Source organism: Spermophilus citellus (assembly GCF_964194105.1).
Source record: "Spermophilus citellus genome assembly, chromosome: 2".
Taxonomy (NCBI): Eukaryota; Metazoa; Chordata; class Mammalia; order Rodentia; family Sciuridae; genus Spermophilus; species Spermophilus citellus.
Genome location: NC_138183.1, coordinates 6,780,270 through 6,902,433, shown reverse-complemented (window position 1 = coordinate 6,902,433; position 122,164 = coordinate 6,780,270). Strand labels below are relative to the sequence as shown.

General features: G+C 54.6%; 5 protein-coding genes and 2 long non-coding RNA genes across 20 annotated transcripts in view; 4 read left to right on the top strand and 3 right to left on the bottom strand.

The window, feature by feature from the left end:
* Window positions 1-1,553: 1,553 nt before the first annotated feature.
* Window positions 1,554-26,408, top strand: MIGA2 (mitoguardin 2). 9 transcript variants are annotated; one of them, XR_014020402.1, is made up of 17 exons: window positions 1,554-1,686; window positions 4,315-4,556; window positions 5,738-5,948; window positions 7,442-7,554; window positions 8,376-8,493; window positions 8,827-8,963; window positions 15,657-15,774; window positions 16,351-16,451; window positions 16,927-17,042; window positions 18,130-18,202; window positions 18,407-18,493; window positions 22,337-22,435; window positions 22,659-22,859; window positions 23,494-23,547; window positions 24,219-24,335; window positions 24,568-24,836; window positions 25,446-25,580. XR_014020402.1 is itself a non-coding variant. In XM_081279172.1 (17 exons), the coding sequence occupies exons 3-17, from the start codon at window positions 4,461-4,463 to the stop codon at window positions 25,728-25,730; spliced, it is 1,926 nt and encodes a 641-aa protein (XP_081135298.1). In that variant the 5' UTR covers window positions 1,574-1,686; window positions 3,580-3,723; window positions 4,315-4,460; the 3' UTR covers window positions 25,731-26,407. The 9 variants fall into 9 exon arrangements, 8 of the variants coding, with proteins under 8 accessions (XP_081135296.1, XP_081135300.1, XP_081135302.1 ...); XM_081279172.1 differs by lacking the exon at window positions 24,568-24,836 and adding an exon at window positions 3,580-3,723 and having other exon boundaries at window positions 1,574-1,686; window positions 25,446-26,407; XM_081279173.1 differs by lacking the exon at window positions 24,568-24,836 and adding an exon at window positions 3,580-3,723 and having other exon boundaries at window positions 1,682-1,821; window positions 25,446-26,407.
* On the bottom strand, window positions 22,442-24,714 carry LOC308641042. The gene is made up of 4 exons (XR_014020403.1): window positions 24,586-24,714; window positions 23,959-24,071; window positions 22,911-23,115; window positions 22,442-22,787 (listed from the first exon to the last, which is right to left on the bottom strand). It is a non-coding gene; the product is annotated as an uncharacterized lncRNA (long non-coding RNA).
* Window positions 26,409-32,324: 5,916 nt separating the features above from the next.
* DOLPP1 (dolichyldiphosphatase 1) lies at window positions 32,325-43,111 on the top strand. Of its 2 annotated transcripts, XM_081279183.1 has the most exons (8): window positions 32,325-32,453; window positions 35,778-35,878; window positions 36,081-36,165; window positions 36,264-36,363; window positions 36,574-36,672; window positions 37,178-37,306; window positions 37,920-38,009; window positions 39,769-43,111. In XM_081279183.1, the coding sequence occupies exons 1-8, from the start codon at window positions 32,378-32,380 to the stop codon at window positions 39,803-39,805; spliced, it is 717 nt and encodes a 238-aa protein (XP_081135309.1). In that variant the 5' UTR covers window positions 32,325-32,377; the 3' UTR covers window positions 39,806-43,111. The 2 variants fall into 2 exon arrangements, with proteins under 2 accessions (XP_081135309.1, XP_081135310.1); XM_081279184.1 differs by lacking the exon at window positions 37,178-37,306.
* A 136-nt stretch (window positions 43,112-43,247) lies between these two features.
* On the bottom strand, window positions 43,248-57,183 carry CRAT (carnitine O-acetyltransferase). Of its 2 annotated transcripts, XM_081279179.1 has the most exons (15): window positions 56,945-57,183; window positions 54,812-54,949; window positions 53,851-54,114; window positions 50,656-50,774; window positions 49,388-49,441; window positions 48,679-48,844; window positions 48,214-48,388; window positions 47,406-47,584; window positions 46,743-46,843; window positions 46,270-46,389; window positions 45,989-46,111; window positions 45,764-45,899; window positions 45,361-45,423; window positions 44,518-44,655; window positions 43,248-44,055 (listed from the first exon to the last, which is right to left on the bottom strand). In XM_081279179.1, exons 2-15 carry the CDS (start codon window positions 54,836-54,838, stop codon window positions 43,840-43,842), a joined length of 1,881 nt encoding a protein of 626 aa, XP_081135305.1. In that variant the 5' UTR covers window positions 54,839-54,949; window positions 56,945-57,183; the 3' UTR covers window positions 43,248-43,839. The 2 variants fall into 2 exon arrangements, with proteins under 2 accessions (XP_081135305.1, XP_081135304.1); XM_081279178.1 differs by lacking the exon at window positions 54,812-54,949 and having other exon boundaries at window positions 56,945-57,181.
* PTPA (protein phosphatase 2 phosphatase activator) lies at window positions 55,951-83,536 on the top strand. Of its 3 annotated transcripts, none has more exons than XM_081279180.1 (11): window positions 55,973-56,805; window positions 57,686-57,828; window positions 62,542-62,639; window positions 64,866-64,952; window positions 69,305-69,430; window positions 70,747-70,864; window positions 72,025-72,124; window positions 72,926-73,050; window positions 75,066-75,166; window positions 79,098-79,205; window positions 80,900-81,130. In XM_081279180.1, the coding sequence occupies exons 1-11, from the start codon at window positions 56,717-56,719 to the stop codon at window positions 81,113-81,115; spliced, it is 1,311 nt and encodes a 436-aa protein (XP_081135306.1). In that variant the 5' UTR covers window positions 55,973-56,716; the 3' UTR covers window positions 81,116-81,130. The 3 variants fall into 3 exon arrangements, with proteins under 3 accessions (XP_081135308.1, XP_081135306.1, XP_081135307.1); XM_081279181.1 differs by lacking the exon at window positions 80,900-81,130 and adding an exon at window positions 82,024-83,536 and having other exon boundaries at window positions 56,017-56,805; XM_081279182.1 differs by lacking the exon at window positions 57,686-57,828 and having other exon boundaries at window positions 55,951-56,805.
* Window positions 83,537-102,614: 19,078 nt separating this feature from the next.
* Window positions 102,615-105,345, bottom strand: IER5L (immediate early response 5 like). The gene has a single exon (XM_081280490.1). The coding sequence runs from the start codon at window positions 105,136-105,138 to the stop codon at window positions 103,915-103,917; it is 1,224 nt and encodes a 407-aa protein (XP_081136616.1). The 5' UTR covers window positions 105,139-105,345; the 3' UTR covers window positions 102,615-103,914.
* A 15,732-nt stretch (window positions 105,346-121,077) lies between these two features.
* The window catches only part of LOC308642276, a 3,097-nt gene continuing 2,010 nt past the window's right edge, over window positions 121,078-122,164 (top strand). For both annotated transcript variants that reach the window (XR_014020513.1, XR_014020514.1), the window contains exon 1: window positions 121,078-121,375. This is a non-coding gene — a long non-coding RNA (uncharacterized lncRNA). The remainder of the gene's footprint in view (window positions 121,376-122,164) is intronic.

Genomic DNA, 122,164 nt, shown 5'->3' with positions numbered 1-122,164 from the left:
TCCTGAGTAGCTGGCACTGGGTGGCTCCTACATCCCTGCCCTTGTGCACCATGGCTAGGCTTCATCTTTTAACCCAGAAAGAGATGTTCCTGAGCTGGTACCCGTCCTTACTGGCTTGTTCATCTCCCTGACTTCCCCAGTTCCCTATCACCTACCTCTGCCTGTCTGTGCAGGGGTGAGCCTTGAATCACCTGGGGATTTGTTGAAAATCCAGGCCTTGGTCCCTCCTCTAGTCCTGTTAGTGCAGGTGAGGCCCAGGCAGGTGAAGTTCTAAAAAGCTCCCAGGTGACTCAATTTTAGAGCCACTGACCAGTTCGGAACCACTAGTGACTTACTGTGTATAAAGAGCTTTTATGGACTTTAAAATTCACAACTGTAATTCCTAAACTCCATGTATCTGTTCACTATGTGCCTTGTTTGTCTGTATTGATCACTGATTTGTTTATCAGTTATTGGTCTTTGGCCAACCATAGCATTTAACCAGGATCCAGCCATATTATATCATCTAAAGCCATGTACCAATAGTAGTTACATGTTCATTTATTAACACACATCAATTTAAAAGAAAATCAGTAATAACTCACATTGAGTACCTGTTACGTGCCAGGTACTGTTCTTTCCAGGCAACAGAAATGAAATAGTAAACAAAACAAGGTCCCAAAGTTTAGCATAGGGCATGGTTAGGTGGTCAGAACTGATTTCCAACTTGACTTCAATCCTTGGGAACACAATGTCTGGCCGGCAAGAGGGGCACTTCTGCAGAAGCTCCAGAACAAGGTGGAGAGTGGCAACTGATTAAGAGGATGCAGAGGGAAGTCGAAGGCGGTGGTATTTGAAAATAGACGTTTGGGACTGGGGATGTGGCTCAAGCGGTAGCGCGCTCGCCTGGCATGCATGCGGCCTGCATTCGACCCTCAGCACCACATACAAAAATAAAGATGTTGTGTCCGCCGATAACTAGAAAATAAATGTTAAAAAATTCTCTCTCTCTCCCTCTCTCCCTCTCTCTAAAATAAATAAATAAATGAAAATAGACGTTTGAAGGACAGGAGGGGTCCGGTGGATGGCGGATGGCACAGGGCTGTAATCCCAGAGACTCAGGAGGCGGAGGCAGGAGGATCACAAGTTCAAAGCCAACCTCAGCAGTTTAGTGTGGCCCTAAGCAAATTAGCGAGACCCTGGCTCAAAATAAAAAAATAAAAATGCGTGGGGGTGTGGCTCAGTGGTTAAGCGCCCCTGGACCCAATCCGCGGTACAAAAAAAGAAAAAAGAAGCAGGAAGGATTTGCTGATGAGGGAGCAGCTGGATTGGAATAGAGGAGCCAAACTCAAGAGCACAGACAGCCCCCGGGGGCCTGACTGCTCCGCCTCCTCTCCTTGAGAGGCTTCGGGTCTCTCTCGGCCGTCTGTGTCAATCTAAACCTGGTGGCCAATGGGAGGAGAGAAGAGAGCACTTCCGCACCTCAACCGCACTTAGGAGGAGGGTCAGAGGGCAGGAGAGGCGGGACCAGAGTGATCACATGCGCCACCCGATTGGCCAAGGGCCAAGGCGGTGCCGAGTAGTTTGGCGGCGTTCATTGGCTAGAGCCGGTCGGCTGGGCTCGGAACACGCCCCCTGCGGTCGCGGGTTTGGTTGCGCGGCTGCCGGGGAAGGAGACGCTGCCCTTTCGCAGCGATGGGATCCCGGGTGAGTGGCGGCCTGGGCTGAGTCGACCCTACGGGCGGGCAGCGGGACAGGGTCCCAGACAGAAGCTTGCGATGCGCGGGGTCGGCCCTGCTCAGGGAACTGGGCAGGTGCAGGTGTCCCGGCCCAGACGGACCGGTAAGGTGCTCAGGATGGAATGAGTAGGTACTCGGGCCGAGGGAGGCGCGAGAGGGTGCCTTGCTTGGCGGTAGAACGAGAAGGTACCTGGGTCAGAGAGGAGACACCCGGGCCTGGAACGTTGCTGGTATCCAAACATGAATGCAGGTGTCCGAACCTAGACTGAGAAAGTACTCGGGATGGAAGGACCAGGTGTGCTGGCCGTGGGTGATGCTGGAGGGTGCCTGGACGAACCTCAAGGATGTTCTAGGAGTAGGAGTCAAAGAGGAAGGGGCCTGGCCCAGGCAGTGCAACATATCCGGAATGGAATGAGCAATGGAATGAGCACTGCTGTCTCAGTGCTGTCTACCCAATGTTGGGCCAGGTGGGAGTTGTATAGGATGGGATGAACAGAAGACTGGGCAAGGGTGGCCCAAGGGAGTCCCCTGGGTTGGGGACATTCTGGGGTCAAGATGGATTAAAGGCCTTTGGGGGTTGTCCAGAGCAGGGGAAGAGGACCTAGGATGGAAGGCATGGGCATCCAGACTGAGAGTGTTGTAGTGTCTGGAAGTGGAATGAGGAGGTGCTGACCCAAGATTGTAGAGCAGGAAAGAGGTGGTTGCCCGGGTGGGGCCCTGCCCTGCCCAGCAATAGGTGTCTTTGTTGAGGGGGGTAGGGGGGTAGGGGGGTGTTGCCACAGGTTTTTCACTATAGTTAGGAGGTGGAGGCCTCTTTTCCTCTGGCGCCGGCTTGTGCCAGGGTGATGGATAGGTTAGGTCATGAATGGACTGGATTTGGACCCTTCCCTGCAATGAGGTGGGCTTGGAAGGGAAGTTGTTACCTTCTTCTTAAGGGGGACAGCAGAGGCTATCTAGACTCTCAGGCAAATACCAGGCCTCAGTCCCCCCTCTACCTGTCTGGCTCCTGGCACATGCATCCGTGCTCATCATTATAACCCCAGGTGGGCTTCTCAGAAGCTCAGGGGCTTGAAAGTCCTTCAGGTGTGGCACACAGACAAGCAGTGGAGTTGGGGAAAGCAGTGGCTGGGAAGCACCACTGCAGCCTTAAGACACCCCCCCCCCCCCGTGCCCCCGCCAGCCAACTGGGGATATTTGAGTGACCTCAGTGAAGTTGCTCACATCTCAGAGCCTTACTTTCCCCATGATAACTGTGGTTATCATGAGGGTTCTGCTGTGACTGGACTTACCCTGTAATAAGTGCTTTGGGAAAAGTAGCTGCTGAACCTCTGATGTTCTTATCACTCCAACTCCAGGCCTGAGCCAGGCTTGGGGATGGGAGGAGGGGCTTGCAGCATGACCTGGACCAACCACTGGAGGTCACAGCTAATCGAAGCCTCCTGACAACGTGGTAGTTTCCTTAGTCCTAGAACGTCACTGTGCCCATCATTCCTTGCACCCCACCTCCCAGCCTCAGAGCTGGACTGATAGGACTGATAGGTCCTTCCCACTCACTGGGGATGAGCCGTCTCTTGTGCTGGCCCAGTGATTTTGGCCGCCATCCCAGGGAGACAGGGTTTGTCCTAGCCTGTGTGTTCCTTCTGCTTGAGGTCCCTTGAAGGCATCCTTAGGCTTCGTGCTGACAGTTGGGGAACACCCTGCAGGGTCTTGGGATCTGGGCTGTGTGATCAAGGTACTTATTCCCTGGCCTTGGAAGGGGACAGTAGGATACCCTGGGAGGGTTTCAAAAGGTCCAGAGAAAGCTGCTCTTTTTCCCTGTGGTTCTTCTGGGCCTGAACTTCCTGCTTCCTGTCAAATTTAGCAAAAGGGTTGCATTGAGCAATCTAGAGTCCAACAGAACTTGATCCAAATCCTGACTCCCCACACCAGTGTGACTTGGAACTCCTGACAGCCTCCCCGAGACTCAGTTTCCTCATTGGAAGGTGGAGGCAGCACAGGCAGAAGGGTGAGTAGGTAGCATCTGCTGTGATGTTTCCCAGCAACTCGAGAGGAGGATGAGGCAGTAGGATTATGAGTTCAAGGCCAGCCTGGACAACTTAGTGAGACCCTGTTCTCCCTCACCTCCCCCCAAAAAGAAGAATTGTGACAGATCAATGAAATAACATAGATAAAGAGCTCAGCATAAAATAGCCATTGTCCTCATCTGGGGAATGGACCCTGCTGTCCTTTTCTGGTACAGTCCACAGAGCTTAACTTCATGGAAGGTGAAAAAGATGTGATTATTCTCAGTCTTGGGCTGAGAATTTTGTTTAGCAAGTGGCTCTGGGCTTAAAAAGGTGACCTGTCCATCTCCCAGGCCTGGGTCCTCTTTTTGGCCAGCATGCCAGAGGTGCTGCCTTCTGCTCCCAGGGCTCGAGGTGGGCAAGGGTCTGTGAGGATCTGGCTGCCTACCTGCTGCCAGGTGCAGGGTCTGGGGCCGGATTCCAGCTGGTGTTCCAGACATAGGCTTTGTCTCTCTCTATACTCTGAAGCCTTGTGTGGATCTCTGTGTCCATGTGTGCATATCCATGTGCTGACCTGGTTGTCTGTCTCTCAGATCTGTGGAGGGACTCTCTGGTATGAGTGTCCCTGTCTGGTTGGCGAGTGGACGGTGCCTCAGACCCAGTGGGCAACCAGCTGAAGGTGTTCTCTTGGGAAACTCTTGGCCCCACGGGCTCTCTTGCCTGGGGTGCCGATCCTGCCATGGCATTCCGGAGGACTGAGGGCATGTCCATGATCCAGGCTCTGGCCATGACGGTGGCGGAGATCCCTGTATTCCTGTACACAACCTTTGGGCAGGTAAGGATGGGGATGGCCCTGCCTCTTATGCTTCTGGTCCCTGAAACACTGAGCTGCTCAGCTCAGGGACCCTCAGTGCCTGGGAGAGCTGGGCCTTTGTCACTGCTGTCCCAACCATCAGATGTCATCTCTGAGCAGAGTAACAGGGACTGGGTTAGGGGTCTGGGCCCTGAGCCTGGTCTTCACCTCAAGGCCATGTGAGTCCTTGACCTCAGAGCTTGTCTGCAGAAGCAGGTGGGCTGCCTCCCTGGCAGCTCAGCTTTCCTGGCTGACCTGGGCTCTTTTGTTTTTTGGTACCAGGGATTGAACTCAGGAGACCTTGACCATTGAACCACAACCCAGCCCTATTTTGTATTTTATTTAGAGACAGAGTCTCACAGTTGCTTAGTGCCTCACTTTTGCTGAGGCTGGCTTTGAACTCGTGATCCTCCTGTCTCAGCCTCCTGAGCTGCTGGGATTACAGGCGTGGCCACTGCACCCGGCTGACCTGGACTCCTGATGCTTTTTTTTTTTTTTTTTAATAAGTTTTAGTTGCCAGTGAATTTTTTTTTACTTTATTTTTTAAATTTTATGTGGTGCTGAGGATCGAATTCAGGGCCTCACACATGCCAGGCAAGCGCTCTACCACTGAGCCCCAGCCCCAGTCCTCTGGATGCTTCTTGAAGCCCTGTCCTATGGGATGTGGTCCACCCAGCAGGCTCCCAGTCCAGCGAGCAGAGAGCGAGGGGAGAGTGAGACGCATCATCATCTTCGCAGAGTCTTTGAGAATCCAGGGCCGGCAGACCTGAGTTCCTGTGCTGCCTCTGTCACTATGAGCATGTGTCTTAACCTCTGTGACCTCCATTCCTCACCTGGACAATGTGTCACCGGGTTGTGACACAGCTCAAGTGCTGGTGCAGTGCCTGGTGGAGAGGCGCTGTATCCCTGTGCCCTAGGTCATCCTGACTAATGACTTCAGGGATGCCTGCTGGACCCCAGGCCTCAGCTCTTGGTGTTGGCCCTTTGCCATCTTTATGTATCTGTAGTCCACTTTCAGAGAGGCTGATCAGGTCCTGTCTCCAGTAGTGACTGCCTTTGTCACTTATCTGGTCAGTGCAGGGACACTAGGTGCCCGGCACCTGAGTGCTCTTGGGATAGTGTTCCCTGGGGCAATGTAACCAGCCACCGTCTCTTTCCCACAGTCTGCATTCTCACAGCTGCGGCTGACCCCAGGCCTGCGCAAGGTTCTCTTTGCCACAGCCCTCGGGACTGTGGCCTTGGCCCTAGCTGCCCACCAGCTGAAGAGGCGCCGGCGGAGGAAGAAGCAGGTTGGCCCTGAAGTTGGAGGTGAACAGCTGGGCACAGTGCCCCTGCCCATCCTTATGGCCCGGAAGGTCCCATCAGTGAAGAAAGGTAAGCATGCAGTGGGGAAGCACTGACTTGGTCACATTCCAGGGACCACCAGTAACTGTGGGGTCTTGGGCTAGTGCCTTCCTGTCTCACAGCTAGGTTCCCACCATCCAAGAGACAGGGGTAGAACCTTCTTGCAGTCATTGTAAGGGTCTAGTGGATGGTGTGCCTGATGCACATGTCCCACCAGTGGGGTGGTTCCAGGGACCCTTTGGGAGCACCCGGTACAGAGGGGCGCTGGTGGGTGTGGCCGGCTGGGGGCAGTTCCCTGAGGTTCAGGGACAGGAAGGACTGATGGCTCTTGCTGTAGCTCCCATCCTGTGTTTTAGAAAACTGAGCCACAACTTGCCTGCAGCGATAGTCACCCTTTTTGCATAACGTTGACATGCATGTGGTCATATAATTGGCCCACAATAACCTTTCTGTCATCCCCTCATCCCCCCAGTCCCTTTGTCCTCAGCCCCTCTCCCCTACTCCTATTCCTGGCAGATGCCCATCTGTGGCTAGCTGGTATGGGTTTAGAAAACTCTTATGGCTCCTTGTAATCTATTAAATGAAGCTGTCTGCCACACCTGAGCATCCTATCAATCTGTTCCAGCGCAAGGTGTTCTCATAAACTTTCACCTGGAGAGAAATTCATTTTAAGACGCCAAAGCCTCCTTCTGGGGAGAACTTTTATTTATTTATTTATTGTACCAGAGATTGAACCCAGGGGTGCCTAACCACTGAGCCACATCTCCAGCCCTCTTTATATTTTATTTAGAGATAGGGTCTCACTAAGTTGCTTAGGGCCTGGCTAAATTGCTGTTGCTGAGGCTGGCTTTGGACTTGCAATCCTCCTGCCTTAGCCTCCTGAGCTGCTGGGATTACAGGCGTGCACCACCACACCTGGCTGGAAGAAGAATTTTAGATATAAAATTTCACAGCAAAATAAAGTTTTATCTTTATAGTTAGAAAAAGTTAACGATAGTCTTGTCACCTTGCAGTGGCCCCTGGGAGGTCTGGACCCATGTCCACACCAGCCTCTAGTCTGGTTGCACTGTGACACCACTACCATCCCACTTGACCTTTGACCCCTTCCCTTCTTTACCCAGGGCCTCATGCATGCTAAGCATGTGCTCTACCACTGAGCTACACCCCAGCCCCTACTTCTCTCACTTAAAAAAGAAATTTCTATATTTTAAAAATGTTTTTGTCTTGACTCCCTCTTGGAAGGAGGAAAATTCCAAATCTTTCACATAACCAACAACACTGGGAAGCAGAGTACGGAGGCAGGGAAGTGGCCGGACCTCATCCTGAGCTCATCCCAGCAGGCCTGGGCTGCTCCTCTGGGCATGGTCCTGTGCTGGATGACAAGTTAGGGCTTGAGCAGAACAGCAGGAGCCCCGTGTTCCTTGGCTCTGCTGTTACCTACCCAGAAGGTCAGGACGTGGTCCCAGATGAGGAGTGCCAGGGAATTGGGGGGTTTTGCATGACCTGCCTCCTGTTCCTCACAGGTTACTCCAGCCGGAGGGGACAGAGCCCCAGTAGCAAGAGCAATGACACTCTCAGTGGCATTTCCTCCATTGAGCCCAGCAAACACTCAGGCTCCTCCCACAGCCTGGCCTCGGTGAGGAGCTGGGGTGGGGATGGCCAGGGAGGGCACCCAGCACAGCCCCCACTCTGCCCTCAGGGAGCTTCTGGACTAGCAGGAAGACGGGAGAAGTTTCAATTTATTCGTGCCTTTGTTCATCCATGCATATAGGTCTTCAGAGATGGCTGCTGGCTGCTGGCTGCTGGCTGCAGCCATCATGGGAGAAAGGTGGACAGGTGCAGAAGAGAGAGGCTGACGGCCTCTTGGGGAAGGCACTTACCTCTGAAAATACCTTTCTTCATTCTTTTCTCAGACACTGAGCAAACGCCTGCGTGGTGACAGGGACACTGCTAGGTGCTGAGGATCTAGAGATAAATAGGACAAAGGGAAGCTTGTTTTTTCCTGGAGCACTGCTTCGGCTCCTTCACTCGTCTAGTTAATAATTCACTCAGCAAGCTCGAGTCCAGCACCACCCTGGGGACACAGGGGTGAGCAAGGGATGGTTCTTGTCCTCTGGAGCCCATAGCCTCTGGCAGGAGGGCGCGGCCAGTCCTGTGGATGAGAGACTGGCAGGTGGTGGGCACTCCTGCCTTCTGAGTCTGACTGGTACAGCAAGGACTGGGAGCATGTTTCACAGGCAGACACTGAGTGCCAGGCGGGCCTTGGCCTGGTTCCTCCTGCGTTGGTGGCTCTGGCTGGCATCGTCAGGTGCTTGAGCTGTGGATTCAGGCCATTCTGAAAGTTGAACAGTGGCCAGGCTTGCAGGATGGTTTTGGGAGGCTGTGGGGGTGGGCTCAGAGGGGTCCTGGAAAGGGTCTGCAGAGTCCTCACTCCTTGACCTTGTGCTTGGCACCCAGATGGTGGTGGTGAACTCATCCAGTCCCACTGCTGCGTGCTCGGGACCGTGGGACATCCGAGGGATGGAGGAGTCTGTGCCCACCACCGATGGCAGTGCTGAGCGTCTCTACGCACAAGGTGCAAGCAGGAGGCTGACCTCCGCCAGGGCGGGGTGGAGGAGGGCTGCCCAGAGCCGCTGGGGCTTGGGCCCTGCTCCAGGTGCTGCCCCAACCCTGCCCCAAGCCCCCCGTTCAGTGGTTTTCAGCCCTTTTTGGACAGGGGACAGTATCTAGAAAAAATTTGGTCTAAGTGAAGGCCTGGAATCTGACCAACTCTGAAGAGTGGTCAGGACCCAGCTCCCCAGGCGTGCTAGGTTCTCCTTTTCCCGTGACCCCCTGCCTCCCTCTGTGTGCGCCCTTCTTAAGCGAGGCTGGGGAGGCGGGGCCTGACTGTCCTCCTGCCTGTGCCCAGGCATGGAGCTCTTTGAGGAGGCACTGCAGAAGTGGGAGCAGGCCCTGAGCGTGGGCCAGAGAGGGGAAGATGGCAGCACCCCCACGCCAGGGGACAGCCTCCGGAGCCCTGAGACTGCCTCTGAGGCACTGTCAGAGGTAGGTGGTCTTCCTCCACGTCTTGCCCCCGGGCCATTTGAGGTTGGTGACGTGAAACACTGGGCAGCCGCGCTGTCTGTGATTCCTTTCCCTCTTGGCCTGAAGCTTCCCATCCATGAGGGCATTATTGGGATTTATAAAACAGTCCACGATGGTGCTTGGCACAGTGCTTGGCACTTGGTAGTTCCTCAGTAAATGATTATCAGACCCCTCCTCCCAACTCTGAGGAAAATGTGCATTGACGAAAGCCTGGAAGGAAATGGGCCTCTGTTCAGAGATTGACTCACGGGGCCTTTTTTGTTTGTTTTTGGTACCGGGGATTGAACTCAAGGGCACTCGACCACTGAGCCACATCCCCAGCCCTATTCTGTGTATTTTTTAGAGACAGGGTCTCACTGAGTAGCTTAGCACCTCATTTTAGATGAGGCTGGCTTTGACTTGTGGTCCTCTTGCCTCAGCCTCCCCAATCTGCTGGGATTACAGATGTGTGCCACCGGGCGGGCTGTTTTTCTTTTCTTGGTGTATTCTTTTGGAACACTGTCTAGGTGGTTTTCTGTAGTGAATTTTTGTTTTCCAATATTAGGAAAGAAAGTAAAGGTGGCTGCTGCTTTTTTTGTGGGGCTGACAATTAAAGCCAGGACTTTACCCATGCTGGGCCAGGACACTGCCACTGAGCCACATCTGCAGTCCCAAGGCTTCTGTTTTTTACAGTAAACATTTCTGTGAAAAGGGCACCAAATGCATGTCCCAAGATGGATGTTCACTGAAGTTAACACAAAATCCTGGAAACTACCTAAATGCCCATTAACATGGCCTGGGTCACCTCTAGCCACTGCAAGGAGCAGGGGAAAGCTGTGTGGACGGACAGGCCCAGGATGTGTCATTTGAGTGACAAAAATAAGCCAGAGAACTGTGTGCATAGCACTACCCTGTGTGCATAGCACTACCCTGTGTGCATGGCTTTGAACAAGATGCACGTGTACGTGCAGTAGAGAGCACTGGTGTGTTCGTACACTTCCATTTTTCTCTGAATGGATGCATTTACTAGGGGAGAGGTCTGAAGAGGAAGGTGGGAAAAACTTCTACTTTACTTTGCGGTACTTTTCTTTTCTTTTTGAATATTTTTAGGTTTTGTTTTGTTTTGTTTTGGTGCTGGGGACAGAGCCCAGGGCCTTGCCATGCTTCTGCTGCTGAGCCGCACCCTCAGCCTCTCTGATTCTTATAATGGTGAACAGACCCTTATGGCAAGGGTTTATATAGGTAGTGATATCTTGGGCTGTTTTTTTTCCCCCCTCATGCCTTTCTGTATTGAAAAAGATAAAAAGCAAAACCAAAGGCTGGTGGGTTCTGTCCTGCTGGAGCAAGGCCAAGCAGGAGCCCTCTTTCAGGAATGGCATGATGGTATCTGCAGCCAGCCAGGAAATGGCAACAACTTGAGGCGCTAAAAACAGGGAGTTTCCAGAGACTTGGGAGATGATTGCAAGTTCAAGGTCAGGCTCGGCAATTTATCAAGACCCTCAGCAACTTAATGAGAGCCTGTTTCAAAATAAAAAATAAAAAGGACTTAGTCTGTGGCTCACTACTGCAGCATCCTGGCCCCAACCTTCAGTTCTAAATCAAACCAAACCAAACCAGACAGGGAGTTTAATCCAGGGACTCAGTTGCCCGGATGAGGGAGGAGCTGGAGGGATGTGGGAAGAGGTTGTGGCCCTGAGCCCAGGTCAGGGCTGTTCTATGGGAGCTGGACCCACAGGGGGACTCACAGTGAAAATGCCCACTCTTCCACCCTGCACCTCTGTCTGTGTCTCACCTGCGTCTCCCGTTGGCCAGGAGCCATCAGGTCGGGGTGCTGGCAAGCAGTTTGCAGACCTGGATTGCACCTGGCACAGCCGCTCAAAGGCTAAGAGTGCATCTGCCCTCTGCCCTGACTGGGGCATGAGCTCAGAGGCCTCCTGCCATGTGGGCATGCCTGCCGGGGCCGTGGGCAGACACGAGGGCAGGGAAGTGCCTGGGGCATGGTGTAGAGGGCCCACGGTACAGCCCCTTGATGCCAGTCCATGCAGTAGATGATGGACACCTGCAGGCTCTGTCAGGGAGGGGGAGTGAGTGAGGCCACTTTGTTTCGCAAATTATACTCATTGCTGAAGCTGCATCTTAGGATCCTGGATCTTGTACTGTTTTCCTCACTGTGAAAGCAATGGAATCCCCACTTGGAAAACAGTGAAAACCACAGAAATCCCAGAGAGGAAAATGGAGGAGCCCAGCCCCTGCCCTCGCAGCTCATGGTTGTGGTGTGGGGTGAAGGCCCTCAGCCTCCTGGGTGCTGGGCTGTCAGTGAGACAGGGTGCTTGTCATTGAGCCTCCATCCTTTCCCAGGAGTAACCACCGTGGACCCCTGAAGGCATATTTCTACACTATAATTTTTAAAACAGCTTTATCAAATAGAATTCTCATGCTATCAAATTTATACACTTTATTTCTATAATTCAGTGGCTTTAGTAGCTTCTTGGAGTTGTCTGTCCATCATGGAAATTGCTCCCAGAACATTTTCATGAAACCCCTTATACTTCAGCAGTCACCCCCACATTTCCTCATCCCCTAGCCCTGTACAACTGTGAGTCTCCCTTCTCCATATATAGATGTGCCTATCCTGGACTTTTTTTTTTTTTTAGAGAATTTTTTAATATTTATTTTTCAGTTTTCGGTGGACACAACATCTTTATGTTATTTGTATGTGGTGCTGAGGATCGAACCCAGCGCCCCACGCATGCCAGGCGAGTGCGTTACCGCTTGAGCAACATCCCCAGCTCCCTGAACATTTTTTTAAATCTTTATTTTATTCATTTATTTTTATGTGGTGCTGAGGATCAAACCCAGGGTCTCGCACATGTGAGGTGAGCGCTCTACCCTGAGCCATACCCCCAGCCCTATCCTGGACATTTTTATAAGTGGAATCATGAAATATGTGGTTTTCTGTGGTTGGCTTCCTTCATATGGCATTGTGCTTCCAAGATTCACTGCTGAATGACATTCCAGCATATGGATATCCATTTTATGTGTCCACTTGATTGATTTTTATACATCAGTAGATGGATGTTTGGATCATTTGCACTCTGGCTGTAATGAGAACGCTCTATGAGCATTTATGTAGGGGTGGTATTTTTGATTTTTGGTTTTTTGTTTGTTTTGTTTTGTTTTTGTACTAGGGATTGAACCCAGGGGTGCTCTGCCACAGAGCCACATCCCCAGCCCTTTTATTTTTTGAGACAGGGCCTTGAACTTGAGATCCTCCTGCCCCAGCTTCCTGAGTAGCTGGGATTACAAGTATGTACCATCATGCCTGGCTGTTTTCACTTCCTTGATAGTATCCTTTGAAGCACAAAAAAATTTTTTTTTAATTATTGGTACTGGGGATTGAACACAGGGGTGCTTTACCACTGAGCCACATCCCTAGTCCTTTTTATGTTTTATTTAGAGACAGGGTTTCACTGAGTTGCTGAGGCTGGCTTTGAACTCGCAATCCTCCTGCCTCAGCCTCTGAGCCACTGGGATTACAGATATGCACCACCACCCCCAACCAAAATTTTTAATTCTAAAATTCAGTTTACTTATTTTTAAATTTAATCGTTCATACTTTTGGTATCATAGCTAAGAAACTTTTGCCTACTCTGAGGTCATTTTACAGCAAAGTAGTGAGCAGGCTGCTGCCAGAGCTGCTAGGCTCTTCTGGCCACACAGAGGGGCCCTGGCCCTGCTATAGAACCCAGCAAAGAGGCCCATGGGTCTGAGGTCCTATAAGCTGAGCCTGGGTCCTAGCTATGCTAGGTTCTAGCTGGATAATCTGGGACACTTAACTTCTTGAGTTTTTAAAATTTTTCTATTTTCTTTCTTTTCTTTTTTTTCAATACTGAGGATGGAACCCAGGGCCTTGTGTAATGTAGGCAAGTGCTCTATCACTGAGCTACAATCGCAGCCTTTTTTGGGGGTGTGGGGGGATTGAATTTAGGGGCAATCAACCACTGAGCCACATCCCCATTTTTTTTTTTTTTTAATTTAGAGACAAGTCTCACTGAGTTACTAAGTGCGTCACCATTGCTGAGGCTGGCTTTGAACTCATGATCCTCCTGCCTCAGCCTCTAGAGCCACTGAGATTATAGGCGTGTGCCACTGTGCCCAGCCCATAGCCCTTTTTTTTAATATTTATGTTTTAGTTGTAGTTGGACACAATACCTTTATTTTATTGATTTTTATGTGGTGCTGAGGATCAAACCCAGAGCCTCACGTGTGCCAGGCAAGCTCTGTACCGCTGAGCCACCACCCCAGGTACCCACAGCCCCCCCCCCTTTTTTTTTTTAAGAGAGAGAGAGAGAGAATTTTTTTTTTAATATTTATTTTTCAGTTCTCGGCAGACACAACATCTTTGTTCGTATGTGGTGCTGAGGATCGAACCCGGGCCGCGCGCATGCCAGGCGAACACGCTACCGCTTGAGCCACATCCTCAGCCCTTTTTTTTTTAAAAATATTTTTATTTGTATTTTTTAGTTGTAAATGGACACAAATCCTTTATTTGATTTATCTATTTTTATGTGGTGCTAAAGTTTGAACCCAGTGCCTCACACGTGCTAGGCAAGCACTCCACCACTGAGCCACAACCTCAACCCCCACCTCCCCAGCTCTTTTTAAAAGTTCTTATTTTATTTTTTGAAACAGGGTCTGGCTAAGTTCCTAGGCTGACCTGGAACTTGCGATCCTCCCACCTCGGCTCCGGAGTCGCCACCATGCTCTGCTACCTCCTTGTATTTTCTCTGTGAATCTGGATCACAGTATCCCTGCCTTCCCAGGACACCTCGAGGCTGAACAGTGAGGTCCCTGTCCAGGGCAAGCCCAGTGACTCCCAGCCCTTCCAGCCCTTTCTCCCCAGCAGCCTTCTCCCAGGGTCCAGTTACATGCAGGGGCAGGCTCTGGTAACCTGTGGAAACACAGTAGTCGGCTGGCTCGTGTCTCTCCCTGGGCCCAGAGCGCTCAGGGTTCAAGGAGGCCTTGGAGGCCACAGGGTGCTGTGTAGCAGAAGGCAGCGCCCCAGGGAGCCTGCTCACTCCAGACCCGCACCCCCCCCATAGCCAAGACCCTCCTGGGCCTCTCTGCAAGCGTCCCCTTGCCTCCCTCATCCTCCCACACAGCCTTCCCTCTGCTGGCCAGCCTTGTGATCTGCTGGCTGCAACCCCACAGCCTGGTGCTGGGGTTCCTGCACTCCAACACCACAGTAACAGCTACGCCAGTGAGCATTGTATCGCTGTGACCAAAATACCTGACACAGGCAAGTTGGAGGAGGACAGGTTTATTTTAGCCCATAATTCCAGAGGTTTCAGTCCATGGGCGGTGGGCACTGATGCTTTGGGGCTGAGGTGAGGCAGAATGTCTTGGCCGAAGGGCTTGGGAGGTAATGTGCTCAGCTCATGGCAGCTGAGAGATGACAGAGAGAAAGAAAAGGGGCCAGGCAAAAAATGGTCTCCCAGTGACCTACTTTTAAAAATTGGGCCCCACCTGCCATAATGCCATTGAATGGAGTCCATGAGTGGATTCTTCCACTGATGAGGTCAGAGCCCGTGCAACCCAGGCACCTCTCGAAGCCCCACCCTGAACCTTGCTGTGTTGGGGCTGAGCCTTCAACACGTGACCTTGGGAGTCATGCCAGACCCAAGCACAGCAGCTGTTACCTGCGGTCAGGCTCTGTCCTCACAAGGCAGTGCTGCTGAGGCTCAGTGCAGTGCTTTCCCTGGTGCGTGTGGCTAGCAACAGGGAATTTCATCTCATCTTTTCTGGCTCTGAACTGCTCTCATGGTTAAAATAATAATTACAGTAATTATCATGAGAGCTGGCAGCCACGGGCTGTCACTATGGGCCAGTATTTGTGTGAAGTGCTTTGCACACCTTTTCTCATTGAAGTTTTTCCCTAAACTCTAGGAGATGGGCACACTCATTTCCACTGACAGATAATGAGAAGCTCAAAATGGGAAAATTATTTGCCAAGGGTCACACAGTTTGGAACTGGTGCCAAGATCCACACCCAGGTGTGTTTGGCTGTAGAATGGCACTGTTCAGTAGAAAGCCCCATGTTAAAGTTTTGTAGAGACCATATTCAAAAAAGCCAGGCATGGTGGCACTCACCTGTAATCCCAGCAGCTCAGGACATTGAGGCAGGATTGCAAGTTCAAGTCCAGCCTCAACATCTTATTGAGACCCAGAGGATGTAACGGAGTGAAAAAGCACCCCAGGGTTCAATCCAATATCCAAAAAAAAAAAAAAAAAAAACAAAACAAAAAAAAAAAACAAAGGCAAAAAGAAATTTTAACTTTAATTTTAATGATATGCTTTATATAACTTGGTGTATCCAAATTTTGATCATTTCGGCCTGTAGATGACATAAAAGACTGCTGAGATATTTTGCATTTCCTTTTGGCTCTAAGTGAGGGATCTATTGTGCGAGTGTACATAGGGATGTCTATTGGGACTGGCCATATTTCAAGTGCCCATGGCCTTGGTGTCTCCTGTCATGGGCAGCAGGTCTAGAGCTCGTGCTCTTGGTGCCAGGCCCCAGTGCCTTCTCCCCTTTCTCCAGGGGCTGGATGGGGCAAGAGGCCCTTCATTGGGGAGGTGGCAGGCGTGTGTTGATGGTCACGGCTTTCCTCACAGCCAGAGTCACAGCGCAGGGAGTTTGCGGAGAAGCTGGAGTCCTTGTTGCACCGGGCCTACCACCTGCAGGAGGAGTTCGGCTCCACCTTCCCCTCGGATAGCATGCTGCTGGACCTTGGTGAGGGGGCCATAGAGCAGCTATGGGGCTGAGGGTGGCAGGGATGGAGGTATAGAGGAGCCAGAGAACCCGGGGCCCACTGGGGGTCTGGCTTCATGCACCCAGTCCTTGTTGCACAGATGAGGGGCTGAGGCACCCTTTTAGCAGGGCCAGTAGAGCAGGTGAAGCCCCAGGAGCCCCTGGCCAGTGTACCTGTGCAGCCCTTGGGAGCAGACCTTGGGAGGCTCTGTGGCTGAGTGCCTTTGAAGGACCAGAGCCTTCTACACTTGAGCAGGCAGAGATGGGATGCCAGGAGTGGCTACCGCCTTCCTCAGGCCGAGTTCCAGCCTGTCAGAGGGGAAGCACCTTGCCCAGGGCTGCACAGTCAGCTGAGTACTTTCCTGCAGAGCTGAGGGGCCACCAGACCTCAAGTCCAGTGGTGTGGCCATGGGAAGTCCCCTTGGCAGCTTGGTGTCCACACCTACCAGGCCCAGGGAAGACATTGGAGGCCAGGAGGGCTCAGTTGCCGATCCCTGTGCCCAGATTCCTTTCAGCCCCGAGAGGGGCCTCAGTTCAGCCCTCTCACTGCTCTTTCAGAGAGGACCCTCATGCTGCCCCTCACCGAGGGCTCGCTGCGTCTGCGGGCCGACGACGAGGAGAGCCTGACTTCGGAGGACTCCTTCTTCTCAGCCACCGAGGTAACTGGGGCAGGGAGCCAAGCAGGCTGGGCAGCCCAGAACTCCCGGGAGGCCAGCCCGGGAGCACTGGGCTGTGGGAATGTGAGGCACTTCCTCCAGCTGGAGCTGAACTTCGCAGAAGCAGAGTGTTGCTCCCTGGGGACTCTGAATTGCTGAGGACTGGGCCTGAGATGCTAGGCATCATGGCTAGAGAGGAGGCCCACCCGGGGCTCTGGCCCCTACTCACCTGTCGTGGGGTTGGTGCTTGGCATTAGCCTTCTGTGTGGCCTCCAGTGTTGGGCACATGTCCTTGCCTGGGACAGGAGGACTTGAAGCCAAGCCTCCATCTGATGGACCAGTGTTCCCTCTGATCTGCTCTGAGGGGCAGTGGTCAGACCCCTCGGGAGCCTCTGCCGGCAGATGGGTAGGCAGGCGCCCTCGCCTCGTGGGGTGTTGCTCGCTGGCTCCCTCAGCCCCTCCTGTGTCTCTTCCCCAGCTCTTGGAGTCCCTGCAGGTGGGGGACTACCCGATCCCACTATCCAGGCCTGCTGCTGCCTACGAGGAGGCCCTGCAACTGGTGAAAGATGGGAAGGTGCCCTGTCGCAGCCTTAGGTGAGGGTGCAAGGAGGGCACAGGAGGCAGTGGGCAAAACGGCTGCGTGGAGCTGGTGGAGGAGCTGCTCGTGGCTTCTGCCCCTGCTGAGGGAGACCTGGCTGGTCTTGAACTAAGTCCAGCAGGTCCGCTAAATGACAGCTGCAGGGCTGGGGCTGGGGCTCAAAGGTAGAGTGCTTGCCCCGCATGCGAGGGGCCCTGGCTTCGAGCCTCAGCACCATGTAAAAGTAAATAAAGTATTATGTAAAAAAATTAAAAAAAACAAAAGTTACAATAATTAATAGTTAACCATTGTTCTGAGTTCTCAAATGGTCCATCCCAGCAGCACAGTGGACACAGTCCTACACCGTGTCCTGACAACCCTTGGTAGTAGAGGTTAAGAACCCAGGCTTTGGGGACAGAGCCCTGGCTTCTGTCCAGGTTCTGTCCTTTGTAGTGTATGGGCCTGAGCAGGTCTGTCCCTTCTCATCCTGCTTTTGTCTGTGCTTATATTTCGATCTCTTTGCCATCAGAGAGTTAGCTTTTCTGTATAGTATAAAACTCAAATTTTCCTGACTAAGGCTTGCAAATTCATGTATTTAAAAGTCCACTGATCAGGGCTGGGCTGGGGAGTAGCTCAGTTGGTGGAGTGCCTGCCTCACATGCACAAAGCCCTGGGTTTGATCCCTAGCACCACATACACACACACAAAAAAAAATAGTTCACTGATCAAAAATGGTTGAAAGTTCTGGTTGAATCTGTGGTGATCTGGACAAAGGGCAGCTGCAGCAGGTGGAAACCCCCTGCCTGATGTGCTGCCCTCTGGTAGCAATTTGACCATTTTGGTCCTTTGCCAGTGATGGCTGAGGGCTGGTTGTGGCCTAAAGGAGGCCAAGGTCAGCCCAGCCACCATGATGAGGAGGCTGGCCTCTCCTCAGAGACCATCCATCAAACCTCTGCCTCAGGCTGTGGGAGGCTGAGGCCTACAGGGAGGCGTCACAGTGCCAGGTGAGGCTGGCAAAGCTTCCCACTCCCCACCTGAGTGTGCCCTGCCCCCCACTCGACTTTGCTGAGCAGGCAAGTGTGACACTATCTGTCCTCCCCTCAGGACAGAGCTGCTGGGCTGCTACAGTGACCAGGACTTCCTGGCCAAGCTGCATTGTGTGCGGCAGGCCTTTGAGGTAGGTGTGGTCCAGGGCCTCTTGGGGAGGGTAGAGCCAAGGATGAGGGGCAGTGTAGCCATGTGGTGTGCACATGGCTTCCATCTTGGCCAGAGCTGCTCTATGCAGGATACCTCCTGGGCAGATGGGATCTTCTGCCCAGCCCATTGTTCTGCCTCCTCCATGGGCAAAGGGCCCAGCAGCTCTCCCTTCCTCATCCTGTAGGGGCTCCTGGAAGACCAGAGTAACCAGCTGTTCTTCGGAGAGGTCGGCCGGCAGATGGTGACAGGCCTGATGACCAAGGCTGAGAAGGTAGCCAGGGTGGGGTTTTTTTTTTTTTTCAAAAAACAATTTAAAACCAAGCAGAGGAGCTTTGACTTCATCCTGTGGACAATGGAGGAAGGGCTGAGGTTTGACTCCCTGTGCCAATTTTGAAAAACAAAAAATCTGTATTGCTTTTTATTTCTGATTCCAACATAGTACAGTTTTACAAAACTTACCAATTATAAAACACAAACTGTAAAAGGTTCCCTGCACCCTCTCTGCCCAAGGGGACCCCTGCTGCCCAAGGGAAATGTGAGCCCTGTCTATGGTTGGGAACGTGCCCCTTCTGCCGGCTTCTGTGGAGGCTCTTGACCCCTGGACACTGCTGTCTGGTTTCCCAGCCTTAGGACCCTCCCAACCGCCTGCAGCTTTTATGTGTGATCTAAGGGTGTAGCTCACCCATGGTGGCACCTCAGGCCCTGGGGTGACAGTTACTGACTGTATAGCAGTCCACATCACAGACAGTGCTACTTTAGTTGTCCTCACTCAGGACTGTGGTATCATGAAGTCTCTGTCCATGTCTTGGCAGGAAGTTTTGAAGGCCGGCAAAGCTTGCTAGTTTGCCCTCGGCAAGGCCTGGACACTTATATTCCCATGAGATATTAGTAATCTTTCTACTCTTTGTATTTTATCCATTGCTTTATGGCTCTTTGGTTATAGGTGAGGTTGCATAATTTCTCGTGTTATTGGCCACTTGTGGGTTTTTTGTTGTTTCTTTAACGAATTGGAGCAAAGTTTTGGAACAGGCCTTTTCCCGAGGCCCCTGCCCACCTGCTGGAGTAGCGATTCTGAAGTCCACATGTGCCCTCATCCTCCATTTCTGAACACCCTTCATTCCTGCTGCCTGCCATGTGCAGCCTGAGCTCGGTTCTGTGGTGGCCTCACGCTGGCCAGAGCAAAGGTCCCCAGGGCTTCCAGTGCACAGCTGGTCCTCTGCCTGGTCTGGGCCTTCCCCTGCGCTGGTCCCTGTGTGCCTAGCACACTGTTCCTTAATTCTTTTTTGTTCTTTTTGTCCATTGCATAAGATTGTTTTTATTGACAGCTGGGTCTTTACATTTGAATGTTAATTTTTCATCTGTTAACTTCTAGGAGCTAGAACCACATTATCCAATTCTTTTCTACTTCAGCAATTTTATGTGAAATATACATAGAAGCATGTGAAAAAGTATGTGTAGGACTTAATGAATGAAAAGATGAGGGTTCACCCTGGCTGCGGTGGCTTCAGTGCCCTGCATCCTGCTCAAGCCCTGTCCTCCACCCCTCTCAATGAAGCCCACAAGGTTCAGGGCAAGTGCTCCTTGAACGTTCATGTTCGCTGGGTGGTCACCTCCAGCACCTGCCACTTACCTAGCAGTGAGCGCTTTACTTGCATTTCTTTACTCGCAATCGCTCCTTGGAGCCTACTGCAGCTCCTGTGTGGCAGAGGGGATGGTCTGGACTCTGAGCAGGTGAGGCGGGCAGCGGGGCTTTGCACCCAGGTGGGCCTAGCCTATCCTGTGCCTGGACCTGCTCTTTGTGGCATCCCCAGGAGGACAAGTGAATGAGTGAACAAAGGCTGAGCAGGTGCCAGGAGCGGGGCAGACCAGCCCCTCTGGGGCATGCCTCTGTCCAGCCTCTGCCCCGGGCAGGACTTGGGCTTTGTTGTCATTAAGAAGTACAAGAGGCTGTCTGGCAGCTCCCGAGCGCCACAGCCTGTGCTGAGCTATGTGACTACAGCAGGAGCTGACATAGCCCCATCAGGGCCCCCAGACAGGTGGCCAGGGCCAGGCCATCTGAGAAGATACTCCAGGGCCTGGCCATGCAGTTACAGCATCAGGCTTCTTCCTCACCGTGTGTCAATGGGCCAGTCCCAGAAACCTCCGGGTCATTGTATGTCAGTGGGTCCCTGTGTGTGAGCGGGCATGTCCCATGTTTGACCTGCTCAGCTGGCTTAGAAGTGTCAAGGGTCAGTTACCTTCCTCCTTGACATTGATGTTGATGTTGAGGGTCATTGGTCATTTGTAGGTAAGGACACAAGGCTCTGGGAGTGCCTGGACAGCCCAGGGCCATCTCTAAAATTCTCTTTCAAACTTAATAAAAACAGTGGGGTGGTGTGGTGCATGCCTGATGAGCCCAGAAGCTCGAGACCAGCCTAGGCCACAGTAATAATAATAATAAGTAAATTGATAATAAGTAAGTAAATAAATAAATAAAATTGTAAATTGTAGGGCTGGGGATGTAGCTCAGTGGTAGAGCACTTACTGAGCATGTGACTTGCTTAACATATATATATATATATATATATATATATAAAATAAATTAAGAATAAAAAAAATTAAAAGTGATGATAGCCGGGCACAGTGGTGCACACCTGTAATCCCAGCAACTCAGGAGCCGGAGGCATGAGGATCATGAGTTCAAAGCCAGACTCAGCAACTTAGCAAGGCCCTAAACAACTCAGCCCTGTCTCTAAGACCTGCCTCTAAATAAAAAAGGGCTGGTGATGTAGCTCAGTGGTTGAGCACTCCTGGGTTCAGTCCTCAGTACCAATAAATAAATAAATGGTTAAAAAGTTGATGGGTGGAAGCTCTTTGTAGGAAAAACTAAGGAAAAAAAAAAAAAAAAAGGCCAGGTGCCATGGCGCATGCCTGTAATCCCAGTGGCCTAGGAGGCTGAGACAGAAAGATTGCAAGTTCAAAGCCAGCTTCAGCAACTTAGTAAGGCCCTAAGCAATTCCCTATCTCAAAATTTAAAAATGGGCTGGGGATCTGGGGACGTAGCTCAGTGGTAAAGTGCTCCTGGGTTCAATGGGGTGGGGGGAGTACAAAAGAAATCAAAAAGAACAAAGTAAAAACTGTCTCTGATTCTACCCTGTTCACAGTTTGATGAATATCCACCTGTTGTCCCCTTTTGCCCATGGTCTTTATAAATGTCATCAACCTGTCATCCTGCCTGGCTCTTTAGAGCATCACCTAAAGTGGGCATAACTCCCGCTGGGGAGTCAGCCATGCTTAGAGCAGACCCTGGTACTTCCTGTCTCTGCGCAGACTCACGTCAGCAAACTGCCGACTGAACCACAGGGTCTCAGAGTGAAGGTGCACGGTAGAGCTGAGGGTCTTCGTTCTTAGTAGCATTAGCAGTCTTTTTTTAAAAATATTTTTTCAGTTGTAGTTGGACACAATACCTTTATTTTATTTATTTATCTTATATGGTGCTGAGGATTGAACCCAGCGCCTCACACATGTTAGGCGAGCGCTCTGCCCCTGAGCCACAATTCCAGCCCTAACATTAGCAGTCTTTTTGATTGATTGATTGATTTTGCTGTGCTGGGGATGGAACCCAGGGCCATGCACACACTAGGCAAGCACTCTGCCACTGAGTCATGCCCCAGCCCTGCATTAGTCTTAGACTCTGTATTGAACACTTAGGTGTCAGGCACTGGATTGATTGTCTTAGAGGCAGGAGTTCACCAGTTCCCCCAGAACAGCCTTATGAATGTGGGCTGTAGCTTCTCGTCTCACCTCTGAGGCCCAAGGTCAAAATTTGGATCATACACCACCTGACTGAAGGTCAGGTTCTCGTGCCTCCCTTGAGTCAGGTTGTGCTGTGGCTGTGCACATCTGGAAGGCAGCAGGTGCTCCCTGGTGTGGAATGCACCTCAGATGCTCCCTGGTTCTCTTCAGAGGCCCACTGCAGCAGGCAGTAGATGCTTCCTCACCTGGTCTTCCCTAGGGCAAGGCCCCAGTCCTGCCTTGGCATGTCCCCATCCACAGGCCAGCCTGTCCCTGTGGATCTCATCCAGCTGGGGCTTGGGGCCTCTCCCACAACCACAGGCTGTGCTTCTCCCTACAGAGCCCCAAAGGCTTCCTGGAGAGCTATGAGGAGATGCTGAGCTATGCCCTGCGGCCTGAGACCTGGGCCACCACTCGGCTGGAGCTGGAGGGCCGTGGGGTGAGTTGGTTTGTGCTCAACTTCCTGGGCTCCTCTGTACCTGAGATCCTTGGGGGTGGGGGAAGGGTATGCCAACTTCTGCCTCTCTTCCAAGCAGCTGAGATGACATCATTACTGCTCAGAGCCCTGGTTCCTGCCCTGCCCCAGGCACAGGCATGAGGGAGGTGGCCTCTGTTGCAGAGCAGAGGGAAAGATATATACCCCCTCCACATGTCACATCCAGGCTCCTTCTGGCTTCAGCCTTGCTGTGTGCACAGTGGCTCTGAGCCCAGCCCCGAACTCCCCGCAGGTGGTTTGCATGAGCTTCTTCGACATCGTGCTTGACTTCATCCTCATGGATGCCTTCGAGGACCTGGAGAACCCCCCATCCTCAGTGCTTGCTGTCTTGCGAAACCGTTGGCTGTCAGACAGCTTCAAGGAGACGGTGGGCCACTGTCGCACCCCAAACCTCACATCACAAGATCCTGGAACTCACCTGACCCCTTCTCATGCCATCCCTGCTTGGGGCACCAGGGCTGGGCACCTGCCCATCAGTTTCTGGGCCTGCGGTTTCTTCCTGGGCACCCTAGAACTGCCTTCCACTGGGTCCGGCACCAGGAGCGAGCCCAGCCTTTCTCAGTGTGGATCCCCAGCTCTGCTCACTCGGTGCTGGCATTACTTCCACCCAGTAGTGATACATCCTATATTAAGCGAAAATAGGAGAAAACAACCAAAACAAGAAGAAATGAGGCACAGAGTAGGAGAGACTCTGCTGGGCCACAGGGACTCTTCAGCAGTCACTGTGATTCCCCCAACCACCAGATGGGATAGGGGCTTCATTCTGGCCATTTTCTATGGGAGGAAACCCAGGTCAAGGAGAGCAGCACCTAGTTCAGGGCCCCGTGCAGTCAAGGCTAAATTCCTGAGTTAGGGGAAAGAATCTAGAGCTCAGGACTGAGCCCCATCTTCCTCCCTGGGGTGGAATGAGCTGGGCATAAGGGATTAGACCCAGGCAGGGTGGGTAGGGGTTCTGGGGTTGGCCTTATTCTGACACCGAGGTGGGTCCATCTCTGCTCTAGGCCCTGGCCACTGCTTGCTGGTCGGTCCTGAAAGCCAAGAGGAGGCTCCTGATGGTGAGTGGCCATACAGTCACCAGGGAGCCTGGTACCGGACCTGGTTCTCAGGCGAGATGGGTGGGAAACACTGGTGCAGGGAGGTCTCCAAGTCCCCAGACTCTGCTGCACCTTTGGCCTTTCTCATCTCCTGCACTGGCCACCTGTCCTGCCCTCACCCCTCCGTTGGCCTGGAGCTCCCCATGGTCATTTGGTCCTTTTTGTCTCCTCCCCCAGGGCCCAGCACAGAGTAGCAATTAGGAAGTGTCAGGGACTCGGCATAGGGGAAGGGACATCCTTGGAGGGCTGTGCACAGGGTGGGCTGGTGGGTCAAGGTGGGGCAGAATGCCCAGGGAGCAGGCAGAGCCCCTCCTCCCACGCAGCACGCTGGTGACAGGCGGCTGCATTCTTTCAGCTGCTGTCCATGCTCACTTTGCCCTCTGGGCTCTGCTGCCCAGCTGGTACCAGCTGCCACTGCCAGTGCTCGGGCACTTCCTTGCTGAGGCCTCCGGAGCCCCGCCTCATGCAGTTCCCACAGCAGTCTCCTGTCCCAGTGAGAAATGGCTGTGAAGCGCCCGTTGCTTGCCCAGGGCCACCTAGCCCCATGTAACCAGCCCTCAGATGCCCCCCAGGACCTGGTGGCGCTCACCCTCCCTGACCACAGTGTGCTTCCTCAACTGTCGCCCTGACAGGTGCCCGATGGCTTCATCTCCCATTTCTACTCCGTATCGGAGCATGTTAGTCCCGTCCTGGCCTTTGGCTTCCTTGGACCCAAGCCCCAGCTCGCTGAAGTCTGTGCTTTCTTCAAGGTACACAGCAGCACCCCTCTTTCCATGCCCCTGGCACAGGAGCCCTGGAGGGGCCAGCAGTGCAGTGAGGGCCTGGACCTGCTCCCAGAGGAAGGGGCCAGGGGCAGCAACAGTAGAGTAGCCCAAGGGTGGGAGAGGATGGGTTGGGGCCCTGGTGATCGAGAAGGGGACCTAATGGGTTTGGAGGACATCGTTGAAGGGCCCAGGCCCAACACCAGCCCTGTGCCCCCAGCACCAGATTGTGCAGTACCTGAGGGACATGTTTGACCTGGACAATGTGCGCTACACATCGGTGCCAGCGCTGGCGGATGACATCCTGCAGCTGTCCCGGCGCCGCAGTGAGATCCTTCTGGGATACCTGGGGACACCAATGACCAGCAGCATTGGCCTGAATGGGGCACTGCCCCGAGAGAACGGGCCCCTGGCAGAGCCGCAGTAGTGGCAGGCCTGGGCTGGAGGGCAGGTGGCTGCCTGGCCTCGCTCATGCAGATGGGAGAGAAGGTGACCCTCCCTCCTTTGGGGTTGGCATTCAAGGGCCATGGTGGCCAGGGCAGTTGCCTCTGAGCTTGCCCCACCCCCCTCACCTGGGAATCCCCAAAGCCCAGAGAGCAAGTTTCCCTGGACAGGGCTGGAGGCATGGAGAGGCCCGCCTGAGTGCCCTCAGCTGTCTCTGGGGAAGGGTCCGTGGGAGAGGGTGGCATCGTGGAGACCTGGGACAGGAAAAGCCAAAGTCCTGTGAGGGGCCCCAGAAGCTCTGACTACCCTAGGGCTGTCCACAGGTGGGCTCTGAAGGGGGAGGTGGAGGTGGGAGCGGCACAGCCTCGTGGTGAGCATCACGGGGTCCTGAGCTACAGCACCCTGCACCTGTGTGGCTGGTCTCAGGACCCAGGTGTCCACTGGTCAGTCCAGAAGGCCCCACCCTGCCTGCCTCCTGCAAGAGTTTGCAAGTGCGCACAGGGGTGGGGGACAGCACCTAGTGGCAAAGGTCTGGGTCATCCAGAGGTTGACAGAAGGCTGGGCTGCAGCTCAGGGGTATGGTGTTTGCTGAGTGTGTGCAAGGCCCTGGGTTCCATCCCCAGCGCTGCCAAAAAAAATATTTGTTTTTTCCAGGACAGAGGTGGGCCTGCTCCCCCTGTGCTCCCCCTGGCAGGGACTGGCCCTGACAAACCCGAGCACCAACCCAGGATACTGTCCCCCTGTGTGCCCATACCCTGCCAAAGACTGTCATTTCTCCTTCCACCTCTGCCACCACCAAAGATGGAGGAGGTGGTGCTGGGTGCTCCGGGCCCCTCCCACCTCCCCTGGGAAGCCAGGAATTCCCTGAGTGGTGCTAGGCTGGAGTTGGGGGTGCTGACCAGGGGTACTCGGGACCATCACCTGTGCTGCCATCAGTAGCCCCAGGAGTGAGGGGCCGGGGACCACGGTGGGGGATGTCAGAAGATGAACACGGCTGAACCAGATCCCCCACCCTCATGGGGACAAGAAACTACCTGGCATTGTACCTTCAACACGACGCACAGACGCTCCAGGAGCTGACTAAGGGAGTGGAGCCTGCCTCAGGGCTGGCTGCTCCTGTGGAGATCCTGCTAGCATCTGTCCCAGCAGCTGCCAGGGCTCTCTCTGCCAGCCCTTCAGACTCGCGGCTCTGCCAGTGTTTTGCCTGAGCTGGAAAGTTTTATTTATTGCCTTAACACTTTATTTGGAGTTTCTGCCCCTTCCAGGTTCTGAGACCTTTAGAGAAACAAGACTCCTGGCTTCCCAGGCTAGAGCCAGAGCACTGGAATGGGAAGAGCTGCTGGGTGGGGAGGGCACACCCAGAAGGGGGACCTGTGAAGGGTGATGCTGGGCATGCCTGTCCTCTCTGAACCTGGTCCCCAGACTGGAGGACCCATGGGCACTAGTGTGGCTCTGGCCTGACCCCCTCCCGGCCCTCCATCCTCACATTCCTTCTTTTGCACTTACCCTGCGCTGTGAATGTACGCCTGGGCCCTCGCTGCCCTTACTGCCCCGACTGCCCCGTCACTGGAAGTGGCGTTCTCACCTGGTCTTTGTTTTTTTTTTAGAGAGAGGGGAGAGGGAGAGAATTTTTAATATTTATTTTTTAGTTCTCGGCGGACACAACATCTTTGTTGGTATGTGGTGCTGAGGATCAAACCCGGGCCGCACACATGCGAGGCGAGCGCGCTACCGCTTGAGCCACATCCCCAGCCCCTCACCTGGTCTTTCTTTGTGCACTTGGCCTGCTTCCAGCTTCTGTGTGGCGCAGCGTGTGGTGGAGCCTGTGCGTTGACCGCGAGTCCAATAAATGACAGACACCATCTCCTCCTGCACTGACATGGGGATGGGGTGGCTCTTTGCTTCTTGGCCAAACCGGGACAAAGAGCGGGAGAAATCCCTCACTGAACAGGACTACTGGTGCTCAGAAGTGGGCATCTTGGGCGTGCACTCACCTCAGCGCCGTGGCAGGAAGGCCACCTCCCTCCGGGGCTTAGTTTCCAGGTCTGCAAGCTGTAGGCACTGGACAGGGCCCACAGGCTTCCAGGCTCAGTTTCTCTGACTGCACTAGGAGAGCCCGGCAGGGGCAGGGGCAGGGGCAGGGAGACCGGCGGGGATGCAGATCCAGCCTGCCATGTCTTCAGGTACTTCATGGACATCTGAAAATCACAAGCTGTTAAGTCTCAGCAATGTGGGAGGCTGAGGTAGGAGGAACAAAACTTCAAGGCCAACTTGGGCAACTTAACAAGGTCCTGCCTCAAAATTAAAAAGTGGGCTGGGTGCCAGCAGTGGTAGCGTAGCACATGCCTATAGTCCCAGCACTCAGTAGGCTGAGGCAGGGGGATGGCAAGTAGCCTCAGCAATTGAGCAAGACCTAAGCTACTACCAAAATTAAAAAGTGGCAGGGTGTGGTGGTGCTGGGAACATAGCTCTGTGATAGAGTGCTTGCCTAGCATGCAAGAAGCCCTGGATTTGATCTCCAGTTTAAAAAAAAACAAGAATTCAAATGTTACAGAAAAGTTTTGGGGGGAACCTTTTAAGTCTGGGGTTAAAGCTGCTATTGTGGCTCAGTGGTACAATGCTTGCCTAGTATGTGTGAGGCACTGGGTTCAATCCTTGGCACCACTTATAAATAAACAAAACAAAGGTACTGTGTTCATCTACAACCACACACACACAATGTCGGGTTGTAGCTCAGTAGTGGAACACCTGCTTAGCATGCACAAAGCCCTGGGTTCAATATTTCCTGTATGTATTTTCCAATTCCTTGCTGTGCGGGTGTGGTCCTTGGGATTGAACCCAGAATCTCACACATGCTAGGCAAGCACTGTATCCCTGAGCTCCCTCCCTAGCCTTTCCTATTTTATTTTCAGACAGGATCTCACTCATTTGCCCAGGTTGGCCTTCAACTTGAGGTCCTCCTGCCTCAGCCTCCTGAGTAAGAGGGATTCCAGGTGTGCACCACCACAGCTGGCTTCTTTTCCAAAATATTTTTAGTTTTCAGATGTGAACTTCACCCATGAATACTTGAAGCAGGTAGTTCTTCAGAAGGTAATTCTTCTCCAACAAGACCCGCACACCAAAGTCACACCTAAACTATCAGTGATTCTCTAGTGTGTTTCTTGGTTTGTTTTAAACAATTTTGTAAAGGTGTAATTTGCAAACGATAAAATGTACTTGCTGTAATGATTTTTGGTACTTTACTAAAAATAGTTGTGTATCAACTACCACACACAGCATCAGCACATTGCCATCACGTTGAAAAGACCCTTCGTACTTGTTTGCGGAATGTCCCCCAGGCCACCACCAACCTCTATTCTATACTTGCCTTTTCTGGGCCTTTTCTATAGATGGAATCACACATTATGTGATCTTTGGTTTCTACCTTTTTTGGCTAGAATACTTTTTTTGAGCTTTATTCGCTCTATAGCATGGATCAGTATTTTAATTTTTGGTACCAGGGATTGAGCCAAGGGGTGTTTACATTTTATTACGAGAGAGGATCTTGCTGAATTGCTTATGGGGCCTCACTAAGTTGTTGAGGCTGACCTTGAACTCACAATCCTCCTGCCTCAGCCTCCTGAGCTGCTGGGATGATCACCACACCTGGCCAGTATTTTCTTTGTTGCTGCAGACCATTCTGGAATTGATTTGCTCCCTGCTTGTTCAATACCTCTATGAACTCATGGGGTTTTAGTTATTTGATATGATGCAGTCACAATCATTCCTCTAATACTTAAAACAGCCAACGCTTAGCCACTGGGAGCTTCTTGGAATAGCTGCCAGGTCATTTGGACACCCATCAGTCTTTGAGTCCTTCCACAGAACACAGCATGGTGCTACAGGAAGCTCAGCAGCTCACCTCTAGACTCAAAGGCGGCTGTCTGGTACCACCTGGGCCCAGCTGAGTCACCAGCTGCATGAGTGACCCAGCAGAACTGCCCAATGGAGCCCAGTCAAGAACTCAGACCCACAGTGCAGAGCAGTGGTTTTCAGCACAGGTTTGGGGGAGGGTGTTGTGGACAGAGGTAACTGTGCCCAGTCCCCTCACTAATGGTAGGGAGATCTGGAGGGAAGTGGTGCTGGCCAGCCATGGCAGCTGTGGGATGGACATCTAGGTCTCCTGAGCCCAGCCTAGTACTCCAGGCCCCTTACCTTGGCATGGCACTCCCATGGCCATAAGCAGCTAGCCATGAGCCATCTAATCCCAGCCTTTACTCAGGTGGTCATAGAGGACAATGGTCATAAGATCCTGCAGGACACAGCACTGAGTCTTTGGCCCAGCAAACAGTGGCAGGAATTACAACATAAGGGACTTCCAGGTTGGACACAGGAGGACAGGACAGCTGAGGACACCCACCATGTGTTTATGGGCCTCCTGTGTGCTAGGTGCTGCTCCAGGCACTGTTCAGGTGTGGTATGTGCAGCAGCCACCTGCTCACCCTGGCTTTTTTCCTGAGACAGGGTCTCCTCATGTTGCCAGGCTGGCCCTGAACTTCTGAGCTGAGTGACCCTCCTACCTTAGCCTCTGGTGCTGGGACCATGGGTGTTTGCTGCTGGGGTGGGCTCTCTGTTCTGGTTTTTGAGACAACTTAAAGTACTTACACTATGGAAATCAGTAAATGCCCCAAACCCGGGGAGCTTGCAGCCTGGGGATGAGCCTGACCGTTTCTGTCTCAAGGACTAGGCCCTGCAGTGTGTGGAACCCCAAGCCTTGCCTTCCAGAAGCTTTTTTTTGTGTGTGGGGGGGTACTGGGGATTGAACCCAGGGGTGCTCTACCACTGAGCCACACCCCCAGCCCTTTTTATTTTTTGAGACAAGGTCTTGTTATGTTTTCCAGGCTGACTTCAGCCTTGTGATCCTCCTGCCTCAGCCTCCTGAGTAGCTGGGATGATGGGTGAGCACCATCGTGCCCAGCTTCCCAGAAGCTATTCTAAGAGGCCATAGATGGCTCCTCTGGGAGTGTCTTGACAGTTGACATGGTTGCTCCTAGTTTGAGACTCCTAGTCTCTCTAACTGCATCTTCAGGACCCAGAAGTTCTGCAACCTCCTCAGAATGGAAGTTTCATGAGGGCAGACGTCCTTGACACTCATGATGGCACTGAGGAGGAGCTCAAATATTCCTGAAACAATGCTGGGTGGTGCATACCTCTAAGACCAATAACTCCAAAATCTGAGCCTGGAGGATCAAAAGTTCCAGGCCAGCCTTGGCAACTTACTGAGACCCTGTCTCAAAATAAAAAGGGCTGGGGATGTGGCTCAGTGGTTAAGTGCCCCTGGGTTCAATCCAGGGGGTGAGTGCAAAACCTAGACATACCGTGTATGGCATATGGCGTTAGAAGTCCCCTTTGTCCTCAGCACCAACAATGCCCTCAGTGCCATGGATGGCCAGACCCCTGCTGACCTCTTCCCTGCAGAGCTTCCCTGTCCCTCTTGTCTCTGTCACCCACCACTGCAGCCTCAGGACACTTGCCGTGTTGTTTCCTCTGCCAGGAAACCCACCTTGCAAAACTCCCACTCCTTTTGTAGTCCCCCATCCTTGTCACCTCCTCAGGAGCACTCCCTGGTGGGAGAGAATCTGGGGTCTGAGAATCCTGTGTTTCAGGGAATTGCTTCTCTGGGCCTGTTTGGGAAGGGCACTGCAGCCCAGACCCATGATAGCTGCCATGTCCCAGGGAACTATTCTGGGAAGCTCAGGACCCACTCCTCACACCTCCTGCTTCTCAGAGACTAATAATGGCAGTGTCTGAGGCAGCTGAGGGCAGGTGACCAGATGACTGCAAGAGCAGCCGACCTAGAAAGGCCCACTGGGCGGGGGAGGTAGGGAAGCTGAGCACAACTGAGCTGGGACAGGGGCTTCCTGGGCCCTTGGTTTTTGTCTACTTATTGTCCACTTGGGAGGTCCTGGTTTTGGCTGGCAGGCAGGCAGGCTGGCAGAGTCAGCCATTCTGATCAGTGATTCCTGTTGATTCTCACTCCACCTCACAGGCACTGATGTCATTTATCAGGCACTTGTTCTGGGTCTGGCCTGAGACAGGTTCAGGGATGTACTGGACTCTGTCCACATGTTGCCTAGGGCTTTTCTGATGTTTGCCACCACCTGTCATCCCAGTTACTCAGGAGGCTGAGGCAGGAGGATTGCAAGTTGAAGACCAGCCCAGGCAATTTATTGAGACCCTGTCTCAAAATAAAAAGAGCTGAGAATGTAGCTCAATGGTAGAATGCTCCTGAGTTAATCCCCAGTACTCCCCTACACACACACACACACACACACACACACACACACACAAAGTGCAGAGGCTAAGGCTCCAACCTGGACCTTCTGGGTCAACCCAGGAGGTCTTAGTGAGTGCCAAGAATCCATGTTTTCTACAAGCTGAGGTTGGCCCAGGTTGTCAGAGAACCACTGCTCACTTGCAGAGACAGAAAAGGAAGCAATTAACAATCCTGTGTTGTGAGGGCTGAGGTAGAAAAGGGGATGCAACCACAGGAGTCCAGTGGAGGCCCCTCACTTGGCCACAGAAACAGTGAACAGACACTTGAGTCAGACTAGGCCAGGCAAAGTAGGGCAAGAGATGTGCATTCCAGGCAGAGGCACTGCATAAGCCAAGGTAAGGAGACAAGAGCACCTTACCTGACCTGTAATTCACCTAGCTGGAGAGGGGGTCAGAGGGTGAGGTGGGTGGGGACGTATGGAGATTTACTTAAGAATGTTTTGGGAAAACTGAGGGATGGGTGGAAAACATGCTTTCAAGATGCCTCATTAAGTAGTATCAATATGGCTGAACCAATAAATCCTTGTTAAACGAGTGGAAGAAGGAAGGCGTCCTTAACCTCAATTAGGCTTCCGTTCTGTAAAGCGTTTAGGGTACCTAAACGTGTGTGCCCCCGCCCCAGGAGTTCCCTCTCCAACCCACGAGCTCTTTAACAAAAAAGCCCTCTGCTTCGTTGGACTCGTCCTTCCGTTGATCAGTAAAGGACAAAGAAAAATAAATGCCGAGTCTTTGGTCTCAGTTTACTTATAATTAAAAGCGGATAGGACCCAGTGGTGCTGAGGTTTCCTCTTTGCTTCGAGCACGCGCTCTTACCGGCGCGCAGGTCCCGCCGACCGCAGAGGTACTCCGGTACCAGGAAACTTTCCTCCAGAGCAAATCCCAGCCGAACCAAAGCTCCCACCAAAGCTCAACACGCCCCCCAAGCTAGCGCCTGATTGGCCCATCCTACCCACACTGTGAGCCATGCTTACCTTCTGATTGGCTGGCCTGCTCTCTGCTCTGGGTTGGAACTCTCCTTCTTCCTAATTGGTCAGGCAACTACCTGCGCTGGTCCTGGATTGGGTGCCGGCTGGGACGGCTCGCAGGCTCCTAGGGGCCAGCTCTCTGATTCGCCGCTCCGGTCAGCCTCACGGCCCGTACGCTGAATGGCTGCGCCAATACCTGTATCGGCCTCCGATTGGGTGCGTGGCGCCTTCCCGGCGTGATAGGTCAGGACCACCGCCCCCCTGACTCCCCATTGGCTGCTTGGCGAAGCCCGGTCTCCGGGTAAGATGGCAGCGGACGGACAGTGCTCGCTCCCCGCTTCATGGCGGCCGGTGACTCTCACCCACGTCGAATATCCTGCAGGTAAAAGGCGGCCCCGGCCCCGAGGCCCCCCTCCCGGGCCCGGCCCCGAGGCCCTGGGCGCTCCGGCCCGCGGAGGGGGCGCGGAGGCACCGGGGTGGGAACTGTCAAATAGTGAGCCATGGAGGGGCTCGGCCGGCGCGCGCGCCGCGCAGGCGCAGTGGGGCGGCGATGAGCTGGGCGAAATTGTGTGCCTCTTGATCGCGCACTCTGCAGCTGCGCGCCTGGGGCGATTCACCCAGGGTCCCGCGGCTCCGGTGGGCTGAAATGGGACTGGGGTCTGTATGAGGCGGAGAAGGATCACTGGCCTTTGTTCCCCGCCTTCCCCGAAGCCAGAGAGGCCGCACTCCCTCCTCGGCGTGCGGGGAGTGCCTGTTTCTTTGGGATAGCGCTTTGGACTGGCTGTAAGAGAAAGAGCTCCCTGTTGCAGGGAGTGTGCAAGCCGAGGCCAGGCTTGTGAGTTCTTGTGGAGCCACGCCCTGAGCAGCGCTCACTGGGGGCACCGGGCGAGGAGGCAGTCAGTCAGCCCCTGGGATCCTGACTTTTATGCAGCTTCGCAGTCCACACGCTTCTAGGAGGGCAGGGCTTTCCAGATGAGAGGTCTATTAGCGACCGTTCTGGAGGCAGTCTAGTAGATACACTGCAGAGCTTGGGCCTTGGGGTCAGACGTATCCGGGCTCCAATTCAGGCTGAGGCCTTGAGCAAGTGCCTATCCCCACCCTAACCCGACCCTGCCACTTCATCCCTGAAGTGGCACTAAGCTCAGTGCCTCTCTTCTGTAATGATGTGTGAATCAAACGAAGGCAGGCATGAGTAGTGCAGGGCACAGTGCCTACCACAGGGTAAACAACCCCTAAATGCCTGCAGCTGATGTTACCTGTTTCACAGGTAGGATGTTTATGTGGTGGGTGAGGCTGGGGACCCCTCACTGAGCCCTAGTTTGCTCAAAAAGGGCCTGCTGTTACTGCTTTCTTGGGCAGGGACATGAGAACCTGGTCCTGCAGAGGACCTCAGGGCTGGATGCCAGAGAACTTTGACTGGTTGTTCTGGGCTATACTAGGGGTGGGGCCGTGCTGCCAGGTGCTTTTTCCTATCTGCCTGCCCGCCTGCCCACCATTCGATTATTGATTTAGCCAGTATCCACTGAGCACCTCCCAAGTGCTAGGCTCTGGGCATTTCTGGGTTTAGATTGATGAACAGTCCTGGTTGATAGCCCTACATTCCTGTTCTTTGGAAGGAGGTCTCTGAGCAGGGAAGGGTCTTGACCAAGCATCTTCTTGACATCCCCTCCCTGGCCTCAGAGTAGCTTCTCAGAGAGCTTCAGTCTTACAAGGGAGAAGCAACTTGGCAGTGTACACACAGGCTGTGATAAGGGACCTGACTGTGCCTGCAAAGTCTAATCCCCTGTAGATGCTTCTGGAATCCTTTGCTCTCCTCTGTGCCACTGCCTACACTGAACTTGCTTCCTTCATCTTTCACCTCACATAGTTTTTAGGCATGGTGAAGTGGCGGGCAGGGGAGTAGTGGAGTATAGAAAGACTGACCCTCCTCTCATGGGGCCTGAAGTGTAGGGGGAGACACACACTAGGCCGATAGCTACATGAACTAGCAGATCATGAGCTGTGTCCCGATTACAGATTCTCTGTCCAGACTGAGAGCTATGCAATGGTAGGGTCTTGTCTTTTTTTGCCACTTATGTTTGTTGAGTTCACCCAGGCAGCATCCCAGATGGGGACTGTAGTGTGTACGAAGTCCAGAAGTAGGACAGAGCACAGTCCTTCAGGGAACTAGAGTGCTGTCCCTGGAACTGGAGCAGAAGGTGGAAGGGAAGAAGGCCAGGACTGCCTGAGGGGAACGTATCCCAAAGGCAGTGGGAGCCATGGAGGAACTTAGATCAGAGAGTGGAGAGACCAGAATTCCTGGCAGCACGTACAGGAAGGTCCCAGGGTAGTTCTGGCTCTAGGGCAGGCGGATGAGATGACTGAAGGTATGTGGCACCAGCTACTTACTGCTCGGTCCTCACAGCTCAGTACCAGGGCCATCAGCCAGGTAGCAGAGAGACCCAGAATCTCAGAGCTAAGAGGGGATGGATGGGGAAGCAGAGGCCCAGAAAAGGGAAAGGACTCACTCAGCATTGCCCAGTGGGGCTCAGACAGCAGAAGCACTTGAACCTGGACTGCTGCTCTGTTCTCTCAGACCAGCTCTAAGCCAGATCCCTGGGTAAGTTCAGGTAAGGCCAGATGAGGCACCCATCTTTTCAGGTTTGGAACCCATACTCAGCCCTCTGTGGGCACCTTTCCTGCTACTTGGGGCCAGCCCAGTGGTGTGGACCGCTTCCCACTCTGAGTTCTCCCAGCCTCTGTGTGACCCCCATGTGGAAGTGTCCTGGGTGCCAGGAACCAAGTTGGTATCTCTCAGGCCCCATCATATCCTGTCTACACCATTGGAGGGGGTAGGTACTAATACCTGCACCTCCCGGGAGAGTACTGAGACTCAGGCAGGGGTAATCCTTGCCTGAGTTCTGTGGGCAGCATGTCCTGGCACAAGGACTGAGCCATCCCTCTAACCCCAGATCGCCATGGCCACCTTGTCTCAAACAGCAGAAGTAGCTTTTGGGCTCATCCTTGCCTTTGGCCTCAGTGTCTCTATGGGCCAGTGGTCTTCATACCACCTCCCTCCAGGCTTGTCAGGAGTTTAAAACCCTGGTAGTCAGTAGGTCATAATTTCTTGCCGATGGGGAAGCAGTGAGAAACTGTTACCTGCCACAAGTAGCCACTGTCCCAGCTTGGCTGCATTGGAGCTTTAGTGTGGACTCAAGTCTGTGTGAGTCCAGAGACCATCAGCCTTCCCGGAGGCCCAGGGCTTGGCTGGGGCAGCAGAGGTGTGGTGCTGTGCCATTGGGCTGCCCTCCATGCAGGGACCTGCCTCTGGTGTCAGACCAAGCAGGCTTCAGATCTCTGCTCTGGCAGAGTGATGGGTGTGGCATGTGGACCAGGCTGGATCCTTGGATTTCTAAGTCCCTCACTTCTGTGTGTGTGTGATTTGTGGGAGTGACTTTGGGCAGGTCCATAACTCCTTCTGGTACTCAGAATGGGGACAGTGAAGGCACCTGCATTAAGCTCATGTTGTGTGACTTTTGGTGGTTAGGACTAGACCTTTCTTGTTATACCTGTTTTACTAGGTTGGTGTGGTCGGTTGGTCTACTGGGCATCTTCACTGCCTCGCCCTGGGCGCCAGGTCCTGTTGGGACCTCCTTGCCGGCTCAGGGCCTACTTGGGTTGTAGGGACTGGCTCCTGTTCCCATGCCTGCTTCTCTGTCTCCCACAGGTGATCTCTCTGGCCACCTCCTTGCCTACCTGAGCCTCAGCCCTGTTTTTGTCATTGTCGGCTTTGTGACCCTCATCATATTCAAGCGGGAGCTACACACGGTGAGTCTGTCTCCTCAGTTCCACACCCTGCTTTGCTCTGCCGTCCCCTCCATGCTGCTGCGTGTCTTGCGGTGCAGAGCTCTTAGCTGGTCTAGGCTGTTCACTTGTTGGCCTGGGAGGTCAGTCAGAAGCCACAGTCTTTGCGGCTGGGCTATGGCCAGCAGGTACACAGGCTCAGCTGACTGACATCTTCCCCTGGCAGATCTCATTCCTCGGGGGCCTGGCACTGAATGAAGGGGTCAACTGGCTGATCAAACACGTCATCCAGGAACCACGGCCCTGTGGAGGTAGGGCCCGGGCTGCAAGGGCCTGTGGTTCCCCAGGTTGGGGTGTTGCCAGGAGGCCTGCGTCCTCCTGTGATGCCCTGGTCTCCTTTCTCCCCCAGGCCCCCACACAGCCGTGGGCACGAAGTACGGGATGCCCTCCAGCCATTCCCAGTTTATGTGGTTCTTCTCCGTCTATTCCTTCCTATTCCTGTATTTAAGGTGAGCTTCTGTCCCAGTGGGTGTGACCCTAAAATGGCCCAAGATGGGCTGTGCTGGGGACTTACTGCTAGCCCTTCAGATACCTCTAGGGGTGGAAAGAGCTGCAGCTGAGGCAGAAGGTTCCAGGAGCGTGTGGATGGGGCCAGGGGCTATTTGGAAGGCCTGGACCACAGACTGGGACTGAGGCTGGCTGATGGTCTGTTTTCCCAGAATGCACCAGACGAACAACGCCAGGTTCCTGGACTTGCTGTGGAGGCACGTGCTGTCCCTGGGGCTCCTCACTGCGGCCTTCCTGGTCTCCTACAGCAGGTATGAGGCAGGAGGAGCCCTGCCCTGCACTGCCCACTTGGGATCCTGCTAGACCTCATTGTGGGTCCCCTCCCAGGTCTTGTAGGGAAGGTCTGGGAAAGGGCCCCACACCTCAGGTTTTAAAGGGACAGGGTTCCAGTTGCTCCTTCTAGCCCATTGACGGAGCCTAAGATTCTGGGGATATCCCTGTGTGTCAGCCATTTGTTCCCAGCTTCCTGGGGGAGCCTCTTACAGACAGACTCAGTTTAAGGGCTGGATGGGAGGGAGGCAGATCCCAGCTGAGCAACCTCGTCACTTCTAGAGATAGGGAGCAGCCATTGGGCTCCAGTGCCCTGCCCCCCTTCGGAAGGTGGGCTGAGGCATGTTCCTGGGAGCTTGTCCTACCTGCGTGTGACACCATGTGTGCATACAAGGTCCCTGGGAAACTAACCGTGTTGAACACAGGAGATTGTGTAAGCCTGTCCCTGTCTGGCTCTCATGAACTTCCCTTCTGGCCTTGGCCCAGGGTCTACCTGCTGTACCACACCTGGAGCCAGGTGCTCTATGGGGGCATTGCTGGAAGCCTCATGGCCATCGCCTGGTTCGTCTTCACCCAGGAGGTCCTCACCCCGCTGTTCCCCAGGATAGCAGCCTGGTAACTGCCTCCTGTCCCTCCACCTTCCTGGCCTGTGGCACCTGTCCACTCCCACAAGTGTGGCCATCAATGGGAAGTCTCCAGCAACCTGAGTCCAGCCTCATCTCCCTGGGAGGGCCCAGTACCCAGCCATTTGCCTAGCTTCCACCTCCCCTAGGGTCTTGCTGCAGGGTCTTATGGGGCCTCCCCACATCCAGAAGCCAGAGTACCATCCTCTGTCCTTGCCTAGGCTCTGAGGGACTTAGAAAACAGTCGGAGTCATACAAAGTGGTGCACACCTATAATACCAGGACTCAGAAGGCTGAGGCAGGAAGATCAAAAGTTCAGGGCCAACATTGGCAACTTACCTCGACACCCTGTCTCAAAGTAAAATCAAAAGAGCAAGGGGATAGAGTTCAGTGGTAGAGTGCCCCTGGGTTTAATCCTCAGTACTGCCAAGAGAAAAGGAAGAAGGGAGGGTGGGGTGGGCCAAAGTCCTGCTGGGTTGTGAGTACTGTGGCTCTGTTGGAGTGGGGGAGGGTGCAGCACCAGCCCCAGGATCTGGTGGGGCATCTGGCTTGGTGGGAGGCTCATGTGCTGACACAGCTGTGGCTTTCTGGGTCTGTCTCTCCAGGCCTGTCTCTGAGTTCTTCCTAATCCGGGACACGAGCCTCATTCCCAATGTACTCTGGTTTGAGTACACGGTAACCCGGGCAGAAGCCAGGTAAGTTAAGGGGCCAGAAGTTACTGCTGTCCCCATATTTGAAGGGCTTCCTTAAAGCCTGGAACTTGCCTACTTTTCTTTCATTGCTTTATTGAATTCTCCTGTGATCCTCATTTTGCAGATGAGAAAGTAAGCTCAGAGGAAAGGGAAGTCACTTGCCTGACATCTTTCAGAAAGTCGGTGAGGGAGCTGGGCAGTGAACTTTTGTCCCAGAGCCCTTGCACTTAACATCTGCAGCCCAAAACAGGAGAGCTTGTCCACTGAGATCTCAGGGGTCCTGAGTGTGGCCCTCCAAGCTATTTATTGAGATGCTTCCTGGTGGCCAGGTCAGCAGGCACACCCAGTTAGGGCAGCCTTCAGGTGCAGAGCATGTCGGGGCAGTGCTGGGCTTTGGATGCTCCTGACTCACACTCTTCCACTCAGCTCACCCCAGATCTTGGGTGGGATGTCTACTGGCTCCTCTCAGGGTTCAGAGAGGAGCTGAAGCAGGCTGGGCTCCAGAGGATGTTTTCCAAAGAGGAGTGAGAGGAACGAAGAGGTGGGGCAGGGAGGGGTGTCCCAGCAGCTAGGAAATGTGTTTAGTATATTAAGGTCCAAATTATCCTAATAAGCTTAACTATAAAGCCTCAGCTCCAAGAGAAAAGGGGATTTAAAGGAGTTAGGGCTGGGCAATCCCATTAACTGCAGAAAGGCCCCAGCCACCCTTGCTGTGCTCTTACCTGGCTCCCAGAGTGGTGCTGCCTTGCCCGTCCTGGCTGGCTGGCTGTCACCTGCCTTCATTTGCCTGTCCTCCACATGGACCTGCTCTGTGCCAGGCTGTGAGGTTGGGTGCAGTCAGCCAGGGTTCCACCCTGGGGACGCTCACAGCTGCAGGGAGATGTGTGGAATGAAGAGCCTGTCCGTGAGGTGAGGTCTGTGCCAGGGAGCCAGACCCAGAGGTTTGAGGGTTTGCAACAGGAACTTAGCCTGCTGCGTGACCACCCAGGACCGCCTCCTAGGAGAAGGAACAGTGGTCCTGTTAGGGCCAGAAGTGGGGGCTCTCAGCAGAGGGAGCAGCATCCACAAAGCTTCTGAGGCAGAAAAGTTTGCTGAGGTGCTTAGGATTTTAACTTGGATCCTAGATGAGCCCTGTTCTTCTTGAGCCTCAGTCAGCTGCTTTAGAAAATACGGGCAATTCCCTGCTTTGATTAGGTTCCTGAGCTCATCTGGATATAGGCACATTCCAAACCAGGATGTCAGCAGTTCCAAACTCTGCAGTCTGCTTTGCTTACATATTCCCAGATGTAGGGCTGCTTTTTTTTTTTTTTTTTTTTTTTGGTGGTGATGGTGTTGGGATTGAACCCAGGGCCTTGTACATGTGAGGCAAGCACTCTACCAACTAAGCTATAACCCCAGTCCCAAGCTGCTTCTTTGTAATTCCATTTTGGTGATAACTGAACTGCTTGGGCTGACCTGTATGTAAGGGGAGTGCTCCATGATTAATTGGAATCAGCCAGGTCCCTCTTGTCCAGGTCTCTGCCCTGCCTGTCTCCTGGCCCTCTTCCTGGGCTCCAAAGCTGAGGAGATATCATGATACAGTCCAGCAGAGACTGACCCTGTCCATGTCCCAGCCCCAGGGCAGGGGCTCTGATTGGTACAGCTTGGGTCAGTCACTGCAGCTGCTGTATGGGCATTTGTCCATTTCATTGGAACTTTGAGTGGGGAGGGGATACCACTGAACACCAGGTGTCCCCACATCTGACCCTATCCTATTTTGCAGGAACAGACAGCGCAAGCTGGGGACGAAATTGCAGTGACTGGTGGGTAGGGCTGGGTCCAGCCTCCAGATCTGGCCTGCATGATGCCTTGCAGGATGGACAGAATGACTGACAGAGGGCTGAAGCAAAGACCTCTACAGACCTGAGTCACCAAGTGGAGCCTTTTTTTTTTCTTATTTTAATTTTAATGGACAAGGTGGACCAAAGGGCTGAGCCAGCCCCTCAACTAGGACCCTGGAAGGCCTGCTGCCTGGGGGCTAAATGGCCAGAGACATTTACTCTGCTGCTGCCAGCCCCCAGCTGGGCAGAAGGTGCCCCTGACGTGGCACCAGGGTGTGGGGAAGGGGATGAGGGCTTGCATCTCTAGTCTTGGGCCAGAGATTCCAGGTGACGTAAAAAGTGCACACTATTTATTTTTTGATTTTTTGTCAAAGGCAGATGGGAGTTTGGAGATGGGACCTAGAGAGTCCACATTGCAGTGGTTGTCCTGGGTACAGAGGGGCCCAGGCCTTTTGTCCCGAGCCAGGGGCAGACTGCCTCTTACTGGACCTGAGGGGCTGGGGGCCAGGAGAAGGGAGTGTCCCCTGTGCCCTCCCTGCCACCATTGCCATTCCAGAACCTCGTCAGTGTTTCGTTTGGGGGCAGGGCCCAGAGCAAGCACGCGTCTGGCGGCTGCTATCATTGTGTTCTTCCGTATCAACCTGACACCACAAGGGCTTTCTCTGGTCTCCTGTCCCCAAGATGACAAAGGAGCCTGCACGTATGGGTGACACACCCAAGCTGTTTACAGCTCCGTGTCTGCCACCTAGTACCAGTCAGTCTTCATCCCTTGAACAAAGGAACCAGGAGCCACGACAGGAGGAGTCTGGCAGCCAGTGCCTGATCCCCTGCCCTTCTCTATATGCTCTGAAGATGTCCTTGTCCTTCCCACCTCACCCAGCAGGCGGGGAATCTGTCCAGGTGTGAGCTCACAGATCCCCATATGTCCAGCTTGGAGGGCTCTTCCTAGGGACCATCTCTTGAGTCACTCTGCAACACTCATGGAGGAGAGGCTTCCAGACTCCCAGAAGTTTCCAGAGCTGACCCAGGTCCCTGGGGACCTGTGTTTCCCCCCACCCTTTTCTCAGTGGAGGGTCCTAATCTGCTGCTGAAGCACAAGTTTTCGGTGCTTTCTTTTCTCATTTGTTAAAGGCAGTGTCCAAAGCCATTCCAGATGCCAGGACCAGGGCTGGTTTCTAGGGAGGTAGGTCAGTCCCCATGTTTCCCTCCCCTTCCCTTAGTATTTTTATTTTTTACTTTTTGCCTGAGACAAGCCAAGTGTAAGGTGGTTTAAGAAAAATCAACAAAATTGTTTACTATTGTTTTAAAATAAAATCTTAAACTATGGCGGCTTGAGCATGTGACAGCTTATGTGAGGCGGCTGGGGGTGGCTGTGGTGACATGTGACCCTTAGGACAAGGAAATCATAAGCATCTTGAGATAACTAGTCCCTCCACTAATGCTGGACAGGGAGCCAGGGGTCTCACAGGTGCCAGGTGAGTGCCTCACCTGGGAGCTGCACCCTAGGCCCCAAGGCAGGGGTTTGAAGGCCTTTGTATTTCCCACCAGGGCCTTCCAACCTCTGGCTCCATCCTCTCTGTGGTCCCACATCCTGCCTAAGCTGCAGCTCTCAGCATTGGGGACCATCAGTTTCTGTCTTATTCTCCCTTCCTTCCTCGTGCTAGCTGGCTCTAGCCTGCTCTTAGCAAGTTGGGTTCCATCTTCATGGGGCAGCTTGTAAGACTGGGGAACAGGGCCTGCCTTTCCTAAGGCAAGAGGAACGTCTCCTCCACTTCTTTCATTCCATATTTCTGGGTGCATGGATGGATGAAAATCTTGCTTTTGCAGAAGTAACTGCGCACTGAACTGGGTATTTTTTTTTTTTTCTGATTTTGGCTGTAGATGGACACATACCTTTTATTTTTATATGGTGCTGAGGATCGAACCCATTGCCTCACACATGCCAGGCAAGTGCTCTACCTCTAAGCCACAACTCCAGCCCCTGAACTAGGTTTTTAAAGGCCTTATGAGAGGGACCCAGGGATGGCCCTGAGATGCAGAACAGCTACACCCTCATGGGAGGAGGAATCAAAAGTTACCCCTAATCAAATGGGTGTTAAGGCCTGTGAGGTCCCCTGGGGCCACTGAACCTTGACATTCAATTAAGCAAACTTCAGATGAGTGGTGACCCAGGAGCCTTGTAGATTTAAAATTAGTTATCAACTTACTTTTTTTTTTTGGTATCAGGCATTTAACCCAGGGGTGCTTTACCACTGAGCTACTTCCACAGCCCTTTTTGTTTTTTGAGACAGGTTTTCTAAGTTGCCGAGGCTTGCCCCAAACTTGTGATCCTCTCTCCTAGCCAGTGGGATTACAGGCACGTGCCACTGTGCCCCAGCTAATTATTAAATACTGCTTTAAATCACCATGGAGACTATGGTCTGGGGCCCATCTCTTGTTCCGTGGGGCTTTGGGCAAGTGGCATCTATCTAGCCTTATCAAGAAAGGAGAAAAAAGGCCACAATGAGTGTCCACCTTCACAGGTGAAGGAAAGATTTGGTCAGACCTTAAGGGCCTCAAGGCTGGATCAGTGCCTGGTGTGCCAGTGCCTTCCTGTACTGCCCTCTCGTGCTTGAAATCCAGTTTCTACCAATAGCCACCTTCATCTCCATCCCCGGCCCTGAGTGGATATGCTGCGGGGCTGGGGGCTCAGCCACACATGTTCCTCAGGCTCTGACCTGAAGGAAATAAGTGTGCTCTCTCGGAATTTCTGTTCTGCTACTTAGTGTCCTGGTAACCTTAACTCTGAGCTTGTTTCCTCATCTGAAAAGTGGAAAACCATGGGCCACACCCTCAGTGATGGTCGCAGGTTGGTCAGGCCATGCAACCTCACGTTGCTGCCCTCCTAGCCCCAGTGCACCTGCTCCTGGCATTCCATATGTGCCCACTTGACCCTGACAAGATGCTCCACTTCTACTAGGTGTACAGGGTTGAGGGCAGGTACGTGGTGCTGGCAGGTGGCTGCTTCCCTGGTGCACCCCCAGCAGGTGTTTGCCCTGGCAGCAGTGAGGCCTGGGGCGAGCTGGGGCAAGCATGCCTCATCTGCTACCAGTCCTGCTGTGCTCCATGGAGGGCAGCTGGACCAGCCTATGGGCCCTGGGTGTTGGCCACCCCACCCCGCCCATCAGACCAGGGCCTCATGGTGCCACTCAGCTCATGGGACTTGGGAAGGCCCAAGCCAGGACAAGTGGGTGGAGAGTTGATGAAAAATGTGGCCCTGGGTGTGGCACCATTCTTGGCCCAGCACCTAAGGTCCCAGCTGGCCCTTAGCTCCCTGAACCCAAGGACTCCTCTGGGGGCCCTTTTGGGACACCATTTTCCAGACAAGGACAGGTGGAAGAAGGCACCTGTCCCCCTCCTTTCCCCTCAGCTGAAAGACCTCTTTGCCAGCACATTTTCCCTTTATTAATTAATTACCTGGTGTGCTTGTGTTTTACAACTGTGAAGTGGTTCAGGGATCATGCTGTGTGGAAGCAAGAGGGCCAGGGCTCATGAGTCACCTTATCCAAAAAGACCATAGCAACCGTGTTGTTGATGGTACCTCAGGGGGTCCCCTTGACCAGGAAACCTTGCTCCCTGGCTCCTCAGCTCCAGATCATCCTTTGTCTTCAGGTCCTTGAGAGCTTGGAGTTCAGAGTACAGACCCTGGCCTGGCTATGGAGATGGCAAGGACTAGCCAGAGCTGAGCTAGGAAAGAAACGGAGCTCTTTCTAGTCTCTTAGTATGGTAAGTGCTGGGCTAGACTGGGTCCCTTCTCCAGGGGATGATTCGCTGGAGGCCTGCGCCTTAGGTCCTGCTCAACTTCTGAACTGAGCCCCAGCTCACAGAAGGCACTTTGTTGAGTCTGTAGGACCTCCAAGAAGATGTGTTCAGATCCTGGGGCCAAGGGCAGAGGAAGCAAAGGAATTGAGCCCTGGAGGGTGGCTATCCCCAGATGGGATTGGCTATGGCACTAGCAGGCCTGAGCACAAGGCTTAGAGTTTGGCCCGGGGGTGGTTCTGAAGCAGGGTACGCATGTCCAGGAGTGCCCTCTCCAGGTAGTGTGCCATGCGGGCAGCGTTGGTCTCAGCACAGCTGTTGTAGGCAGACACAGAGAAGTTGATATGGGCTTCCATGGGGTTATAGCAGATGCCGTAGCCATCAGGGACCACAGGCCCAAAGAACATGACGCAGTCTGTCTTGGCAGGGACCTGGGGATAGTAGATCAAAGCTCTCATCCCTGCTCCATGGTTTGCCTCCAACTGTGAGGGGGCACCAGCCTGTCTTCTCTTCTGTCTGCTCCCACCCTGCTCTGCTGCAGACACCCTCTCCTTATCTCCAGCAGAGGGGGACTCCCTCTCGTCCTCCAGGGTGCAGTCATCTCCTCTGGGGAGCCTTCCTAGGCATTTCCTGGGGTGTGGGGGATTGTAGCTGCTCCCTCCTTTGCCCTCCCAACCCCCAGCACTTCCCACAGAGGGGAGCAGGCATGGTGCTCTGTCCCCTACTAGTCCAGCATCTAGCACAGGTTGACCCAGATCAGGTGTTTCTATCTGACCAGTGAGTGAAGGAAGCCAGTTTTCTTAAGGAGCTCTGACACTACCTCAGCCTGCCTAGGCTGCAGTGTTGCCCCTGCCCCACTTCCTTGGGGACTCGAGGCTTTGGCAGTGGCCCACCTGGCTGGTGGAGAGGTTGAAGTGCATGGCGATGGCATAGGAGGTGTCCATGAAGATGTCAGGCATGCTCACTAGGTCCTCGATGGCCTGCAGCTTCAGGCCCAGCAGGTGCCGGTCAAAGGCTTCTCCACGGATGGCCTGTGGGGAAGGAGCTGTCAGGAGCAGGTGAGGGCCAGGAGCAGGAGAGGGCTACGGTAGCACTGCCCCTTCCAGCCACTAGTCCTTGGGAACCAAGACATCAAAGTATCCAGGCAGGAGAGGAAATTTCCAGATGAGGAAATTAAGTCCCAGGGAGGGACAGAGATCTGGCCAGGAGGCAGGACAATGTGGGATTTAAAAGCATGAGCCCTGGAGGTGGGCGGCTCAGCCCCGTCTAGGCCGTGGGACCTTGACAAACCCTTAGGTTCTGGAGCCTCAGTGTCTTCCATCTGTGGCAGAAAGCAGTAAGATCTAGATGACAGCTGCATGTGATGTGAGCAGTGTATGGCACAAACAGGTGCCACAGCTAGGATGGGCACCTAGACCATTAGCTCCCTGGCTGTAGCCCAAGCTACTGGAAAGCAGGAAACGCATCGTTGCTGAACCATGGACACCCTCAGCATCCCATAACACCCAGGGGTCCGTGCTAACTCTGGAACTGGGATGAGGGCAGTTACCAGGTCCCCCTTAGATTCCCCAGCTTCAAAATGGGGCTATTGCTCTGGGTGTTCCAGAGCTCAGGGAAAGAGTGCTTCTAGTGAAAGGTTAGCAGCCATGTAATGCAGGGATGAGAAGAAAGATGGACAGACAGGTGGGGGATGTTAAGGGACAATAAGCGGTGATACACTGGGCTCACTCACTCACCCTGTCAGTATAGGCTCGGTGGGCTTGCACAGCCTTCCGCAGTAGCTCCACCTTCTGATGTTCCTGGTGGGTGTGAAGGTCAGGGAGAGCTGAAGCACTGTCCCTTCCCTCTTTCTCCCCTACTTCGTAGCCCACTCTCTACCCAGCACTACGTTCCCAACTCCTTCAGAGCCGAGTACTACTATCTCTTCAGTCCCCAGTCCCCAAGGCCCCAACGTAGGGATGGCTCCCTTTTCCTCTATCAGAAAGCTCAGAACTAAATCGATGCTTCATCTTCTGTTGGATTCCCATTGCCCACCATTGGGCTGGAAGACCACACATGCTCAATCCATGTGTGATGGCAGAGTGAACAGGAAAGGAGATGGCTCAAGTCCAGCTCACCAGCCCTTGCTAGATCTCTCACCGTCACACTGGAGTCATCAATAGCCTTGACGAAGGCCAGTGAGTCCATAGAGGCTGAGCGGATGGTGTCAGTGCGTCCCAGGTGAAACATGCGCAGGGAGGCACTTTCATATGTGGCACACGCCTGCCCGTAGATCCTGGGTGCGAGACATTGCTAAGCCCACCTTGAAAGGTTGCACCCCGTTCCCAGATCTCTCCTTTCTTCGCAAATAGGAGGTAGGCACACCTGTAGTAGGCCAGCTGTAGGGCCATCTGGATGAAGGCATCAGGGCTCAGCTTCTCTGACTTGGGGAAGTCCTTTCCAAAGTGGTGGAACACCATCACTGTGATGTCCAGGTCCTGGATCATTCTGGGAAGGGGGACACAGGAGGAACAGGTGAGAAGCAGGTACCCAGCAGCCCCTGCCAACCCCAGGGAGGGACCCAGAGCACAGGGACAGGTGCCGGGACAGGCCTGCATGGAGCCTTGGGCTTGAAGGCTTGTTAGCCTTGCCCCTGCAAGACCTACATGCCAAGGTTCTGCTTGGCCTTCTCAATGTCGTTCTTGATCTCAGGGGTGATATTGAACCGTAGCTTCCTGGGCATGGGTAGAGGCACCATGGGGGACCGCACGAGCTCCGGCTTCTTCCTGCATGGGACATTGGGGGCTCAGGCTCATACTGATGCCCCAGAGCCTGAGTGTGTCCCTGGGACTGGGGTAGAGCGGATGGGACCCTGAAGATGGGGGACCAGTTCAGGGACACTCAAATTTGCTCTTCAGAAAACTGCCTTTGCGCCAGCTTCCACGCTGCTAAATGTAGGGACACAAGGGACTTGTCCAAGGCCACACAGCAGGAAGTCGGGAGCCAGAGTTCCAGCTGGCTCTAACAACCATGTCCTCTGCCTGCTCCCTTTGAAGTAGATTCCCAGGTAAAAAGGAGAGTAACAATCCCCAAAGTTCCTACACCAGGAACTGGGAAACCAGAGTGTGACCTTACTCACGTGTACTCGATGACATGGTCCAGAAGGGCAACAATGGGTGGTCCCTCCGCTGCTGCATGCTCATAAACCAGGCCACAGGAGCCATCTTCTGCCACAATGAACTGTAGGGGGAGAAGGGACTCTGTCAGGCCCAGGTCAGGAGGGTGGTTCCTGACCCAGCCACTCCAGGTAGGTCTCATGGGAAGGGCCTCTCTGAAGTCATCTCAAGGGGTTGTGCTGTTTCTGTTATTAATGACAACTAACACTCGTAGGGTACCCTGGCTCTGCCAGCCCAGGCTGTCCGAAGCCCATCTCATGCTCAGCACAGCTCAGCCAAGCCTAGAAAGCCCCCCACCCCCGCCCCGGAGAATTCTGCCCTCACCATGTTAAAGGTGCAGGGAGGAAAAGTTGTGCCCAAGCCTGTACCGCCTGCCTGACCCCCCAGATTCCAGGATCTCTGATGAGCCCAAGCGCTGTTCTGGGGCTGACAGTGGTGTGCAGGTCTGATAATGACAGGTTGGCTGCCTGGTAATTATGGTGGCATGGCGTCCAGCCTGCTGGCTTCCTCTCTGCTTTATAAGTGGGAGGCTAGGGACGCCAGATCCAGAGGGGCAGGAAGTCCCTAGCCACAGTGCACCAGCTTTGGGTAGGTGTCTGGGGGTCATGGCCCTGCCAAGTCCTCACCTGCAGTGTCTTGTCAAACCAGCGGTTGCCACTGTTGAGCTTGCTGCCGCCCCCGTGCAGCATTTGGCCAGCCACATGGTTACGGTAGACATCTTCTGAGACCCTGGGCACAGGCCTGTCCAGGCACACGGTGAAGATGCTCCTCTGGATGGAGCGCACGGACTCCCGGTTCACCTTGTCTGTGGGTAGTGGAAGGGGGAAGTGGGGGTGGGGAGACAGGGCTGAGTCCCATGACCTATGGCTTCCTGCCTGGAGATCTTCTGGCCTGTTTGCACCCCTGTGGGGGTGGGCAGTTCCCTGACTGGGAGATTCCAGGACATTTACTGAGTGCTGGGTGCATGTTTGGAACTTCACCCCCAACAAGGCACTTCAGTCTTCCCCTGTACCCTCCCTGAAGGGCAGGGCCAAACATCTGACCACTGTGGACACTGGAAGTGGAAGCCCAGGGTCACACCAGGGGACTAATGTTGCATCAAGGATCCAGAATGGGTGGTCTGGCTCTATGATGATGCCTTGACCAATATGGATTTGGAGCCTTAGGGGGACCTACGGGGATAGAGGGAGTATGGAGTGAAAGGCAGGCTCTGTAGCACAAGACTTGGACTCTGATCCCAACCCGTTACTTAACAGAGAGAAACCAGCCTAACCAAACCAAGCCTCAGTTTCCTCATCTATAAATGGGCCAACAACACTCTGAGTTGAGAGGATCCAGTGAGACATGTGGCTGCCCCAGCCTGGTGCTGGCCCTGCTCACTGTGCAAAGAGGCCCTGAAGTATGGCCTCAGTGTGGGCCCCACCCTGGAGGCACCTTTGATGAGGGTATTGTAGGCTTTGGCCCATGTGTTACGATGGTTGGATGTGAGGATGCCCACGGGCTCCTTATTGGCTTGCAGAGATGAGTTCCAGATCTTCTCTAGCTGCACAAAGATCTGATCCGAGGTGAGGGGTGTTCCATCACTGTGGTACACGTCCAACTCAAAGAACTGTGCAGACAGAGGCAGGGGCTGGGGGATTTTGAGCAAGAACCGTCCTGACCCACCTCCCAGCCTCCTTTTGGCAGCTTGGAGGTCACAGCCAGTGCTGTCCCAGGGCCCAGCTGAGAGGATGGAGTCAGGCTCAGGGGAAGAGAGGAAGGAGATCCTCAGATTGCCCTCCTCAGGCTGGGCAGGCCCACAGCCCCTCCTGGACAGGGCATGGAGTTCCAGGGCTGGTGAGCATCTGTGTTGGGAAGCTGCCTCCTGCTGCAGGGCAGGGCTGTGGCAGGGACACCCACCTGGTAGTTGTGCACCACAGTGATGTGCATGGGTGGCTTCTTGGTCTTTAAGAAGTTGACAACTGAGTCCTGCTTGGGGCCCGGCACTCGGCAGGAGGACAGGATCTGATAGTACTGGTTCATGCACAGTGGCTTTCCCCCCAGATACTCCACAGGCAGGGTCTCACTGTGGGGGAAGGGGAACATTGAAGGATTACTGGGCAAGTAAACAGGGAGGCGGCCAAGGTGGACAGGAATCTGTTTGGGGCTGGGCCAGCCAAGTGGGAGCTCACACAGGGCCAGGAACCCCTGTATCCCTACTCACCCTCAGCATGAACAGGGGCCATCAGAGCTGGGCAAGGGTCAGGAGGCCTGTATTACTCCTGCCCAAGGGTCCCATTTATGAGTCATCTGGAAATTTCCTCCCTCCCACTTTCTGGGCTTCGGTTTGCCACAGGAGATATGAGGCAGCAAGTCAATCTCTGGGGTCCTCTTTCTGGGATAGGGCAAGGTTACCTGGTGGTCCCAGTGGCTGGAGTGAGGAGGACCTAAACATTCTGATCTCCAGAATGTGCAGTCTCTAGCCCCCACCGAGGCTGGGTCAACAGGAAGTGAAAATGACTGGCCTCTGGGCCTGCCTAGCACCCAAGCTGACACATTGGGTGAGGGGTGCCACAGTCTCAGGCAGGCCTGAGCAGGAGTGGGACAGGGTTGGGGTAGAGATGCTCACTTGTCAATCATGGCCTTGAAGTCCAACACACCCTCGATTAGTTTGGCAGCGAACCTGGAGGGATTGGTTAGAGATGTGAAACTGTGTGGACACTGAGGGAGGCCCAGGACACGTGGGATTGGGCAAGATCACCTGGTGGGGGAGGGGGAGGCCTAGCCAAGGTAACCTACCGATTCCCTCTCCCCACCTCCCCCACTGCTTACAGAAAACTGGGGGCTCGGGCAGGGATCTCTGAGCCCCTCCACGAGAGGCTCTTCTGAGAGCTTTCTTCCTCACTCTCTAGAGGAAGGCCATCAGCAGGGCTCAGGGAGAGGTTGGTGGCCTACGGCCTGGAAGGACTTAGGTGCTAATCAATGGCATTAATGGTCAGTGGCATCAGGTCCACCCACCAAGGGTCTGAGGTCCTGAACCACAGGCTGGGGCCAGGAGAGGACATATGCTGTGAAGTATCAGGCATGGAGGGACCTGAGGATGTGTGTGTGGAGGAAAGGGCAGCGGCTCATGGTGTCCCCTCTGCTAGGTCCCTTCCCCTCTCTGAGACTCTGTGTCCTCCCTGGGCCACTGGTCTCAACTTGGCCTTCCTCCCTGGGTCATCTGGGCTTATGAAGAGGGGTTTCCTAGCCCACACCAACCAGCCCCTATACCTGGGGCCTGCAGTGGCCTCAACATGCGCACCACTGGCTAGGGTTCCTGGGCCTGAGTTCCAGCCCTTCCCCAAGTGCTCTGGTCCTTTTTTGTGGTGTGGAGATTGAAACCCAGAGCCCTGAGTATGTGAGGCAAGTGCTCTGCATGGGGCCACACCCTCCTGGCTCTTTAAAAGAAGCAGGTGGCAACATCGAGTGGCTGGCTCTTGAGCAGGAGATGCCTATTGCTGGTATTTTTATCTCTGGTAAGGACTGGAACGTGGGCCAGGGCAGGTGACATGCCGAATGTGGAAAAGGGGACTGTGTACAAAGGTCACCCCTGTGGCCAGCTCAGGAGATTGGGAAGGAGTGGACTCAGTTCCAGGTTTGGATCTCTGACCCTGGAGGCCCTGCCTCCTATCCTGATTAGTGGTCTTGGGCAAGTCCCTTTACTGCTCTGAGCCTCAGTTTCCCTATCTGTAGAATAGGGAGGATGCTCCCCACTTTACAAGTCTGTTTGTAGGGATACAAGATCAGGGATGGGTCCTTCCAATCTCCTGGGGCTTGGACTTGGGGCTTGGGGGTGCTGAAAACTGCACAGCCCTGCTGCTACATCCCTGCCCCACCCCAGCCCCCGCCACTCACCGGAGCTGACCCTGCAGATCCACAAAGTCCTGCTTGGGCAGCACAACTCCAGGGCTGGAGCAGATGACCACAGGCTGGCGGAACTGGAGATAGGCTGTCTTGAGCCACCACTCAGACAGCTGGACGAGGACCAGAGTCTGGTTAGGAGAGGGGGATGGGCACCTGATACCCTTTCTCCCCAGGGCCAGGGACCTGGCTGGCCCCATGCCCTCTGCTCCATATCTGCAGCCCAGATTTTCCAAGTGAATGCTGAGGTTCAGAAACCCTCCACACCTCCTTAAACCTACCATGTTCCCCTTAGCCTGGGCAATTAGCACTGCCAGGGAGGAAACCTGGGGTGGTAGGGTGGCAGGAAGGTAAATGATTTTTTTTGGGTGTGTGTGTGGTGCTGAGATTGAACCCAGGACCTCTGACATACTGTGCAAGCACTCTCCCACTGAACTGCATCCCCAGCCCTGTATTAAAATTTTATTCTGAGACAGGTTCTCACTGAGTTGCCAAGGCTGGTCTCAAAATTGTGATCCTCCTGACTCAGCTTCCTAAATAGCTGGGATTTTAGGTGTGTCCCATCACACCTGGCTCAGTGAATGAGTGTTTGACCATCCCCAGCTGAGAGGTTTTCTAAGAAGACAGGGATTTGGTGTCAGGACAGCTCACAGGTCCTGTCTTCCTCAGTAGCCTCAGTTTTCTTGGTGTCAGACCAGAAAATAAACTTTGATCTCAAGGTCAGAGCAATCTTGACCAGAGAGGAAGGGTAATTACTGTGCTAGTGACAAGATATGGATGACACGTCCTTAAGATCTATCCTCTGCCCTGGAGGTGTGGGGGGTCTCTCTGGGGACTGGCCATGGGCATGGTATTAAAGGCTATCTTGATGATGTGGACACTCCTAGGTGACTGTCCAAGGTGTCCCTGAGAATTCTGTGCTGATTACAACCCCTCTCCAGCACACACTGCCCCCACCACTGTGCACCTCTCTGCAGATCCCTCAGACCCTGGAGACCCAGGCCACCCCCTGTGCACCCTTGTCCCATTCCAAGCCGCATCAGGAGGTACTTTCTCAACACTTACTCCCCTTGAGGAACTGATGGCCTATGGCACCAGGCCACTTGCCTTGGATCCTTGGCAAGAGGGAAAGGGGAGGTGACTTGCCTTAGGATGAATACTGGGTGACTGCTGTTGCTGACTCACAGCCTAAGGACTGGACTCCTGAGTCACGCAGGTCTTCCTGTGTAGCACAGTGCCTCCTGAGAGCTGCTGTGAGGCTCTGGGCTTTGGTCTACCTCTCTGGGCCTTGGTGTGCTTTATGTATAGGGAGGGAGAGACAGAAGCTCCCTCACAGTCAGGGGTCTGCACTCTCCCAGGGATTTCAGAGCCTTGGGCTGCATCTTGGGAGACAGGAAAACCTATTGGTATGGCCCCGTGAGATCCTGTTAGGTGGCATCAAAACTGCTTCAGGAGCTCTGAGTGTACAGGCCCTACTCCTTGAGCCAGAAGCTTTGGGTTGAAGGAGTCCTTGGCTAACACAACTGGAGAACCAATGGACTCCAGACCCTCCAAGGTCCTACCAGGGCCAAACCCTGACTCCAGAATCCAAGGCCTTGACCTGCCAAGCCTCAGTAAATGCTGCCCCTGCACCAACTCCCACCTGCCTCTCACCTCTGATGATCCCTGGGCCAGTTTCTACACCTCCCACCTCACAGTGCAGTTGGCCCTCTGAATCTGCTGGTTCCATGTTCACAGATCCAACACCTCAGTATGGAGAATATTTGAAGAAAAATCTATGTTTGTACTGAGCAAGTACAGACTTGTTTTCTTGCCTTTATTTCCTAAGCTACACAGTGTAACAACATTTACGTAACATTTACATTGTATTTGGAGTTGTAAGTTATCTAGAGGTGACGTATAGTACCCAGGAGAACCTTCATTGGTCCTATGCAAATACTATACCCTTTCCTATAAAGGACTTGAGTATCCTCAGATTTTGGTATGCACAGGGTCCTGGAGTGGATCCCCTATGGATACTGAAGGACAGCTGTACTTCACAGGAACAGAATCCAGCACTGGTTCTGTCCCAATCAGCTTCTCCCTTGGTCCTATCCATTCCTGCCCCTAGCTGCTCAGGATTGGGACTGCACCCCCACCCATCAGTTAAGTACCAGTGATACTGCCATCCAAACCATCCTGGACCTCATGACTCCCCCTTCTTTCTGCAATGCCAGGCTGAGGCCACCAGCATCTCCTTGGGGGCAAGTGCCAGCCTCCCACTGCCTCTGCTCTCAAGCTTGCCTCCCTCCCAGCAGCTGGGATCACCTTCTCTATCTTTATGTTGAAGTATAAGAACAATATAGGGGCTGGGGATGTGGCTCAAGCGGTAGCGCGCTCCCCTGGCATGGGTGCGGCCTGGGTTCGATCCTCAGCACCACATACAAAGATGTGTCTGCCGAAAACTAAAATGTAAAAAAAAAAAAAAAAAAAAAAAAAAAAAAAAAAAAAAAAGAATAATATAGAGGAAGGCACAGGCACCAGTACAGACATGTGCCACTCTAAACACACATGACAGTGCAGCTGCAGAACAGGGCAACTGACCCCTGGCAGGCATATTTCCTTTCCAAGACTATCCCACTGAGCTCAAGTCCATGTTCCTTCTACTTGACTTGCCCTGCTCTTCACTCCACTCCAGGCTGTCCCAGGCTGTTGTCACCTCTGCCCTACAGTCTTAGAGCAGTTCCTCTTCCTACAGCTCTCCCTGCTCACCCAATATGAAGATGATGCCATTCATCAGGCCACATTTGCATCATCGTCTTTCTTTTGTAGTTCTTTTGGAACCCAGGGCTTCAGGCATGCCAGGCAAGGGCTCTCCCACTGAGCCATATGCCAGCCCTCACCACCTTCTTTTATTTCCATGGAATTTCCCTGCCTGAAATGACCTCACCCACTGACCTGCATCCTGTTTACCACCTTTCTCTCCTCTCTGCACTTTGTGAGTGTCAGATCTGAGAGGCTGGTTACCAGGTCTTTCTTGCCCACTCAGCATCTGCTAGTGTCAGGCCCAGGTAAGGGCTCAGCAAACTCTACATTGCAAATAAGTGAAGACTCTGGGTGTGTTGTTGGCAAGAGGCCACAGTGAGGGGTGCTCAGGAGGACCCAGAGCTCTGGGAGCTGGGGACCAGTGCAGCCTACCATCGCACTTACCCAGTTCTCGGTCTTCTTGGCCCTGCGTTCCAGTCCCTTCTGCAGGCGTTCCCCTACGCCCCCAGAGGTCTGAAACTCATCCACCAGCTGCTTGGTTTGGGCCCACTCCTCCTCACTCACAATGGGCTGCAGTGCCTTGAGGTAATGGTCCAGGGACTGCTGAAGTGGGGGCACAGGCAGCCTCGGCAGAGCATCTTGGTGTGTCTTGAAGCGGCTGGAAACCTTCATCAGGGATGAGGGCCTGAGGAGGCCCAGGGGCTTCACCTGTGGGCAGCAGAAGACCTGCTTATTCTCTTGCAGGCTCTGAGCACCTGAATCTCCCAAAGTTGCAGTCCTAAGTAGGTGCTTATGTGTCCACCCCTGAAGGCAGAGATGGCCTCATGGGTGGTGCCTGCCCTGGTCTCCCAACCCTTGAGCTACAGGTGTCCCCGCCTCCCAGGGGCCTGCAGTTACACGCAGGGATGGAGGAGGGTAGGTGTGGCCACTGATCCTGGCAAGGCTCCAGGGACCCCAGTCAGGATGAAAGGTGCTGTTGGAATGGTAGAGGTAAAGGGCCTCCCTGCTGTCTGGATGCACAGGCCCTGCCTTCTTGCTCTGTGAAGATGAATCAGCAGCAGAGAGCTGACAGCCCCCTCTCTGTGGTCCCCACCTTCCTTTCTCCCACCCTTTCCAGGTTGAGAAATAGAAGGGAGAAGAAAATTAGAGAGCCAGACATTGAGAGCACCCCTCGGTGAGGCCTTGGCCTCAGGATTTCTCCTGCCTGTGGGGTGGGAGTAGGGGGTATAAGGGCAGTGCAGTGGCGAGAGCTGAGTGGCCTGGCGTGGAAGGTGAGAGGTGGTAAAAAAATGTGAGAAAGATACACAGAGAAGTCCAGGAGACTCTAGAGGTGGCAGAAAGAGAGACAGGAGGGTCCCAGGCTGCTGGCTGGTGGCAGGCAAGCGGCAGAAGCTCCATTCCATACCTTTTCTCTCTGCTGCCCGTCTTCCATGGCAAGACTGAGGTTCTGAGCCCTGTCTGTCTGCCTTGGCTGGATCTCTAAGCCTAACTGTGCTACCAAGTGGGTGAGCAGAACCTACCAAGAGGCAGCCACCTGCCAGGGCTGGAAAAAAAGACAAGAGCCAAGATTCAGGGGAAAGGCAAGATGGTAATGGTGATGGCTATGGTGGCATCTGGGATTGAGACACTGACGGGTAAAGCTGCCAGACTGAAGCACCTGCTCCACCCTCCCCAGCTTGCTCAAGTGGAGGAATGGGGAGCAGGTGAATGGGTTGCCGGTGGTGGGCAATGGAGTAGCAGCAAATCTTTAAGTATTTTTCCTTTCTTCTTAGGATGGGCCCAGTGCCAGGGAGGCAGACCAAGACGTATTTAAAAATCCACCTGTCAAAATCTATGTAGATCTTTTTGATGTGGGAAAACTTGGCTGGAGGGCAGAAACTGCCGGGCTACTGAGTCATAGCAGCTCTGAAATCAGTACTGAAATTGGGGTTGATGCAAGTGAGAGACACCAGTCACCAGTGGGTAGTGGCTGCCAAGAGCCCCATCCATCCCATTTCTCTCCTGGACTAATGAGACCCTTCTGCACCAACCCTCTACCAATGTCTGGTGTTTCTTCCTCACTGTGGCTAGTTCTGCTAGGGGTGGAAAGTGGAGAACTTTTATTATTTAAAATAAACAAAATGGGCTGGGGATGTGGCTCAAGGGTAAAGCACTTGCCTAGCACTTGGGAGGCACTGGGATCGATCCTCAGCACCACATAAAAATGAATAAATGGGGGCTGGGGATGTGGCTCAAGCGGTAGCGTGCTCGCCTGGCATGTGTGCGGCCCGGGTTCGATCCTCAGCACCACATACCAACAAAGATGTTGTGTCCGCCGAGAACTAAAAAATAAATATTAAAAATTCTCCCTCTCTCTCTCCTCTCTCACTCTCTCTTTAAAAAAAAATGAATAAATGAAGTAAAGATATTGTGTCCAACCACAACTAAAAAATATATTAAAAAATAAACAAAATGACACTGGCTTTGGAATTAGGGTAAATTTGAATCAACAGATCCAGGGGGACTGGCCAAGTCCCCCCTTGCCTCAGTTTCCCCAGCAGTAGAGTGATCAGGCCAGTATGGAGGATGACTTAGAGGCCCTCTGTGGGACAAAGCACAGATTTCTTGCAATGGAAATGGTGAGGTGGAGACTCAGGTGCTGGAACACCTTGAAGAGTCTCTTTAAGTCTGAGTTCCAATGTGTACCTTCAGCCACTGGCCTGGAGTATCTGTCTGGGAAAGAACCAAGCAGAGAAATGCTTGGATCAAAAAGGAAAGGAACCCAGCCAGCACATGCCTATAAGCCCAGCAGCTGGGGAGGCTGAGACAGGAGGAATCGGGAGTTCAAAGCCAGCCTCAGCAAAGGGAGGCTCCAAGAAACTCAGTGAGACCCTGTCTCTAAATAAAACACAAAATAGGGCTGAGGATGTGGCTCAGTGGTAGAGTGTCCCTGAGTTCAATCCCCAGTACCTGCCTCCACCACCCCGGCACCCCCCAAAAAGGGAAGGAATCCATATCAGGATAGCAATATCTGGGCTGCCTTCCGGGGAGAATAGGGTGGCTGTGGACAGATTGGGGAAGTGGGCTGGTGGGGAGAAGGCATGGGACTGCCACTTGCTGTCCCCTACCAGTTCCAAGGACTTCGTGTGCAGCTCAGCTTCATGCCTCCAACGAGTTTGTCTAGCTACACACAAATCCCGAGGGAGGGGGCATGTGATACACACAAGGAGACGGACCAACTGTAGATTTGGAGAAGTGACTCAGGCCTGCGCAAGGGCGGCTCAGTCTGAGCTCCTGCGACAGGTGCCAGTCACCGTAACCGGGGGAGCGAATGCGGGGCTGCACGTTCCCGGTCCCTCCCAGCTTGGCTCCAGGTCTCAGGGTGCTGCCTGAAGCCAAGGTCTCCGCCGATTTTTGCAGGTGGCTGTCACTGCGCGCCCGGGACGCGGGTTCGCTCCCGCCTCTGCCCTTGCCCCTCCGCTTCCTCCTCGGCCCAGCCGACCCCGCCCGGCCTCCCGCCCGGTGCCGGGCCCTACGGGCCGGGCGCAGCCGCACTCACCACGGTCCTGGCGGCGAAGGCTAACATCTCTGCGGTGCCGGCACCGACACTCGGTGCGCTCCGCCCCCCGCGCTGGGCAAAGTCCGCTCCGCAGCGGGCAGTGTGGGTCCCCGCTAGGGCTCCGGGGCCAAGGTCGCCGCGTAGCCGCCGCCCGCAGTGAAGGCGGCCCCGCGCCCACCCACCGGGCCCGCGGCGGGCTGGCGGCCCGGGAGGAGGGCTCTCGGGCGGGGCCTCGGGCGGCCGCGGCCCCGGGCTGGCCGGGCGCGAGCGGCGGGGCGGGGCGGGTGCAGCTAGCGGTCGGGCCCAGGAGCCAGCGGGCGGGCGGCCGGCGGCGCTGCGGGCGGGGTCGGCGGTGCGCTTCCCCACGACCGCCTGGCGTCCCGGGGAGCCGCTCGCGCGTGGCAGGGAGGCGCAGCCATGTCGACGGAGTCCTGTCCTCCGGGGTACTCGGGCTCGGCGCGGCTTCACGCACCAAGATGGCCGGCGGGCTCGCCCCGCAGAGACATGGCTGCCGCCCGCCGCCCCTCAGAGACATGGCTGCCGGCCGCGCTCGCCGCGACGGTTGGCCGTTGGCGGCCGTTGGCGCGCATGCTCCGTGGCGCCCCGCACGGACATGGCCGCCGCCCCCGCCGGCGCGGACGCCGCGAGCCGGACGTTAGTGGGCATGCTCCCCGCGCGCCCCGCACCGGCATGGCGGCCGTCGGCGCGGCGGTGACTGCAGTTCTCGGCTTTCGGCTGTAGCTGCCCGGCGCTCGCTCCTCTTCCGGACCTCGGAGCCCGCGCAGCGGAGGGCAGGTGCGGCGTGCCAGGCGAGGGGGCACCGCGGGCGCCGGCCGGCCGCTGGCGGGAGAAGATGGCTGAGGGCGAGCGGCAGCCGCCGCCAGGTAGGCCGGGGCCGCCGGGGTGTGGCGACGGGCCCGGGAGGCGGGGAAGCGGGGCGCGAAAGCCGGGGTGCACCTGGCGGAGACCGGAGTCGGGGGTTCCAGCAGGACGAGGTCGGGACCCAGGGGGACAGGATTTGGGGAGCCAGAGAGGCCGGGAGTCGGGGGCTCAGGGGACACAGGAGTTGGGGGTCCAGTTAGGACGGGAGTCGGGCGTCCCCAGGGGCGCGGGTGCGGCACAACCGGGACGCGGAGCCCGGGACGCAGCGCGGGGCCAGCGGAGGCGGTCTTCCCCGTATTTGGGCAGCGCGTGCTTAAGCGAGCTCCCGGCCTGGTGGGAAAGTTGCCGAGGATGGGGGCGGAAGGGGTTCGGGCCGCCGCTTTCTTTGTGGGGCCCTGTTCGATGGCCTGGGCCTGCCTGCCCCGTCTCAGCCTCCCCGCGCCCTGCCGTCTCTCGTCCTCCTTCCCTCTCTCCTTGGAGGCAGGGCACCGGGGTTTCAGTGGCTGGGAATTTATTGAGAGAAACTGTCCTTGGTGTCTAGACCACTAATTTAAAAAGGCTGGTTGTGCCAGGAGCTGAGAGTCTCTGGCGTCACCTACTGTAACTTTTATTTACACCTTGGCCTCTTTTTAGTTAATCTCAAATAACTGGGATGGAGATGAGGGCCCGCGCTAGGGAAGCCTAGAAAAAACCTCTCCTTTCAGAGATCCGTAGGGATCTAGGGAAGGCCCTTCTGTCCATCCCTCACCTGGAGAAGGCTGTTGGCTGACTCTACCCTTAACTGAGAAGGACAGGCCATAGGTAACTTAGAAGTCTAACAGAAGCAAATAGGTAATCCAAACACAACTAATGTTCTGAAGGCATTTGATACTCTGTATGTCCTGCCACGCATGTTTTTGGTCCCTGGGAAGGTCTCGGGAAGAAATTTTGAAAATCAGAGGAGGTATCCTCTCTGCTCCCCCAAATAGATGAGCAGAGTGCTGGTTTGTCTGTAAGGAAATTCAAAAAAAGACATTAATTTATACAAAACCCTCTGTGGGCATGTGCCCTTATAAGTTCTGGTGATGGCATTAGGAGCTGAGATATTCTTTTTGGTCATCTAGCGATGACAGCTGGAGATGTGAGATATCACTCCGGGTTTTCTGGGCATGACAGCAGGAGAGATGAGACATGAAGCAACCAGAATTGTCAGTGAGATGTATGTGTCTCTGAAGATGGTGGGGGAAGAGAACCTGTGGACTTAGACAGGATGGCTCTGGCTCAGGAGGTTATCTATGGCTCCTAGAGAGATCCAGGTTCTTGGAGGTTGCCCTTTTTGAAGCTTGAAACAGGAGTTTCTGGATCAAGTGGAAAGAATTTCTGCTTAGTGCAGGGGTGAATACTTGGGAGTTTGGAATCACATAGTCCTGGCTCTGGCCTGGCAAGCCACAGTCTTCGTAAGCCTCAGTTGTCTGTTAAAATGAGGATACTGCGCTTTCTTCAAGGAGTTATGTGTGTTCAGTCAAAAGACTGAGCAAAAGACTCACTACGGTGGGTAGTCAGTGAACGCTGATGCTGATAAGCTTCTCAGACTTGGACAGGTTGAACATGTAGACCTGTTCCCAAATGCTGGATGATAATCCACTATGCTCCTGGGGGCTTTTTAGGAATATCTCTAAAAACCCTAGATGTTGCTTGCCATCTTGTACTCTTGAGGTCATTGGGGATTCACCGTCCCCTTTGTCCTCTTTCATTCAGGGCCTGGAGAGAGATCCCTCATTCATCACACTTCTTTAAGTCTTTCATTTTTTGGTACTGGGGACTGAACCCAGGGGCACTTAACCACTGATCCACATCCCCACCCTTTTCTAATATTTTATTTAGAGACAGGTTCTCGCTGAGTTGCTTAGAGACTTGTTAAAGTGCTGAGGCTGGCTTTGAACTCTCAATCTTCCTGCCTCAGTCTCCCGAGCTGCTGGATTACAGGTGTGTGCCACTGTGCCCACAGAAAGCTTGTGTTTTAAATTTAGGGTCCGGGCGTTGCACCAGTGGTGCCTTTCATTGCTTCTGCTAAAGGTAGCCTTTGCCGGTGGAGATGGGGCCAGGCTCCTTCCTCCCTGTGAAACAGCCAGGAGGGCTATTTCTTGCCGAGAAAGTCTACAAAGGCTCAATTCCCAAAGATGGCTTGCAAGTTGGTTGGTTGAAGGTGGAACACATTTCCCATAGAAACCTGGGTTACCAGCCTAGCCTACAAAACTTTTTATTTGGCATCATACTTAAAGTAGCAATTTGCTATTTGTGGGGGCTTCAGTTTGGGGCTCTGGGAAACAAGCTTACAGGACAGGTGGGAGGAGGAAGAGCTGGTCTTTTCCTGGGGCCCTGGTTTGACTTGAGTTAGGCAGAGGCTGCAAGGCTTGTCTTCTTGTTCTTGGGTTCTCTGTCCTTCCCCCTCAGGTCTCCAAATCTCCTGGCACTTTTCCTTTCCTCAGGGCCTCTCCAGGCAGGGTCTATTCTCCCAAATGTCACATGTTCCAGAACCTTCCTAGTTCCCCATCCCTTCATGCAGGTACTTGCAGCTGGATCTTAGAAGGGGGATTCATGCTGTGTTGAGTGGTAGCCCTCTTCTCAAGGGCCGTGTCTCTGAAGGAAGCGCCAGCAGCTCACTGCCCTCTCCAGTCGTGGGTCTGGGCCTGCATCCCCTCACCAATCCTGATGCAAGCTGTGCTTTGGCATTCAGTTTCTCATGTTTAAGAAAGCTGCACCCCAAACCAAATGGTTATTTCCACAAAATGTATGAATCCCCTCACCAAGTGGGCCACACAAAGCCTGAAGTGTCCTCATATCTCCTTAAGTTTTGTTCCAACTGAGCTTGTGGTAAACTCATTTAAAAAAACAAAAAACCTTTGGGTTTCCAGACATCTTTGGATTTTGAAATTCTGAATGAGGATTTGCAGTTCATGTTTCTCAACGTCCCAAAGCGGAGGGTGTTCTGTGGCTTAGTGTGAGGTGTGCCTCTGGTTTGGCACATTGTGCTCCCCTGTTTTCCTTCCCCCAACCTCTGAAAATACAAATTTCTATTTAAAATTGTGGCTTTTTTTCGGATTACAAAAGTGCTGTATGCTTGTTTTTAAAAGTAATATGTAGGCCAGGCACAGTGGTGCATGCTTGTAATCCCAGTGGCTCAGGAGGCTGAAGCAGGAGGATTGTGAGTTCAGAGCCAGCCTCAGCAACTTAGCAAGGCTCTAAGCAATTCAATAAGACCCAGTCTCTAAGTAAAATGCAAAAAAGGGCTGGGATTTTCCCTGGGGGGGGGAATGCCCCCCAAAATAAAAAAACCCATAATATGTAACTTAGAAAATGGAAATCCTTTATATCGCATCTCCTAGATGCGACCATTGGTAACTTTGGTGTTTAACCCTTTAGGTTTTTTTTTATTCATATACTAATATGTGTATGTGTTATTTATGTTAAGATGTGTAAATGTTTTTACGAAAATGAGATTATGCTAAATATAACATGCTGCAAATTTTCTTTTTTTAAAAATATTTTTAGCTGTAGATGGATACAATATCTATCTATCTATCTATCTATTTATTTATATGTGGTGCTGAGGATCAAACCTAGTGCCTCCTCACCTGTGCTGCGAGGCAAGCACTCTACCACTGAGCCATAGCCCCAGCCCACATATTGCAATTTTCTCTTTACTTTTTAATATCTAGGCTGCCTTTCCTAGGCCCATAATATAGATTTTCTTCCTTTTAAAAGCTTTGAATATTTCCATTATGTGGTCATATCCTTGTTTACCCATCACCTTATTGATTGATATTTGGGTTGTTTCCAAGTTTTTTTTCAGTGCAGTAATTGCCTTTGTGTGTTCCTCAGTCTCTTTTGACAAGTGCATCTGAAGGGAAGGTTGCTGTAAGGAGCTGTTGGCCCCATGGGTACTGCTTGAGTTGGCTCTTGAGGAGACAGCAGAGTGCCACTGAGCGGGTCCTACTGACTGCCTCTCCTGCTGATACAATGCAGGAAAGTTCCTATCTTTCCCCTTCCCCAGTCCAGGGCCAGTTGTTTTAATCCACCAGCCCTATTTGGGAAAAGGGCTCACTGGTAATTTACTGGTCTCTGCTTATTTGGGAGTTGGTGGGTTTTTTCCTAATGTTGTTTGCAATTTGTGTTTCTCTTTTCCATCATTAAATTGCCTGTGTATCAACTTGGTTTTATTTTTCTAACTCTCTTGCCCAGTTAGGCAGTGGGAGGCCAGGCCATGGCTACTAAAGCCTCAACCCCAGCCCTATTTTGTATTTTATTTAGAGAGAGAGTCTTACTGAGTTGCCTCACTTTTGCTGAGCTGGCTTTGAACCTGTGATCCTCCTGCCTCAACCTCCTGAGCCGCTGGGATTATAAGCGTGCCCAGCTAGTCTCTATTTTTTTTTTTTAAAGACAGGGCCTTGCTGAGTTGTCTAGGCTGGTCTCAAACTAATTATTCTCCTACCTCAACCTCCCAGGTTGCTAGGATCACCTTGCCTTTTATCTTTGCAGAGTGAGGAAGGCAGGAGGCTTGTGGGTTTGGCTTAATAAGGTATTCCTTTGTCCTGGAAGTGCATGTCTGGCTCTGCTAGGGTCAGGTGTTAGAGTCTTGGTTTAGAAAAGAGAAATAACAGTGAGCACGCATGTGTATGAATGTAGTGGGGGAGGGATTCTAATTACCTATTTGCCATTTCATTATCTTTATAAAGATTCTTCAGAGGAGACCCCTTCAGGCGCTCAGAACTTCATCATTCCGAAAAAGGAGATCCACACAGTTCCAGACATGGGCAAATGGAAGCGTTCTCAGGTACCCATGGTGTCTGTACTGTAGAGTTAGAACTGGGAGAGAGGTTGGGCCTCTTCATAGACAGGGTTTTCTAGGCATGACTGAGGCCATGAATATCTTGGCCTTTCTTATTCTTGGAGCCTGAGTTGTCAGAAGTGAGGGAGAGGAATGGCAAGGTTGCTGACTGTCCCTTGCCCTCAGGGGCAGCCTTCAGAGATGCTGGATCAGGAAGTCTCAGGGCTAGGTCCCTGGTAGCCCTAGAGAGTTCTACTCTGGTTGTCATAGACCATGGCCCTGAATATTGTTGTACTGGCTGAACGTGAGTATTCTGAATAATATCTGTCACTGGGATCCAGTGCGTCAGAGATAGAAAAGGCTGTTTCATGTTCACTTTGGCCAGGGACATGGCTGAGCCTAAAAATAGCTAGGGACTGTGGGCAGACAGGGCTCAGGGTTTCTCTGCTGCTCAGCTCAAATAGTGGCAAAAAGAAAACAGCTTGTACATGCCAGGCTTCTGGTCCAGCTGTGGAAAGATGGGGACTGAGAAAAACGAAGCCCATTTTGAATTCTTAGGGAAGGCCTTGGGCCCAGCTTCTATCAAGCTCCTACACCTGATCTGGTCAGCTGGGATAGAGTGTGTCTGTCATTCATGCAGGCAAGCAGGCCAGGGGCCCTTGTGTGCCTGGCAGATTCTCTGAGGAGTGGGATCTGCTCTGCTGTGTTGAGTCCAGACCCTGCAGCTCCTGTGCCTTGTCTTGGTGGGGTCAGGGGTCACCAGCCTGTGGCTCTTCCTTTACATGTCTGCCTCTCAGTGTTCTGAGTCTTCCCTGGATAAACACCTTGGCCTCTCCAGCTGCCCAGAAAACTGAGTTTGAGTCCTTTTATCTCCAGCTTCCCTGCCTCAGAGTTTCTCAATCTCCACCGTGGACATTTTGGGGCAGAGAATTATTGCAGGTGGCTGTCCCAGGCGTGGTCAGCTCTACCCATTGAATGCTAGCAGCACCTTTTTACCCAATTGTTAGCACCAAAAATGTCTCCAGGCATTGTCAGCTGTCCTCTGGGAGCCATTGAAACCTGCTCTCTACTTTCACCTGCTAGTGTATTGAGATCCCCAGGATCCCTGTGAGGCAGTGAGTGAACACATTGTTGTGAGCCATTCATGGGCTGTGTGTGAGCTCTGCGCATTTGAGTGATATGAGGGGACTGGTCTGACGTTGCTGCCTGATTGGGCTCTGCAATGTATGTGTGCCTTTCCTTTTGCTCTGCCTGTGATCCCACACAGCACCTGAGATGGGCATGACTTGCCAAGATGTCAGTCAATCTGCTGACCACAAGACATCACCGAGCAAGACTCCACCCTTTGAAACCCAATCTCTTGCCTTATTTGGGTAGAACTTTCTATCCAATGTCCTTTCCCCAATAAATAGAGGGGTTCAGGGTGTGCCTGCTCTCTTGCCTCTTACCTCCCTTGCTCCCCTTGCCTTCTAGCATGGGAGCTGATACCTGAGGTCTCAGAGCCATCCCTAACCTCAGCAGTTGAGAAAAAGTTATTTTCGTGTTTGAGAGGCTTCTTCGCCGTTTTCATAGTTATAGATACAGCCAACTCTTTTGCACCCAGCTCATCTCATCAGCTGGTATGGGCTGACAGGAGTGTCTGGTGTAGGAATGCCTGGTTCCCATGTGCATTCCAGCCTGGCTCTGAGGAGGGGTCCAGCAGGAAGCTGGGGTTGCATGTACCAGGGACCTGGCTGTAGGCAGAACACAGCTCCTGGAGGCAGAGCCTCTGCACTGCAGCCAGACACCCTGGCTTGTGTGCAGCAGGAGGACATCTGGAAGATGATGGGGAAGGACCCTTGGAGGTCTTCCCTGGAGTCCTAGAGTGTAGCACAGTGGTCAGGCCCAGGTACTCTGCTATGGAGTTGGGCTGGCTGGCTCCCAGCTCCGTGTCTGGTGAGGTCTTGGTCCTGGAACATCTTGGGCAAAGCACTCCTCCACTGGAAGTCTTGGTTTCCTCATCTGTGAAGTGGGGACAGCATTAGTGTCCCCCTCATGGGGGTGTTGTGCAGGAAAGCCACTGGCATCGACAGCAAGCATTCAGTGAGCATAACTAGAACCAGGTGTCATTGTACTTGGGAACTGCCAGCTTTACTGAGTATGTGACATTATGTGTTGAGCCCTCCCATGGGTTTGGGAGCCAGAGCAGTGTGGGTGGAGGTGGGGTCTGACGCCCTCTCCTCTGTTTGCTAGGCCTACGCTGACTACATTGGATTCATCCTCACCCTCAACGAAGGCGTGAAGGGGAAGAAGCTGACCTTTGAGTACAGAGTCTCTGAGGTAGGCGGAGCCTGCTGCTGTGCCACCCTGGCTGCTCGCCAGATACGTGGTTTGTTCTGCTGTCCATAGCTCTAACATTTTATGTCTGAGGAGATGAAAATTTATAACTGGAATCAAGGCCAATACACAGATTTGTTTTGTTTTGTTTTGGTAGCAGGGATTGAACCAGGGGCACTTTACCACTGAGTCATATCCCAACCCTTTTTATTTTTTATTTTGAGACAAGGCCTTGCTAAGTTGCTTAGGACCCTGCTAAGGTGCTGAGGTTTTGGCTTTGAACTCACAGGTGTGACCGCCTCACCTGTAACTCTTCATCCAGTTTATACCTGCATTTTTGCTGGTTTTGGTCCTGGAAATTGAACCCCAGGGATTACCTGGCATTTTAATATAACTTTTGAAACTAAAATAAAGGACAAAAGAAGTAAATGTGCTCCCTGGAGAGATCACTTATTGAAATGTGTGTAACCGTATCAAAAAAGCTGACCTTTCCCTCAGTGCCTCTTGGCACGCCTCTTGGCACTGCCACTGAGTGACTGCCTCGTCTGCCCAGCCCTTGTTTATTTAAACAGCCCTGACTTGAGGGTTAAGGTTGTGTCTCTGGACACTGCTGCTCTGATCACAGCTGACACACAGACCTGTGGGCCTGTTTCCTGAGGTTTCCTTCTCAGAAGGGGAAATGTGAAGCAGAGGTCACTTGCAGTTGTTTGGTTGGTGTTTGGTTTGCACTGCTCAGTTTGGTTTGTTTGGTTTGCACTGCTTTCTGGTGGTTCCACAGGCAGATTTGTTTGTTCGGGGTGGTCAGGAACTGTGGGCAGGCAGAACCTGTGGGAGAGCGTATTTTGCAGACTGTTCACTGTGGCAGTGCCATCTACCAGGGCTAGGTCCTAGGCCTTCAGTGGCCTCTTGGGTTCATGTTCTAGTTGGCCCAGAGCCACTGTGAATCTCTTATCTCTGCCACCAGAGCCTGATGTCCTCTCTCAATGCTTCGGCCTATCCAACCGCAGCCTGGGGCCTGTTGGGTAAGGGCTGGCTTGCCCTGGCCCAGTTTCTTCACCTTCCAAGGCTGACATTGCCCACTTGGCCCTCACACCGTGTCCCTGGTGGAGTACCTCTTCTTGGGCCCTCTCTAGCTACTCAGTGGCCCAGGACTTGTTCCCATCCTCTTGGGGGAGCTAGGCCTGTGCTGGGTGCAGATAGGTAGCCTTCCCTTGGGAGCCAGCCCACCAGTGGCTTTTAGGTTGGTTCTTCCTGGGGTGTGGCTCAGGGCACAGGTGACTGGCAGGAGAAAAGGTTCCTCCTTGAGCCTGTGGGGAGGTTGCTCATCTTGTTCAGTGGGCCAGGAATATGGAGGGGCTAATTAAAGGGGAATGTCATAATTACCCCTGCAGATACTTAGCTGCCAATCCCTTTCTGGTTCCTCAGCTGCTCCTGAGGGTATATGGGAAACGGCCACCACGCCAGGCATTGTCTTAATGTAAGAGCTGTTCTTTTGGCAGGATGTGGCATTGTTTATGTGCTGGGGTTCTGGAGTCAGGCTAACTGGGATTGCTATTGCACCACTTCCAAACCTAGTGACCTTGCCCTTTTTGATTCTTGGTGTCCTCATCTATATGGTGAGAAGAGACAACAGATGTATGTATGTATGGCCCCAGGGAGGGGCCCCTGAAATCTCGTGCAGGGTTTTTCCCCACCTACCGTGCCTGACACGGACTACAGGCCCTTGCTGCTCTCTTGCTAGTGTTCTCGATAGGTTTTACTGGGTACTAATGTTTATGCTTTTGCTTCATCTGGGGTCTTTCTGACCTGGGTTCATCCCAGTGCTGGCCTGACTCTGAGCAGAGATGACTAATTTGGTCTCCAGCGGTCTCTCGGCTTCTGCCCACAGCCTGCAGGGTAGCAGAGGAACTGTGCATGGCTTGTGGCCTGTCCTCCTTCCGCCTGCCCTGCGCAACTGCTGAGCTGCCTTGTCCTCTCAGCTCTGGCTCCTTCCTCACAGATGGTGGCTGCTGCTCCAGCACAGGCAGAATGACCTGGCTACAGCTTCCACACACTGGAGCCAAGAACAGCCTGGGGCAGGGAGCGGGTCTCAGCCTGTGATTAGAAGCTTTTATATTAGATTTAGATTGTACTTTAGATTTAAAAGAGAGATTTTATTTTAGATGCCTGTCCTACTCTTTGGGAGTTATTATTTTTTTGTTTTTGTAAAATAAAGGTGATAGTGGATAGGAGGTTTATTTTTGTTGTTTGTTTTTCTAACATGCTAAGGGGGCACGATGAGATGATGGCTGATAAGAGTTTTAGGGGAGGTTTTCCTGGTCCATGAAATCCATAAAGGAAGCCCTGCTCCAGGCAGAAGGAGGGCCCTCAGGTTATTCTTGGTGCTTCAAAGGGAATCCAGCTCATAGTCCCCCACCTCCTTCACTCTTCCCTCTACAGACTCCGCTGTGGAGGCAGCCTCTGCATTTAAAAAGCCCTCTCCAGAAGGAGGAGCTGGGAACCTTTTAATCATTCATTGACCCAGCTGAACTGGCAGCTGGGGCCTGGCTCTTGCCTCCTGGAGCCACGCCTTGGTCTCCTTCAGTGCCCAGGGAAGCCGGGGCCTGGAGGGACCTCCAGGGAGGCTGTGCTTCCTGGAGCCAGGCTTCCCTTATCACCCTTCTTGAGCCCTGGTTGCCGCATGGGGTCTGGTTTGGGCTGTGCTCATGAGCAGTTCCTGGTGACCTGGTTCTTCACAAAGCCAGGCTGTGGCAGCATTTGCTGTCACGGTTCAGCAAGGCAGCTTTATGCCACCCTAGCAATCTGCCTCAGCCAGGTATTAAAGGGAGAGTTCTCTTCCTTTCCCCCATGTGCCGAGCACAGGTACAAGGGAGCTGAGGGGAACGGGCTGCACAGCCCGGCACATTGCCTGTGACGTGGTTGGTGCTTCCTGACTGGACACAGCTGGGGCTGCAGACTAGCCCGTATTTCATTGGCCAAAGTCCCCCCACTACAGGGAGACAATAGCCGTTGGCATCTCCACTCACAATAGCAGCCCTGCACACAGCTGCAACCTGATTCTGCCTTTAAGACACTGCTTTTTCTGTGGGCATTGCCCTGCTGGTTCCTAGCTATTGCCAGGGTTTCCTTGAGGTTTCTCCTGATGCCATTCGTTCCTGTAGACACAGGTAGGATCTGCCTGGCTTGGGGTTGCCTTTGCGTGCTCTCTCCCTCCTGCCTTCAGTTCTGGCCAGCTCCTCCAAGCCACAGTCTCTAGCTGCCCAGATCTCTTTTCTGAGTGATGTTTGTGCGCTCATTCCTCCCGTCTCCGTGGCACCGTTTCCACTCCCTGGTCCCTGTCTTTTGAGGGAAAGGTGTTGAGGTGGGCGTTGCATGTGATGGTCCAGCATTTCCATGGAGGTTGAGTCGAAGATCGTTCACCATAATGTGGTCTGTGGTGTGAAACAATTGGAAACGGCCCAGACATTTAGTAGCAAGGAATTGCCAGATCAATTGCCATGCACTGTGCAGTGGGATGTGCCCACTCAGTAGGGGCATCATAGCATTCAATTTGTGCTGATGTGGGAAGAGGTTCCTCTGGGTCTCAAGTCCACATGTGCATCAGTCACCCCGCCACCCTGTGTGGGCACTGTGTACCGTAGGAACCCTTGTTCCTGGACTTGAGATGAAGAAATGGAGGCTCACAACTATAGTTGCAGCAGCTCAGTAGTGTTTTGGCTAAGATTTGAATACAGGCCCATCTGCCATCAGAGTTCGTGCTACACATGGGAAAAGACAAAGTATAAAAAGAGCAGAGGGGGCTAGGCTGGGGCTCAGGGGTAGAGCACTTGCTTAGCATGTGTGAGGCACTGGGTTTCGATTCTCAGCACCACATATAAATAAAATAAAGGCACATTGACAACTAAAAAATACATTTGAAAAAAAAAGAGCAGAGGGCATGTTGAGATGTGGATCATTTGTGAATGGCAGGCCACTCCCCACTTTCATTTCCTTCCTTTTACACTTCTGTATTCTGGGAGGGAAGGTGTCCCTATGGAAGGCCACAATAAACTCTATTTTAGCAAAGCTCAGGGCCAGACTTGTTACTTGTCCAGCAGCCCTCCATAGAAAGAGTGCTGAACCATCCATTCCTTCCCATTGGCCTAGTGCTGGTCCCTCTCTAAAGCTCCACTGCCCCTTGAACCCATGACCCTCCTTCATCTTCAGGATAGTTGGGAAGAAAGGGGGTCAGCAAGGAGGATGATCAGAAGGTGCTATGGTGAGGCGTCACCATCTAGCAGCAGTTGGGACTTCCCTCAGTTGCTCTGGCCTAGGGCCACAGGTCACTGACTTGGTACCTCTCTTTCACTGTGCAGGCCATTGAGAAGCTGGTGGCCCTTCTCAACACACTCGACAGGTGGATTGATGAGACCCCTCCGGTGGACCAGCCCTCTCGATTTGGGAACAAGGCCTACAGGACCTGGTATGCCAAGCTCGATGAGGTAAGGCTGCCACAGCACAGATGTGGGGTGGGCCGGTGGGAGGCTGGTTCTGGCACTGGAGGGAGAAGGGCCTACGTGTGTGGAGCAGGCATTTCAAGTTTTCGGGCACATAAAAGTCACAGGGAATTTGTTAAAATGGCAATTCCATTTTCTCAAATTGCAAATGTGTTTACCGTATGTCCCAGATATCTTCTGGGAACTGCTACTGTGGTTACATGATCTCATGAACAAGCTTACTTTTTTACTTAATTTTTTGTTTTTTTGTGGTGCTAGGGATGGAACCCAGGGTCTCTCAATTGCTGAGTTAGTGCTCTACCACTGAGCTAAATACCCAGCCAGGAGGCTGCTTGTTAAGTTACTGTTGGTATTGGCAGCAGATAGGAAATATCCCAAGTACCCATCGAGAGGTATCCAATACTGGGCCACCCACACCATGGAGTACCATGCAGCTATAAAGAAGAATAAGGACACTGTGCAGGGAGCTCATTGGAAGGGAATCTGTGACTTAATGTCAAGTGAAGGAAGAGCCCGTGTAGTGATGCAGGTGGTGAGAAAGAGGAAATAAAGTACATGTCTGTGTTGCTTGCATTTGCATGAGGAGCACCCTGGACAGTGCACAGGAGGCTCTTCGAGCAAGGCTTCTTCTGAGGGTGGGGAGGGGTGGAGAGAGACCTGAGCAGCCCATCTAAAGTGTTTGCTTGGTATTGGGGATTGCACCTGTGGCGCTTTGTCCCTGAGCCCTTTCCCCAGCCCTTTTTTAATTTTTTGAGAAATGGCCTTGCTAAGTTGCAGTTCTCCTTCCTCAGCCTCCCCAGCCGCTGGGATTACAGATGTGCGCCACTGCACCTGGCCAGCCAGATGGATCATGACCTATGTTCTTACCATTACACTCATCACCATGTCAAACTGCAGAGTATTTGGGCTCTCCATCAGAGAGAATAATGCTGCTTGGGACATTCTTTTGTGTTTCTTTGGCATATTTATGGCACAGGCTCTTGCTGCCTTGGAGTGAGAAGGATGTTGACTATGGGGACAGTAGCCCTGGCCTCCCAGAGTCCTTCTGGGCTCCCAGTGAGTTACCAGAAGGAGAGTAGATTCTCCGTCCTGGCCTCAGACCCCTGTGCCCTGGGGGAAGGTCAGCAGGTGATAGGTCACCTCAGGGTATTCTTTCTGCTGTGAAAAGTAAGTGTCCCTCCTTCTGAGGCACTCGGATCAGGGCATAGGGCCAGCCTACATGGCAGCCTGGGCCCCAGCCAGGTGCTGCCCCACATACTACCTGACCTGTTGCCCTCTCTTTGTGTCTCTTGTGCTATCAGGAAGCAGAAAACTTGGTATCCACAGTCGTGCCCCCTCAGCTGGCCGCAGCCGTGCCTGAAGTGGCTGTCTACCTGAAGGAGTCTGTGGGGAACTCCACGCGCATCGACTATGGCACAGGTATCTGCTGCTTGTGGGGTCTGTGCGGGTTTGGCCTCGCAGCTTTCTTCTTGCTGGGGATTGTTTCATGGCCCTCCAAGCTGGCAGCAGTTCCCCCAGCCCTCACAGCCTACTGGGGCCTGCTTGGGTGCCCTTGTTTTGGGGAGGTGTGTGTGGGCAGCCTAATGCTGCAGCTCTGGATTGGGCCACCAGGGGGAGCCAATGCCGCATGCATGGTGGCTACTCAGAGCTGATTTCTGGTTTTGTAAAGATAGTCTCTGTGAGCACCGTATCATCACTCAAATAATAATTGATTGAGCACTTTCTATACCTCAAGGCAACTGCTTACAGAAGCTTTGTCAGATGAAAGAGCCTCTGTGCCCCTAGCAGCATCTGGCCCCACTCCCTGGTGCCTCTTGCCTCCTACCCGTGTTCTCATTTGTTACTGTCTCCCCAGTACCTGACGTGGACAATGACTACAAAAATAGTAGGTGCTCAGTAAATTGGGTAGGCTTGCTGAATGAGTAAAATCATAAAATAAAATGTGCATTCCCCCCCCCTTTTTTTTTTTTTTGGTACTGGAGATTGAACTCAGGGGCACTTGACCACTGAGCCTCATCCTCAGCCCTATTTTGTATTTTATTTAGAGACAGGGTCTCACTGAGTTGCTTAGTGCCTTGCCATTGCTGAGGCTTGCTTTGAATTTGCAATCCTCCTGTTTCAGCCTCCCCAGTGGCTGGGATGACAGGCATGAGCCACCGTGCCCAGCAGGTACGTGTCTTTTTAAGAAGCTAATAGCCTGGCTAGGTATAGTGACTCACGCCTGTCATCCCAGCCACTTGGGAGGCTGAGGCAGGAGGTTTGCAAGTTTGAGGCCAGCCTCAGCAATTTAGCAAGGCTGTAAGCAACTTAGCAAAACACTTTTTCAAAGTAGAAAACAAAAAGGGCTGGGGTTATGGCTCACTGGTGAGGTTTCCCTTAGTTCAATCCTTGTATCAAAAAAGACAAAAAACAAAAACTAGCCTGGGCCTTTGGGGAACTCTTATGGATGTTTTGGAAAGGCCCAGGTCCTCCTGGGTAGGAGAGTGGGCTTGTTACCTCCTCGCTGGCCTCTAGCAGGTCAGGAGCAGCCCGGACTTTCTCCTGGAAGACTGTCCACTTGGCTGTTTCTTCTCCCCTAGGGCATGAGGCGGCCTTTGCTGCCTTCCTCTGCTGTCTCTGCAAGATCGGGGTGCTCCGGGTGGACGACCAGATAGCTATTGTCTTCAAGGTGTTCAATCGGTAAGGGGGAAGACGGGCAGGAGAGGCGCTGCTGGGGTTGGGAGCCAAGGGGGTCTCTTGTCCTGGGGTGGGGTGCCGGAGGGTCTTTAGTGCCTACAACCCTCGTCCTGTCCTAACTGAGCCCTGGCTGTGGGCGTCCACAACTCCTTGTTCACCCGGTTGTGGCCTCAAATGAAGGCCAGGGAAGGAAGTGTCGTGAGCTATGCTCCTGGTGCTGGGCCTGTAAGGCACCGTCCTGAGTCCTGCTCAGCTCACAGAGTCCCGTGACAGCCCTTTGAAGTGCAGGCGTCCCCCTCCTTTCACAGAGAAGGAGACGGTCTCCACTGAGATGCCTCAGCCCCTGAAGCCAGGCAGCCCACTGGGCAGTGCCTTGTGCACAGAGCCTCCGCTCCTGGGTGCGTTCCGCCATGCCAGTGCACAGGCCCATGGGCGGTGCGGCCTGCGGAAGCCCCATTCTGACAAAATGGGAGGTTGGAGCTGAGAGGACCAAGGAGATGATCTCTTAGACTCCTGCCAACCTCTCGACAGCACCTGGAGGTTGGAGAAGTGGAGGCTCTTGCCTGAGGTCTCACTTGCTGTAGTTAATGGCAACAAAATCCAGCTTCCTAGTCGGTGTTTTGTCCTTTTTCCTGCAGAAAGAAGACTTGAGTGGGGGGACAGAGTGACGTGGTTCGGAGGTGCTGGCTGGGCCTCCCGCCTTTGTCCAGCTACGCCCTTCCGTGGTTCTTGGCTGCCTTCTTCTGGAGGCAGGGGCTGAGGGGTGGAGATTGTACTCACTTTTCACCCCCATTTCCCATGCAGGTACCTGGAGGTTATGAGGAAGCTCCAGAAAACATACCGGATGGAACCGGCTGGCAGCCAGGGTGTGTGGGGCCTGGATGATTTCCAGTTTCTGCCCTTCATCTGGGGCAGTTCACAGCTGATAGGTAACGGAGGGGTGCCCATCCTTTTGCTCGGACCCTGGGTGCCTTCCGTGTGCCCCTCCTCCTCTCCCTCCTTCCTGCCCAGGGCAGACAGTGACAGCTTGTAAAGCCGGGCATTAGACCCGCTATTGATGAAGACTGTTTGCTGTCGACCTTCTGCTGTGAGCCCGTGTGGCTGGCCGGGGGAGGTGGAGGCCGAGTGCCACCAAGATAATGAAAAGTGACATGGGCTGGAGCAAGGATGCATAATGGACTGTGTGAAATGCACCTTGCTCCTGGCAGCAACTGCGGGATTTTATGTTGAAAACGAGGGGCTCTTTCGATTTGATGACCAACGTCATCCACTTATTATCAAGCTGTGTGCTGGGGCCCATCAGGGTACTGCTGCCATGCTGGGGTGTAGGCTGCTTCCTGTGGGGCTTGGACAGGCCTGCTCTGTGATGCCCCACTGTGAAACTGTTCTCCAGACGTGGTCAGTCGCTCAGGCTCCACCAGTGGGCTGGGGGTGTGTGTCATAGTCTCTATTATTTTTTTATTTTTTTAGTACTGGGATTGAACCCAGAGCACGTAACCACTGAGCCACACCCCCAGCCCTTTTTATATTTTATTTTGAGACAGGGCTTACTGAGTTGCTGAGGCTGACTTTGAACTTATAATCCTCCTGCCTCAGCCTCCCAAGCCACTGGGATTATAGGAGTGCACCACTGGGGTTCATCTGCACTCGGTTCATCTCTATTTTAATGTAGGCTGAACTGCCTACAAGGTGATACTTGGGTGCCTGTTCGTAGAGGACCCTCTCTGTGTGAGGTGCTGCCCTCAGTGCCTAGGTAGAGGTTGCTCCCTGACCCCACAATCTTCTCAGTGACCCAATGGAGGGTTACCCAGTGAAGGGTCTTTGCCCGCATAAGGCCAGGCGTGGTGCTGAGTGCTGTGTGGTGAATTTTGTCATGTGGTCCTCAACATCCCGAGAGGCCACTGTTCTCATCTTCACCGCCCAGGTGAGGAAACAGGACTGACCTCCTTCATCCAGGGTCACAGCTAGAGAGAGACAGCCATCTGAGTGCCTGAGAACACAGGTCACTTCATGGTGGACACAGTTTGAGAAGCGCGTTTTCAGGTGGTCTCATTGTGCCAGCATCCTGTGCTTCCTGTGCCACCTGTGACAGCTGAGCCGTACTTAGCTGTCTCCTGCAACAGGCCGGTGGCCATAAAGATGAGGCGTTCCAGGGGCTGGGGATGGGGCTCAAGTGGTAGCGCGCTCATTTGGCATGCGCGAGGCACTGGGTTCCATCCTCAGCACCACATAAAAACAGATATTGTGTCCGCCTAAAGTTTAAAATATATATATATAAATAATATATAAAGAGGTGTTCCAAAACAGTTTTATGGTACTTTTTTGTACATAAGAGTATACTCTTAAAATAATGATAAAAAGTATAGTATAGTAAAAACATAAAGCAGTAGCAGTCATTTATCATCATGATCAAGTGTTATGTATAGTACCTAAGTGTGAGTGTTGTTTTCTGTGACTGGTAAAGCAGCAGGTTTGTTGCACCAGCATCACCATGACCTTGAGAGTGACAGGTTCTGCTCCATACTGTGGCATCATGATGGCTGCATCACTAGCTGATGGGAGTGTTTGAGTTCCATTACACACACACACACACACACACACACACACATTCTCTCTCTCTCTCCCCCTCCCTCTCCCCCCCCCCCCCCCCCCGTTTCTGTCTCAGTGCTGGGGTTTGAACCCAGTACACCATGCCTGCTGCCACATGCAACACCCCAGCCCCTCCATGATCATCTTACAGGAGGATTGCTCCTGGGCATGGTCCCTCATTGACTGAGCATCACCATGTGATGCACAACTGGACACACAGAGAAGGCCATTTATTGCTCTTGCGAGGTCAAGTGTTGAGGACATTGCAGGCAAAACTGGCCCTGGAGAGTGCTGGGCTGGGGAGCCCAGGTGGCTTGAGGGCCTGTTCTGACCCCCAGGGCTCTGCTCTTCCCAGACCACCCATACCTGGAACCCAGGCACTTTGTGGACGAGAAGGCTGTGAACGAGAACCACAAGGACTATATGTTCCTGGAGTGTATCCTGTTTATCACTGAGGTGAGAGGAACGGGCAGGGGGGAAACAGCCTCCAGCTTAGGGGAACCAGGGCTGATGGCTTTGGGATGGCTCAGAGCAGCCCAGGGTGGGCTACCAAAGGTGGCAGGGGTGGCACTAAAAGTGGGCATTGAAAGAGAAAGTCCGTTCTGCCTTTCCTGAAGGGGCTAACCAGCCTTCTGGACACTGCAGGACTGTTGATGTAAGACTCAATTACTAGCTAGACTCGGCGACCTGTGCAGTGGGTCTGAAGGGGTGGTGGGCATTGTGGGGGGAGGGCCAGCATCTTCCAGGTGGGGTCCTCAAAGTCTGCAGAGCCATTGTAGGAATAGAGGACTAGAGTGACCTGGAGGGGACAGCTTTTCACCTAAAGGGACATATCTTAGTGCCTGAGGACATGCGCCTGAGTGAACTGTTAGAAGTGAAAATGAGCAGCCTGTGGTGGCAGTTGCTAGGCCCAACCCACCTGGCAAGGGCTCTGACTGCAAGCTCTTGTCTCCCTAGGTGGGAACCCCCATGGGTGGTGGGGTTCTACGGAATCCCTAGGCCTCGCCTTAGCTTTTTGAACCAGAACCTCAGGGGACAAGCACCAAGAGCTGTATTTGGACACCTGACTGCAAGGAAATCCTGGGGCCCAGGGCTCTTAGGGCCTTGCTTCCAGGAGGTGTGGAGACTCCATGTCTCCACCCTGTGCCTACAACCCCCCATCCCTGAATTTGCAAAGGGTGCCCTAACTCTGCTGTCTAGAGGTGGCTCTTATCTCTTCCCTAAAGCCACATGCTTGTCTGCCCCCTGGTGCCTGTGCACTCCCACCCCAGGGGGCTGCCTCCTTGGCAGGGAAAAACATGGTTAGCAGCCTAGAGCTCACCCCCCCTCCTGGTCAACATTCGGCTCAGGCTTCTGCCAAACTCCAGAGGCCAAAGGGGAATGACACATTTTTTCCAAGTCAGCAAATGGAGCTGGGACTGACGGCTGGATGGCTACTGCTTTGCTTTTGGAGATCTGCTGCCTTCAGCAGTGTAGTTGGCCCAAGGTCGGAAGGACTCGAGCAGCCTGGCTCTCTGCCTTGAAAGCCGATCATGCACTGCTTTCTTGGGAGTGCAGTGTGGGGGTCTGCAGAGCCCTGGGAGGCTCTGGGACGAGAAGAAGAGCAGGTGGGAAGCTGGGGGTGCAGATCCACACCCCGCTGGCCTTGAGGCCCAAAGGCTAAGCTGTCTGGTTCCCTCTGGTGGCTGTGCCATGCTCCTAGATCCCTGTCAGTAATTCTGAGAAGGAGGAATGTCGTGGGAGCTTCAGGGACTATGAGAATTGATTCCATGCTAAAACTTTGCAATTTTTGTTTGTTTAGTTGGTTATGGTGGTATAAAAACCCCAAAACCTTTCTTGAACTGTAGCCAGTAGGTGGCGCTAAAGGCACACTGAACTCTGGGTGAATTTGGTAATATTTAATTGAGGGAAATGTGGGAGCTGGGGGCAGTTTGGGGCTGTTTTGCACCTTCTCTGCAAGGGCTGGTTTTCAGGGGGTCGAGACTCACTGAAATACATGGTGTTAAGCAGTGGATTCTGGGGGACATGTGCCTCAGAACCTGCTGGGTAGCCTCACACTTGTATTTAATTCTACTTCAGAGCCGTCTTGCACTTTAGTGTGGTGGGTGGGTGAGTGGCCTGGTTTGGTGCACCCAGGCTCTGGGGTTCAGGAGCCTGGGGGTTTATGTGGAGGCCCTGTGCTCTTTGCTGAGAAAGGGGGCAATGTTGTTTTGGAGACCTGGAAATTCCTAAGGTTTGATGCAGCTAGGAGGTTAAACCAAACACCAAGAAGTTGGGAATCTTGGAATTGGGCTGCTCTTCCTGAGTCTTCTGCTGCCCTAGTAGCCCTGGAATGCGTCCCCAGTGAAGGACCCTGCACTGGAGTTTTTCTTCTGCTTTGGGAAATGAAGCTCTGGCGCCTTTAAGAGCCCAGGGCAGGCAGGAAAAGAATTTCAGTTTCAATCTGGCTTCTAAATTTGGAGTTTTGGGAAGGGAGGGATCAGATTTCAGCTGGAAGGGAAGGAGCTGACAGGAAGGCGCTGTGCAGAGCCTCCCCCACCCCCTGCCCATCCCCCTCAGTTACTGACAGAGGAACCATTTACAAAAGGCCGATTCTCTGGGGAGTGGAGAGGCAGGAACGCAGCGTCTGTGAGTAATTTCCTGCTCAATATGGCTGCTCTGACTCACACGATTCCCCTGGGGTCACTGCGGGACTGCAGCCTGCTTGCACGTTCTCGCGCGCTCTTCTCCCTTTGTGGCTAGAATGAGCTAATTTTTTTCGTCGCCTTGCCCCCAATTTCTTTTTTCTTCCTCATCTGTTTTCCTTTCCCAGAGTTGCAGTCTCCTTCTGAAGGACTTAGGCAGACCTGGGGGCTCTGGAGGCCTGGGGACGTCTGCCTTTCCATACAGCCCAGCCTCACTCTGGCTCTACCACAAGGCCACAGAGGCCTTTGGGGGATGCAGCCCATGCCCCTGCTGGGCAAGGCCCGTCCATCTGCATGCCTTTGCCTTGCAGAGACCAGGGTGCCTCCCAGGCAGTTTGCTCACAGGGTCTGGGAGTAGGCAGGCTGGGCCAGCGCCTGCAGAGAACCCGGAGAAGGGGCATCTGGGAAAGGCTTAGGTGGCATCTTGGCAAGTGGGACAGTTGGAATAAAGCTGTGCAAAGGGGCCCTGTCAGCTGGGGTGCACTGATGCTATGAGGTGCAGGGAAGGGCCAGGAAGAGCCTCTGGGGACCAGGGTGGGCTAGGCTCTGGTGCCTGAGCCTGAGGCACAGATGGACTCTCTGAGTTGGCCTCCCTGGAGAAGTGAGGGGCCTGCCCAGTGGGTCCTCAGTTGGGGGTGCCACTCTGTGCTCCTGAGGGCTTTGTGCCCCACCACCCAGAGGGAACTTAGGGCTTCTCCTTTCTGCTTGGAACATGGAACAGTCCCCCACTCTCAAGCCTCCATGCACAGCTTCATCTGGAACTTTCCACCCACTCAGAGTCCAAGGCTGCTTCCTTGCCAGACTCAAGCCTCTTTGCTTTGCAGTCTGTCTCTGCAGTCTGGGGCCCCAGTGCTGAGTCCTGTTCCCCAGCATAGTACTGCCTACAGGCTGGGGAGGGAGCTGGGATGGTGTTGTAAGCCTCATGCTGTGGAGTGCAGAATAGCTCCAGACACCCCCACCACCACCACCACCACACACACACACACTTCCCTCTCCCAAGTCGTGAATGTTCTTCCTTCCTGGAGGGTCAGACTTCTGGGCTAAAGGATAGACTGTGTCCCCTGCCAGTCTTGCTGTTGTGGTTGCCATCCCTTCCTCCCTCCTGCCAGCCAGGCTGTCTTTCCTGAATCTGCTGCTGGTGCCCCTGCCTCCTGTGCACCCCGCATTCCTTCCCTCCCTTGTCTGCCGTGCAGGGGACAGTGGATGCCTATGTTTGGCCAGACCCACCACAGCCCTCCTGCAGCCCCTTTCCTCTGCCCCGCTAGCTCTGCCTGGCAGGTGGGGACCAAGTATGCTGCAGGGAATGGGGGTGTCTAAGCTGCTGCTGCTGTTATCTGAATGGGAATGAGTCCACTGCTGGAGAGGCACTCTGTGGCTTGAGGGAGCTGGTAGGAGCTGTACCAGGATCTGTGTGGCCATGACATTTTCTGTGGGTGCAGGATATGACAGGTGATAGAAACCCAGCCCTTATTTTTGCTGCAGGAAGAGTGATAACTGGGGGTACAGGCAAGTGCAGTTGTATTTTTCCAGTGGGCCTCAAAGGCCAAGGGGACCCCTGCTTCTGGCACTTGCGTGCATGTGTGCCCCTCAGAATATGCTGTGGCCTGGCCCTGGTGTGTACATGTGAAAGAAAGAGCACAGGCCGCAGGGGACAGGGCCAGCATCCGGGTGACTTTCTTTTAGCTGGTGGTCTTCTTTTCCAGATGAAGACTGGCCCGTTTGCAGAGCACTCCAACCAGCTGTGGAACATCAGCGCCGTCCCCTCCTGGTCCAAGGTGAACCAGGGCCTCATCCGCATGTATAAGGCTGAGGTGAGTGGCTGCCGCCATCCCCCTGCTGCCGTGCTATTTGTTCCTGGGGCTGGGGGCCAAGGCTGCTGCGCCCACCCCATTGTTCTGCTCCAACTCTTAGTCCAGGGCCTGTGACACCTGGAACCTCAGAGTCCCCATCAGGTGTGTGGGCAGTCAGAAAGGCACTGGGCTGAGTCCCGTCTGCCCAGTGAGCCCAGAGGACCCTCAGGCAGCCTGAATGTCTGTCCCTGTGGTAACAGGAAACAAGGCATTCTTGGGAAGGGGCTCCTCCAGAGGCCCTTTCGGAAGCCGTGTGTGTGTGTGTGTGTGGCTGCCGAGTGGGTGGGGATCTGCAGGGAAGCTGGGAACTGGCATTTTAATGACCAATGGCAGGTACTGTCCCTACTCTCAAACCTGTGGCTGGGAGGGGCCTCGGGTGCTGGAGCTCCCCCTGCTGGGAGGTGCTGCCCCTCTCTTGGTGCCTCCTGCCCACAGCTCCTTGGCACCACCCTCCCAGCCTGGAGAGAGCCAATGTCTTTTCATCCTGCCCCTTCCACTAGCCCTCCCATGTCTTGGGCACACTAATGCAGAAGCTGCTTGACCTTGGCCAAGGAAGACCTGGACCTGTAGTCCCTCACCTGAAGCCATGGGACCCCAAAGTACCTTTGGTGGTTGTCCTGTGGCTGCCCATGTCTTGACTCCTGGTCAGTCTTCCTTCCCTCCTGTGAGGGGGTGCTCAGAGCTTTCTCCATCTATGAGTGGCGGCAGGACCAGGGAGGGGTTGAGAGGGTAGCGTGATTTAGTAGCACAGATGCTTCCAGCTGGCCTGTCTCCTTGCGCTTGGCCTGAAGGGGTTAATGGCGAGCTGCTAGAGCTGACCAGACCTCTCCTTCCGCCCCTCCCCCTGGATCCCCTTCCTCTGGGCTTCACATCCTGTGTCTGGGTTCCAGCCCACATACCTCTCTAATCTGAGAGGCAGTTGCTGGGGCTGCCCAGGCTCCTTCCGGCCTGAGTGCACCCGGGTCAGTATCCTCTGTCCCAGCTCTGTCCTTTCTGACAGCTCTGCTGGGAACTTGAGCACAGTGCTGGCCCTCTCCACCCCTGGGGACTGTCTCAGCAGTGGTGGTAGGGGTGCCTGCCCCACTCGTGTGTCAAGACAGTGCTGTAGCTGCCTTCTTTCCCTGTTTGGGACCTTGGCCCAGGGTCCCCGAGGCAGGCCAGAGACAGTGCAGGCCGTCAGCAGGACAATTGAAGGGTAAAGGTGGCCGGCATTTCTATGGTTGTTGAACACAAGGAGGACACTGCTGAAAATGGCCACCAACTCAGGACGAGTCACGGGAGCAGCAATAGGTGACAAGACACATCTACCGGGCTGCCTGCTCTGAGAGCTGCGATTGCCCCTGCCCTGGGTGCTGCCAGGTGACTCCTCTGAGGGGTAGAGCCCAGGCTTTATAGTGTCCCCCCCTCACTTCTGAGTTGGCAGCAAGCAACCCAAGGGCCCAGGGAACTTTGTCAGCCCAGTTCTCATACGGCAGTGGGGACCTTTGAGACCCACCACTTTTGAAGTCCAGAAGGAGGTTAGCAGGACCAGGGCCACGAGCCACAGTTGACTTCTTCCCAGTAGCCTCTGGCCTCTGCTCTGCCCTGGCCTCTCCTGTGGGTTCTCACATGAGAGCTGGAGGCAGGTTGACCTTTGACCTTTTCTGGCATTTCAGGGCCTGCTCTCCACATTCCCACCATTTGCAGATGATCAAAGCATAATGGTAGCTGCCTTGTCCCTGGTTTGTATCTGCTGCTCCTCCAGGAACCACACCAGGGGCCTAGCTGTGGCTTGGGACCCTGATCACCTGAGCCTTGTGTCCCTCTCCTTTCCTCTGACTTGTGGACCCCCCAACCCAACCCACCTCCCCATTTCTGCAGCTGGTTTCTGAGGTGAGGGAAGTTGGTCCAGTCCCAGCACCCATTGTTCCTCTGCATTAGCTTGAGGTCAAAACCATAGCCAGAGCGAATCTCTCACCCGCTCTGAGGCCATAAGTCTTGTTCTAGCCCAGCCATGAGGCACCTAGCATACTGGTTGTTTCCATGGCCAAAGGTGTGGGAGGAGGCCCTGACCAGCCTGGCAGACCCTGCCTGCCTGTCTGGAGTTGCTGCCCTGAGACTTGAGCTGGACTGTGGGCACAGGAGGCCAGTGCAGGGCTGTGGCCTAGGCTTGGGCTGCCTGTGCACTAAGCCAGCCTCTGGGGCAGGTCTCATTGGTCAACCTCTGTGAAGGGGCTGGGCTGGGCGGGTTCAGGGTGTCAGCGTCCAGTGTTCTTGCCCCTGTACCCACACAGGGCTGCAGGGAACTGCTTTGGGTGTCAGCTGGTTCCCATTGTCTCACTCTGAAGTGCCAAGATGCCTTTTTTCAGTCCAGAGAACCTAAAAGTGGAAAAAATGGGCCCTAGCTGCTCTGTAAGCTTATGACGTTCTCGTACCTCTACGGCCAGGACCTGTGCTGGGCTGGGAGGTCCCATGATTAGGAGGGTCCTTTTTGTCTCATATCTAGCTTTCCCTCTGGACCAAGTGACATCTCTTGGCTTCCACTCTGGGGCCAGTCTGGCTCCTCCTCTCCCTCTCCCTCCCCCCCCCCTTGCTCTCATGATAAGGAACAGGAGAGTATCTGTCACCCTTCCTTGAAGGCCCTGCTCTGACTTGGCCATTTCCTAGGTCCTGTTGGGACACCGGAAACAGCTTGTCCCAGCCTCCGTGGCTGTCCAAGCTCCCCGGGGACCTGAGTGGCTGATCTTGGCCTGCCGGGTGCTGTGTGGCCTTACCTTTCCGCTCTCTCTTTTCCTCACAGTGCCTGGAGAAGTTCCCTGTGATCCAGCACTTCAAGTTCGGAAGCCTGCTGCCCATTCATCCTGTCACATCTGGCTAGGAGGGGCCAAGCCACCAGCACCATCCAGGCTGGGGTTCCTGTGCCCTCCCTGACCCTGGCACGCCTCCTCCTGCCCCTCCCTCTGTTCTTCTGTTTGATGAGAGGCTGTTGACTGGGTGGGTGGGTAAGTGGGGGCTTGAGGAGGGCTCAGATCCCAAAGCTGAAGGACCCAAGTTGGGAGAAGTGACCAAAGTGTGGCCAGTTTCCTGACCTTCCCTGTGGTGGATGGGCAAGAAAAAGGGACAGGATCTGTTCCCCACTCCTGCTCCCCGCCCCTCTCCTGCTTTACCTGTCCAGTCCCACTCGGAGGCAGGGGCTGAGGAGGCACTGTTTCCATTGCTGTCTGGTCCAGTTCTTGGTGAGGCCTTTCTAGGGGTTGGGGTGGCTGCCCCACGCAGGGGTGGGTCACTCCTAAGCCATGTAGTGAGGGCATATGGGCTGGAGGCTGAGGCTGGCAGGCAGCCATGGGGTGGGCAGGGTGGGTGTTGGAGAGGCCTTGACTGTTCTAGCCAGTGACCTTCCAGACTCCTCAGGTGGCCCCAGGGCTAGAGTGCACCTTTACCCAGAGCTCCGTCCTGGCTTTCTGTGCTCCGGCCCCTGACTTTGCCAGATTTACTGTCCATAGCTGCATACCTCCACCCCCCACCCCCCCAACCCCGGGGCTGGCCCAGCTATGGAAGCTGCCCTTTGGGTAGGTCCTGGACACCCGGGAGAGCCGTCTCATTGGGTGGCTTGTCTTCCCAGAACTCTCCCCAGCAAGGAGCGGTGTCGAGAGACTGGTTGGCGGGGTGGGAGGCCTTGCTGTTGGGTCTGTGGAGATCCTGGATTCATTCCTCCAGCCTGTCTAGGGCCCGGCTGCCTCTGCCCCCTCCTCACTGCACAGCTTCCCCCGAGCCCTGGGCTTCTGCCCTGCTCCTCTAGCAGGTTGAGTGGCCAGTGTGGGAGGCTGGAGAGGCTGCAGCCATACACTCCTCGTCCTCCCACCCCCTCACGGGATGAGGTAAGCAACGGCCCCCAGGCCCAGGCACTGACTGGAGCATGGGAAGGGCTGCCTGGCAGGCCCCCAAGGGTGGGGGTGCTGACAGCAGCTGGCCATGTCTCTCCTGGGGCTGTTCCTGGGCTGACTCTTGCAGGCTTCCCTGCCCAGCCAGGCCTGCCCTTCTCCACAGCCCCCTCCCTGGTGTAGTCTACAGAACCTTCAGGGAGGGGGCACCGAGAAGCACAACCGAAGGCTTGAACCAGGACCAGCCAATGGTCTGGGCAGAGGCTGGGACAGGATTTTGAGAGTCACAGATGAAGTTTCCCAGGAGAGGCCCGGGGCCTGCCTCCCTCCCAGGGTTAGATCACCACCCTCCTGGTTCCCATGTGCCCCCCTGGGCCTGTAGCTCCTGCTCTTTTGTTGCTGTTTGGATTAAAGCCTCTGTTTTGCACCTGTTGCCTGTGTGAGGCCCATCTTTTCCTGCCACCTTTCTGCATGACTGTCCCATCAGGTCATTTCCTGTGGGCCCCTGTGTCTGGGGCTTGAGGGATTTCAGTTTGGGTTGATTTCCCTGGCAGTGCAACACACGGAATTCAGGCTCTGGAGCAGAAACCAGGATTCAAATCCTGCCATCCCTACCCCCAGTGACAAGGTTGTGGGTAGATGACCAAATCTCTCAATCCCAGCTTCCTCATCTATAAAGTAGCCATTGGATGTGAAGTCCTCAGCCCAGGTCTGGCACAGAGCAAACGTTTGTGGTCACGGCTGCTGGTTGTGGTGCTGTTTGGTGCTCTGGTGGAACTCAGTCTCATGCCTGCAAAACACGAGCTCTGCCACTGAGCTGTGCCCAGCCTGCTGTGGCTGTTGATGAAGCAGCCCCTCTAGGCATGGCACTGGGACACTGCAGTTCTTAAGGGGGTGGCCTTCCTCCTCCTCCTCCTCCTCCTCCACCACCACCACCACCACCCCTCTGTCCCTGTAGTGCTGGAGTGAACAGTCTTACCTGCTTTCCCCAAGCCCTGAAGGCCTCAGCACTGGGTCACCTGTACCTCCTTTAAGGGGTTCCTTTAGGCACATGTGAGGCCAAACCTGAGGTCTGCTGCTGGTGACGGGACAAGGAAACCCAGGACAGTTGACTTCTTTCTGAGCCTGTCATTTCATAGGTGGGGGCTGTGTGTTCATGGCAGCCTTGGATCAAAAAGCAGTGATGCTGGTGGGGGAGTGTGTTGTAAAGAAAGCAGCAGCAACAGCGGGAAGGTGGGGTGGAGAGGTTTCTTGAGCTAGAGGAGGCCTCAGCCGAGAGCAGCTGCAGGGGAAGTCCACAGTGCTGCCAGGGGCCAGGGCCGCCTCCCAGCCTGGGGACTTGGAGTTCAATCTGGGTTTTGTGCCTGAGAAGGGCCTGCGGTGAGGTGGGAGGGGAGCAGGACCTGTCTGGGAGGCTGCAGCTGAGGTCAGGCACAGAATGGTGGCCAGGGAGAGGGTACAGGGTGGGCCAAGCAGTGGTCCAGATCAGGTTTGGGGAGGTGTGGGAGGAGAGCCCACCTCTTGGCCTGTGCAGCTTGCGCCACTCCTGCTGAGCCAGAGGGAGAGGGTTCGTGCTGGTGCTGGGCACACCTCTTCCCCTGGGAGGACCAGAGCGGGTACTAGGGTGCTGGTCTAGCCCTTGGCTGGGCAGGGTGGGCTGCCCAAGAAGATCGGAGATCGGGCAGTGTGGCAAGGATGCAGCCACCAGACCCCATGATGAGGGTGAGGAGGTGGGGGGAGGGAGAAGGGCAGCTGGGGCAGGGTCCTGCTAAGGGCTGCTTCCAAGGGAAGCTAGGAATGGGTGGAAGGAGCCTCATGATGCCTCTGGACACACCAGTGTTTTAGAAGACCCCTGAGATCTGCTCACTCGAGGGCCCTCCACCGAGCCCACCCACCTGAAGGAATCTTGATTCCCAGGCCAGCTTTTTTTTTTTTTTTTTAATATTTATTTTCTAGTTCTCGGCGGACACAACATCTTTGTTGGTATGTGGAGCTGAGGATTGAACCCGGGCTGCACATATGCCAGGCAAGTGCGCTACCACTTGAGCCATATCCCCAGCCCCCCCCCCAGGCCAGCTTTTAACTGCATACCTGCCCCTCTTCAGGGTCCTGGAGGAACAGAGGCCTGAGCACAGGTGGGACTGGAGGTCTGGGGACGGCTTTGGGAGGGCGCGCTGCTTCCTGAGGTGCGCAGGGGAGGGTCTAGGGGGTGGGACAAGGGCCGAGGTGCAGGCAAGAGGGGAGGTAAGAGCTGGTCCTTGAGATGCTGAGGCAGCCAGGCTAGTGCTGCTGTCCTTCTGTCACAGGAAGCATGGTGGTGGGAGCCATGCTGGTGGGTTGTGCCAGGGTCACCTGCATGGAAAGGTGAGGCAGTGCCATCGGCTCCCGCCAGGCGAGCAGGGGCAGTGGAGTTGTGAGGATGGCAGAGGGAAGCACCTCAGGCCTAGGGGGCAGGACATGGAGCCTCCCACTACGGGTGGCTGCTTGCTCACCCTTGAGGGCCAGTGGGTCCCAAGGAAGCTCTCAGAGTGCAGGGTGGGCTCTGCCCATCACCCTAGGCCAAAGAGATCCTGGAACAAGGGGGGCTTGCAGGCTGTGCCCCTCTTGCCTCTGCGTGCAGAAGTCAGGGAAAGAGACCACCGTACACACCTGCAGAATTGGTCAGAAGGGACACAGGGCTGGGGGCTTGGAGCCCAAGACGGGTCCCAGTCAGGTGTTGCATTTTTCCTAAATCCAGCAAGTGTGAAGTACACGTTAATAAAAAGGCTCTTGGAAACGTGGAGATGTCCCACTGCTCCCTGGGGGTGCAGGGCCCTCTTCTGTCCATCTCCATCTGCCTTCAAGAAACTTGAGCTTAGTGGGGAAATAACGTGGACCAGCCAGGGAGGGAGGCAGCCAGTGATTCAGGCGCTGGACTTAGGGACTGTGCCCAGGAAGGCTGTGTAGGAGGAGTGGGCCCTGGATGGTGGACATAGGCCCAGGGCGGCTGGTGAGGCCACTGTGGCAGCAGTGTGGAGGAGTGGGTGGCAGGAGGCGGCAGCAGAGATGTGTGGGGTCGTGCAGGGTATTGAGGCCAGCCTGGGTCCCTTGCTGTGGACTCTTATAGCAGTCTGCATGTTGCCTTGACCCTCAACCCAAGTGCATTTAATTCTCTGCAAAAAGTACGTATTTATGTGAAGCTTCTCTGCTCAGCGAGCCGCAGGAGGGCAGGGATGAGCCAGCCCGCCCAGTGCTGGGGATCCCAGGGCCCAGCAGACATTGGCACACAGCAGGCACACAGTCAGTGTGATGCAGTGAGTCCAGGGCATCATCGGGCTGGGAAGGCCAGGGGACAGGCTCATGTGCATGGGTGTGGTTGGGGAGCTGGGAACTCCGGCAGCCACTGTGTGCTGGGTTAGAAATGCTGTTGGCGATGGCGCTGGTGCCCAGGCCCAAGTCAGAGAAGTCGAAGACCCTGAGCCAGGAGAGGGACATGGAGGTAGGAATTTGGTATGGAGGAAGAGGAGGAGCTCCCGGTGACACCGGCCCTTTGCCGTCTCTGGGAGAGCACAGAAAGGAGCAGTCTGCGAGGGAAGGTGCTGAGCTCCGCAGGGAGGGCTGGGCTGGATAGCTCTGCTGGGCAGAACGTGGGGCCTGACCACAGAGGCTGGCAGAGCCACCCAGGCCCCCATATGGGGGCGCAGAGCCAGGATCTTCCCCCTGGTCCGGCCAGGGCTCCAGCCTTAGGCTCCCTGCCCTCCCCTGCTCTCTGTCCCTGTCGCACTGGCCTTCTCTGCATTCCTCAAACTCTGGGTGACTGAACGGTTGACCCTGTTCCCAGAACCCTTTGCCCACTGGGGAGCCCTGGTTATTCTGCAGGGCTCAGCTAAGGCCTCACTTCCTCTGAGAGGCCTCACCTGGCCCTAAGTGTGGCCTTAGCCATGGCCATGGGGGCTGTGGTTACGTATGCCCGGTGACTTTCTGGGGAAGGGGAGAGGTGGGCACCTGCTCTTGGCACCTGTCCCACTGCTCCCTGGGAGTGCAGGCCCCTCTTCCGACCATTTGCTGATGTCTCCAGGAAGGTGCCCACATGGCAGATGCTTGGGACACATCTGTGAAGGACCCAGATAGTCAGGGGTTCTCCCCTGGAAGGATGATGGAGATGAAGGAGAGGGTGAGATCACCTGGAAAGATCCAATAGGAAGAAGTGAGACTGGGCACTTAGCCTGAGACCAGGTGGCCATGGCTGTCCTGAAGCCTAGTGGCCAGCACTGGAGGTGGGGGCCTCAGACAGTGTTCTCAGGGTGCTGGGCTTGTGAGGCAGAAGTGCCCTGGCCTGGGGAAAAGAGGAGGGTGGGTTAGGACAGCAGAGAAGGGGAAGGACAACCAAGTGTGGCTGCAGAGGAGCAGTAGGGAGGCCAGGGCCAGAGGCTGGCTGTATCCAGGAGGCAACAGGCGGCCTCCTGCAGTGGCCTCTGGGAAACAGCTCTGTTGTCCAGTGGTTGGGGTGGTCTGAGGCCGGTGGGGCAGTCATACAGTAGGCTATCAGGGGGCTTATTTGTGTTCTTTCTTTCTGGAAAGGTGCAAACGATCCCTGGTTCAACGGGGAGCAGCTGCAAGGATGGTGGGTGAAGTGCAGCCTGTTTTAGTGAAAAACAGACCCACATTCTAGATGCTTCTGCCTCTGTTTGCCCATCTATTGGGTGAAACTGAGAATGTGCTCATTTCTGGGGCCGTGAGAGTTCTGGGAAATCCTACTGGTTTTTCCTGTTTCCACAGATGGTCATGAAAATGTTAAACATTATGAACAAAAGAGAAAAGGCATTTGGGTATTAACTTCACTTTTTGTTTCTTATTTGATTTTCAGATCTTTCCACAATGTTCATGTTACTCTTGTACTAAGGGGAAAAAAGGAAACTAATTAAAAATATTTTCCTCTAAAGTGTACCTGGGAGTTGTGCACCTCTGGGGGAAGGAGGGGGCTTGTCCCTTCAGGCAGGTGGAGGGACATGGAGGCAGTGCTTAGGGACCTCAGGTAAAGGAAGGGGCAGTGACTTCTCAGCAGGTAGTTTGGCCCAGAGACCCTAGGAAGGAGCAGGCTAGGGGAGCTGGGGACTTCTTGGGCTGGAGAGCTGGGGGGACAGGGTTTGAGAGTCCATCTGGTTGGCCTGCAAGAGAGGCAGTGGGTACCTCCAGGGCCTTTGAACCGGGGAGAGGGGAGGGCTAGCAGTTTCCTGATGGGCATCTGCAGCCTCCCTGGCCTGGAAGCGAACTTTGGGGCCCAACTGCTGCTCCTGGGACCCTGGCAGACATGGCTTGGGTACAGGACTCCGTCTCCAAGTTGAGGTGCTCTTTTCTCCACCTGTGGCTGGATTGGGCGTGGTGGCAGTGGCAGTTCCATTTTCTTGATGCTGTGGTTCTGCTGAGCATTTCCCTGAGCCCCAGAGAGGGGCAGCGCCCTGGCAGTCCAGCTTGAGCCAGTGTCTTCCCTGCACCAGCGTGCCTGGGACAAGAATCAGCCCTGTGTGACCATGGCACGGGCTCCACCCCCTCAGAGCCCTGGTCACTTCTCTGCACATGGGGATGACAATCCGGAAGCATGTCATGAAGCAGACTCTGCAGTGCCCCACGTGCCACCGGAGCTGCCCAAGCACTTCCCTCCTGTGGGCAGCCACCACACCCACTTCTGGTCTCTGCGCTCTCCCTCTGCAGCCCCCTCTCTAGCCGGACCTTTGCCGACTCAGGAGGGCCTCTGTGTAGACAAACTCCTTACTCTTATTTGCTTGAGACTAGAATGGAGCTTTTCAAAAGGGACACCTGAAAAGCAGGCACAGCAGGGACTGCGCCTCTCCAGGTGCCTGGAGAGCAGCCCCAGCGGGACTGCAGGCTGGGGGTCCAGGTGGACCGGTGGCGCAGACCTCTGCCTATGGACACTCTGGCGACTTTTTGCTGTCCTGGCTATGGGATCCACCAACCCTTCCAGCGCAAGTTGCTAGCCTCTGCAAGGGGGCCTGTGGTGGTCAGGGCATGTCTGAGTTCTGGATTCGGCTGTTGGACTTGCTGCTGTGTGACCTTGACCCATTATAACCCCCCACCCCGGTGTCCTCACTTGTGCATGGGGTAAGTAAACATGGCCTCCGGGTTGGCTGTACAAGCCACTGAGTACCAGGGCCCTACTGGCACAATCTCATTTAAATTCCGCAGGCCCAGGAGGTGGGCGGGTGGTGGCGGCACAGGGGGGTCAGGACTTCATTGACGAGCGCTGCTCAAACCCGAGCCACCAAATGAGCACAGCCCTGTAACAGCCTCACCTCCATCCTGCGTGCAGTCCCTGAGTGCGAGCCAAGGGTGAAGGAGGAGGCGGATGCTGTCCTTCTCTTGAGAGGGTCAGGGGGACACAAAAGCGTGCAAGAACTGTGACACTATAGGGTAGGGTGAGAGGCCTCCCTGCAGCAGGAACAGAGCCCCCAGCCACGAGGACCCTGTGGGGCTCTGAAGTGTCACAACATCTGGAGCCAAGAGTGCCTGCCCCCTTGCTGGCTGTGGACCCCAGGCCCAGCTCTTTCAGGAGTGCTTCATACCCCACTCGATGCCAGTTTCTGGCCAGCATGTCCTCATTGGCCACAGGTTTCCTGACCCCTGGGGTGTCTGCAGATCCTGGGAGTTGGTGTTCTATGTGTCCCACCTGCACACTGGCCAGGAGCCAAGTGCCCGAAAGCCTGTCTCACCTCATCCTCTTCCACAGAAGAGGAAACTGAGGCTCAGGTTGGTTAGGAGACATTGGATCTCTTCCCCTCTGAAACCTGTGCCTCTCTGGCCTCTCCCTGGGCTCAGGCTGAGGCTGTCTTGTGCTGCGCCCATTCCTGTAGCCGGAAGCCCTCCTCCTGCTGAGATCCTGGCCCTGGCTGGGGCACCCAGCCCAGTTTCTTTCCAGATGGCAAGTGCCATCTTGCACAAAGAGTGAAGAGGCAGGACGGTGACAGTGGCACAGTTCTGACGGCACGCATCTCGGCGTGCTGCCTACGGGGCATGCTCCCTTGCCCCCTCATGGAGTCCCCACAACAAGCCGGAGAGTGGCATCATGCCTTGTTTAGGGATGACAAAGGTGGAGTTTGGGGATCTTGGTGGCTGTCCAGGGCCTCTAGCTCATCCTGGTTTGTCTGACACCAGGCAGGCCCTAAGGGCCACCATGACATGGCACTTCTGGCTGGGCAGGAGGAAGACTTCTCAGCAGTAGTGGGAACTGATTATGGCCAAGTGGGCTCCTGGTCTCCCTAGGCCCAGGCAGCCCATCTCAGTGGACAGGCATTGGGTCCCAAACCAGGGCACTCCCATGGGAAGGTCCTACTGGGTCTCACTCCTGGGCTATACCAGGTCTGTCCACTTGTCCCTTACCTGCACCGTGGCCAGCTCAGTCTCAGCCACTGTCAGCTGTCACTGGTTCGCTAGCTGCAGCATTCTCGCTGTTCCCCTGACTGCCCACCATCCCTAGGGTCTGCCTGAGCGGCTGCAGGTGATTCCCTTCAGATCCCTCAAGGAGCCCCTCCAAATACAGAGACTCTGCTATAAGATTTGGCCCCCAGGGCTCCTTCTACTCCCTCCTCTCCCTGTGCCTGTGTCACCCTGCTCTCTGTGGTCCTCCAAGAGGTCAAACTTGTTGCTGTTCCAAGGCCTTTGCACCTGCTGGTCCTTCACCTAAGACCACCTGAGTCCCAGGCTGAGATATTATCATCTAGCAGCTCGTTGACTCTGGATGCCACATTACCCCTCTTCCCCCTGTGCTGCAGGAGCTCCTCTGGAGAGCCACCATGCAGGACAAAGTCCCACGTCCCCCGCTCTGAGCCTCCCCAGCACGGGCAGCACCCTTGATGGAGACAGGGCAGACCAATGACCTTGGCCTGGGGTGGGCTGAACTGGCAGTGCTTCAGCAACCTAGAGGTGGCTCCTGCCACAGCAGGAAGAGTCCAGGCCCCAGTCCTGGCACCCATGTTTCTCCGGGGAAAGTCTGGCCTCCTTGTCTCCCCCTGGACCATTTTTGGTTTGGGCCAAAGCTCATCCCAACCCACAGGAGCAGGCTCCTTCAACAGAAGTTTGCACAGCACCTACTATGTGCACAACTTGTGCTCTGCAGGTGCTGGGCCAGAGCTGGGAACTGAGGGGATCTGCTGGTGGGATGAAGGAGCAATGTACCCAACGCATCAGCAGTGAGGACATTTGTGAAAAAACAGGATGAGCGTGACAGAGGGGTGTGGCTTGGAGACAAGTGAACAGATCCAGTGGGCTCCAGAGTTAACCATGGAAAGAACTGAGAGGAAATTCCCAGCAGAGGAAGAGCAAGTGCGGAGGCCTTGATGCGGGAACAGCCTTGATGCAGCGGGGAATGCTAGAGGCCAAGGCTGGAGGTCGCGGAGTGAGGCCGGAGAGGCAGGGCTGCTGGAGCGTCTCAGAGGGGCCTGGGAGAGCCCTTGGTGCGCATCAGTGGGAGGGGCCACGGTCCAACCTAAACACTTCCAAATGCCAGAGAACGGCAAGAAGGAAGAGGGTTGGCGCTCCAGCGAGACCTCAGCTAGTGAGGGCCCCTGCCGGGGTCGGGCAAGGCGGAGAGCAGCCCTGAAAGTAGGCGGGTGGTGACCGATGGATTTGCGATGAGCTGAATTTGGGTGTGAAGTTCTGGCCTGAACAGCTTGCTGGGCTGTGGGAGAGGTGGTGGCTCTCGGGTTTGGCCTCAGACAGGAGAGCTCTGAGAGGCCAGTAGCTCAAGAGCAGAGGTCAGGTGGGCCTGGGACCCACATGATGGCATTTGGGGAGACACCCTGGCTGGACAGTGCTGACAGATGATTGAGGGGCCCAGGGGAGCCAGCAGGGAGGGAAAACACAGTTGTGCCTGAGCCCTGGGTATTCCCAGCTCTGAAGGAAGAGGAGGGCCCTGCAAAGGAGCCTGGGCCCATGGAGCAGCAGAGAGGAACTCACTAGCTCTCTCCTGCCCAGCGGTTTGGGTTTTTTGCTTTCTTTTTTGTTTCAAACTAAGTGTGTGGAGGGAGCACAGTGGGAGTTTGTAACTTGCTGCGCCCTTCCCTCTGGGCACAGGATCCCTCCTAAGAGAACCCACTAGAAGGGGGAGAGGTGGAGCTAATCAGGCACCCTACTCTTAGGGATGGTCACATGCCCAGACCTGGCCATTCAGAGGGCTCTCATCTCCCTGCCCACTGTGATTGGCTCAGGGATGGGCATGTGACCGTGATTGTGCCAATGATTATTATGCCTGGTACTTCCTGTTGAAGCTGTTGGGAAGCTGCCCCTTCTGCCAGGGCTGGTGAGCTGGGGCCGTGTTTTCCTGGACATGGCCGTGGCTGGGCCAGGTACATGATCCATGGGGTGCAGTGCAAAATGAAATTTCAGGGCCCCTTGCTAAAAAGTAAGGAAGAATGACACTTCCATAGTCTCTCTCTCAACTTGTCCTGGTGTTTTAAATTTTCTATTTATGTCATTCTAAGTAAGGAAAAATTAAAAAGTTGAGTTGCTAGCATGAAGCCGGTTGCAGTGGTGCACGCCTATAGGGAGGCTGAGGCAGGAGGATGGCAAATTCAAAGTCAGCCTCAGCAGTTTAGCAAGGCCCTAAACAACAAGTGTGGGCAGTGGTTAAGTACCTCTGGATTCAATCCCCAGTACCTAAATAAATAAGTAAATAAAAGAAATTACTAGCATGAATTTTGCCACTCATTTTTATATAGTGCAGTTTAGTTTAAATAAATATGAATATCAATTAAATTCATGTGCAGGTAAAAGGAGTCATTAGTTTGGGGCTGTTCCCAGGAAAGGTGTCACTGTGTGTAACAGATTGTAACTTTAAAAAGCATGTTGTTTTTTTTATGAATATAAGAGTGCTTGGGAATTCCTTAAATTTCATGCAATAAACTATTTTTTTTATAAAATAAATAAACATTTAATATATAAATATCCATCCATATATGGTTGGATGGATATTTTTGTAATATATGTAGGTACATATATATACACATATATGAATTCATCTGCAGAATCATCAAAATGAGGGGCTGGGGTTGTGGCTCAGAGGCAGAGCGCTCGCCTAACATGCATGAGGCACTGGGTTCGATCCTCAGCACCACATAAGTATAAAATATATTGTGTTCACCTAAAAGTAAAAAATAAATATTTAATATTTACTATTTTGTGGCTTGTCTTGGAGGGTCCCTTGAGCTGACCAGAAACCAGGCTCAGGCAGGTAGCCACAGCAGGAGGAGAGGACTCTCCCAGCACAAGGGACTCTTCTCCCCTCTGAAGAAGGTTGCCACCAGGAAGCATGTACCCTTCCAGCGCCTTTCACCCCTGCTGTGCCAGCCAGAGGACATGCCCTGTCCCTGGGCCTGACACCTGCTGCTGGGGCCCTCCACCTCCAGGCTGGAGTCTTGAGCTCCAGCACTGCCCCCTTCTCTCAGGCCTCCCTTCTAGCTTGCAGAGGAATAGCCCCAAGGATGTCAGTACTTGGACAGGGGAGGGGAGAAGCTCTCCCCACACCTAGGTACCGTCTCTGGTTGCTTGCCAGGTCAGCTGTGATGTGGTCCACCCAGGGCAGTGACAGCTGCTACCATACCCTGAAAGCTGCTGGGAACATTTGCTTGAGCCCAAGCCCTCTCTGTGCTTATGCCCAGGCCCTGGCCAACGCTGGGAGGGCAGGTAAGTGGGCCAGGATGCCAGGGGCAAGCATTTGCCTCAAGGAGGTAGAGGTGACAGGAGACAGGACTACAGGAGTTGAAACTCAAAGCCCCTGGATCATGCTCCTGATGTCCCAGACTTAAAACACGAATTCAAAGAAATGGCTGTGTAGTTCAACACAGCAGCTGCAGAGCATTAAACCCCGAGATGGGGACATCCAGATTCGGGATTTGGTGTGACTGCACTGGTCCTGGAAGGTCTTGTGCATGCCACAGAAAACCTAGGAAGAGGCCAGGGAGGACCGGGAGGTGCCAGGAGACAGCACACCAGCCCTGCCACAGCATGTGCTGTGCCCAAACCCACACACCAGGGATCTCCCAGCTTCCAGCTAACGGCCAGACCCCTCGGGCGGAAGCCACAGAGTGTCTGAGGCCTGACCATAGGGTCCTGCAGAGTACAGAGCCAGGCCTGGGTTCCAGACCCAGGTCCGTCCCTTGACTTAAAGTACCTTGGTGCCATCCAGACACTGGACTGTACTTCACTCAGAGGTCTGGGCGCCCCTCCCCACGTGGCTCCCTCTGGCCTCAGGCCATGGGCTTTATCTTAGGCCTAGATTTTTTCTCGAACAAAGGAAAGCTTTATTTCCCAGTCTTTCCAGTTTCACTCCCCAGGCTGGTTGATGTGGGTGTCAAAGGAGGGGTGTGTGTATAGGGGCTGGGGGTACCTGGGGGCTGGAGAGTGAATGGAGAGCAAGAAGGACATGGGGGTCTTTAAGAAGCATCAGGAGATTGGGGCTGGGAGCGCCTGGGGGTGGGAAAGGGCTTAGGCCACTCCCTGGAATGGACCAATAGTCCGTTCATCCACCTGTTCACTCATTGGGCCACTGAACGACATTGTTTAGCAAGTACTGAGTAAGGCCCTGAAGACACCCAGACACCTTGCTGGGGACTAGCCTTTTTATTAATTTATTTTTAACTTTTTGGTACTAGGGATTGAACCCAGGGACACTCTACCACTGAGCTACACCCTCAGCCCTTTTTATTTATTCATTTTTTATATTGAGACAGCATCTCATTAAGTTGTCAGGGCTATTCTCAAATTTGTGATCCTTCTGCCTCAGTTTCCTGAGTCACTGGGATTACGGGCGTGCACCACCACACCCAGATTATTTTGGTGGGGGGCTACCAGGGATTGAACTCGGGCACTCGACCACTGAGCCCCATCCCGAGCCCTATTTTGTATTTTATTTAGAGACAGGGTCTCGCTAAGTTGCTTAGCGCCTCGCTTTTGCTGAGGCTGGCTTTGAACTTGTGATCTTTCTGCCTCATCCTCCTGAGCCACTGGGATTATAGGCATTCACCACCGTACCCAGGTTGTTATTTGTTGAGAGCCACAGCCAGGTCAAGATGGTGCCTGGCATTTTGCCAGAAGGGGTGGCTCCTGCTGCCTCAGGTGCCCGCTACTTTTGAGTTCTCGCGGAGTTTGGGGAATAAAGTAGTTCCTGTTTTGAACCTACAAGTGGCTTGTGACCTCTCGGTTATTTTGTGCCCAGCCAGACTGCGGCAGTTATTATTATTATTTTTTTTTAAGTAAATAACTGAGGATTGAACCCAGGGGCACTGTACCACTGAGGTACATTTCCAGCCTCTTTTTAATTTTTTTTTTTTTTGAGTTAGGTTTCACCAGGTTGCCCAGGTTGGCCTTGAACTTGTGACCCTCCTTACAGCTCTTATTATTGGGGGCACTTAACTGTGTGCCATCTGCCCTTGGAAGCTCACTGCACAGGCAGGAGCTCTCGGGCCTGTCCTTATTTTGCAGAGTTTATTGGCAGGAGCTGGTTGCCATGGCGCACACCTATAATCCCAGCTAGCCTGGAGGCTGAGGCTGGAGGATGGCAAGTTCAAGGCCAGCCTGGGCAACTTAATGAGACCCCACGTCAAAATCAAAATGAAAATGACAAAGGAGGTGGAGCAGCTCAGTGGTAGAGCACCCTCGGCTCAATCCTTAGTACTGGGGGAAGAAGGAGCTGCAGTCAGTCACCTAGAACGTGGCAGAGCCGGGTCCATGCTCGGTGGGTGTGGCTGGGAGGCTGAGTCTGGACCACCAGCTGGGGCTTTGGACAGGCAGGTGGGGGGGGGCTGGAAAGCCTCTGGTGCTTGTGCCTGCTGTCCCCAACCATTCACCTGCTGTTGAGCCACTTGGAGAAAGGCACACCTTCTCCGCCTTGCTCTGCCTGGGACACTTTCCTTCTCCCTCTTTGCTGAGGGTCCCTTGGAGAGGCTGTCCATGGGGCTCAGCCCACTGGGACTAGCAACATCGCTCAGGTTGGCTGGTCTGCAGCCTCAGCCTGCCAGGCACAACCAGGAAAACTGGTCGGGGCAGCTGCCTTGTCCCCACCCTGCCCCTCGGCACCTCCCTCCCCCAACCTGGGAAAGGAAGGAAGAGCCGGAGCCTCCAGCTGCCGCCTCTTGAGAGCGTGTTGGGCGTCAGGCTGCTCAGGCAGGCCCCTTCCCAGGCCACCATAGAGTTACCCAACGCTCTCCCAGGAGACCGAGTCTCAGAAACCTCAATCCCACAGCCCCTCGTTGTGGTCCTGGGGGTAAGCTGGGACCCAAATCCCTGTCTGTCCAGGGCCCCAGATGAATGCTCACCCTCTGTGCTTAGGAAACACCTCCCACAGTGACAGGGCTGGACCCATCCCTGCCTTCCTCTCTGTCCTGTCTCTGCCCCCTCTCTTCCTTCTGCCAGGAAGGTGCTTTGGTTGCTGTTTGTTCTACTGGTGTGATAGAGGTCTCGGGTGCTCATTGACATGCACTTCAGCCTTCCTCCCAGTCCCCTTGCAGCTAGGCAGGGGCCAATGAGCTGCGAGTGTAAGTGAGGAGAATCATTTTCAGACCGAGGCCATAAAGAGCCCTTGCAGGACCTAGCTCTCACTCTCTGCCACGTAGGTGGTGTTGAGATAGGAGCAGCCAGAATTGCTGAGTCACTGCATGGAAGGCCAGAGCATGGACTTTGCATAGTCAAGAAATGAATCTTTGAGGGGGTAGCTCCAGGGTAGAACACTTGCCTAACACACGCAAGGGCCTAGGTTCAATCCCCAGCACTGTACAAAGAAAAAGAAAATAATTCATTGTTGAATTAATTCTCTGAGAATGAGGATTAATTTGTTAATGCAGCATGGCCTGTTCCATACTGACTTATTTAGGCCTCAGCTAAAATGCCAGCTACTATAATCACCAAATCCAAAGTTATCCCACCCCCTCCCCTGGCCCTGATTTTATTCTTCTGTATCACTTTTCTAAATGTTCCTTGGTTCACTTTTTTTTTTTAATACTGGGGATCAAATTCAGGGCTGCAAACATGCTAGGCAAGTGATCTATCATTGAACTACATCCTCAACCTCTTTTAAAATATACTTTAAAAAAAATTTTGTTGTTGTTGTTGTTGTTTAAATTTTGAAACAGGGTCCCACTAAGTTGCCCCAGCTGGCCTTGAACTTGTGATCCTCCTCCCTCAGCCTCCTAAGTCCCTGAGATCACAGACATGGGCCACCATGCCCAGCTGGTTTACTTGGTTACTGTCTGCCTCCCTCACTAGAGTGTAAACTCCATGAGGTCAGAGCCCTTTGTGTGTCTGCGTCCTTCATGCCCAGCACAATGCTGGACATGTTTAAGCATGCAAAACATATTTGAATGAATGAGTGTTTATTGAATGCATAAGTGGGAGGCAGATGTCCGTGCTTGTAGGTAGCTGTAGAATTTGGTATTCAATCGGCACTTAATCTGCTTGGACGAAAAGGCTCAGGTCATTAGAAGGCTGGAAGCCATGGTTGCATTTCTGACTTCCAAAGCATCCAAGTTGATTCAGGGCCTTACCTCTCCTCTCATGCAGCTTTACAGAGGAGAGAATGTGGGCCTGCTCAGGGGGTGACTCATCTCAGGTGAGTCTTAGGCTGAGCCGGGACCTGCCTTCGGTCTCTGGCTGCCTGGTTCATGGCTCTTCTATGGAGTTTCACGTCTTCCTTTTTAGCTTCTGCCCAAGCTGCTGAAAAGATCTCCCTGGCTCATTTGCCTCTTCTGCACCACCTCGCCAGGTCATCTAGCAGCTCTAAGCAAATTGTCCTGCGATGATTGATGGGTAGGACTGTGGAGCTGGGACGTTGGTCAGCCGTAAGGATGAGCAGGCTCCCTCCAGAAGGCCCTGCCACAGCCCTTGGAGAAGGGCTGGTGCTTCGTCTGGTTGCTTCGTGTGAGGATGGGTTTTAATATGCTGGGGATCAAACAGGCCTCACACATGCTGGGTGAGCCCCTGGCCACCAGCTACACCCCAGCCCAGGCCTGTGTTTTTGTCTGCCACTTCTTTTAACAAGAACAGGGTGCAGGGCTGGGGTGTAGTTAAGGCCCAGCCCCCGGAACAAACCACAGTGCCTAGAGAGCCGGTGCAGGATGGTCATCTCGAATCACACTGCCGAGGAATGCCGTTCCAACAGTGTGAGTCTTTTTCATCTGAACATGTAAATAGACCCCAGAGGTCCCCAGGTCCCAACCAAAGGTGGCCATGTTGGCTTGTATGGCCCTGTCCCCTCCACCCTGCTGGCTGGCACCTGGCTTCCCCTCAAAGCCTATCCCAGGGGCTGGGGATGTGGCTCAAGCGGTAGCGCGCTCGCCTGGCATGCGTGCGGCCCGGGTTCGATCCTCAGCACCACATACCAACAAAGATGTTGTGTCCGCCGAGAACTAAAAAATAAATATTAAAAAAAAAAATTCTCTCTCTCTCTCTCCTCTCTCACTCCCTCTCTTAAAAAAAAAAAAAAAAAAAGCCTATCCCAGGTCCATCTGAAAGTCCCCAGAGGAGCCACCTATGAGGTACCAGCCACATTCTTCCACTCTGACCTCCATGGATGTCCCCTGCTCTAAGTCCCCTGAGGGTGGCTCCTGCTGAGATCCCTGTGGTGAGCCTGCTGGAAAACTTAGTCCCCTGTCCTGGGGGCTTCACCCGCCCTCCCCTGGGTGGCAAACCCTGGAGGGAGCAGGTGTCCAGGCATAGAGCAAGGAGAAGCTTCCTTCCAGAGCTGCGGGCACCGTTCAGGGCCTGAGGCAGCCCTCTGTCTCCCCAAGTCCTTGGCTTGCAGCTTTTGGAGGACAACCCTGCTCTGTCACCTGGTACCATTCTTTTCTGAGAGCACCATTGCCTGCCCATGAAGCTTCCAGTAGGGTGAGCCAACTGCCCCTCAGCCTGGTCATAGGTTTGGGATGGGACCTAGGTTTGGGACAGTCTTTTTTCTCAGATTTTCTGAGTTAGCAATTGGGGAAGAAAACAGTCTCTCTTGGGCAGTAAAGTTGTGAGGTAGGAGGCCAGAGCTGCTTCCTGCGGCTGTATAGAGAAGCTGGTCTGCAGGAAGAGTGGGGAGCTCAAGTTCAGAGAAGAAAATCACAGGAGACTGAGAGAGAGCATTCTGCAGAAGATTTGTGCCTGGATCCAGCTGTGCCTGAAGCCAGGTGCGCACCTGCCCATTGTACGGTTTAGTGCATGAGCCAAGAAACTCCCCCCTTTTGCCTAAGCTCATGCCAGTCACGCTGCTGTCCCCTTCCACACAGGAGTCTTGATGGACACAGAAATGGGCATGGGGCAGCATACAGACACCACTGCCCTGTGTCTCTCTATCCCTTGTCCCTGAAATTTGGAGCCTGAAACATTAAGGGGTGCTGCACTGCTCTCAACCTGCTAGTTCAGGCATGACCAGATCCCAGAATCTAGCCTAGGCTCAGCTGGCAATTCTCAAAATGACCATTTAAATAACATCAGGGCCATTTGCCAGCTTGTACCATAAGGTTTCAGATTCTTCCCCACTAGACTGTGAGCCCCACCAGGTAGAGGCTGGGCTCTTAGTTGTGTGATCTTGGGCAAAGTCTCTTATTTCTAAAATACGGATGCTAACTACCTCCGAGGGTCACGGGGTAAATTAAATGAACTAATGCATGCAGAGGCACTTGCTGCTCTTAGTCACTGTTCATGGTGGACAGTTAGTGTATTGCATGGGCTGGGCACCGAGCTGACACTCTGTAAATGTGTCCAAGACACAGCTCCTGGTGTGTCTGCACTGTGCCAGAGGGACACAAGCACACACACACACACACACACACATACCCACACATGCACCACCCAAGGCTCAGGTCTCAGTGCCAGTGGCCATTCTGGGATCCTAGGGCATCCCCAGCTCCTGGCTTCTCCTGAGGCAGCCTGCAGTATTTCAAGGCACTGGCTGTCATCCCAGCAGCTCCGCTTTGCTGGGACTGCAGTTTAGAGCCTGACTGAGCCCTGAACCATGAATCAAGGGCAGCAGGCCCTGTGGTGTCCTAGGAGCTGGAAAGTGTGTAGGGGGAGCTGGTCAACCTGAGAGAACAAGGGGCTTCTTGGCTTCCTACGCTGCGGTTCTCTGGAAGCTTCCCCTCCACATTCCCAGGAGCCTCCAGCCTCTTCCAATCCCCCAGCTCCCCAGCAGCACTCAAAGTCCTGCCTGCGGGCTCTCATGGGGTCCAGCTGGTCTCTTTGCTGGAGGGAGAAGGGCTTGTCTGTGGACCTGGTTGGATTTCTGGGTTTTCTGTCTGCCTGAGCCCAGCACTTTCAGAGGATGCCGCGGCCTGACAGCACCATCCACGCTCAGCCCCTCCCAGAGCCAGTGTTTCTGTGTGCTATGCTTGGGAGCTTTAGTCTCTCTGGATGTTCAAGGCCGGCATGTTGCATGTTGCATGCTTGGAGCATGGTGTGTTGGAGACAGTGCGTTTGGCCAGCTCCAGCTGTGGGTGCGGAGCCCAGCATAGTATCAGGGCTGTGCCGAGCTCTGCTTGTGTGGAATGTCTTAGCGTGCTGGTAGGTTGCCAAGGGGCTTGTTTTGGGTCACGCATTATGTTCAGGGCATTAACCCTTTGGGTGACTACCCAAGGTCCCTGGGCTCTAGTAAGATAAAAGGGGAGAACACCTCTCTTGGGGGGCTCCCAGCACTCCACACCCAGCTTCAGGTTTCCCTAGATCCAATGTGCCCAGCTGTCTGAGCTGAAGCTCAAAAAACCTGGTGGGGAGGTGGTTGGCAGGAGCACCCTAATCTGGTGTTCAGCGGTTTTTAAGGCTCCTGTGTCGCATCCCACCACTGACACTTCTTTGCCATAGGGATCCCAGGGCCGGTGCGGGAGTTCCCAAGCCGCAAGGCTTTCTGTGCCCAGCACCGCGCTCTCAACAAAGGCGACCGACCACGTGCCCTTCTCATCGCGGACCTGGAGTGGGAACAGCAGCGGCTTCCGGCCCCGGCTTTCGCCCGGGCTGGGTGAAGAAGCTGTGTGGCGCCCGGGTGCAGCGCGGAGCAACCCCCAGCAGCCCCACCGCCCCCGGCTGTGCCTCGCCCACTCCCTTCCGCAACCGCTGCAGCGCCCTAGAAGGGCGCTAGGGGGAGCTCTGGCAACTGGCTTGGTGGATTGAATCAAAACCGTGCATCCAACAGCTATTTCCTTGGACTTGCAGGGGGAAAATGGGGAGGGGTGAAGACGCACTGTTCCCCCTCCTCAGCAGCTTCAGACTCCTCCCGTGGGAGGCCGAGGAAACAGCCCTGGGGTGTGTGTGTGTGTATGTGTGTGTGTGTGAAGGTGCCTTTCCTCCTCCCAGTAACTCACGCCTCCAGAGCCTCCCTCTTTCCCCCCACCCGTGTCACGGACCTTCACTGCCCCCTGCGTTCTAGAGAGTGTCCCCGAGAACTTCGCCTCGATCGACACCGGGATCCAGAGCCGAGCCTTCCCCCGAGACTGGCTTGTGTTCGCCTCTCGGAGTCTGGGCTGGGCTGTCTTGGCAGCAGCCCCTCCTCTCGCTGCGGGAGGCGTGAAGGCTGGGTGGGGGGCGCGAGCGGTCCTGCCGGTGGCTGGGAGGCTTGTGCAGGAAAGGGGAGCGCGGGGGCGAGCCAGCGAGGGCTTTGGGGAGACAGAGACACCGACAGAAGCACTATCAAACAGCAAGCAGGCTGCTGCTTTGCTTATTACCACCCGCCCCCCCCCCCGTCCTGTTCTTTCTTGCCTATCCCTTCTTTGCAAAGCTGGAACCACCCCGCGAGCCCCCAGGCCTGAGCCGCGGTTCCAGATGTGAATTTGGTTCCAGTGGGGAGAACGCGAGCTTCCTCCGGGCCTTGGCACATTCTCCCACTCTGAGGTCATTCCGTAGGTGGTCAGAGGGGAGCGCGCGCCTGGAGCCTTCCTGCCTCCATCCACTGGGGAGGGAAGAGAGGCGGGAGGAAAGGAGAGGAGAAGGAGAAGGGAGGGGCGCGAGGAGGGAGGGAGACGCCGCCAGCACACCACCAAGTGGCACCGAGCAGTGATAACAAACTCAACTTAAAAAAAAAAAAAAAAAAGGAAAAAAGAAAAGGAAAAAAACTTCCCAAGTTGCAGCCGAGACATGCGGACGTGCGGGCGGAGGCGCAGGGTGGGGATTGTGGGTGGCCCAGAAGCCCCTCCGCGTCCCTCCACTGCGGAAAGCTCAGACTTGAGGCCGACTAGGCCCTTCACCCGTGGCTGCGCAGGGAACCGGCTGGAGGCTGGCTAGGTTTCCTGCAGGAGACCTCGGGGCGGCCGGTTCCCATGGGGGACAGGACCCGCAGGCGAGGGGGTGGGCAGGAGGCGCGCGGCACCGGCTTCATCCCCCCCAATAACACCATTCCTCTTCCCCTTCCCACTCCCACCCCTAGCCCTGCGGATGTGGGCAGATCCCGCCCGCCCAGGCCCTGGAGAGCTGGGGTTTGCCTGGGTGTGTGTGTGTGTGTTTCCCACCTCCCTCTATCCTCCCGGCTGACCCCAGGCCCATACGAAAACAAGGCACCACCATACTCTACAGTCGACTTTTTATTAAGATTATAAATTTAAACAAATAATCTGAACAGTTTTATCCGGTGATATACAATTCAGTATGCACAAAAATACAGAAGGACGAGGGAGAAGGGCCGAGAAAGGGAGGGTTGGCGACTTGTTTTGGAGTCCGCATGATGCTGATGGCAGAGAACCAGAGGGGCTGCAGAAGAACCCCACCTTTTTACAACAAAAGGATTTAAATTAAACAAAATCTATCGAGCTGAAGACACAAGACAGGGTTCTCACAGGCTCGAACAATGCTGGTTTCATGAAATGCAACCTAAGACTGAACCAGGACAGTGCAACTTAGCAGCACACACACAAACACCACAGCTGACCAGGAACTTAGTGAAAAGTCTCCAACGCAGTCGGCGGTCCCGGCCCCTCCCTCCCCTGGGGCCGCCCGGGATCCAGGTGAAGAAATCGACTTCCTTTTTTGTTTAGTGAGGACCGCAATGCTGGGCATGATGGGAAATGTAGTCCGCCGTGCTCGCCCCCCACCCCTTCCCCAAACAGTGTCCAAGAGTGTTGGGGTGTCCCGCGCCACCCCCGAGTCCAGGAGACGGGTGGAGGAGGGGAGAAGAACAGAGCCAGAGGGGCGGGGAGAGGAGGGGCTCAAGACACCCGCCCCGGGAAGAAAAGAAAAAAAAAGTTGAAGTGTTTTCATTTCTGCCTTCTCATTTTGAGAACTTTGGAGGCCGCCCCCAGAGAGGAAATGTGACCCAAACGTCCCTTTTGGAGACTGAGTTTGCCTTTGTTTTTTGCTCAGGATTTCACAAGACCCATTCCTCACGCCACGGAGGAACTCAGGAGAGCGGAACGTGGGGCTTCCCGGGTCTGACAACTGATTGGAATCAGCGTCCCCGGCTACGCACCTTCCTGCGCTGCGCCCCCGGCGCGCCCCTGCGGCCCGGGCGCCCTGCCTCGCCCCCGGCTGCCCGGAACCTCCTCCGGGCAGCAGCCCTCCCTCACGTGGCAGGCTCCTTGCTAAACACCACTGCAATCACTACAATAAAAAGAAGGGGGAAAAAGAGTAGGAGAAACACAAAGCATACTTAAATAGGCGCTTTTCTCTCTGCAAAAATAAAGTCCAAGAATTTAGATTTCTTTTTTTTATTTTACAATTTATAAAACATCAGCTGCCTCCCCCTGGTCGCCCCCAGCTCAGCCCCGAGTGGCCAGGCGCCCGCTCGCTCCCTCCTCTCGCCCCTTGGCCGAGTCTTTGTCTGGCCCCAGCCCCGCGGGGCCCCCGGGTCCCCGTGCCCTCCGGGGTCCCTAGAAGGCGACAATGGCTCGAGTCCAGGCGCCGAGACTAGCGAGCGCCTGCTTGGCGCACAGCTGCCCGTTGAGCGGCGGCGGCTGCTCGGAGGAGTCCGGCTGTCGGCTCACCAGCCCGGAGAAGCCCGAGCCAAAGATGGAGATCAAGTTTGAGATGTTGGACGCGTCCGGGGACGAGTCCGGACAGAAGTCCTCGAAGCGGGCGCGCTTGCAGGGGGCGAACGCAGCGCCCCCGGGGGGCTCGGCCCCCAGGTCGCCCGCGTCCTCCTCGTCGTCGTCCTCTTCCTCCTGGCCAGGGTAATACTTGCGCTTGCAGCCCGCGGCGGACGCCAGGCCCGGTCCCGGAGCGCCCTGGCTACAGCAGGGGCAGTGGGCGGAGGCGCAGCAGTCCTGGTGCAAGTAGCCGTTTTCCACCGTGGTCACCACGTGAGTGTCCAGGTCCAGCACGGTGGTCTGGCTGCTGCAGTGCACGCCGAAGTCCGAGGGGGCCGGGTACGCGCCCCGGTAGAAGCCAGGGGAAGAGGCGGGGGCCGGAGAGGCTGGTGGGGAGGCGGCGGCGGCGGCCGGAGGGGCCGCCCCCGGGGGCGCGGAGGACGCAGAGCAGGCGGCTGAGGCGCGAGGGTCCCGCGGGCAGAGCGCGGCGGGCGCAGGCGGCGGTAGCGGCAGCGGCGCAGGACCCGGCTGCAGCGGCTCCAAGGGCTGCCCGCGGTGGGGCGCGCCGTGCGGCGGCTGGAGCGCGGCGCACCCGGGCAGCTCCGAGAGCGCCCCCGCGCCGCCCGCGGGCGCCCCGGCCGCCGCCGCCGCGCAGCCCCTGGGCGCTGGGTGCTGGTGCTGGTGCAGCTGCTGCTGGAGGTGCAGCTGGTGGAGCTGGTGGAGCTGGTGCAGCTGGTGCCGGGCGACCGGCTCACGCGCCTCCGCGTCCCCGCCGCCGCCAAGTTGGAGCGAGCCGAAGTCGGCCGCGCTGGCCGGCATGCCCGGCGCTGCGTACGCGAGGTGCTGGTGCTGGTGGTGGGGCGGCTGCTGCTGTTGCTGCTGCTGCTGCTGCTGGCGCCGGTAAAGCTCGGCGTAGCGCTCGCTCAGGTAGAGCTGGCGCGCGTTGCGGAGCACGTAGGACACCAGGAGATTCTTGTGCAGCTTGATGCCGCCGCGCTGGGTCCGGGAGCTGTGGATCTTGCGCAGGGAGATGCTGATCAGGCTCTGGGCGTCCAGGGCGCACTCCATGCTCCCGCGGAGACGGCGGCGGCAAAGCAGCCGCCGCCGCTGCTGCTAATGCTGCTGCTGTTTCTGTCTCAAGAAGGTCGCCCGGGCGCGCCGGGCAGGGGAACGGAGCCCAGGTCAGCGGGTCGGCTGCGCTCCGAAAGGAGCCACCACCATGCGCTGCGCGCCACCCGCAGGCTCGCGCTCCCCAGACGGCGCCAAAGCAATGAGCCTCTGCCGGCCCCGGCCCCAGCTATTTAGCTGAGCACCCGAGCCCCGCCTCACACCTGATGAGCCAATAGAAGTGCTCAGAGCTTCCCGAGTGACAGGCGCTGCCCGCCCCGGGGCCACTCGGCTGGCCAATCAGACCAAGGCGGTTCCTTTGTGCTATTCAAATACCGAACGGACCCCGGGCCTCCAACGCCGCCGCTGCCTCGAATGTTCTCCTGGGGCCGCCGCACCGCGCGGGACTCGGAGCCGCCGGGGTTGCGGTCTGCAACATGCGTCGCTTCGCAGCGGCCACGCAGGAGCCCGCAGCTTCCTTACCTAGCTTTCTGGTGCTGGGGGTTGTTCATCTGAGTGCAGCGACCATGGCTCCTCCTCCTTCCGCACGGTTGGGCCTCACCTGCGGCAGGTGCGCGCGGCTCCCCAACTGACGGGCACTGGGCGCCTTCTCTTTTTCACCTGCCGGCCCCCGGGTGACCAGGGGAAGCCAAGGTCTCTGCAAGAGGCTTGTGGGGCCGCTGCTTGATACTGGGGGCCTCTCGAGGGAGAGAGGTTTGGACGTATCTTTCACCGCAGAGAATGACTTCCTGACTCTTTGGGCCCAGGGCTTTGGGAATGCTCGCGCAACGCCCAGCCACCTCAATCAGACACTGATGGGGGAAACCCAAGGATGGTGAATTTTGATCTCGGATGGAGAAGCACCCAGGCCCGCCCCAGGGAGCTGAGGACCTGCCTGCGGCTGAGGGCCCAGGTTCTGAGAGGACCCTGAGCTTCCTAACCACCAGTTCTATACTGCTTCTCTTCTAACTAATGACAATAGGGACAATTCTTATGTGCCTTCTGTGGAGCAGGCCCTTTCCAGAAAGGCCTTTATTGTTGAGGAGGGGCCTGAGGTTGGAGGTGTGAAATGACTTGGGAGGCACCTAGTTCCTGGGGACAGAGCTAAGACAGGGACCAGGACCCTGAGCTCCAGACCCTCATGTGTCCCCAAGGCAGAGGAGCTCACTGACAAGTTTTGGGGACTGTTTTCCTTCATATCCTGAGCTATCCATGGTCCACCATCTCCCAGCTGGGGACAGCGACAGAGAAGAGAGGGACAGGGCAGCGGGTTCTGGCGGCTCTAGGCCTGAGGGGCAGTGGGGTGACTGGTGCCAGATCCGGGCTGCATGGCAGCTCCTGAGGCTCTGTCCTTACCTGAGCAGGGGTCCAGAAGTGGGTGAACTCGGTCCTCAGAGACCAGGAGAGATAAGAAGGACCTGTCCTGAGAGAGGTTGGGGCTGGGGTAGGGGAGGCCACTTCCTGTTGGGGTTCTTCTGGATCTCTTTGTTCCTTGGTCCCTCCTCAGTACATTCTTTGTCCCTAGGTGAGAGTCAAGAGACCCAGCCAGCCCATCCTGCAGTCTCGGGGTCTCCTTTTAACCCTAAGAATTCTCACAGTTTGTTTCTTCAAACAATTCTCCAGCACATTCTCAGTGCCAGGTGTCAAGAGTGGAAAAAAAAGTCAGGGTGTTTGCCCATTTTTCAGATGAGGAAACTTGGACACTGACATGTAAGGAATTTGCCTAAGACTGCGGAGCTCTGGACGCAGTGCCCTGTCCTTCCCATGCCTTCTGAGGTCATTCTCAAACTGGTTCAAGACCCCAGGGACCAGCAGCACCTCTCTCCACTATTCCCAGAGAAGCCAGGTTTAACTTATAGGGGAATTGCCGAGCAAGCACATTTTATTTACTTCCGAGTGGTGATCTGGTGACAGGGACACCCAGGGCTGGGGAACCTGCCCACGTGGTGATACCTGTAAGAATAAAACCACACTGCCCTATATTTCTTTAAATCCCATTTCAAAGACACACAAATGCTTCATTGAGATGTCACCAGCATGTGGAGAGAATCTGTAACTTTTGTCAGACTTACAGCCAGGGACATGGGCCTGCCACAGACAAGCCTGGGGCCCGGGAGGTAGTGTGGCCTTCACTCTGTTCTTGCCCAGTGTTTACTGGGAACAGTAAGACAGTTTTAGTTGGAGTTGTTAGGATTTGAACCCAGGTCAGCAGGTTCCTGAAAGTCAGCTTCTGTTGTGAGTGGAGCTGAGCCTGGTTCTCTGGGCTCAGCTCTTGGTGAATGTGCCCTTGATTGTTGGCCCCCCAACCACCAGAAGCAAGAGTCAGCCTGAGCTCAGTCCTCTGTCATCCATTCTTGGAGTTGTACCCCACAACCTGACTCTGCGGGTGCACCTAGAGGACGGGGTGGGGTGGGGTGGGAGTGGATAGTGGGAAGGGGGCCAGGCTCACTTGGGCAACTCCTCTTGGTACTTCCTAATCTCTGATCCATCCACTGTTATGAAGCAAGTCTGGAGCTCCTTAGGGCCTTGCATTCCCTGGGGCCCGCTGAGAAGTGGTCAGTCTGCTCCATCTCAGCCCTGCTCTTCCCGTGGCCTCTCCCAGGGAATCCAGAGGTGGCCAGCCGGGAGGGCTAAGCCGTTGTCTAGCTTGATAAAACCTCTTGATCTTTTTTGGGGTGGCCTGGGCAGGGGAGCTCTCGCAGCTCACCAAAGGAGCCAACAGGACAGTGGGCTGCGTGGGGGGGCTGGGAGGGTGCGGCTAGGGCTCCCCGTAGGAACCACACACGTGCTCATTGGCTGGGCGAGTCGCTCTCCTGTTTGTGTGCACCGTGGTTCAGGGAGGGCGCTGCTGGGGGGGGTCTGTGTGCACACATTGGGGCGCAGCCCTCCATCTGTACCCTGTCAAGGGGGTGATGAGGCTTTTCGAGATGAAGGGCTGGCCTTTTTGTCTGGGCACCTGCACAAGTTTGGGGTGCTCACCTTTCCCCCTGGAGCTGGGGAGGTGGGGCCTGAGTCACTGCTCCCGGAGGAAGTTAATTAATGGCCCAGTATTTACCGAGTGTCTGCTGGGACAGCATGGAGCAGGGCGCGGGGACTGCTGGGGACCTGGGCTCCCGTCAAGCCCCAGGGGGTGTCAGCCCCACCTCAGAGCCAGGAGATCTTTCAAGTGCACAGATACCTGTGGCCACCTTCTGGTCACCCAGGCTTGGGGCCGTGGTGTGGCTGGGAAGGTTGGGTTTCGCCCAGTGGCTCCCAGGGACTGGTTTGGGGACAGGAGCCGAAGCAAAGTGCTGAACTGGGGGCTTCCTGTTGGGAGGAGGGGGAGAGACCTGGGCTTCACACATGCATTCATGTGTTTGTTCACCAGGGAAATGTTTCCAGAACCCTCCTCTGGAGTCCCTGGAAATAGGCGAGGGAACAAGATGGAAAGTCACAGTTCTCCGGGAAAGAGACAGGATAGATAGAGATGAACAATATGGAGTGATAAGCCTGATTAGAAGCACTGCCTGGAGCCTGGAGGGGGCGGGAGGGACCCCAGAGCTGGCCCAGGAAGCTTCCTGTGGGGAGCCAAGACCTGGAGACTGGAGACCAAGGAGGGGGAGGGCCTTCTGGCAGAGATCAGCAAGGGGCTCAGCAAAGGGCCCGGTACACAGTAGGTACTCAATAAATGCTTGTGGAATAAGTGAATCAATGAACACAACTGTGCAGAAGGCATTGCTAGTGTTAGAAGGGTCCTAGAGACCAGGCTTCCCTCTCCCCAATTTCCAGATGGGTAAACTGAGGTCCAGAGACCTTAGAGAACTGGCCAGGAGCTAGAACTGGAATTCAGATGTCCTGCTTCCCAGTTCAGCCTCTAACTGCCCCAATGTCCTGTCTCTTTGGTTGAGTGTGAATTGCTGTGGGAGGACTGACACCTGGGCTTTGGCCAGCGCAGGGTCAACTGTTGAGTCCCTTCTGAGGCAGGGAGGCCATTGGGGCTGGGATGTGGGAGCTCTGGGCTGCATCTCAGGAAGGCCTGTGGCCAGTGGGCACCGGGAGCAAGGCTGGGTCCCAGATCCAGGGCAGCCCTTTCCCCCAGTCCTGCAGGACCACACCCTGACACTGGCCCAGGTGGGGGTTCATGTGTGGTTCTGAACTCGTAGATGGAGTTGCATAGACTGCAGATACCTCTTGGTCTAGGTCTCTGGGCTCCTGGCATTATTGGGCGTACATTTGCTCACTCATTCCCTCATTCATTCATTCATGGGCTGAGGGCTGGCCAAGCTACAGGGAGATGCCACACATGTCTCACTGCCCAGAGTTGGGCTGGGGAGCCTTTTTATCTTCTGGGCCAGGTCTGATCAACTGGTAGCATCTGCCAGGAGCTCTGGGATCTAACATGTGCCCCAATTGATTAGTGATGTCTGCCAAGGGCTTAGCGGGAGTCTTTATGGCAAGTTTGCTGGAGTGGAGGATGGAGGAGCTGCTCAGGGCTTTGGACATCTGGGTGGTCTAACAGAGAGGGGGGCAGGGGGCCAGGAGAGGGGATATCAGCCCCTGATGGGCGTCATCCCTGGGTCATGTGCATTGCCTCCCTTGGGCTCTATTGTCACCCTCCTCCAGGAGGTGCTCTGAGCATCAGGTGACTAGAAGGAGCACTGGATTAGTGGCACACAAAACAGGAAACTTCCCTCCCTCCTCTCCTTTCTCCAAATCCTTCCTGAAGCTGCACAGCTGGGCAGGCCGGGGTTAATCCTAGGCAGCCTGGGTGGGTGTGTGCAAGGAGTGGGTGGGTGGGGGGCAGCTCTGCAGTCCCTGGCTTGGAGTTGTTTTTATAACTCACTTAGTGCAGACCTTTGTCCCCTCGCGGGCTCCACTGGGAGTTTCTAAGGAGTGAGAACCTCTTTGGATCTTAGGAACTGAATCTTAGAATTTTATTTTTCATTTGCACGGTGGGGGCGGGTGACTGCACTCCCTGCCCCCCACAACTCCCTACTCAGCGAATAACCACTGTAGACACCACTGTACCAGGACTCGCTTGAACGCGAGTTATTTTTCATTAATCCTCAAAACGATCGAGCCAGGTGGGTAGTTCTATAACCCCCATTTGAGTAAACTGAGACCCTAAAAGGGAAGCTCTGAATCAGGGAACACGCATGCCTCGGCCACCAGCGGTAAGAGCCTGTGGTGCGAGCTGGAGAGAGATGTCTTATTTATTTATTTATTTATCTATCAATTATTTTCTGCAGTGCTGGGGTGGAACCCTGGAGCATGGCCGTCCTGCCCTCTTAGCCCTTTCCTGCTTTTCCAGATGGGAAAAGGAAGTAAGCAGAAAAATAAACAAGTCTGCACGAGGGTGACAAAGGAAGCGGGAGCAGGGCAGCGGCAGAGGGTCCTCAGTCCTCCCCTGGGCAGGTCCTCCCCAGGCGTCCTGTCCCGCTGGCTTCCCCGTCTCCCGCTCCCCACAATTTGAATTTTTAATGTGGCTCCCCAGAACAAAGCAGAGTTTCTGTTTTTGTTTCAAGAGCTCAAAACCCATTTCTCAAGTCTGAGCGCGCCCTGCTGAAGAGGCCGCCGCCGGCAGGGCCTGGGCCGTGGGTCGTCCCTGGAGCTCCTTCCCAATCTTGTTTAATTAAAAAGCAAAAAAGGGGCTGAGTAGAATTTCCGTTCTGGACCTGGTGCTGGGCCAGGGCAGCAGGCAGGGCCCCCCCCCGGCCCCTCGGGGGGCTCAGGTGCCCTCGCGGCCTTTGCCATACCGATGAGGAAACAGGCTCAGAGGCAGGAATACGCCCCAGGCTGGGCTGGGGCGCTCTCCTGTGGGGGACACCCCCGGCCTCTAAGCCACACCCCCACGCCCCAGCTACTTGGCCTCCCAAAGCCGCAGCCCTGGCCTCAGGAGGGTGTAGATGAGGGAACCTAGGGGTGACACAAAGGGGCTGAGAGGGGTGGGAGAGTGGGAGAGACTTACCGAGAAGAGCCTGGTGGTCTGTGGAGTGAGGTGGGCACTACTTTTCCCCAGAACTGACCTCAGGATGTGGTAACATGGGTGGCTCCCAGTGCCTTCTCAGTACCAGGTAGAAGGTGGCCTCTGGGGCTCTGGGGCCAGGGTTGGTGGATGTCGGGGAACCAGTGAGGCTTCTCTGCTGCTGGGGTTCACTGTCCAGCGCTCTGCGTCTGGCTGCCTGAAGGGAGCCTCATCTCCCTTCCTCAGTTCCTGGTTTCCTGAGGTTCCAAGAACATGGTTAGACTCACTGCTTCTTTCAGAAGGAAAGGACAGTGAGCTGGGTGCAGCCACACCCGCCTGTGATCCCAGCCACTTGGGAGGCTGAGGCCAGAGGATGGCAAGTTGGGAGCAACTTAGTGAGACCCTGTCTCAAACAAACAAGCAAATAAGGGCCAGGGATGTGGCTCAGTGGTTAAGGGTCTCTGGGTTCAATCCCTCTGTCCCCCCCCCCCCAACAAAAGGCAGTGATTTTTATAAAAGTCTGTGAGAGTTGACTATGCTTTGCCGCAGTAACAAATAATGCCCCAAATCTTAGAGGTTTGACCAGAACAAGTGTGTTTTCTTCTCATGCTACAATTCCATGTAGATCAAACCCTGTCCCCCAGCTCCAGGATCCTCTCACTGTGTGGTTTTACCAACCCAGAGGGCAGACAGAGGAGGCAAGAAGGTCTGTAGATAGTAAACACAGACGTGTTACTGAGATGCCTTCATTAGCATTCCTCCCTGTCATTGGCCAGCAGTGAGTCACATGAAGCACATAGGTGCAAGGGAGATTGGGAAATGTAGTCCTCAGATGTGCTCAGCAGGCGGATGACCCACTTCAGGGACTCTACAGCTTTGTTGTAGGCACAAAAGCCTTGAAGAATGCACAAGAGGAGGTTTGACTGATTTTTTGAGGCAAAAATAAACTAAAATGTTCTTAGCTGGGCATGCGATCAACCAATGAGTTATATCAAGGCCTGATCTCTCATCTGTAGCATCATACACTGGATTTAGTCTATTCTAAAGCACCCTCATCCCCATATCTGACCTCTTAGATTTGAGAAGGGCTGGGTTTTTAGACTAGTGAACATTTATAGGCAGGCATGTCACACAACATATCTCCGTATTCCACAGTTGGTGACATGTAGGTTGGTTAAGGCAGTCTACTCAGTATTTCAGGGGCTTAGAGAAGGGAAAGGGGACCATTTTTTTATTGAGAACTGAGTGCTCACTGGGCCGTGTGCCCAGGCTTCAAGGCACGGGGCTTTTCAAACACCCATCAAGGGTTTGCATCGTGCCCATTCTGCAGACCAGAGCTCTTCTAGAGACCCTTGTGGAGAAGCGTGAATCCCAGTCACGGGGTGCCGTCATGGACCCGTTTCCCAGGTGGGGGAGCTTGGTGCATGGAGGATTTACAAAGTCAGAAAGCGGCAGCTGGAGTTGGAGCCCCTGTCTTTTCCTTCCCAGAAGCCAAATGCGAATAGCTCTGCTCTCCTGCACCCAGGGTCTCCTGAAGGGGCCCGTGGGGAGTGGTCCCGAGGCCTACCTGGAGAACAAGTCTGTGAGGCCTCCTCGTCTGGGGTTCTGGGCGAGCACACACACCAGCTGGTCTTGGGCCAGAACAAACCCGATTCCAACAGGGCTGACAAGGCAGCGGATAAAAGTCATAATGTCAGCTGTGCTTGTGGCACAGGAGGGGTTCCGGGGCTCCTTGTCACGAACGTATTCATGGGGCTTCAGCAATCTGTATCTGCTGTGTGTGAACAGGGATGTGAACCACCGAAGGTGGGTTTTGTGGAGAACTTCCTGACACAGGATCCAGCTCTTCTCGGTCAGGGAACAGCCCCGAGGATTCTGTGGCATTGGCTGAGAGCTACTAAATGAGGAAGTCAACTTTCTATTAAAAGAATATACTTCTTTCGTAGGTATTAAAACCTTCCAGGTGTATTTGTGGATATGAATTTGCCTTGGAGTATTGCTTTGGCTGGGCAGTGGCTGTGACCCATGCATGCAGTCAACCATCACAGGGTGCAGGTACCCTTAGGTTCCTCTGTGTAGGAACTTTCCTTGGATTACTGTTCAACATTTTTCCATTTTTCCGGGGCAGAAAAAATTTTCCCATCCCACTGACTTTGGCCTTGGCCATATGAATTGTTTTGACCAATGCAATGTGGGTAGAGGGCTAATGTACCTATTAAGAGGAGTCCTTGGAGATTATTGTGGTTTCTTTTGTCCTCTGCCACATTTGTGATCTGTCATGACAAAATACCCTACTGAGCTTCTGGTTCCAAAGGAAGCGGAGACCTTGTGCAGACTGGAGCTCAACCCACAGCGTGGAGACAGGTTCCACCCATCCACACCTGAAGCCAGGTGACTGGGGAGAGCGCAGCCTCGCCAGCCAAATCGCAGTCCAGCTGTGGACCAGGGAGAAGAAATGCCTCTGTAGGAAGTTCTGAGCGTCTAGGGCTATTTGCTTGGAGGACAGCATAGTCAGGGCAAAAGCTGACCGCTCCATCAACATTAAGTGACTTACGGCCACAGACCTAGAAGGAGAAGAGCAGGGCCTAGAATCTTGGCCTCCTTAGATCCTCTCTCCAGTACACATCGGGAGACTTCAGGGAAATGAGTCCAGGAATGAGAAGGGAACCAGGAGGGAGGGTTCTCCGGGGCCCGGGGCCTTTTCCTAGCTCGCCTTCTGTATGTAATGGAGACCGTGATCCTGACGACCCCTTGGTTGAAGGTAGAATCAGGGCCTGATAAACCCACGGTAAATGGAAAGTATCACTTAGCAAAAAACGAATTTAAAACATCTAATCTACCAAATGTCATAGTGTGGCACACTGTATATAGCATTGTATTAGGTTTTTTCTCCTTGTGATCTCATGGCTGATCACGGGAGCTGCAGCTCACTGTAGCTGCCCAGCATCACAAGACATAATGGTACAGTTTATCAGTAGCCCAGGAAAAGCACAAAATTAAAAAAAAAAATTAAATACTTTTTAGTTGCAAATGGATCTTTATTTTATTTATTTATTTTTATATGATGCTGAGAATTGAACCCAGTGCCTCACACATGCTAGGCAAGCGCTCTACCACTGAGCCACAGCCCCAGCCCTCAAAATTCAAATTTTAAAGTACAGTTTCTACTAAGTACATATTGCTTTTGCACCGGTGGGGAGTCAAAAAATTATTAAGTGGAACCACTATAAGTAGGGGACTATTACTTATTGATGCATCTGTGACTAGTTGTAAAATTCCATCATCATATTCATGTTTGGAGATGGAGAGTTTTAGGTGGGAAAACCATGTATTAACACTTTTTCTATTTTATAACTTTTAAGGAAACTTAGACAACTAGATAGTCTTAGAAATTTCTACTTTACTAAGGGCTATTTAGTGAAAAAGTCAACTTTCTGGCTAAAAGAATCTCTCAGTCACTTTATACTTTTTAGATGTATTTGTGGATATGAATTTGCCTTTGAGTACTGCTTTGGCTGCATCCTCAAGTTGTAGTGTACAATCTTCTCATTTTACCTAACATTGAAATAGCATGAAACATCTAATTAGCACAGAATTTCCTTTTGCATTCCTTTTTTTTAATCTCAAGAGTCATATGGAAGAAAGTTTTCAAATTTCCACCAAGTCTGATTTCTAAAAATAATTCCTGAGCTATGAATTTTAATATTTCATTTCCCTGTGTTGGGAATGTGCTTTACTTTGGAACTTACTGAGTTTATCTTTTTTGGGGGGTGGGGTAACCAGGGATTGAACTTGGCACTCGACCACTGAGCCGCATCCCCAGCCCTATTTTGTATTTTATTTAGAGACAGGGTCTCACTGAGTTGCTTAGCTCCTTGCTTTTGCTGAGGCTGACTTGAAACTCGCCATCCTCCTGCCTCAGCCTCTTGAGCCACTGGGATAACAGGCATGCACCACTGTGCCTAGCCTTGCTGAATTTTTCTGAGTCCTCTCGTATGTGTGTTATTTACAAATTCTCTGGATTATTCTTTTGTAGAGTGCAAGTGTTCAATAGCTCCAAATGCCTGCAATGACCTTGTCATCCAGGTAAATGTAATATGCCTGCCGGCTCCTTGGTATCATATAAAAATGATTGAAAATTGGGGTACACTTGTCTAAAGAGAAAATTCCCTAAGTCCAGTGGAGCCCATGTCTGCTTCCACTGGTGACTTGGGGCCCTTCTGGAGAGACTGGGTTTTGCTGGTCTCCTGCAGGGTGAGATCAAACGTGACTCATCCCGCAGACACATTAATCAGTACCTGACTGCTGCTGTGTGGGTCTGGGGGTGGGGGGAGGGTTTGGTGTTGGGGTCTCTTCCCTTGCCCCCTTGCCCCTGGGCTAACTACTCATTCAGCTTCCCTCTTGGTTGATAAAAATTTGCATTTCAAAATTGACCTGGGAGATGCTGAAAGGCTTTGGTCCCAATGAGCTTTTCACAAATGGAATGCTCCTCTGGCTGTGGTCTCTGGCCATTTCCTGGTCTCCACAGAGGTCAGGGCCCTTAGCAGTAACCGGGGACTCCTGGTTAGATGTCGGTGGATGATGGTCACCTGCTGGGCTCAGCCCCAGGCTCCACCTCACCCTTTCTCGACTCTGCCAGGGGGTGGGACCCCTGCCCCACACTCCACATAAGGAAACTGAGACCTGCAAATGCCAAGCCAGCGGCTCTCAAACTGCCCTCGGAACCCAGGGCTCCTCCATCATGCCTCCAGGAGGGAGGCAGGTCGCCTGACCCGCAGGGCTCCAAGCCACACGCCCCTCCCCTCCTTCCAGCTGGACTTCTGCCACCCAGGGCAGCAGGTAGAGACCACAACAGGTGAGCCCACCACAGAGCCGTCCTGAGTGCCTTGCGGGCCCTCAGAGAGCCCTGCCCACCCCCCAGCTCACCCGTCTCCTGGCCTCCCTCCTGCCTCCCAAGCGCTCAGCCTGTGCCAGGCACAGAGGGGCTCAGTCTGATGGGGGAGAGTCCAGCACCAGCTGCCTCCACTGTCTTCCCCACACACCGAGAGAGCGTGGCGGGGCCTCAGCCTTCCTAGGGTTCTTCACGGCTGGAGGACAGTCCCCTCCCCATTCCCACCACCTCAGAATGCCCCCTTCCAGTGCTGCTTCCTCCAGGAAGCCTTCCTGGATATGCCCGACAGACACTCCCTGTCTCCGCCTCTGTGACTCTGCTCGGCCAACACGGTGCCTCTCCACGCCGACCTCCCCCTGCCCACGGCCACTCTTCCTGGGAGGGCGTGCCGTATTCAGGGTCTGGACTGCCCCTTGCATTCTCCCTTGGGCTCCAGGGAAAACCCTTCCACCTCTTGCCGCCCCCCGCCCAGTGACCGGGTGACGCACCTCACCCTACATGTTAGGCCAGGGTGTTTAAGACACCCAAGTCACAGTGTTCTCACTTGTTAAATAGGGACAATAAGAGTGCCCCGCTTTCCTGGGTGGCATGAGATTCAGAGGTGACAGGACGTTCTTGGTCCAGCAGCACAATCAATGCTGGTTCTGCCCAGAGGACACCCATTGTCCTTTCCAGGAGCCCGAATCTGAAGGTGAGAAGAGCTTCCTCCTTCCGGCCAGACCCACCTTAAAGACCTCCAAGTTCCATATACTTTTTCAGATAGGGAAACTGAGGCTCAGAGAGGGGAAGGAGCTAACCTGGAGCCACACAGCGTGGCCCTGGGAGGAATCCAGGTCTCCTAGGTCGGACGGAATTGTTTGACACGCCTTCCTTTTGGGCCGAATCTGCTGTTCAGGTCCTGGAGTCTCAGGGTCTCCTCGTCCATCCATTCACTCTTCCACTCGGTGTTTATTACAGCTGCTCTGGGTTGGCTCTTCTGCTGGACATCTGGGAAGTCCCTGAGGAAGCCTGCTGATGAGTCAAGATTTGCAGTTAGCAGCAAGTCACAGAAACCCAACCATGATGACTTTAAAAAAAATTTTTTTATTTTTTAGTTTTAAGTGGACATAATATCTTTATTTTAGTTTTATGTGGTGCTGAGGATCAAACCCAGTGCCTCACGCATGCTAGGTGGGCACACTACCACTTGAGCCACATCCCCAGCCCCACCATGATGACTTAAACAGGAAGTACACACCGTCGGGGCTACAGTGATGTCCTTCTGGCCTCCCCAACATGTGGTTTTCATCCTTATGACACAAAATGGCTGCTTCCACGCCAGGTATCATGACAGCATTCCAAGCAGTAAAATTGGGGAGGAAACCAGGGAAGGGTGAAGAGCAAACAACCAAAGGGCCCTGCCAGGTAAGTTCCTATTTTTATCAGAAAAACAGTTGTTTTCCTGGCTCAGTTCCCAGCAGAAAACTCCTGATTTCATCTCAGGGTCAGCATTGGGCCAAGTGGCCCCCCTAGCTGCAAAGGAGCCTGGGAGGGGAATATTTTTACCTGGGCACATTTCCCCCTGGAGGAGGGAGGAGGGGACGCCTGGTCACCTGGCTCACCAGCAGTGCTCTTACCCCGTTCCGGGGTTCCTGCCTGCAGGGAGCCACACTGGGGGCCTGTCTCCCCTGACCTGCAGGCCATCCCTGGTAGGTGCCCTGAGAGACCCCGGCTCTCCCTGATGGGGCGCAGTGCAGTGCAGTCGGGGCTGCGTGGTATTTGATGGGACTCTGGGGATAGCGGAGTTCATTCAGCACAAGCCCTCGGGCCGCGGAGGTCCCCTCCCTCTGTCTAGGGCCTGGGGCAGCGGGGGCCCAGCCCTCTCTCGGGGAGGCCGCCAGCCTCTCCCACCGTGAGGGCTTCCTGGCGTCTGGGCCTGTCCCCTCCTGGACGTGCACCGCTGCCGGGTGGCAAGCCCTCTGTGAGCCCTGGACGGGGACCCTGCGAGTCCTGCTGTGCTGAGCACGTGCTGCCCCCAGGGGCCGGGAGTCCAGCCCATCCGAGGCCCAGAGCCTGTCAGCGGCGGGTCTGGGATCCGAACCCGGGTCTGTCCGTCCCCAGGGTGATGCCCCTCCGTCCAGGCCTGCCTTCCTCAGGAGGCCCCTGGCCTGGCTCCCCGGGGCTCTGGCTGCGTTTCTCGGCGGGGTGAGGAGGGGACATTCCCGGGGGCAGGAAGGCAGAGGGTCGAGGGAGAGACGCAGGGCAGGGGACAGGCTGGAGGCCCCGCCTGGCCAGTGTCCTTGGGGCAGCGCTGTGTCCCCTTCCTGAGACAGTGATCTGGGCCGTGCGGTGTCCGCTCCGTGGAAACTGCAGCCTGTGACCAGACGAGGCCAGCAGCCGGCGGTGCAGGGGCAGCTGGCGACTGAGCTGTTGAGAAAGGGCTTTGAAGACAGCGCCACGCGGGGCCCAGGGCGCGGGGCCACTGGGCGCGGGGCGTGAGGATGGGGCGCAGGGAGGGCCAGGCCTAGCTGGGGCCGGCTCTGCTCAGAGCAGGGGTCTGAGCGCGGCTCGAGGCCTCCAGTAGGTTCCTGGTCCCTGTAGCAGGGACACGCGGTGGGAAGGGATGGCCCTCGGGGGTCTCTGCCTCTGCCCGATTGTCCTGCCTGTCACCCACTCATTCAGCAAGCACCTACTGTGCGGGGCGCTGGCCAGGGCTGCGGGGCGGCACTAAGAGGTGAAGGTGCCAACTCCTGGGGGGGCGGGAGGAGCCGTGCCCAGAGCCGGGCACAGGTACCAGACTCCTCAGCTCCAGGCAGAGGGGAGGCCAGCACAGGGCAGAGAGACCTTGGCTGCCTGCCTACTCTGTGCCACGCGCTAGGGATACAGGGCAAGGAACAGGCCAACCCCCAGTGCCCCCTGGAGCTCACATTTGGTAAATAAACAAATGAAGAAATAAGTATGAAAAAAGTCACTGACGTGACAGGGAGGTGGTGAGAGGGTGGTAGTGGGCGGTGGTGGGCGGAGGTGCCTGGGGACGCTCTCTGCTCCTGCAGTGGGCGGGGCAGGACTTTCTGAGGAGGTGACATTTAAGTAGAGGCTGGAAGGATGAAAAGGAGCCAGCCATTAGTAGATACAAGCAGTGCAAAGGCCCTGAGGCAGGAATGAGCTCAGTGTGGTCAAGGAACCAAAAGAGGTCAGTGCAGTGACAGGAGCACAGTGAGCCCTAAGGAGAGCCACAGGCTATGAGTTAGCAGGGGTCACTCACCCACGGCTGTGTACTGTCACCATTGCATTGATTGCAAAAAACAAAACAAAAAAACACTATTACAGCGGTTTAAACAGATAGCAGATTTTGACTTAATGAACACTAAGCCTGGGGTGGGCAGTTGGGTGCTCATGTAGTGACCTATAGATGTCACCAGGCACTGTGGCACTTTCTTCTTTTTCACTGTCTTCAAATGTGGAGGGCTTGTCCCCTCACATTTGCTGCCTCATGGTCACAGTGCAGCTGCTACACCTCCAGCTCTCATGTCCATGTGCCAGGCAGGAAGAAGGGGAAGGAGCAAAAGGCCAAAGAGCCAAAGGTTCAGGGGCCTTGTCCTTGCCAGAGCCCATTTCTATTCAGAAAGACAATTTCCTCGCCGGGGTTTCGTTGTGTCCCGTTGGCTAGGCGGCTGCCTCCATCTGCAAGGAAAGTTGAAAAACAAGCCTTGAGACGTTGCTGGTCTCTCTAGTGGAGGATGGAATGGAGAAGGGAACGCACGGCGTCCACCAGGACTTCACCTGGGGGACCAGAGGGAGCCAGAGAGCTTGTCAGAGGGTGACGTGGGCAGATTTGTGCCGAAGCTCTGCTATTTAAACTGAGAACCTGTGACAAGCCACCAAAGCGTTCAAGGCTCACTTAAGACGTGACCAGGGCTCCGAGAAGGGCCTCCAGCCCAGCCTCTCTCCTCTGCCCTCCTCCAGCCCTGGCAGCCCCTACCCCCGTGGGCCACACATGGTTCCTGGCTGTCCCTCGCCTAGCATCAGGGCGCGGAGCAGGAAGTGGCCCCCACTGGCACCTCCTGGCTTGTAGAATGCCCACGCATGTCCATCCATCATCTTTGGTTTTCCTGCTAGAACTGACCCTGTCCCCAGGGACGTCACGGAGCCCTCCCTTCATGGATGGGGAGACAGGCTCCCGGGGACCTTTGCCTAAGGAAGGTCTGCTCACCCTGGTGGCCCTGATGCCACCGGCCACTGCACCTGGAGAGAGGGCTCTGGGCCCTTGCTGGGCGGGCGCCTCCCCTTTGCTCAGGTAGAGCGGCCATTCTCTTAGCCCTGATTTGAAGGTCTTGGGGGCCCAGGGAGTGGGTGCTGTTTCCGGCCTCTCCAGGCAGCGTGTGAGAGCCACCAGCCTCTGGCCTGCAACTGCATCGATGCGGGACATGGGGACCCGGCTCTCCCCCTCACACGCCAGGCGCCAGGCTGGCTGGGAGGCCATGCAGGCGCTGCCTGGCCCTGCCCTGGGGGAGTCCAGCCTTCGAGCCTGACTCCTGGGCCACCTGCTTCTGATTCACTGTGTGACTTCGGACAAGTCCCCTCCTCTCCCTGGGCCAAATTTTCCTTCCTGTTCTTTTTCTTGGTTCTGGGATCCAACCTGGCCCAGGCGGGGAACCCCTGCCACACGGGCCTGCTGTTGCTCTAGTGGGATGACCAGGGGGTGGGTCTGGACGGTCCCCACTCACCCATCAAATCCACCCTTTGAAAGCTTCCAGTCCCTTTCTGCCTACCCCACCCGCATCTGCCCCTGCCCGGTGTCTTTAATTGTGGCCACTTTCCCTGTCACCCTGTAGCTCTACTCCTCAAGCAAGGACAAGTTGGATCCACCAAAGGTCTCAGTCGGTCTTCCGCCTGGACCTTGTGTCCAGCGAAGACAGGAACGGGGTCCACCTGTGTCTGTCCTCCTAGAGACCAGCTCCTCGTAGGTGCTCACTCCACCAGGCGGGCGCGCCCTCAGCCCCGCCCTGTCGCGGCGGCGCCAGTGTCCCCACCCCACCCCCTGAGAACTACGGTCCCCAGAAGGCCGCGGGGCGACGCCGAGAGGAGCGCGTCTCCGGAGCTGTGGTCCCGCGCGCCCGGGCGCCGGCTGGACGTGCAGGGCGCGGGGCAGCGGGGCTCGCCGTCTGCTCTCCCTGCGGGACCCCGCTGGCCGCCGGCCTTTGGAAGAAACCCTCGTGCGCTCCCGCGGGGTCTCCTTAAAGGGCGGGCTGGGCGCCCCACCCTGGACCCCACCCCGGGCGGAGTCGGACCTGGCGCTTTCCAGCCCCTGATGTCACTGAGACCCCGCTGGCCCGGGCTGGCTCCCAGCTGTGCGGCCCCTGGGGGTGCAGGACTGAAGACGGGTAGGAGAGGGGATCACAGCTGTCCACTGTCAAAACGCACCAGCGCCCCTCCCCCTTGGGAGAGGGTGCCCCGGGGACCTGGCCCAGGCTGGCTTCCATTGGCCTTGGCACTCCGCCTGGCCATGGGGTCCAGGTCAGGGGGAACAGTATGCGGGAGGGGTCACTTGAGGAAGTGGCTGAAGGGAGTTTGGGCTTTTGGGGAAGAAATCCTGGGGCTGGAGCGGAGAGCCTGGGGACCGACCAGGGGGACCTGGAGCCACAGCAGCAGGGGTCTGTTGGATCCCAGAGGAGGCTGTGACCAGGAGTCGGGGCAGAGCCTGCCCCCTGCCCAGGGTCCTTCTTCCCAGGCTCCGCTTGTCCCTAGAGGCAGGGGCTTCCCTGGGCCAGGGTACCCCCAGAGCTGGCTCAGTGCTGTCCTAGGTGGTCAGGCAGCCAGGAAACCAGGGGCTGGGGCCAGCATCTCTGCCTCAGAGAAGGGAGACCGAGACCCTGCTGAACTTCCGCTGTGTGGCCTCTGTAGGAGACACTAGGGAAGGCTGCTCCCCAGGAACGCCAGCTGTCGGGACACTGGGGACATGGAGAAATCAGGAGGGTCTGCTCACACCCTTCCTGCCTAGATGTTGTAGCCGCAGGAAGGGTTCAGGCCCCCTGATGTCAGACCCCCAGAGCCACCTGGAGCTGGGGGCCTGGAGGGGTCCTAACTGGGATGGCTGCTCTGGGTCTCTCTTCTGGTCTCGATGGCCATGGGACTCAGGAGGTTCTCTGGCTCTGAGAGTGTGGCAGGGAGCT

Bases quoted from the DNA above. Each gene is read 5' to 3' on its own strand.
- MIGA2 (XM_081279170.1), top strand. From the start codon at position 4,461: ATGGCATTCCGGAGGACTGAGGGCATGTCCATGATCCAGGCTCTGGCC. The intron at 15,775-16,350 runs GTGAGGGGGCCA...CTGCTCTTTCAG, and splicing joins TAGCATGCTGCTGGACCTTG to AGAGGACCCTCATGCTGCCC. The intron at 23,548-24,218 runs GTGAGTGGCCAT...TCGCCCTGACAG, and splicing joins CCAAGAGGAGGCTCCTGATG to GTGCCCGATGGCTTCATCTC.
- DOLPP1 (XM_081279183.1), top strand. From the start codon at position 32,378: ATGGCAGCGGACGGACAGTGCTCGCTCCCCGCTTCATGGCGGCCGGTG. The intron at 35,879-36,080 runs GTGAGTCTGTCT...TTCCCCTGGCAG, and splicing joins TCAAGCGGGAGCTACACACG to ATCTCATTCCTCGGGGGCCT. The intron at 36,166-36,263 runs GTAGGGCCCGGG...TTTCTCCCCCAG, and splicing joins GGAACCACGGCCCTGTGGAG to GCCCCCACACAGCCGTGGGC.
- CRAT (XM_081279179.1), bottom strand. From the start codon at position 54,838: ATGGAAGACGGGCAGCAGAGAGAAAAG. The intron at 48,845-49,387 runs GTGAGCATCTCT...CTTCCCCCACAG, and splicing joins TTCAAGGCCATGATTGACAA to TGAGACCCTGCCTGTGGAGT. The intron at 46,390-46,742 runs GTGAGTAAGGTC...TGTCCCATGCAG, and splicing joins GACCATGTCATCGAGTACAC to GAAGAAGCCGGAGCTCGTGC.
- PTPA (XM_081279180.1), top strand. From the start codon at position 56,717: ATGCGGGGCTGCACGTTCCCGGTCCCTCCCAGCTTGGCTCCAGGTCTC. The intron at 57,829-62,541 runs GTAGGCCGGGGC...ATCTTTATAAAG, and splicing joins CGAGCGGCAGCCGCCGCCAG to ATTCTTCAGAGGAGACCCCT. The intron at 69,431-70,746 runs GTAAGGCTGCCA...TTGTGCTATCAG, and splicing joins GGTATGCCAAGCTCGATGAG to GAAGCAGAAAACTTGGTATC.
- IER5L (XM_081280490.1), bottom strand. From the start codon at position 105,138: ATGGAGTGCGCCCTGGACGCCCAGAGCCTGATCAGCATCTCCCTGCGC.